This window comes from Thermobia domestica, chromosome 13, assembly GCF_964235325.1.
Source record: "Thermobia domestica chromosome 13, izTheDome1.hap1.1, whole genome shotgun sequence".
Classification (NCBI taxonomy): domain Eukaryota; kingdom Metazoa; phylum Arthropoda; class Insecta; order Zygentoma; family Lepismatidae; genus Thermobia; species Thermobia domestica.
Window position 1 is genome coordinate 208,082,224 of NC_137466.1, and position 113,779 is coordinate 208,196,002.

General features: G+C 36.2%; 2 protein-coding genes across 2 annotated transcripts; one reads left to right on the top strand and one right to left on the bottom strand.

Moving 5' to 3' along the window:
• Positions 1-3,720: 3,720 nt before the first annotated feature.
• LOC145667474 (F-box only protein 39-like) lies at positions 3,721-36,906 on the bottom strand. The gene is made up of 6 exons (XM_081734952.1): positions 36,754-36,906; positions 27,877-28,277; positions 25,221-25,612; positions 9,417-9,566; positions 7,348-7,512; positions 3,721-4,017 (listed from the first exon to the last, which is right to left on the bottom strand). The coding sequence occupies exons 1-6, from the start codon at positions 36,811-36,813 to the stop codon at positions 3,872-3,874; spliced, it is 1,314 nt and encodes a 437-aa protein (XP_081591078.1). The 5' UTR covers positions 36,814-36,906; the 3' UTR covers positions 3,721-3,871.
• Positions 36,907-46,474: 9,568 nt separating this feature from the next.
• Positions 46,475-104,619, top strand: LOC145667956 (sodium channel protein Nach-like). Its single transcript, XM_081735381.1, has 8 exons — positions 46,475-46,611; positions 65,565-65,707; positions 79,381-79,528; positions 84,324-84,600; positions 88,568-88,621; positions 93,571-93,736; positions 97,966-98,072; positions 101,900-104,619. The coding sequence occupies exons 1-8, from the start codon at positions 46,552-46,554 to the stop codon at positions 102,127-102,129; spliced, it is 1,185 nt and encodes a 394-aa protein (XP_081591507.1). The 5' UTR covers positions 46,475-46,551; the 3' UTR covers positions 102,130-104,619.
• The last annotated feature ends 9,160 nt before the right edge of the window (positions 104,620-113,779 follow it).

Consider the following 113,779-nt stretch of genomic DNA (forward strand, 5'->3'; position numbering starts at 1 on the left):
CTTTTGCTTACAATTAGTTTGATTTATGGAGTTTTGGAATGAAATCAAGTTTAATATACAGAAATGCTGAAATGAAACTTAATAAAACCAATATCTCAAAAATCTGTGCGCAAAGAAGGTTTTCCTTCAGACTAGGATAGAAACAGAAATTAGAATTAAAATTCATATTATACTGAGGATTAACTAAATATAATTTGGTCAGTAGATACAAGAAGTCATGATACCTCCAAATTTACAATCCAAATGTTAAAATTTTCTTGTCTCATAATCTCAATCCCTTTCGAGCTCTAGTACCTATTTTTAGGTTCTAAAGTAGCGTCTTCATTATTCGATTAAAAAATAACCAATAAAGCTTTTTACTTTTTTTCAAGTCTAGAGGCACTGTAAAACACGTTACGTATGGTTTCACGCCTTCCTGCGTCGAGACATAGGAGGTGATTACATCATAACTTAAAAAAATATTTTTGTTAGGCCTATTTTCATTATTTTTGGCGGGCTTACTTTGTACAAACATTCAGTCCACCGAGTACTTATTTATTATATTTTTTTCGCATCTCTGTGTTAGCACAAGGTGGATCCAGAAGGGCAAAAAGGTAAATAAAAAGGATTTTGTGTTTTTAAAATCCCTTTTTTTTTCGCGATTTTCCCGCCTGAGATGAATGATGGAGACATGTAAAGGGTCCGTTTGAAAGGCAGTTTTATTCTGAAGATAATAAAGGGCGAACTATGATTCTAGGATATATAGGAATGTCTCAGGAAATGTTCTGCTTGAGATCAAGGTATTTTACAGTAATCTGAAGCATTGTGGGGATGATTGATATTTTTCCCGCCCTGACTGTTCAAGATAAAAGCTTGAAATTTTGTACAGGCATTTAGTACACCCCTTAGTGTTTTCCAGTTGAGTTTTAGGTCTCTGCATTAACACAGTGGGGGTCCAGAGGGGCTCATTTAAAAAAAAAAGAAATATTTTCAAAGAAAAATCCCGATTTCTCTCAAAATTTTCCGCCTCAGAGACATGATAAGGAGATGAGAATGGTACCATTTGAAAGGTTGCTCTATTGTAAAAAGAAAACGAGGTATGAACCATGATCCTATGATAAATAGGGATGATGCTGTAGCCGCTTGACTGAAAGTCTCTAATTTACCTTAAAAAGCCGGAATCTATAAGGGTTAAGCATTTCATACTGCTTCAATATAATGTTATGTTTCTTTAAATCTTCCTTTTTGTGTGTGTATTGGTATATCCTTTCGCAATTGATCTTAATTTCAATTTTGTTTCTGATTGTATATTCAACAAAGAAGAGATCACCTGATAAATATCTGGACCAAGTGAATAGAATTATTAATTGTAATGTTTGTGAAATGTTTGCGCCCTATTTTCGTTCGAGGACCTACTGAGGGTTCTGAAGCCCATATTATAGGTGGGAGCCTAAATAAAACAAAGCAAACATTTATGATGTCATTCTTAATGTTAATGTTAATAATAATAATAATAATAATAATAATAATAATAATAATAATAATAATAATAATAATAATAATAATAATAATAGTAATATAGTATACATACTTCCCACCATTAGCTAAGTTTTATGGAAAAATTGAAAATTGAAAAAGTGAATAATTTTCTCCATTGTCGTAAAGTTTTGCTTTGGTAAATTTATTGAGGTCTGTCGTTAACGTCTGGTCACATAATAGGATACTTGTTACAATAATATGTGCGATACAATAAACTTAAATTACAATATTATTAGTATAATACAACGATGTGAGTAAACTACTTCCTCATACTAATTACACGGCATTCCAATATAATCCTTGCAAAATTACACGATTTACTTATTAATAATATGAAATCTGTCAATATATATCATAAATAACCTTCCTAAATCTGGTTAGAATATATAATTAGAAACAGTATGATGTAGCTACCTGCTAGTTTTATTACATACACCACGACTATGTACAGTAAATGCTATCATTGCTCGTACCTAATGTTACTCGCACAAGTTAGGACGATAATCTTAACTTCTTCATTTATAAATAGTAATTTTTCTCCATCACAACTGAACTCAACTTCTCTTTCAATCACTTACTGAAGCAGCCTCTGTAATATTTCTTGGTCGAACTGGTGTGAGATCTTCTTTTTTTTTTAATGCAGTACATAGCTTCTCTATCCTTGTGTTAATTCCTCTGTATTATCTAAATTAGCTCAGTCCTAGTAATTTTATTCGGCCCTTGGTTCGGGTATTCCGCTGCTCTTTACAGATTTACATAACAGAGGAGAAAATATTTTCCATCTGACAACATTGCTTAATTTTGCTGTGCGCAATTCTGTACATAATGACAGCTTGTCAATGACTTATCAGATAAAACTGATAAAACTGGAAAAGTGTGCGCAATCTCATTGCAGCCAAATTTTATACTTAGTGGCTTGGATTTTAGCGGTCCTTTCAGCACCGAAGCTATACAAGATATGAACCTACAGTTTAAGGTGGAATCTAAACAACCTTTATGCGCTGAAACTTTTCAATGATCTCCCACAGGATTCGAATCCCGAACCCCATTCTCCAAAGGCACGTGCATAGCTAGTAAAGTATAAAGTAGTGTAAATGTTGGAATTTATTGATTGGGGTCTAATATTTGTTTTCGATACAGAGGATATCTTAGAAAAAATGCCTCTTGCTCCGTCTCTTTCGACTATATCAGCGAGGCTACATCAGACGTGAACTACAGCTCAACGTGGGACCCTAACCACATAACCTCCTGCCTGGAATCGAATCCAGGTCTACCACGCCAAAGACACGTACGCTTACCGCTTAGTCACGAAGGAGCTCTATATATTGATGGAAACGAGACCGAGACTAATACGATGTTTTTCGACTCGAGACGAGACCGAGAGTGTATTGAGTTTCATCTCGTCTCTATACCATTTCTAACATACATACACATCCTTTTTATACAGATACACAGATTAATATGGATGTAGGAATAAATTGAAAAAGCAACAATCTAACACCAACTAAATTGTTTTCCATGTTTGATTACGATAAAGTAAGCTGTTTTGGTCGTTTACTTTGTCTGTACTTAGTTTCCTCTGCGTCTTTTTTTCTTTACATAAGAAGAAACTGCAGCTAACACCAATACTTCTTCGATAACATTCATATCTTCTCACAAGAAACCAACTGAAGCAGTTCATTCTCATTCTACACTTCTGGCGCGGGAAATGGAAAGAAAAGACCTGGAAACCCTGACTGGCTCATAGTATGATTTACAACTCTGGTGAAACTAAAATTACCGTGTAGCCACCTCGGCCGCGTTCGCTGTGGGGGGTAACGCTTTCTCGACTAGCCTAGTACTTAAGAAAAACAACAAAACGTATTTGCGTGGCCAAGATACGCAGGTAAATTTATCATTATCAACATAGGATAAACATTGCTTCAATGCGGCTAACTTTCAAGATAAACAGGTGGCCAACTTACAGAGTAATGAGTAATGAATGTCTTATGGAAAAAGGCAGGTTCAAGACGAACCAGGCCAAGATAAGCAGGTGGCCAACTTAGAGAGGTAGCCAAGTTGACATTCATTCTGTATTCTTTTTAGCTCAATATGCGTTACTGGTCAATATACTGCATGTTTCTTCTTTCTAAATTTTTGATAATAACAATAATGCTTTTTCAAGACTTCAGAAAATAAAATAATTGAATACATTACAACATATTTTAATAACATATTGTTCATAACTAAAATTTGGCAATACATTCTTAATTCCTTATGATATTCCTAAAGTATGCATATAAAAGATTATTAAATCTGATTCAAACAAATTTGAAATCAGCGTAAGTTTTCTTCGTAAAAATGTGTTTTAACCTTATTGTGAGGAAGGGTACAGAGCTTGAAGTTTAAAATCAATGTTCTTCTGTTTAAGACCATGTTCGAGACTTGGTTTAAGATTTCGTATCAGCAAGGAATCTGCAACTTTCTTTAGTAGTATGATTAATGTCAAAACACGCAAATCTGGAAAATAAAATTGTATCATGCAATTATAATCAAAACACATCTGATAATTATTACATGAAATTATATTAAAATTAGAGTGTAGTGCAGAAGAAGTACATACATTTTACAAGTACTGTGTGTGTAATTGTTACGTATATCTGCGTCTAAACACGGAGATTAACATCAAAATGCATGAAAAGTATCAAAGTGTGTTTATTTTGTTTCGTTTCTTATTATGGCTTTCGTATTTTAAATCCCCAGTTGTCATCTCGTAGTCAACAAGGCGTATTATAATATATATCTGATGAAGTCTTGTTAAAATGCCGAAACTGTGATACAGTTCAAACTTGGCACTTAAATGACGTCACATCCCTGCTGCTTTCTGCATGGCGCTGACAGGATTGAAAACTTGATATACATGGAACCTACTGACAACACTGATACAATTGTTTATGGATAGCTGGACATTCACTTGTTTTTTGAAAACCTGCCCTTCTTCATCAGAAGAAAAAAATCAAATAATTCAAATTTGTTTTATTATTTGAAATCAAAACAAAATCTTAAATTATTGTCCGAACTCTCTTGACAAATATCACATTTTAGGGGGACATGGCGGCTCCTGGTAGAGAGCAAGGGCGCCGATTTCTCTGTTCATTTGGGGGGGGGGCTCATTCAGATGCAGAAGGTATATATGAAGATTTTAAGACAAATTGCACTGAAATTATGCCAAATATTGTACACTCATAAATACAATAGGAGTGCTGACACGAGCTTTGGGAGGCCGGGCCCCCTTGCCCTCCCCTCAGGAACGGCGCCCTTCGTAGAGAACATTCCTTCTGCGTGGGGTACCTGATTCATCCCCAGCCAAGTAACTTTGTGGTGGATAACATTGTGTTCGTGGGTTTTCTAGGGTTACACCCGGTTCCTCCCTCTTTCTCATTCCACCAATTCTTCCATCACCATTCATTGTCTTCCTTAGGGTAAAGAGCATAAACGTGAGACGTTAAACTGAAAGATTTCATTTCATTTTCAGTACGACAGTTTAAAAAGAAGAGGATAACCAGTATTCTTAATGAAACCGTGCATAAAATGTGGCAAAGAGTTATCATATAAAACAGTAATGCAATTATTTATCAGAAGTAAAAAAAAAAAATGTCAAATGATGCTTTTACTTCGTTGTTTATTTTCTTACTTAGATAATTTAGACCTTTTAATTTCATCTACATAATTATTTTCTTTGCTAATGGATGACACACTTTGGATATTTGGTTGGACTACTTTTCCTGCGGTTTAGCTCTCAGGTGCAGCTCTGGATTTAGTGCATGTCCCAAGCAGGAGAGAAAACCAAGTCAAATTTACGAGAAAGATATAATATACCATGTGATCATAACAATTTCAGTTATATTTCAATCCAACCTTCCCTGCATTAATATAACATTTCCATTTGGATATATTTCAATCCAACCTTCTCTGCATTAACATAACATTTCCAATTAGATGACAATATCATAACTATAGTGTTGTAGAAACATTGATTTGTGAAGCAAAACGTAGTTCACAACGCACATGATTATTATTTGTCACCGCTACAACTGTTGTTGTTAAACTTGTAAATAAGAATTTAAAAATCCAACCAAATGAAAAAGAAGCTGTGGTTGACAGTATAAAGGATCACGCACTGGAAGTTTCAATTTCATCCGGTAGATGTCAGCTGCTGGACGATATCTACTGCCATCTAACGGCGAGATGTTTAACTTGTACTACATTTGTTTCAATAATTGATAATGGGATTGGACAGCTACCATTAAAATCACCGTTACCCGTTAAGATGTTAACGGATCTACTTAATTAATTCGGTTGAGATAGTGTATTTAGCTATTTATTGAAAAAAAAATTAATATTTCGGTTTCATTCAAAATTTATATTATGGACTAACGGATGGACTTAAGTCGCCGTTACTAGCTAAAATGTTAACAGTTTGTCTCCATAACGAGATAATCATTCTAGCTATCTACTGAAGAAAAAAGCTTCAGAAGTTGGCTTTTGTTTAAAAGTTATAGAGCGAACTAACGGATGTAGGCAAGTCGTGGTTACTCGTTGGGATCTCCCGAATTGATTCTATTAACAAACTTCGCCGAAAAATTGTTCCAGCTATATATTGCGAAACAATAATTTTAAACATTCGCTTCCGTTCAAGAATTATCGTGTGGAGTAACGGATGGACGGACGTACTTCCTCTTATAAGTGCTACTTTGTGATGATAATAATAATTACACGATAGGTCCACTGAATAAGAAGAGTGTCTTATCATTGTGAACATTCATTAGTTTGTGGCAATCTTGAAAATGTGAGATTGTGTGATGCATTTTCGTGTGGTATATTTATTCAGTACCTATTATTAACTTAGCTCTCCTTGCTGATCTAGTGAATAACATGCTTGCTTTGCACTATGACAATAATGCTAATCTGAATACCGAACCCGAGAATATCTTATCAATAATATAAAATGCAGAAAATTCACAAACAAATACTGCTAGCCTCAGCACAGTTAGAGAATGAGAGGTAGGAATGACTCCTTTTAAAAGATCACAAAATGAAGATGGTAAGTACATTTATGTTTATCCAAACTAAGATTATGCCCTAAATTATATGTATGAAGGTTAGAGATTAGAAAAAAAACATTTCATATTAAAATGTATTAATATGTAGTTCTAACTCTTGACTTTGCTTACATATTAAAACTCAAATTACTAGATTCATTGTGAATGTCCTAACGCGATTACTGATAAATTTAGATAGAACAATTCTTTTTAAGCAGCATCGTTAGTCTTTCGGCTAGCTACATGATTTAAGAGGCCCCATCACGGCGAATTTAAAATACAGCTAATTTTACAGTAATTATGTCATATCTTCAAATAGATAAAAGATAATAGAAAAGTGGAACAAGAGCTCGCAAGACAATTATATTTTACATGAGATACTGTTATCACGACTCACTTATCTGCTTTTGATATCCAGACATTTAGAAAATAGGCATTTATTTTCGCGTTTATAAATGGCTGCAAACAGAAAGCTACTAGGTGACTTGTGATAACGGTACCTTATACAAAATAATATTGCCTAACGTGCTCTTGTTCCACTTTTCGATTATCTTTTATCTATTTGAAGATATCACATAATTACTGTAAAATTAGCGGTATATTAATTTCAAAGTGATTGGACCTCTTAAAAAGTGACGAAATATGTCTAGAACGTACTACTAACGGCATTCAGAGAGTTAATCTTAAACCATTGTCCATGGAAAAGAATAGTATCATTAACACGTAAACAAATGAATGATTTACTTACTTGTCGGTAGTTGTAACGTATAAAGGCAAATATCTCTCACAAGATGGATTCTTTCTAGATGACCGATATATTCAAATAGACGAAGGTTCAAGCATTTTTGTAGAACTTCCAGTATTGCGTTACCCAAGCTTTCACCACAACACTCAATGCACAACGAGAACTCCACTAAAGAGACAACAATAATAAAATAACCATTTAAACACCTGATATTTTCGTCTATTTGGTAACAAAAATTAAGTTCATCAAGGATCAAAATAGATATTACTTCAGGGTACAAAGTTATGGGAGGACTTAGCTTTCGTTGCCACGAGGTATTATTTTATTCATGGTTAAAAGCAGTTGTTTCGTAGGAGCTTTTGTTATTCAACTTAGACAATAGTGTTAGCCTGCCAGAAATCAACAGCAGAGGAAGATCCAAAGAACTGCTAATGTCATCACGGTTCATGAAATGCTTTATATACAGTTTTCCTTGTAGAAAGCATCATTGTACATAATTTTCTGAATAAACAATGTCGCTAATTGACAGAATTCCTCACTCGTCTGCTTTCCCCTTCTTCTGGTTAGAGCAGCATTATCTTGTCTTTACATAGTATCGGTGTTCCAGTTTTTGTACAAAATGGTCGCTTTACAGTAATTAAGAGAAAAATTTAAATTTTTCGTAAGATTACCGATAACTGGAAGTATCTGTTAAGTGTAAAAATGTACAGGTTGCTACAAAGACTGTGTTTGGACGTGACGGCTAGATACTCTGTTGACTTGAGCACCCACGTAGTCAGCCCCATCCTTTGTTTATTTCCACAGATATCCATTTTAAAGAGAGGCCGGATGGGACCTCAGACCTGCATTGGATCAAGAAAAATTTCTAAGACCTATCGGTGATCGAACCTACCGGCTGACTTCACTACTGCAGCTTCGTATTCTGCGTTTGGTATTCACTTTACGTCCTTACACAGAATCAAGATTACGATTCTCAGAACCTACTTTTTAAGCGGTCTTTTAAGTTTATAGACACTTGATTGAAATGCAGCTGGTAGTATCACAACTTATCAGTCAAGGTGTTCTAGCGAAAAATATTCTATTTTCAAGAACATCATAATATTTCCTCTCCAAGAAATCTGTAATACAGTACCTTTCTATATATATATCACGGGATTTTAGTTCATTACAATTTTGATTGAGATTTAAGATATTTGAATATACAGCTCGTTTAAATAATGTCATATTAGATTTCGACACAATCCTAATTTTTAACGTTGGAGACTTAGGATATACCCTAAATAGGAGATAGTATACAATCTTGTCGGTTAAGTGAATAAATCGTGAATTTAATTCATGGTCCGCTAAACTGAAATTAGATCCATCTTATATGCATAAAAATATATAATAATTCCTGTAGAGATACAAAGAGAACATAGAAATTTTCATGAGCTTTTATGAAATAACGCTGGAAGTTTTATTTTTATAAAATCGCTTAAGGGTTGCCAAACTGACGGTAATAAAATAATCCAATATCAATATACAATCATCTCAAAGTGCCCCTCCTGACTGCATGTCTCGTGGTACAGGTTTTGATATGCGGTAGGAATTCTTAAATAACTTCTCAAAGAGTTATCAGGTATTTCTAACACAATTTTGATGCCCCAGTGAAATAAGATTTACTTCATACTACAAACCCCAAAAGCGATGCTGATGAGTCACAATAGAAACTCCGAAGTTTACCTGTATACATTCGTTTTTGTACGTCTGTAGTATTATTTATTAGAATTCGACGCCACTTTTTATCAGTGATGCTATTTGATACATAGACCTACAGGTTGACAAGGTATTGGAGTGATATGTATATCTGTCTAGGGTCTAACAGAATATATTATAACATTAATCACTTACCAACAAAGATTTTTTCTAATATTATGTATGTAACGTCGACTAAAATGTCATGTGAAACTTAACAACATATACTATATTTTATGTCACTAATTTTGATAGAAACTTATTAATGGATTTGCTTCGATTGTTTCTTCTAATTACTAACAGAAAGATAAATGACATATAACAAAAGACTTACTTACCAAGGGAAATACTGAACCTCTGAATCAACGTGTCCAGGGATCCTCTTATGTCACACAGTACCAATGAGTCATAATTCATAGAAAGTTGGAAGCCATATAAATGAGACCATACATCCATAAACTGTTCAATATCATCATTATGTGCAAGGGCTGAAATCGTAATACACATAAAAGTTATTGTAAAAAATAGAAACCAAAATCGTAAAATAAACGCTCTTAAGGTAATAATCATAAGAATACATCCGAATAACACGCTCGAATGACTGTATTTATGATTTGATCCTATACTGAGAAAGTAATAAACTAATGCAGTAGACCTCACCCAATAATTAATAATACTACTATTGCAGATGGTTTGAGATAGAGAATATAATACGTATAATTAACACAAGTCCCTCTCCTGAACTACACTGTAAGCAGAGACGTCATTTAGGCATGTAGGAATCCCGGTGACTCACAAAGAGTGCTCACCTCCGGTGCATGTGTTCCGGTCCTATCATGTCTAGCTTCAAGCGGAATTTGTGGTGTACAAACACTGTGTGTGAAAGTTTCATCGCAGTTCTCCCGTTTTCATCATTTTATTCCATATCATTGTCACGGTCTACTTATCCTCGGAGTATACGAGTTGAAGGTTAAATTAAAATAAGATTAGCAACAGCCGCCTTAAATCTTTTTATATTATAAAATTGAAAGTGACTATATTTGTGACTCTTAATCTCTTGAACCACCCTACCAATGTCAATAAAATTTTTGACGTAGATGTAGTTCTGACTTGAAAGTGCTTTTAGCTATTCACTTTGACGGTAGAACTTAGCGGAGGGCGAGGAGGGGAATTATAAAACAATAAATAAAACTTAAAAGCTCTTAAACCAAACGAATAATCTCGATCAAATTTTCAACATAGATGACGTTTGTGCCTGTAATCAATTTTACCATTTCACTTTGACGGAACAACGTAGGGAATGGAGAGGAGGGGGAGATTCACAAAAATCAATAAATATAAAAATAAAACTGACTATTTTCCTGAATTAATAACTCTTGAATCACCCGATCGATTTCAATCAAATTTTCAACATAGACTAAGTTCGAACGTAGGAAGTTTGTTTTTATTATTTCATTTTCATGGTAGAACTTAGGGCATGGGGAGGAGAGATATATGAAATTGAATAAAACTTAATAACTTTTGAACCACCAGACCGATCTCAATCAAACTTTCAACATAGATAAGGTTCGGACATGAGATGGTTTCTTCATTTTATTATACTTTGATGGCACAATGTAGGGAAGGGGGAGGGGGAACAAATGTAAAAACAATAAAAAATAATTGTCTTTGTGACTTCATCATGGTTAAACCACCCAACCGATCTTAATCAAATTATCAACATAGATTAGTTTCTGACCTAGGGTGGTATTTGTCATATCTCTTTGACGTTAGAACTTACGGGAGGGGGAGAGAAGGGGAGAGATTTATAAAAATAAATAAAACTTCATAACTCTTGAACCACCCATCCGATCTCGATCAAATTTTCAACATTTATGACATTCGAACCTGGGATAATTTTTATCATTTAACTTTGACTTGCAACATAAGAGAGGGGAGGAGGAGATATACGTAAAAAAATAAAAATGGAAGTGACTGTGTTTGTGAATTCATCAGTCTTCAACCACTCGACCGACCTCGATCAAATTTTCAACATAGATGATGTTCGTGCCTGGGATTTTATTTATATATTCACTTTGAATATAGAACTTAAAGGAGGGGGAGGAGGAGTTAAAAAATAAAACTTAATAACTCTTGAAGCAAACGATTAATCTCGATGAAATTTTTAACATTGATGAGGTTTGGGAATGAGAAGTTTTTTTTGTCATTTCACTTTGACGGTAGAACTTAGGTTCGGGAATGGAAGGGGGAGATATATAAAAATAAATAAAACTTAATAACTCTTAAACCACCGGACCGATCTCGATTAAATTTTCAACTGAGATTAAGTTCTAATCTGAGATGGCTTTGGTCATATCACTTTGACGGTATAACTTAAAGGAGGGGGGGAGACATTTGAAAATGATCGAAAATGACCGATATTAGTGTCGAATCTACAGTTTTTTGAGTTGCTGAGATGAACTTAACCGTTCTGATGCCGTTTAAATACAAATTCAGCACCACAACTTCGGGAGGGTTAGGGGGAGATATATAAAAATTATTGAAATGACCAATATCAGTGTCCAATTCATAGTTTTCGGGGTCGCTGAGATGAACAATGATACTTTCGATGTCGTGCTTCACAACATGGGGAGGGGAGAGGAATATATAAAAATCACCGGAAATGACCAATATCCGAGAGAGCTTTAGTAAGAGTAAAATGTGACTGATTTTGATAAAAAGTATTTTTATTTCTTAATTTAACCCAGCCAAGCAGGTAATTGATGCTATGCTATTATGGTATATATATATATATATATATATATATGAGCGACTCAGGTAAACATATGGTAAGCGCCAATTCCAGTAAAACTGATTTATTAGATTATATGAGTTGTGCTCGAACCACAGAAGAATATGAAGGTGGTTTAAAGTGGATCATTACCTGGAAGTAAGTACATATTTTAGCTCATTGCCTTAACTACTGCACAATGAAACGTTACATATAATAAATATTGTACCATAAGATAAAGTAATGTTTCAGCTACAGCACGAGACACTGATTCATTTGGTTGTGTCTCCTGATATCGAAAAATGTAACAAATAAAAGAAAATATTTTATTCGTTTTACAATGAGCACACAAGATGACACTTGCATTAAGATCTATCAAGAAGTGCTCAGTTTTACGAAATGTTTATTTGTATCTACAGAGTATTTTAAAGTAACGATCTTATTACGAAATAGGTATATTGTTTGACCGTTTTTCGTGTTTTGTTTCATATTTTCTTTAAATATTAATTTACATTTAAGGAAATAGATTTTGAGACGAAACTTTCCAGAACGCGACAATGCGTTGTTGCCAAATTTGTACGTTTACTGTAGTAGTCACAATAAGAAAATTTCTGGATTCTAGCGTTGCAGTTCGAGAAGCGGAATTGCGGTAAGGATCGAAAATTTATTTCTCCAGTAAGTATCCAAACAGAATTCCATGATTACTTCCTTTATTATCTGACATCAGTAAACACTCGACACTATCTGACAACGCCACACTATTTAAGCAGCGTTTAGCATAGCACTGGGAACACCTAGTTTTCCACCTTAATTTCGGAAAAGTACATGCGGATGGCAGGGAAAGGTTGTTAGGTATGTGTCATTGAATTAAATTGCATGGAAATGGTCAACTTATTTTCCAGTTTATTTCCACGCAAAATCTTAAATGATTCTACTGGCTGTATGCTGCAGAAATAGCACACTGTAGTAAAAAGATTCCCATTCCTAGTGATACTAAAATGCCAATAATAACTGGAAAGGGAAAATAGACATACAATAGTAAAAAAATGATAAGAGGCATTTCTAAAATACTATTTGAAAGTACACATGAAGGATAGAGGAACTTTTCTCCCTTTAGAAACAACCATTAAATCAGTTGAGTGGAAAATCATTTTAAAACTCATTTACTTCCTGTAGGCTAGTACTTCCTTTATACTAAAGACTCACCAGCCTTTCAGTATGAGATATTGTGAATAAAGCTCTTCAATTATCATCTTTCAAGCATAATGTTATTATTTTAACATGCCAAATATGTTACGGAATAAAAACGTATTAAGGAATAAATTGGTCAAATGCTATATATGGCGTATTGGACTGTAAGTTCAGAGACTTGGACATTACGGGAATTGTAGAACAAATATTTAGAGAGTTTTGAAATATGATGTTGGAGGAAGATGGAGAAGATAAAGTGGACAGAAAGAGTAACAAACGAAAATGTGTTAAAACGGATAGGAGAGAACAGGACGTTTCTAGCCACCATCCTTCGTAGGAGGGCCAATAGGATTGGACACATCTTGTGAAGAAATTGTCTTCTTCATACCGCCATAGTAGAAAAGATGGAAGGAAAGCTAGGAATAGGAAGAAGAAGAACACAAAAGGTCGATCATTTGAAAAACAGAAGAAAATATTGGGAGTTAAAAGAGAAAGCTGAAAAGCAAGAAACAATTTCAAAAAAAAAAATTAAAAATTGTCCCAGAACCTCCCAAAAGACAGAATACTTAATAATAATAATAATAATAATAATAATAATAATAATAATAATAATAATAATAATAATAATAATAATAATAATAATGGAATAAAATCATATGCCAAAGTCTATACAGTTATAACTTTAAGGAAAATGATCTGCAAAATAGCCATCTTAAAATCAAAGTGAGTATGCACATTATTTAAATAAAAATAAAACCTAAGTTATTTCTTTTGATTATGTACTTTTATATCTTTTCTTTTTCTTGCCAAGAACTGTGTTTTGCCTCAACACGTTTCCATTTCAATAATTTCGAGCAATGAAAAAGCTAAGTACTACATAAAAATTATGATGATTGGATATAAGATCATCCCAATTAAAAAACAACCTTTATAGTTATAAATACTATTGAGGTATCAACTTACCCAGGCCCTCGATATCACAGAGGTAGTAATAAATTAGAATTGTATTAGATAGAAATTAGAGTTATAGCACATTCCTCAATTAAGATACCACAGACATAAGTCTGAATCTCACTATGGAAAAGTACAAGATTAAATTAGAAATAATGTAAGTTAAAGGTTAATAGTCACCGGAAGAAACAAACCTTATCTCTAGGAAGTACTTTCGAAGAACATCGTCTTTATTGTCAGCCTAGGCACACTTCAAAAAGGATTTGAACCATAAAAACAATTTTAAAAATGTACGAAGTAAAAATCTTCTTGTCACTATAATTAGACATATGTTAATTGTTATATAGACTATAATTAGAGATAAGGTTTGTTTCTTGCGGTGATTACACTAGTTAACAAAGGTTTTGTTACATAAAAGGAAATACCTGTTCTTAAAGGAACTTTTTGCACTGAATTCGAATATGCACTCGGTTTTTCTCCATCACGTACGATTTTCCCGTAACAGAGGGATTTTCGGGAAAATTCCTCAAAAATTTCCCTTTTCGTTTATTTTACACCCCAAGATCTTGTCCCCTTCCATATACTAACATAGAAATTATACCTAAGTATACTTTGATTCATATTTAACAAACCCTCCAAGTTTCGTAATAATCGCTTTATTCTTTCTAGAGAAATAAATATGTTTGTATGTATACTGTGTGTACTGTTTATTGCACCTTATAGTAATGCTTTCAGATCTCTTAAGTTGAGGTAAAACATTTTGCTTTATTACCACAAACACATATATAAAATATAATACAATATAATTTACAAGTGTGACAATTTACAATAAACAATAATACAAATGTACCAAAAGGTCATGAAAAGACAATCAAAACTATCACAATATATGAAACTTCCATTGGGTTACAAAAACGTACACTACTTCCTTCTTTTGTAAGAAATGTTGCATTCTCTAACAAGACCCCAACAATAGTCCCCCATCATTGAAGGATCCCATCGTCCCTGGTACCTTTTCTCCATTGCCATTATATCTTGGTGGAATCTTTTCCCCTGTTCGTCGCTGAGAGCACCTAGGTTAGCAGGAAAGAAGCTGAGGTGGGAGTGCAAAAAGTGGATTTTTAAAGACATCCTACAACACAACTCTTTGTATTTCTGTATCATGTCCTGTACGATTTCTGTGTAACTCTCAGCTTTGTTGTTGCCCAGAAAGTTGCGCACAACACACTTAAATGCTGTCCAGGCAGCTAGCTCAGCACTGTTTAACTTGCTGTCAAAGCTATCATCAAGCATTAATTTCCTAATTTGGGGACCAATAAACACTCCCGCTGAAATCTTAGCATCACTCAGGTTAGGGAACTTATCTCGCAAATACTTGAAACCTTCACCAGATGTGTCCATGGCTTTGAAAAAGTTTTTCATAAGTCCTAACTTGATATGAAGTGGCGGTAGTAATATCTTATTAGGATCTACCAAAGGAGCGTATTTGACGTTGCATTCTCCAGGTACGTAATTCACTCTAGGTTTCCATTCCTTCACTTCATAATGTTTGTCATCAGCTCGGCTATCCCATAAACATAAAAAACATTGGTACTTCGTGTAACCGCACTGCAGTCCTAATAAAATACCAACTACCTTGAGATCACAACATATTTGCCAACAATGGTCCTTGTAATTTATAAGATTTAGCAAAGATGACATGGTGTCATAGGATTCCTTAATCTTCACTGAGTGCGCAAGGGGTATAGAAAGTTTTTTATTTCCATTATGTAAAAGGACAGCTTTAAGGCTGACCTTTGACGCGCCGATAAATGCCCTACATTCTTCTGGAACGTAAGGAATTCCTAGCTCCGCCATCAACCCATTTATATCCGTACATACACACACATTATCTTGCATTGAGAAATAGCTTGAAAATTGAACATGCTTTTTCCTGTACACTGATATGTTCGTTTCTGCATCCAATAATTTCCACTGCTGGAGCCTTGATCCCAGAAGTTCCGCCTCTTGTTTTGTCAGGTGCAAATCACGGACTAGGTCATTAAGTTCACATTGCCGGATGAAATGTGGCTCGCGAACACAGTCAGGGATGAACGTTGGATCCTTGGATGTACATGTTGATGTCGATGGTTCATCAAGGTCATGATCATCATCAGAGTCTTTTGGCCATATCTCTTCCCAGTTGGTAGGGGGCTCGGGAAGTGGAAGTTCATCCCCGTGCTGAATAGGTCTAATTGCGGATTTAACGTTGGGATAACTTATTGTGTATTTGCTTTTTTTAGAATGTCCCTTAACTACTGTGAGACAAAAATAACAATCATCCAGATGGTTGGTGGGTTCTCTCCACACCATTGGTACAGCAAATTTCATGAACCTCCGTTTCCCTTTGGCCCATGCAAGTAAAGTGACGTAGCACGACGCACAAATTATGTTGGGTGCCCAAGTGTTGTCCTGATCTCCCACACGACATCCGAAATATATATAATATGCTAGTTTCACCGATGGCGTAATGGATCTACACTGTCCTTTCACTACAAACTGGCCACACACATAACGAAAACTATTTGGTGAGTTAACACACGAACGCCGTCCTCTTGACGCCATTGTACTGATCACAAACTAAACTTGGGTCTTAGTTGGGTATAGTGCCGTTAAGATCAAACATGAAAGCACTCTTAGCTGCAAAGACAACTTTGAAAGTGAAGTAGTGTTAAACCACACGTCAATATAAAAATGTACAAAACTCCCTCACCAGGTGTCAAGAACACAAGAAAGAAAGAAATGCGCGGGGGGAGGGGGGAAACGATACCGGGAGGGGGGAAAGTGTGTTGTTGACTATTGTAAATATTCATTTTTATGTCTGTGTTTGTAGTAATAAAGCAATTCGTTTTTACCCCAACTCAGGAGATCTGAAAGCATTACTATCAGGTGCAATAAACAGTGCACACAGTATACATACAAATATATTTATTTCTCTAGAAAGAACAAAGCGATTTTTACGAAACTTTTAGGGTTTATTAAATATAAATCAAGGTATACTTAGGTATAATTTCTATGTTACTATATGTAAGGGGACAGGAGCTAGGGGAATAAAATATCTGAAAAAGGGAAATTTTTGAGGGAATTTCCCGAAAATCCCTCTGTTACGGGAAAACTGTACGTGATGGAGAGAAACCGAGTGCATATTCGAATTCAGCGCAAAAAGTTCCTTTAAGATCAGGTGATTTTTCTCATGTAACAAACAAAAAGTTTAAATTTGTTAACTAGTGTTATTAGCTTTTTACTTACATTATTTTTAATCATTGTCACCGCTCGCAATATAATGATAACCAGATTAAATTAGCTTAATTATTCATAATAAACAGGGTCGGCCGTAGGCAATTTGCCGCCTCCCTTTCTCCAGAAAGAACAAATCTTAAAAGTCACGATTTTTAATATGTTACCCCAACATTAACAACTAAGGGGTGGGAAAGGGCACCTGTATTTAGAAAGGCCTCAACACTACAAATACAGTCTCGTTGTCTTATGTTCGTGAAACATAACGCAAACACACCTGCAGAGGAAAGATGGTAATCCTTTTCATATAATTCAATATTGAGCTTCAATCTCAATATATCACTTTGCAACTCTAGTGCAACTAGCTCTTTTATCTTTATTTCTTGATTATTTCTTCTACATCTGTCGAAAAAATGTTTCCACCTTCAGTGATAAGGAACTTGTTTGCGACAAAGACAAGACTAGTTTTCATATCAAAACTGTGATAACTAACTAAAGAAATAGGGGTTCGCTACTATTCGAGAATTCAGTGCTTGTATTTGCAAACAATCAAGCAATTTTCATGCTGGGATTTGTTTGACAATTTCCTTTAGCACATCTATGTGACCTTAAACTAATGCGACTTAAACATGATTTATGAATATAGTATTCAAATAGAATGTCAGCTTGGTAAATTTAACTACCATCATTATGAAGTTTGTTTCCAACAAGAAACATTTATTTTAAATAATATAATTATGACCGATTTTGCCACCCCGTGCAAATGCACGTGTTGCACATATGTTAGAACTGGCCCTAATAATAAAATGTGAGCAACGGATATATTCCAGTTGCTCTACATCTCGAATTATAAAGAAAATTACTTAATACAGACATTGTTCAAATTATAAAAAAACAATTTATAAAAAAGTTGAAATAATGCGGAGTTTTTAAAAAAATATCTCGAATCTATTCGGGTGCCATTTTGTTAGAAGCATATAAGTGCCAATTAATAGCCCATTCTACAGAACACAAATGCTATATATTGTATTTAATTGTGGACATTTCTGATCAATAATGTGTGATTAATTGGTATATGTAGTAATGTGTTTCAGTGTTTGGTCCAGAGCTCGTATCCTGTCTTGGATCGGTCCCTCTTATTTGTAGAGACAGAGATGAATGATCATTGGTTGTGTAAATTAGTAATGATTGGAATTGACTGTTGTACGGTAAACAAATATTGAATCCATTGACAAAATTAGTTATGTTTGCTAATGGCGAGATGCAGAAACTGATGCAATGCCACATTAAATGCTTTAGTATTAGGTATATTGATTATATGAGGCGTCTGGTATCAAAGACCGCCAAATCCATTTTTACTGAAATTGAGTTATATATCAGTTGGTATGTGTTTGATCTAAAGGAATTCCATGGAAACAGAATTTTGTTTAAAAGCTTAATATTTCATACTAAAAACTACTTCAAATATGGGACTTTGCACGCGTGTAAACGTGAACTTCACTGCACGTTTTGCGAGATTACTCGATACTAAGCGAAATACAGTAGATGTGGCGGATTTTGATACTAGGTACCTCATATGACACATTTTTCAAAAATGAAACTTCATCAGTATTAAAGTTCTTGTAACTTGCCGCGTTGTAACTTTTATCTATGAATTAATCCTTAACATTCCATTAGTACAATAGGCGAAACTGTAATGTTATATTGATTTAATTTCTCTCAAACTAACTATAGAACTTCAGAAATCAATTGTAGGATGCATTGGATTCACAGCAATTACCTATTACCTCGAACCTCTTTAATAGTTAATTATATAAATATAATTAATCATATATATGCAGGATGTTAATTTATTATGTATACAAAATCCACTGGTGAAATGCACCTAAACAATTTTTAAAAAGCCCAAATATAGGACGAAAACCGCGTTCTTTGAAAGGCGGTTAAAGAAATATCGGACATACTAAAGAATGTTCAGAAAGTATCTACGCAGTTCATAACTTGCCGTATTTTATTTTCCATAAACTACTTTAAACAACTGAAATTAACTCGAAACTAAACTTTAATGTCATGGAAGTTATAAGAGATGCTGGAAGTAATGCCCTTACACTTGAAGACACAGTTGCACACGTTTCTGCATGTTCTTGAAGACGTTGTGCAGAACATCGGGAGTAATGTTCCGAATGTGACGTGTCAGTGCAGCTTGGAGTTCTTGTATGGTGTGCGGATTGCCTTCATAGGCCTTTCCCTTCAACGTACACCATAGAAAGTAATCCGGTGGAGTGAAGTCGGGTGAAAAGAATGGAGTCAATGGAAAATGTATTACTGATTGAAATCATATTAGTCATCACTTAGCACACCACAACATGGCACTGCATAGTGATTTTCAGAACACCCGGTATACACTCTATATCTAAATACAGAATGTAGCCATGTTCCAAATTTAGATCGTACCGGCACAACGACTTTTATAGAGCAAGCTGGGGTATCGGAACCTTGATTTAACTACAGATAAGAGAAAAAAATACGTTTTTATAGAAAAATCTCTAATTATCAGGTTGTTAAGGTGTTATGTCGTGTACATGAGTATTATCATTTGCTAATTGCACATTATCATCAATCTTAATATGGGGGCGCGGTGGCTCAGTGGTAGAGCGTTCATCTCCGGTGCTTGGGGTCCCTGGTTCGATCGCAGTTCGCGCCGTGTGGACTTTTCGTGAACAAACACCGTGCTCGTGGGTTTTCTTGGCGTTCTCCCGTTTCCTCCCACTTTTTTCATACCACGATTTCACTCATCTCTCATCATCACCGTCTCCTTTAGCCTAACCGGCATAACCGTGGGAAGTAAAACTAAAAGATTTCATTTCATTTTCAATTTTAATATCTGCAATTATGGAACCACACACAACACAGTTTCACATCAAAGAAACGTGCTTGATAACATTTGCAAATCAAGTTCTAACTTGAAATGCTATTTGATAACGGTAATTTAAACAAGAAAACTTTTATACAAACAAAAGATGCTAAACAAATGACTGCAGAGATACAGAAATCCGAAATGCTGTTATAACGAACATCAGGGTAAATAATTCGAACGATTACTTACCGAAATGCGGTCGTAGCACGGTACCTTCACTGACATCTCCCTGAGACGAGCAGCATGTCTGGGTAGGATTTTAGAAGTCTTCTTATACGTGATTGTTAATTTAATTAGTATGTGATCACTCTTTGAATTTCGGAGAACTTTAACATTACGACAGTTGTGAGGGGATGCAGAAGTAGTCACAATGTCTGGAATGGTTTGTGGGATAGGTCGTGTGTGCGTCGGGAGTTAATAAATGATCCCAGTCGTGTTTGTTTCAATGAAGTTCATGAACTGTTGTTTTCCTCTTGCGAACCTACTATCTATGTTGATATCTGCCATAATGATATAGTTACGAAAAGTGTTGGATATATATTCGAAGAAAATGAATGGAATATAGTGTCCTGGGCGTATAGAGATGGTTGGAAGAGTAGCATGCAGTAGATAGTAATAGGTCGTAACTATAAGGTATTCTGGAATACGAATTGTGAAGAAATGTTGTCAGATAGCAAGATTAAGAGAATAGTCAGTAGATACGTCACCATTTGCACGTTGTGCTCGAAGAGTGCTGTCATGGCATAGAAGTTGATAATGTGGTATTTTACAGCTATGCTATGCTATGTCAAGAAGAAGATGCTCGAACAGAAGGTTGTGCATCGAATATTAAGAAATATAAGTGAAATTTACATGATCAAGTTATGTTTAGATTGCTGTTTCGAGGGCGTAGCATGGAAAGAGACAGATTGTTCTGAATATGTAGCGTTAAGGTTAATGTGCAAAACATTTCAGGCAGCATATGAGATTCGTTGGAGAACATGTGGTCTATCAAATGGACGTATGTTTTGAAGAACAATGGTTATGAAGGAGAGTAGCTAAACTACAGTTAGAGCTTGTTTATGTAGGAGGTATTTGAGTTTGCTGTATTCCATGAAGTCGAATCGGAACGACAAGATCAAATGATGTGTCTTTTTCAGTTATCTTATACCAAGAGACGAACAAACGTAACAGTGTGATTAAGTTTCTACCACTTTAAGAATTAATTACTGCATTCCTTTCAAAATGAAAGCTCATTAATATTTATGTAACACTATATTTTCAATATTGTAAAATTTCTTGGGTAGAGCAATAAAATGTACTCGGAATTTGGACTTTCCCTTCACCTTTTTATTATAAAAGTCTTCGTATGTACACAAATTATAATAAGTAATTTCTCTAATATTTAGGTAAGATTAAGATAGGAGCCCGGTGACCAAGCGTCGTGGGCTTTGAGGTGAGGTACTCTCTGTGACCGTGCGTCGTTAGAGGGGTGTAGATTAGGTATCTCTCTCTCGATGGCCGTGCGTCGTGAGAAAGAGCAAAGGAACCCGATGACCGAGCGTCGTGGGTATAAGGATGGGTACCTCACGGTGACCGAGCGTCTTGAGAGGGGTTTTTGGTGTTTCGATCAATCCGGGAATATTGATGTTGGTCGAGGCGTGCAGGTCCCTTTTATCCTATATTTTCGGCTTCCTTCATTGATTCTCGTCCTTCCGACTGTTGGCGATGGTGAGCGACTTCTCTTCGTGACCGTCGTCTGCTTGTTTTTATTTACTATTAACACATGTAGTTCACACGTGGTTATTGCATGACGTATAGACATGCAGAACCTTACAATATTAACTTCCCTTTCTCGCTCATTACTCTACTCTTTACAAATACTAAGTTCATCACTGTTAGAAGTATTTGCGTTCCTGCTACTAGTACTGTGTCACTGTTAGATGTAGTGTGTCATCACTAGTAGAAGACAAAGAACAATAGATAAAAACTTCTTTTTAAAAAATACGGCAATTTTTTACAAATAAATAAATAACTCGCTTCCGCTGAATAAAAACCATTATTTATCTATTATTAGCAAAGAGCATGAGAATATATCCTCAGTTATATCATTTTGTTCACCTTGATATTGAATTGATTTCGAGTTTAATGTCCCTTTCAGCAACTAGGCTATATGAGACGGAACCTACTGATTAACGTGGAATCCGAACCACATGAGCTCCCACCGGGGAACGAACCCGTGTCTCCCACGCTAAAGGTGCGTACGCTAACCGCCTATCCACGAAGGAGCTCTCAGTTTGATGTAGTTTCTCGATTAATATATGATGTCTCATTTTTGAACAATATTACATTTTAACAAAATATAGAGTTTTTTTTTTTAAATCAACAACCAACTAGTGCAGTGTCATATTGCTAGAGTCATAATGAGACGCTTAAGAGGCCTCGTCACTGCGAAATTAAAATACCGCTAATTTTACAGTAATTATGTGATATCTTCAAATAGATAAAAGATAATTGAAATGTGGAACAAGAGCATCCTAGACAATATTATTTTGCGTGAGGTACCGTTATCACAAGTCACTTAGTGGCTTTCCGTTTTCAGCTGTTTAGAAACGCGAAAATAAATGCCGACTTTCAAAATGGCTCGAAATCGAAAGCAGATAAGTGAGTTGTGATAACGGTATCTCATGCAAAATGATATTGTCTAGGGCACTCTTGTTCCACATTTCGATTATCTTTTATCTATTTAAAGATATCATATAATTACTGTAAAATTAGCGGTATTTTAATTTTGCCGAGATGAGGCCTCTTAAGAAGAATATACTTCAGCGTGAGCTTCATGTCAATAAGTGACAGAGATATTATGCAGTGTCACTTTTTAGGTTTGTAAAAAAAATCGAAAACCATTCATGACGATTTACACTCTCGCCAATATCATTCAGTTAATCTCAATTAAATCAATCGATTGGCTTAACTCTCTTCCTTAATTACAGTCTTTACTTATCACCAACAACATTGTAGATTACTCTTATTAATTTTGTTTTCATTTATTACTACTCGTATTATATACTCAAGTTTAAGCTTATTAATCCATTCTTCATTTTTGTTATTTCATAAATTACAAACACTTTTTGGCCAGAGTAATACAATTATTTATTAAAAGTAAAATAAAATGTTATTGTTTCAACAACTAACATCGTTTAACTCAGACACTTAATGTCTGAAGAAGACAATCATTAATTTGTTGAAACAATAACTTGTCATTTTAATTTTAACTAGTTTCAATTACTCGCTTTGCTGGGTTAAGATAAGAAAAATTATAAAGGTAACGGAGAAAGTTATTTCGCTTTTGTGTAGGTCAGTGTACAATTGGTCCTCACAACGTGAGTTCAAAGCAAATGGAGATAAGGCGAAAGTCGGTTGTTGGTGGTGGGTATATTCAACATACTACCTGGTTTTGTATGCTGTACGACTTCACTGGGGCCAAAAGCCGCTGCTGTGGGGAGGAAGATGTATGTCAAGCCTTTGGTGAGGGTGTCGTAACTACGCGAACAGTGCAGCGGTGGTTTAATAAGTTTAAGGACGATGACGAAACACTCGAAGAAGCACCATGTGCCAGAAGACCAAAACATGTACAAAATGAAGATCTTCAGGCAGTGAGGACAGTGGCCAGACATGTGAGAAACTGGTACCACAATTCAGTGTGAGTGGAGAAACTATTCGGCAGCACCTAAATCAACTTGGGAAGCACTACAAGTTGGATCGATGGATCCCACATGATTTGACTCCGGTAACGCGAGCGGACACCTGTGTTTCTCTGCTGTATCGTCTGAGGAAGGAGACTTTTCTGTATAGGGTGTTGACATTTGATGAAAAGTGGGTCCTGTAGGAAGTTCTACGTCGCTGTTATCACTGGTTAGCATCCTATAGACCGGTTCTCAAGCAGCCGAAACCAGCACTGCACAAGAAAGTCATCCTGTGTGTTTGGTGGATTGCTGCATCCTGCAAAGGGAACTGCTGCCAGGTGATCAAGCATCAATGCAACTGTGTTCTGCCAGCAGTTGACCCGTGTTAAAGAAAAAACTCCAAACTCTGGAGCCAGCACTTCTGAATCACAAGGAGGTCCTCCTGTTACAGAACAACGCTAAGCATCACTTGGCTAGTGGCCCGGGACACCACTCTACGCATTGGATGGAAACAGTATTGCATCCGCCATACTTCCCGACCATTGCACCGTCCGATTATCACCTGTTCCATTCCTTAGACAATCACCTTTGAGGACGCAAGTTCAAATACCTAGTACAGGTAAAATGCACTTGATACCTTCTTCGCTTCACGCCCAAGCAAGTTCAACCACGATGAAATCCATGGCCTTCCAGAAAGTTAGCAGAAGGTCGTCGATGCTGATGGGGACAATTTTTGATCTTCTAGGTAGTCTTAGGTGACATTCTGATGTTCGAAGATGCTGGGTTAAAAAGCCACAAAACTTTCTTGGTTACTTTTATAGTATTATGTTGCGTCAGTCAATCATTTTTTACTATTAATGAAGCGCTCTCAAATCGATAGAAACAAAGAAAATATAACGAAAAGTCGGAAAATAGTAAATCTATATAAATAAAAATTTAACATTTACTATTGTGGGTTGAATTTGAATTTTAGGGCATCGGAAGTGTCACTATTCATATCAGTGACCCACAAAACTATGGATTCGACACTAATATCTGTCAGTTTTGATCATTTTTATATATCTATCCCCTTACCTCCCTGTAAGTTGCACCGTGAAAGTGAAATAATGAAAACCACCTAAGGCTCGACCCTCATCTATGTTGAAAATTTGATCAAGATCGGTTGGGTGGTCCAACAGTTATTAAGTCACAAACACAGTCACTTGTGTGTATTACCCTGGTCAGGAAGTGTTAGTTATATGTGTATTAGGTTCCAGAGTCTTAATACATAGAGTTTTATTCTTTGTTATTTACTTCAACAAAATAGTTATTAAATTTTTTTTAAATGTGTCAATATGGTCAAACAGCAAAAATCTTTAAAAAAATCACTTACTCAAATCAAGGATAACCTTCAAGTTGGGATACTGGCAGTGAATAGTTCTCCAATAATCAACCTGAATGTCCTGTCGTTGCAGATCTCTTTCGTTACAAACAATGGTTAGAAATTCTAAACCTTTTTCAGCAATAGAGCACAGGTAGGAAATTGTTTCATAATACATGAAATAGTAATTTAATACGAGATGCTTCAAATTGTGGAAGGCGTACAATGGCAACATTTCCAGGTTGCCTTCATTGTCAATTGCAGAATCACACAGGATGTTCTTGAGGTTCAAGTTTTGTAAGGTGTATTCATTCTGCTCACTCAATGACATCAGAAGGAAGAAAGCTTCTTCTTTCGATACGCTTAAGTCTTTTAAGCTTACATTTTCTAAATGATTTTGAGACCTATAAAAATAAATGGGATATTAAAGAAAATGTTTGCGTTTGTTAATATAATATTTGCTAGTAAAAGCTAATATCTTTATTCAACTGGGGATGGACGATTCATCTTGAAACTCAATAGATAAAAATCTACACATTTTACATGAGGCAAACATTGACAGTGCATACTCTGGCATAATTTGTAATACTAACAGGTTAACAACGTTGCCAACCAAACAGAAGCTTCTATTTCTTAATATGCATCACTAGAGGTTATTGCATATTTTAAATTTACACGTTAAACGAGAACTTACCTTACTAGGTTTGTCATTTAGTGTTACGAACTATGAGCACTACAATGTCACAAACATTCTAATTTTAGAGGCCTCTACAACAGTAATAAAGCAAGTGAGATGGACGTGGAAATAAACATTGGAAGTCCTATAGCATCAAATACTATGACCTAATTTCGAATGACTAGAAACAAATTTAGTATTAACAAAGTCTTTCAAAATGTTTTATTTCGAAACAGTGCTTAGTTAAGTATCATATTAAAGCATATAAATGGTTTTCAATATGTGTAAAGACCATAAAATGGTTCACAGCAATTTTTATGTCTCAAACCATTTCAAAGATATGAAAACATGAGTGGAGATTGTTATACTGCTTAACCTTTAAACGCCCAATGACGCAACTACTGTGTCAAGGATTAAAACCTCAATAACTCAGCCTCTAATTAAGTTAGGAACATAATTTTGGCATGATCGTGTTCCTGAAGGATGATATATGAGGGTACCATTGCGGAAGGGGAGGGTAAAGTTCGTGTTTGTTTTTGTATCAGATGTTTTCGGGAGGCATTCTTCCCCTTGGGAGTACACTAATAAAAATTGATATGTGAAGCAATGAAGTAGTCCACTACATGGTAATACCCTGTATATATACTTGTTGCTTATATTGAAGGAGGAAGGGGCAAAGTAGACCATTTTTTTCAGTATGAGTTTTTTGACATAATTACATATACTTTTAGGATGGTTCTATGTAAGAGAATAGGACGAAAATTGCACCAATGTTACCTCCTTAGAATCTGTTCCATAAGCTTGCCAATGATGAATTAATCATGGTTCTGTGATAATTAGGGGGGACACCAGGACCCCCAACGTGAGAGTCTATGATTTCGTTCAAATTCCTGGCAGGGGTAGTAAAGTTAAAATGACAAAGTTGTGGGATTTTATAATTTTTTTAAAAAAGACTTATTTTCCTCTGCTTTTATATCACAGCAATAGACTTTGGTACTTCTAATTTCAACAAGTTGTCATAAGTACATAATTTTAAGTAGTGTCGCAAACTTCACCAATTTTCATCATATCACCGGAATGGTTTGAGACATGAAATTACTATAAACAGCATTATGATATTTTTGCATGTTGAAAATGATCTATATGAATGATTGTGGTACTTATGAAAACAATTTTGTGAAATAAAACCTTTTGAAAAAAGTGAAAAATTTTAATTACTTGTAATTTTTGTTCTTGTTTATTAGAAATACGCTATACCATGATTATTGTATTCGATAGTAGGTACCATGTTTCAATCAAGTAAATTCCTACGTTAAGCGGGTTTCATATCCAGTCTTTTTTACAAATTGTCCTCCAAGAATTTATAGTGGGTACATCAATAAGAAAAGAGCAAGGCAACGAAATAAATGTACGAACTAAAGCCTTTTTCTTTTCAAGTGTGCCCTCGGAAAATATGTGAAACATATTCGGCCTCACCCTCACCGCCCTCTTATGAGCAAACCTTCCCTTTGCTTTAAGGAAAGAAGTGGATGACCTCGACTGTATTGCTAATATGTCATTCAGTGGTTTGATCTTAAAGAGTGAAGATCGTAGGCTACTTAAAATGGCTAACAAGACAGTGCACAGCGGAGTCTGTGAAGTAATTAAATGTGGCAACCCTGTTCACATGCAACCAAGCTACAGGAACTTGTCCCTCCTCTTTCGAGGGACGTCCCGGGAAACACACATCGACAGCAGGGCTAGCAGGGGCACAGTTGAGATAGAAAGGCTCTGGTTGTTAGAAATCATTATTTATACCAGAAAGGCGTTTGAATTTATTAATACTAATGATCTGACAACCTTCCTTGATTCGTTGATTAAAGAATACAGTAATATCGCATTTGTTTCTCTTTGGCCCGCGCACTGTAAAATCAAACGTAGTACTGATAGATATCATGAACGTAAAATAGAAATAAACAAAGTGTAATAGTAAACTAATCATACGTAACTTACTGTAAAAAGTTTCCTATTGTGATAACTGCTTTTCTTTGATTAACACTAGGGGAAATTTCTGAAAGCTTAAGAAATTCAATGTTGAGCTCCTTCAATTGACAGTTCTGACTCATAAGAACCTGAAACAAAAGTTCTATCTTATCCACATCAAACCGCTTCGGTGAATTTTCTTCCAACGTGATCGTCAGTCTTTTTAGCCATTGGCCACATTGTTGCAGAGGAATGACATCGTAACTGTAGTACGTCGTTCGATTCAAGAAAAATACTTGATTTCGCCATAATTCAGGATCCCAAAAGGCGATAGACCAATTCTTGTTGACCATGGACGCTCTGAGACGATCTTCGTTGCTGAGATATTGGAAAATTTTGGCAATCACATGGACGTTTAAGTTAGACCAATCCTAGAATTAAACACTATTTTAACATTTGAATGAGAGCATAAATTAGAAAACACAAATACTATAATTTCGTAATATTTACTGTTTCTTGAGGTAAACAAACCACATATTTTTTATCGAACAAGTATGCGGCATTCACATCACAAATAGAACAAAGTTTCACTTTCAATGAATATGGCTAGATATTCTCTCTTTGATCATATGATTATGATCAAAGTATATACGTTATACATCCTCAAGATATTAACAAGAATACAGAAAGTAGGGTTATCACGTCTTACCCCTAGTAGCAGAAACAATCACAAACCGCTTGCTGTAAGCTTGGACTGCAAGTCGGCCAAGATTGCATCCAGCTTGATTGGAAAATGTACAAGCATACCGCAAGCTGGATTCCAGTAGCGAAGTTATATATGGGAGCAACCTTGCATTCAGTGTTCCATTCAAGCTTGACGCAAGCGTTTTACAAGTCAATTTTCAGTAAACGGCCAGTGATCCTATGACGCTCTGCGAAGGGTCTAAAGCATCGCTTGCAAGTACAACAAAAGGCATATTGTATGAAAGCATGCGTTTTAAGTACTTCCGTAAAACGTAGAAAGCCAAAAGCCAAGCATGCGGCAACTGGTCGAAAGCTTTTCTGCTACTAGCGACATTTTCACACTCACTCAATGTTGTGGAATGACATCGGAGTTACTTCTGGCATCATAATATGTGGAACCATCGCGCATGACTTTCAGTAAAACGCGACCTTGATGGCACAGGGATACGTGGGTGAGATTTTGCAACGGCATGTATTACCTCCTCTGCATGAACACGCTGATATCTTTCAACAAGACAACGATTGACCACACACGGCACGTGTGTCTGTGAAATGTCTATGTCATGTTAAGGTTCTTTCCTTCAAGCAAGATCACTTGATAGCTCCCTAATTCAACATGTTTAGAACTAGCTCGGACGCCAAGTTTAGGCCACTGCCGATTTGCAAGATCTTGAGGCGTTACAGGAGCTATGGACATACTTGATTGAGACTCTGCGACTTACTGCCAAGTCGTTTCAACGCATATATCCGTGCCCGAGTGGGGGCGATAATTTACTGACATCCAACATGCATTACACTCGTATCGCAGGACGGAGTTCGTTATCTGATTAATCTGATACTGTAATCATTGCAATAAAATTATATGACCTTGTATACCGTGAAGGTTCATTCATTCTCTTTATTTTTGTTTATTTATTATTTTTGCCAGCAAGTGTATTGCCACCGTCAAAAACCTTCTATTATTAAGGTAATGGTGTAAACCCACGCCTGATTTGTCTTTAAAGGGTTAATGATCACATGACATAAAAGTAAGGTGATATATTGATAATTCTCCTTTTTAGAAAGTATATCATTAAAATTTTCATATTTTGGTCTTCATACTTATTTATTTTTTTCTTACTTTCTCTCTCTGTTCTTAGATTAGTGTTAGATTAGTAACGGACTAAATATGTTTCCAGTATGATATAAATGGTACAGATCTATTGTACAGATTCACATATTTGTAAAATTTACAAAACAAATTTGTAATCATATTGTTAATAGACCAGTATGTAACATATGATACGTATCTATGTAAAAATATAATAATGAAAGTTTAACAGTTAATCACAGTTCGTACGTAAGGAAGTCAGTAACAGTAGCATACAAAGTGAAGTGAAATATCTGAAGTCAGTGTGCTAACTCATGACACGCAACCATAATAATGTTCAAGAGTTAGAGGATCAACATATTTGTGAAATTTACGTTAATAATGTGTTATGTTATTTTGGAACACAAATATGCAAGAAATGTATACATATTGGGATATTACCTATAACATTCTCAGTAATGTACAAATACATAATTGAACATCTAAAGTAAGTGTAATTTATGCCATACATAGTGTTTTGTACTATTCTCATTTATGAGTATACACACCCTTGGTGACGCGCCTGCTCTCGACGGACGCACGCTGCCCGCCTGCTCGGACTCGGTTACATAGCATTCGTGTTTTTCGTGGACACCTAGTATAAGTTGATTACTGTGTTTTGCACAATAGTTCTTACCATGTACATACACTCCTTCTGAAGTGAATCCACACAGGGAAATGCTAAGTCCACACCGCAAAAATGACTATCAATTTATTCATGAAGTATATATGTAATGAATAGTCATGGTTTTTTGGTGAGACGCGAAACAAAATTTTCAGTTTTGTATGAAAATTTTGTGTAGCTGAAGATATTTTTTCACTATTTGTTACGCCATATAACGCTCGCGGTTAAACACGAAATTCTGTCAAATTAGTGAAATTTGCAACAAGTCTCGATATTCCACGAAATTTACGCAAAAGTGACAATTTGTCGAAGCTTTTACGATTTATTCCTTACCATTATTTCTCCTTTCTGCATTCTTGACCGTGAGTAAACGCCAGTTCGTCATTATTTCATCTTCCCCGGCTCAAACTGCAAAACCTGATGGTAAGTTTGGTAAAAATGTCGTAAAACAGATCTAATTTGTAATTTCTAAAAGGAATACAAAATAAATCAGAAAAGAGTAAAAAGGAAATAAAGATACGCGATTATTCTAAATTTAATTTTACATTGCATAGAAATGATTTCTTTTCGCGTCTCATGCAATTAGCTTTCAATCGTTCAACATTAGCCGGAAGCAAACATGCAGATAGAGCAGAAAAGAAAAAAAAACACACACACAACGAAACTGCAGACATAGGATGGAAACACACTGAAGAGAACGTTCTCATCACAAGCAATTGATTTGCTGAGATAGGGACGCCAGATCCTTCGAACAACGCCGAGCGAACTTACAAATAGAAGCAAGGACTTGTAACATTAAGCTTTCTACCTCGGTATTTCAAACTCGCAACACCTCTGTGCGCGAGCTACTCCGATTTGTGTTATTTTGTTATCCAAGTATATATGAATCTGAAGAAGAAAATACCTAAAATGAGAAAAGGACTATCATAGACTTTTAGGGTATTTCAGATCCTTAGAAGACACCCTCGTGGTCCGCCCAAACGAGGGAACATCACCGAAAACTTCGCCCATAAAGGAAAGAAGGAAGAGATGATTGCCTAGCTGTCTACGATGCTGGAGTCCAGACTCATAATTGGTCGTCGCCCAGAGCTAATCTCCAATCAATTTAGATGCTTGATGGACTAAAAACCTTCCCACCTCAGTTTTCGGACTAGTGTCACTTAACAACATTCAAGAACTGTGTATTAGTGATGTGCTAGTGTGAGTGTTCATACAGATTACTACGAACTGGAATGGATGGAACCAAAGCCGTAAGTAGTATTCATTTATTGGCAAATCCGAGTCAATTGCAGTTTCTATACATATACTCTCCATTCTGCTCTCGTGTCTGAATGTTTCCTTTTAGGCTGTGTTGTTTCCAATCTAACACCAACCCAAAATTTTGTTGGGAAATTAAATTTCAAATTAGATTCGTTTTAAGAAACAAAGGCACTCGCATTAAAGCCTCACACATTGCCTTTACTGTGAATGAATGTTTCCTTTCTACTCGCACTTTTCCTCCTCGAAAACTGTGTACCTTCATTCACCCCAAAATGCTCTCCCAATAACTTAAAAATGAAGATACGTTCTAGGTTGCAGGTACGGAAACCTCACCTAGACAAGAACGTTCAATGTGCGCTGTGCCCTGAGACCAGGTAAGACTCAGGAGCATATGCACACAACGTGGTGCCGAAACCTGTTTTACCCGTACCGTGGTGCCGAAAACCGTTCGCACCCTTGAGGCCGCTGGCTCACAACGTGGTGCCGAAACCCACTCGTACACTTGTGGCCACGGGCTCACATCGTATTGCCCGAAACCCGGTCTATATCCAACGTGGTGCCTAAACCCGATTTACACGAACCGTGGTGCCGCACCAGTGGTCCTTCCCATGCAACGTGGTGCCGCAACCTGCTCGTACCCTTGAGGCTGCAGGCATACAGCGTGATAATGAATCCCGGTTCTGGAATCGAACTCAGATCTTTATGCGTAGCATTTGTGATGGTATCCTTTCCTGTTTAACTCGTTCTACATGTGTTTTGTAATCACATTGTGATTATTATACGAGAACTTACTGACCTACTCGCCTCATACACTGTAATCGGCTGACTTCCTTCGTTGTTGTTATTAGTAGCACGACTACGAAGATAAGCATTGTATGCCAGTCTCTTGATGGGTCATTGTCCACATGTCGACAGACTCCAAGCAATCCCTCGGTGGTTTACTGGATGATATCCATTTGCTAGCGATAAGAAATCGTAAGCACCTTAAGACAACGCCAAGGAGCTTAGAGAGGCATTTGCTCTTCGTTTGCGCACTAGAACAATTTGTAGGCAGCCTTTTTCTTCCTCATCGTCATCCGACATGGCAGACCAAAATAATGGTGTAAATACTGGAAACGTGTTGAACCAGAATGTGGTTCCCCCAGGTAATCCACAAACCCCACCAAATCCACCTCCACCCCCACCACCACCGGTCGTACATGTTCATAATGCAGCTTTTCGCTATCCGACTTTTGATGCGGATAAGGATGATATTCAGGAATTTTTTAAGGAAATGGACGATGTTATTTTCCTTAATAACATTCCCCGTGACCAGGCAAAACAAGTAGTAGTGTCATGTTTTACAGATAAAGGTAGACGTCAACTTCGTGTTCTCCTTAAGCGCAATAACTTGGACAACGCTACCTATACTGAATTCAAAGATGCTGTCATAGAAGCTTTTAAACGCGCTAGGGACAAACTTTCAATCTTTGAACAACTACATGATAGAGTACAAGGTGAAACAGAATCCGTCCGTAACTATGTCTACGAGAAAATGATTCTTTTGGATAAATGTGATAATTTATCTAATGAAGAACAATGTTCATTTATTAAGAACGGCCTTTTGCCTTACTATTTAGACAGAATTGGTTTTCATGCCTTTGACGACCCGGACGAGCTTTTGGAGGTTCTCACACAAATAGAACTAAACAAAACTCGTCTCGAACGCAGACAGGCCAAAACGTTGGAAGATAAAGTCAAAGCAGCAGTGCGGAAAGAGCTTGCGTCTTTACAAACGACCTCTTTTACGGAGTCTCTTGACACTTTTGTAGACACGAACCCCGCACCCACCAATACGACTAATCCTCAACTCTCCAACAACCATCGTAAAAATAAATGTAAATACAAAGGCAAGCCTAGCCATGTTCTGCCATCTTCGAACGCTTCACAGCACGCACCTCCCTCACCTCAGGGAAATGCGGAGGACCTAACGGCCAAAATTGATAAATTACAGAAAGACTTAGAGGGCTTAACTCTCTCAGTAGCCTCCACCACGGCTTCCAATAAATCTACACCTTCTGTGAAAAATACAGAACAGGCAGGTCAAATTAGAGGTAAACCTAGACAGTTTGGTAAGGGTAGAGGACACAAACAGTATCCTTCTTATCCCGTTACCCCTTTCCCTCCAGGTTATTACCCCTATCCGTACATGCCTTATTTTCCGCAATCTATGGGTATGGGATCATCACCCCATCCTAGGACGATGCAACCCACAACACAACCAAGTGGTAGTGGACAATTGAATCCCGAGGCTCAGGGCTTCTACCCCCACCCACCTTTACCTTACTCGCCGGCTTTAAACTAGCTACGGGTAAGACAGTTGGGGGCAGTCTTACCCCGAGCTCCCCTCGCCCTCCCACCTTCGGACAACGGTCCACGGGTGTACAACGTACGCCACATGTCCCTCACGGAAATCGAACCAATACCACTTGCTCTGAAAGTAAACATCCACGTGGTAGATTAGGACGCAAACCCTTTGCTCAAACCCTTCACGTACCACTTATAGCAAATGAGATTCTTCGTATACCACTACACATTGGTAGAAATGACGTTCATGGTATAATAGATAGCGCGTCATCTATCTCTATTATTGATAGAAGTCTTGTCCCCAAGTCGGCCAAGCGTTATCAAATTCAAACCACTGTAGTAGGTATCTCTCAGGCCCCAGTACAGCTTAATGAAGTTGTTGTTTTACGCCTTAGAATTCATGGTTACACCTTCCACCATCGCTTTCATATCGTCGACCGCTTAAGTGTACGTCTGATCCTTGGTGTGGATTTTTTATGACCACATATGGCACAGGTCAATATGGAATCGAACACCTTGACGCTCAAACGTCATGGCAAACCCCCGCCAGACGCTTTTAACGCGACCCCTCCCATTAGTTTATCTGCATCTGTGTATAACATCCTTTTAAATGCTTCGAAACCATATTTCACCTTAGGTCAACGAACGAGGTTGTTACCCCGTTCTCGTACGGTAGTTCCGCTCCGACTTCACAACGGAGACACGGCCGTTGAACGGAGACATAGGATGGAAACACACTGAAGAGAACGTTCTCATCACAAGCAATTGATTTGCTGAGATAGGGACGCCAGATCCTTCGAACAACGCCGAGCGAACTTACAAATAGAAGCAAGGACTTGTAACATTAAGCTTTCTACCTCGGTATTTCAAACTCGCAACACCTCTGTGAGCGAGCTACTCCGATTTGTGTTATTTTGTTATCCAAGTATATATGAATCTGAAGAAGAAAATACCTAAAATGAGAAAAGGACTATCATAGACTTTTAGGGTATTTCAGATCCTTAGAAGACACCCTCGTGGTCCGCCCAAACGAGGGAACATCACCGAAAACTTCGCCCATAAAGGAAAGAAGGAAGAGATGATTGCCTAGCTGTCTACGATGCTGGAGTCCAGACTCATAATTGGTCGTCGCCCAGAGCTAATCTCCAATCAATTTAGATGCTTGATGGACTAAAAACCTTCCCACCTCAGTTTTCGGACTAGTGTCACTTAACAACATTCAAGAACTGTGTATTAGTGATGTGCTAGTGTGAGTGTTCATACAGATTACTACGAACTGGAATGGATGGAACCAAAGCCGTAAGTAGTATTCATTTATTGGCAAATCCGAGTCAATTGCAGTTTCTATACATATACTCTCCATTCTGCTCTCGTGTCTGAATGTTTCCTTTTAGGCTGTGTTGTTTCCAATCTAACACCAACCCAAAATTTTGTCGGGAAATTAAATTTCAAATTAGATTCGTTTTAAGAAACAAAGGCACTCGCATTAAAGCCTCACACATTGCCTTTACTGTGAATGAATGTTTCCTTTCTACTCGCACTTTTCCTCCTCGAAAACTGTGTACCTTCATTCACCCCAAAATGCTCTCCCAATAACTTAAAAATGAAGATACGTTCTAGGTTGCAGGTACGGAAACCTCACCTAGACAAGAACGTTCAATGTGCGCTGTGCCCTGAGACCAGGTAAGACTCAGGAGCATATGCACACAACGATGTGATGAAAAGTCTCATTTTTAAGAAAATAGACAACCATGAATTTTTGAAATTTTACATGCAGTTACAAATTGTGCTCCAAACGGTATCTACTGATGAAGTGGATAGTGTGGAAGAAGTGTTGCGGGGTATATTAGATGAGCATTCTCAAATAGCTGGAAAGTGTCTACAACTAATGTACATATCAGTTTCGAATGTCGATGTGGATAGGGGGCTCTCTTCTCACAAGGACATACCGACAAAAAAAAAGAAAGAAAAAAAAACAAACATTTAACACCAGGAAACATTGAAACAATGTTTAAGTATTATTTGCATAAGTAAACTGTGAACGCTAAAGTTATTTTTTTCTATTAATATTTTGTGTGTGTGTTTTATTTCTTTAAATAATACATTGGGATAATTTTGGAACTGGGGGGCCAAAGTCAGGTAAAATCACAATGTATACAGAAGAAATGAGTTGATGTTAAGTAAGTGTAAATATTAAATACTAACATAACCTAACCCAAACTAAACTAACCTAATCTAACCTAGCCTGAACCATCAAAAACACACAAGATATAAGAACAAAATACGAATTTTAAGCAAAGAATTCTGGTCTCCCAAATCCAAATATCCTAACCTAACCTAAACTAACCCATCCTACCTAAACCATCAAACACTACAGAAAATATAGCAAGAAAGCACGAAATTTAAGCAAAGAATTCTGGCTCCCCAGTTCCGAAAATATGCCGATTCTTTTATGCAATAAGGATGTTTACTGTTATTTTTTAAAAACTCAAATATTATTTAATATAGTCATGCATGAGCTCATGTCACGATGATTGATGAGTGGAAATTAAGGTGAAATAAATATAACTAATTGTAATTGCCACGGAAAATAGTGTTCTTGCATTGAATTTTTATTCACCGATTTTAACCCAATTTACGCATATTTTTATAACGAAATTACGAATTCTTATTTACCACAAAATCGTGTCTCTAGCAATGAATTTATGTATGGGTCCGTACAATAGACCTAAATGTGCATCAAATAAATTTTAGATAATGAGTACATAAAACCAAGTTGTAAAATTAAATACATTGAACTTACTGGTGGTTCAGAGTTTATCATATTGAAACAAAGGATTGATACCATCTTCCATCCACACATCCATATTATACTAAATCATCTATCTTTTGATTTTTATCTCAATTGAGTTTTATATTTTTAGGTGCAGACCTGAATCTCATTTACCTATATCAATGAATTTTGTAGCAAATAACTGTTTTGCGATAATGTAGTAAAAATTAATGGATGTTCATGAAAGGTAGAGAATGAATCTAATTCCGCATGCTAAATACAGCCTGCACTAGATTTTAACCATACCGCAAACATTGCGCACAGTGTTATAAATTCGATAGAAAATAGTTTCCGGTAAGCCAAGAAGATTGGGATTCTAGTATAAAATTGAATCTTTGAAAAGTAGATAATAACTTTTTTTTTTTTTTTTTGCAAGAGTTATGTAACTAACTTTGAATCTCTCTATTATACATATTTCCTTTCTTCATTGCCCCTGCTTAAAAATGAGGTCATATGGAATAATTCGAGATCTCTAGACCTTAACAATGAAGGGTTATTTGGATGATGGTGCTAGATTCGCCTCCACATTTTGACATACAGCCTCCATATTAATAATGGAGGATCCTTCTGCACAGTTCTTTTCTGACAAATCATTGTTACTCTCTTTGATTTTCTTAGCTCATACGTTTAACTCATTGCATGTTCCGTTAGTTGCACAGATTTTTCGTGCTGTTTCACGAGTTGTGTGTTCGGTTAAAATTCATACAGCAGAAGTTCAGGAATCAGTGTTCTATGGCACTTCATATTTCGGATCAAAAGAACACCTGCCATGGCTAAAGAACAGCCATTAGCGGATAGCGAAAAAATATTCCTCTGTAGATTAGTGTAGTAGTTGCTATCCTCAGTTAACTACTAGTGTTTCCTGAGGTGTTAAAAGTTCAACTCCTGACTTAGAGGAAATTATGAGACACTGACATAACAAGCAGTTGTTCCTGCTATTCATATTGTTGCAAAATAAAAAAAAAAAGAAATTGAGATACGTTGACACAAACCACTACAGAATGAAGTCTCAGGTTATATATTTATGTCATCGTAATGTACTGTATAGAGTTGAACAGAAGACGAGAGTTGAAACTATCTCGTCTGGAACAGATGTAGTGAAAATAAGGTTTCGTTTCGAAAAGTGCATTTACTTTTATTTAGAGAGCTCTGTCTCATCACGCATCTCGTCACGAAAATTATGTTTCAACTACTGGGTAATCATTTTCTTTCGACTCCTAGTATTATATGGTTATACAAAAGTTTTTACTCAACTGAAAATCATTAGCATAACTGCACAAACCGTAGCATTATGGGGTACGATAGGCTAGCCAACTGCCAACGTGGATCCTACGTTATAACTGCAGTTCCCCCGACCATTTGCCAACCAACTGAATTGCCAAAGTAGCCACAATAAAAGAAGATGAATTGTGATTAGGAACGTGAGATCAAAAGTGTCGGATAGCCAACACACACTTTAAATAACATTGGTGTTACGTACTTTTCGACTTTACTTCAGCAGTTACCAACCATGGCGACCATTAGTCAATGTTTCGCCAACGAAGTATATTTTTTGGTGATCGAACTTCTGTTCCAGTTCTCGTGACCCATTCTACTTCGATTTTCTCATTCTGCCCTCTATATTTGCTGATAGAAAACCAAAAAGGCTGGGTAAAATTTCAGTGTAACAATAATTTCAAAAGATTTTGTTAAAAGAGGAAAGTTTGGGTAATTACCCTCTAAAGAGGCTTTGTATCAAACTATTTTTAATACACTGAAGGCCACGCTTTTCTTCTATACACTTTTTCACAACAAAGCACATATCGACAAGTAGTCAGTTGGTTGCTGTTCTAGTTGACAAGAAAAGCTGGTCAAACAAGAGGACGGCATTGCATCTGACAAAAGAAAGATCTTATCTTCACATTAATTGTCTTTTCCAACAGGAAGCTACAAATTTACTCCGATTCGGAGATGTTATCTTACAAGATTGAGCGGAGGCTGGTTTCTATCTGCGTTATAGTCTCTCTTTCTGTTCTTCTTCACCGTCAGCGTCTGTTAGAGAGCAGAGAGGACCACCATGATTGGAATTCATCAGACACGTCGCATTCACCCTGAACCACGACCACCTTGGGCTGCTGGAAACAACAAGCCATACTGGAGGCGCTTCAATTGCAAAAGCAATTTGCACAAAATCATCCGGTTACAATGGCACCATTTTTGTCAAAGTACGCCGTTACATGCTTACAAATATCTTACTCATACTAGCTTGCACGGTATTGAAAGGTAAGCTATGTTGGAGATACCTACTTGTATGATCAGCGTATTATTATTAATATAAATACTGTTATTAATTACAGTAGACTAAGACTTTCTGGCCTAATATGGCGCACAGGCAAGGTGGATAACAAAAAAAGTCGAATAGGCCGGAGTTATAATTAGATCTATTCACTTCTGCTTCACCTATATCTTTTTTGTTTGTTTGTTTGTTTGTTTTTAGTTTGATGTTCCACGATTATGCATGTTAGGCTAAAGAGACGATGATTAAGGCAAGTGAATGATGATGGAAGACTTGATGGAATGAAAATGTGGAAGGAAACGGGAATACCTCTAGAAAACCCATGAGCATGATATTGCCCATCACAAACTCAGTTGGCCGGGGTCGAACCAGGGCCCCACGCATCAGAAATAATCGCTCTACCACTTTCTGTTTTTTTTTGTTTTTTTTTAAGTTCACTGGTTCACTGAACGTGCGTCATTAACTTGCTTAACTACTTATTTCTAGGTATTTCTCTTAATTTTACTTGTTTAACTCGTTTTTGCGGTAACCTAGAACGACAGGGATACGAACACAGAAACATCGAGGACAGTTAAACTTCCAAAGGCTCTCCCACCAGAAATCGAACCCAAGACCCAGTACACCAAAGGCACGTGCTAGCCACTTGACCAGCGGAGAGGCCATTAAGCCGAAGTGCCCCTTCTATCATTAAAGCACACTTTTTAAACTGAAATCTGTTAATATTCACGTTTTCAGACCTCTTAGTAGAGTCTAGTCTATTCAATGTCTATAATGCTTTCTAATGCATATTTTAAAATATTATTACAGAAATAGGGAGACAAAGAATAAAAATATTGTACTTATGTAAAGATTTTTTTATAATGTCTAACTTAATTGGAGGAAACAAAATGATATACACAATACAGTATGATTACATACAATGTTTATAATGAACTAAATATTAACGCAAAATGTAGGTACTAAATTAAATGCTTTAAATTCACTTTGCTGCTTGGTTGATAAAGTAATTACATAAATATGGAAAACCAGATCAAAAATATTTCCGTATCAGAATTAAAAGTTATTGGTTTCTCAAAATAAAAGATCTTGATAGAGCCTAGATGACTGCTTCTTCTTGACAAACGTCGTGTGTTTATAAAGGTTTTAAGAGTCCAGTAAGTTGTTCATAAGATGTATTCCTAATTGGATTAAGATATCAAATATATTTCAACCAAAAATTTTTCTTGTAGGCCTTATATCTGGAGAACTACATACAGTGTAGCCAAACCCAACTATCACTTAACTCCGAATGATGTGCTTATTCCGTAGAAAATACCAATACTCGATTAAGAGGTCTTTCAAAAATTTTGTTGCCCCTGATCCCAAAACTAATTATTCGCAAAGATCGCAATTTTTTGATCATTCCTAAAATTCTTGTTTTATTTATTAAAAATGTTCAGATAGCAATCAAGCCGAATTATGGCGACCGCCGAATAGCCTGGAGTATACTGACATTATTATTATTATTATTATTATTATTATTATTATTATTATTATTATTAATGTTGTAAATGATTCAGAAATACGGCCTAAAGGTATTTTAATTGGTCCGTTCTATGGAAAATTAAAGAAATTAACTGTTACAAATAATATGGAAGAAATGAATGAAAGCATAGAGACTCGTCATGGTGAATGTTGAGTTATTATGATATCAAAATGTAAGTGGATTACGAATTAAAAGTTAACAGTTTTATAGTTCTGTAGCAGACTGCAAATATAAAGTTGTTGCTGTCAGTGAGACTTAGTTAAGTGACACTTTTAATAATGATGATTACTTTTTCCGACACCTACTCCTCCTTTAGATCGGGTAGACTTTATAAACCCCAGTTATGTGGGAGAGGTGGCGGTGTTCTCTGCGCAGTGGAAAAAAAGAAACATTAAAGTAGCGAGGCGAACTGACTTTTTCAGGAAAGTCTTTGTCTAGAAATTCCGAGAAAACTTGGGGAAAAATCTATTATTATTTTTGTGTATATTTTCACCCTAATTTTCACCTTAATGTACTTGGTGATTTTTTGAGTCTTTTTCTAATAGAATAAATATTTCATATTATGACATTCTATTTCATATTATGATTGGTGATTATAATGTACCTAAAGTGGACTGGGCTACGAAACAATTCTTAAGAGGTATTCATTATTATTCTAAATGTAAAACCAACATTTTGTTTTCATTCTTAGATGTAGACTATGATGTATCTGACTTAGACTTAGTAATATCTAGTTTTAAGTTATATGCTTCTAAGAATGTCCAACCGATTGTCGTACCTGATACTTTTCATTACCCTATTGAAATTACATCACAAGGGCGGTTATATCGAGAACTTTTTGAAGCTGATTGGACTAATGTCTTGTTGAATTCAGATCTTAATTCTGCTGTAATTGCTGTAGAAAATTTAATAAAATCCAGTATGGATAAGAACATATCTTTAAATAGACCTAAATATAGAAAATATCCTTCTGATATTTCCGGAATCTGATTTCATTAATCAAAGGTAAAGAAAATGCTCATAAGAGATTTAAGCTTACTGGTTTAAATGAAGATTATAATGTCTTTGCCCGTATACGTAAACAATTTAAAGATAGGCTACGGTTGGACAAGCTTGCTTACATACATAATGTGGAAAATGCTCTAAAACATTCACCCCCCAAATTTTGGAAATTTGTTAACAAAAATAAAGGCCATATGAACCAAGCCTTTGGACTTATGGTTGATGATTCTTATGTACCTGATCCCAAAACTTTGGCTAATTCATGGGCACAATTATTTGAGACTATTTACCTAAAGCATCCTTCGCTTCATAATTTTGACATATTAAGTTTAGCTGATAATAAATCCTTCTATCCTATTACCACAACAGAGCAAGTGATTAAAGTCATAGGCAGTCTCAATGCCAAATTTTCCTGTGGTTTAGATGGTATACCTGCCTTGATACTAAAAAGCATTGTATCCACTATTGCGCCTACTTTAACTTTGTTTACTTCTGTTTATCCTGATCATTGGAAAACGGTTGTTGTTGTTCTTATCCCTAAAACTGATGGGAAAAATTTAGCTGACTACAGACCAATTTCTCTGTTGAGTATTATACCTAAGGTTTTTGATAAATTTATATATAATTATTTGTACAATCATGATTGTTCTAATATTGATCTGTATTAATGTGGCTTTATGAAAAATGGATCAACCCCAACCAACTTGACATGTTTTATGGCTGATGTTCCTCCTACTCTTAAGAGTAATGGGCAGACCTATGTAATTTACTTCGACTTCTCTAAAGCCTTTGATAAGCTAACACATGACATTTTAGTTTATAAATTAAAATCCTATAATCTTTCTACTTTATTTATTGCCTGGTTAGTATCATGCTTGTCTCAAAGAAAATTTGTTGTTAGGCATAAAGGTAGTCTTTCTGATGTATACAACATTTACTCCGGTGTTCCGCAAGGATCAAACCTCAGACCAATTCTATTCCTTATGCTTTTTAATGATATAACTGAAAATTTAGATTATAAATATTTAATGTATGCAGATGACCTTAAAATCTACAAAAAAAAAAAAAAAAAAAAACATTGTTAATTTTTATGATAGTTTGGTGGCCCAAAAACAATGTTATTAAAATACTACATTGGTCTAAAAATAACGTATTATCTTTAAATTGTAATAAAACTTATTCAATGAGTTTTTACGAATAAAACAAATCCAATTTACTTTACTTATAAATGGCACTCGATCTATTAAAGATTTAGGTATTGTTCTTGAGATCAAATTACTGTTCAAACAACATGTTGAGAATATAATTTCTAGAGCGAGAAGGAATCTTGGCATTCTGAAATGAATGTCCAAAGACTTTAACTCTGTCAAAACCTGCCTTAGTCTTTATTATTCCACTGTTCAATTATATTGTATATTGTTCAATTACTTGTAATAGAAGTACATATTACATATCAAATACTTCGGAAATGATTCAAAAATTTTTTCTTCTCCAGCTACGTTGGAAATTTAAGTTTTATAAAGGTATATCGTTGGAGGACGTTAGGTTATCATTGGGCATGTTGAAGTTGTCTGAAAAAAGGATTATTGTGGATCTTAAAATGTTGCATTCAATTCTCCACGATAACTTGAATTTGTTATCAATGATAACCTTGCATGGAACTAGTTATCATATAAGAAATCCTAAAAATGTTTAAACTTATCCACTTCTTCAATAGAACTTTATCAATGCCCAATTGATATTTTTGGAATATAATTTTAACATTATTCAAAGGCAGTTGTGTAATCATTTCATAATCAGCTGAGAGTATTACGTTTTATAAAAGAGTATCTTTGTTTCATGCATGACTTTTGTATATTTTTTTTCCTTTGTGCATGTCACTTGTACTCAATTTTATATTATGTTTATGTTATCATTTGCATGTTTTTATTTCTATTATATGGAAATTCAAAGTGGACAAATTAGTCTGTAATTTACAGTATGCAATAAAATAATAATAATAATAATAATAATAATAATAATAATAATAATTATTATTATTATTATTATTATTATTATTATTATTATTATTATTATTATTATTATTATTATTATTATTATTATTATTATTATTGAAATTATTATAATTATTAACAAAGGGCTGCAGTGGCTCAGTTCTAAGCGCCCATCTCCGATGTATGGGATCTTTAGTTTAATCCAAGTCCTTGCCAAATAAAGTTTCGTGGTGGACAAACAACGTGTACTTGGGTTTTCTCTGGGTTCTGAAGTTTTCTCGCACTTTCTTCCTTTTACCATTGGTATTAAACTCATTATCATCGTATCTCTTAAGTTTATAATCGTAGAACGTTGACCTATATTATTATTATTATTATTATTATTATTATTATTATTATTATTATTATTATTATTATTATTATTATTATTAAACCATACTGATTTTGTGGCACACGTATGGTTTAATATAATAATAATAGTGTTTCGTGGCTTACCTATGTTGAAACAGAAATCTGAAAAGATTTTCATACCTAAAACAAAAAAAAGCAAACAAATCTTTATTTATGTCAAACAAAGAGAAAATCAATGGTAGTTATAAAAAAAAAGTAACATTTCAAATAATAGAACATTCCAAATTTGTTTGAAAAAATGAAAGCATGATCTAACGTTAAAGCATGACCATTCGTGGTGCGTCTTTATTAAAATATTCGTGTACAAATGATACTTTTTTTTTACACTTTTTAGGTTGAAAACTGATTCGACTACTCAATGTTTCGTATCCCCCAAAATTACACATTTAAACCACCTCTAATCTACCGTTTCTCTTACAGATTCTTCTGGATTGTGATTCATTTTTTGGCAATCTCCGGATCTGCTATTATGATTCAAAGAATGTTTATGAGATTCTTTGCTTATCCAACGGTTACAAGTGTTGAGACAAACCATTTTCCTGTCTGGAATGTTCCATTTCCAACGATCACGGTCTGCAACCTTAATATTATTCAGAAATCTAAAGCATGGGAGCTCGCTAATAAGTTGTAAGTATGCACATATTAGTAGGTATAATGAGGAGGTAAATATTGTTTAACGTTCGTACTGGGGCCTAGAGAATAAAGAAAAGGAATAATAAGTAAATAAAAATAAAAATCATGAGAAAGTGTTGATGTAAAAATAGTGGAAAGAAATGAGAGAATTCTAAGAAAAACCATCAACATCATAACGCAAGCTAACAACTTTCTTAGAATGTGAATGAGTTAGGATTCCTTAGCACCAGTACGCAGAGTTCCACAGACCATACACAGGCGAATCCATAATAAATAGGGTTTTATACATTGTCGCAGTAGAGAAACGTGATGTTCGAATGTCGTTAAGAAATCATCGATCAGCGAGCTGATAAACGAGCGGCAAGCGCTTTGTTAGAACACAGTTTCTGAATTACTATCACGTGAGTTCACACTGGGTATAAAATCCGTTGGGCCTAAACCTGCATTACTAATGTATTAAATTTTGGAAAAATCTATAAGCTTTTTTCAAAGCAGATAAATTAGGATATATTACGAAGAGAAAACTCTATTTATTTATTATTGGAGTTTTTAAAAGACAATTTTGAAATGCAACTTTCAGAGAAAACACGAGAGAAGGTAAGATTTAAAGGAAGTCGATACCAGGTTTTATTTCAGCATTCACTTGGTGGGAATGAGAAAAATCTATCAACACTCAGTAGTCAAATGTAGACTGTCGTCTCCAGTTTTGAACCTGGTATCAGACTCGAACTGGCCAGGGCAGGAGGACAGGGATTTCTGTCGGGGCCCTCTCTAACCCTACTGAATAACATGGAAAGTAAGATAAAACATGTGTGCTGTGTTGTGTTATTCGTTGTAGTTTGTTCTGTTCCCAGAGTTCGGTGACCCCCAGCATTAAAGGTAGTCTTGGAGTCCCATTGTTGGAATGAAACTAACTGTATTATGAAGTCCTGCTTAGAGCCTTTTGTTTGTGGCCTACTAAGATTATATTTCATCAATATGAATAATGGAGCCTCAGCATCATATTGTCTAAATGTGTGTCGGTTGCCCGTGAATGTCGAAATGAGATTGACTTTTATAAAGCCCTACTGGAATCCCGTCGTTTGACAAGTTATTGCAACACCATAAAGGAACAGAATCCTGGGGTACTATTACCACACATAAATGAATCTGACAGCTTTATGAAGAAAAGCACCCCACCACCACTAACGCATCAAATGAAAAAGATGAAACTTAGTATACTTAGTATACTTTGTGAGGCTCCTACATGCTACATGGAAAGGAAAAGATGGGGTCCTCCAAGTGAGGCTCCTGCGGGAGCCCTATACTTCTTCATTGCAAATCGATAATACCAAACACTCACTAATATTTGATTATGGAAATAACAACAATTTAACTCTGCGAAGAATTTTGAGAATGTGTTTCCCACTAAAGTTTCTGAATTCAAACTTTGTTTTACTTTGGGAAGCGGAACAAGTAAGGATTCTTTGGGAATAGGAGTTTCTTGTAAGTAGTATTGCAATTGGATTCTCTAATTCAAATGTTCCAAAATTTACTATGTAAAATTTGTTTCCTCTTGCGTTACTCAATAAATTAATTCTTGGACAGATATGGTTTGATTCTCACTTCAAAGTTATATATTCATGATTCATCCTAAGTCCTAGTAAAATGTTTACATAGTATCAATATTAAAACAAAAAATATGAAAAATAAAAATTCTACACTCGAGCAAAACTTTCCGTGAGCATCTTTGTAATCATTTACTGTATCTTTTAAATACAATATATTATTAAATATTTATGAGTTTCTTATACCCATCTTCTTTGATTCTATTTTTTTCTAGTGCTCTAAATTATCCTCTGGAGCGAGAGAAAATATTTGAGTTACTGAAGTACTTAGGGTACTTGGTAGAAGTGGAGGATCAACCCCAACAGCCATATAATTTTTCAATGAATTTAGACGCCATTCTTACAGCGAATAACTACAGCATTGATGACACGATGAAACAAGTAAGTCGAATACTATGAAGGAAACGCATAAATGAATTCCATGCTTGAAAACAATCGTACTTTAATTACTTTACAAATAATAATGTCTTCTGTTAAATGTAGGGTGTGATTGTTTATTCTCAGAATGCTCGCATTACTACCTAGTAGTAGATCTGACATGTGCCACGTACGAGAATTTTCTGTCATACATGAACATCCACGAACATATACGAGCATTCATTGAAGTACAGACCAATTGACTTAATTTTCATGCAGTAGCTGACGAAGTAACACGTCTGTTTATTACGCTGCTGATAACGAATGAGTGACACGAATTTGAAGCTTCCAGCTATTCGGGCTGGTGGTCAAATTGATGCTAGTTGCTTGGACTTTGCGAAAGCATTTGATAAATTACCACATTACTTACTGATAAACAAATTGAAAATATATAACTTACCTAACTGTATTATTGATTGGTTGACTCCATATTTGAATGAAAGGAAATTTGTGGTAAGATGTACAGGGGAACTTTCTGCTATTCATAGTAATACCTCCGGGGATTCAAATCTTAGTTCTTGATTGTTTTTGTTATATATTAATGACATTTGTGTTGATTTAACTTTTAACTTTTCTTGGCAAGGAGATTTGTGTTGCTCAGAAAAATACTGGATGCGACTTCCGTGCCATTATAAAATAATAGATAATTGCACATTTTAGTTACATGTTTTATTTAGACAAGGTTGTGATGTAAAGTATCCCATAGGATACATTGCCAAAATAGGTAGTCAAAGAACGAAAATTGTTCAAAAAATTATGTATCCCAAAGGATACATTGTCAAGAAAAGGGTTAAATATCTTTTATACGCTGGTGATATAAAAATTTCGAACAAATTAAGTCCAAAAAGAATGAAGATACTCTGCATATATATTTTCGAGAAAAGTTAACCATTAAATCATGATATCCAATTTGTAAAGCATATAGAAATTTATGGGTAATATTAGACGAAAAATGGCTTTTTCCAAAAAATCTTCAGGTTGCAATCTCCAAAGCCAGGAAGAATTTAACAATATTGATAATTGTTATATCGAAATTTTACTAATATCAACTCTTGTAAAACTCTCTACATGTGTGATGTCATTTCTCATCTTCAATATTGTACGGTAATTTGGAACAGCGAAGGAGCGATATATTTGAGTTCCTCTATTGAATCAGTTCAAAATTCATTCCTGGCCTCGTTAAAATGGAAATTTAAAGAAATAAGAGGGGTTGAGCTTGTCAGACGTAAAAGCGGATCTTAATCTTACCCTTTTCTTTGACAGGTGTCGGCTCTTCGACTGGAAATTATTCATATAATTCTGCATTGAGATTTTGCTCTGGAGAACTTTTTCTGAACAAGAATTCCTCACAGAAACGCTTGGAATTCTGTTCTGTTTATGAGTAAATATTTAATTAGGTCTTCAATATTTAGAGGTATTGAAACAGATAATGCATTTCATCCTGTTCTTGATGTGTTTCACAAGAGTTTCAAGAAAATGCCTAAATTATTTTTTAATATTTTAAATCATGTATGAAATTTCTCAGTACCTTTATGTTTGTAATTGATTTTCTTTATTTTTTTTATTTTATTAATTTATTATTATTATTATTATTTGTATTTTTAGTAGTGTTTATATGGGTTTAAGGCTCCTGAACGTAACGTAACGGCTGACCTATCTTTCTGCTGTACTGTATATATTTGTTATCTCTCTCTCTAACTAACTAACTCTATGGCCTATGGAACCGGAAGGTTCAGTACCGCGTTCACAAAAGCTCCCCACTGACTTCTATCCTTAGCCAACTGTATCCAGTTTCTACTTTGTATTCCTACACTGAGAAAAAAAAATGTAGGTGGCATACTTAAAAACGTAGGTTACATTCGTAATTCCTGTAGTTTCTGGACTTAACGTACAACCGTATATAACATCCTGCAGCAAACGTATAGCTGAAAAAGTATGTATTATACGTACTGTCTGCACAAGTGCAATGACGTCATTCGTGTGACGTTATCTGCAGTAACAAGTATATACGGAGGTAATATCTAGCTTTGTGACGTCAGGGTCGTATGTAGCATGTGGGTTAATAATGACGACATACACTGACTATCAGGACGGAGCATGATTTCAAGAAGTATGCAATATACGTTCTGTACGTATGTTTCTTGCGTTCAACCCCGAGACAGCATCTATATTGTACTTGTGCCCCATACGTACGACTAGATACAGTATACGTATTGTACGTATGTATTATACAGATTTTCCTTATGTCGCACACAGCTTGTCCAGATACAGCATACAGAATATCCGTATGCACCATACAGAGTGCATATATGTAGCTTACAGACTGTCTGCATGCAGCATATAGATTATACGTATGTCGCGTACAGGTTGGCCATATGTAATGTATAGATTGGATGTATATAGCTAATAGGTTGTCCATATGAAATATACAGATTTTACCTGTATCGAATACGTATTGCCTTCTTGTAATGTATGGATCGGACATATGCAGGATCTAGAGTGTACGTATAGTGCACCATTATTAAAGTGCTGCAACATACTGCAAAGTGCATGATACATTCTTACTGTAATGTTGTCAAATATTGTTTTACTCTGTATGAAAACAAAAATAGCTTAAAATATGGTTGATCTCCTTTGTGCCAATAATAATAAAATTAACAATACTACACTTTTCAAATCTTAGTTTGGAGCAGTGAAACTGTCCAAAGAAATGTATTTACCTGCAGGGTGTCCTATAAGTTTGGGCTTCCTGCTAATTCGTTGGAAAGCTACTGCAAAGTCAAGTGTTGAAAAGTGACACAAGCGTTAATTTTAAAATTATGGGCACAAAGCAGGGGCGGATCCAGGACGGACTTCTGGGGGGGGCGGTCGGCGGTAATACTGCTACTTTTAAGAGCTCCAAACTTGTTATGGATGGGTTTATTTATATATAAAATAAGAAAGTTTCCTCTTGTGGGGGGGGGGGCGATCGCCCCGATCGCCCCCCTCTGGATCCGCCCCTGGCACAAAGGAGGTTAACCATATATTAAACTATTTTCGTTTCCATACAGAGTAAATCAATATGTGATATATTACTGTAAGAATTTATCATATGGTTTGCAGTTAGTTAGTTGCAGCACCTCAATAATAATGCAAAATGCACAGCCTTATACAATCCTATATTCAAACTCAAACAAGATTTACGTACAATCATTTATTAAGCTGTTATCATCCATTGCTTGTACGATATAAAGATTATTTTACCTCATTCTTTTCCTTAATAGTATCTTCTACTAAAGTGCAGTTGTTACCACAAGAGGCCTGAATAGAATTTTCCAGAAATAACTTCTCTGTACATTTTAATTAACAGGTTTTTTTTTTTTTTTTTTAAATGTCGCAATAATTAAAAGTGTGGTGTCAGCCGGAAACGCATTCGCTTACAATATTATTCCTACTCAGTACTCGCCATTAAAAATGAAGCACCAAGAAGGAGACTGGGTAGATGCGCCAAAGTTCCCAGGCCGATACCTAATAGTAAGTGCAGAATACTCTTAAACGTTCGCTGTATTCGCTGTGTGACAACGTGGTGACAGCGGAGGCGTTGTGCAGCCATCGACTAAACATATTTATTCTTCCCTGCTATAGACATTCTGCAAATTTGGACTTTCCTGGATGCATCCTTCTTAGTGCAACATTTTAAGGAAAGAGCAATTTAACAGTCTCATACATTGCTTAAAGAAAGAGCAATGATTCTCAGAATTACTCGGAAGATATATATACACAATAATTTAAAACGGTTATTTCAAACTTTGCAATTCAAAGCACGAAAAGAACTATAGATAAAGGAACACTGATTTTAGCCAAATAGTAATTAGTAAACTCAATCACACTCAGTACCATTAGTTGCTTGGTGTTATCCGTAAGTCAGAGATCACGGTATCTCATTTCGTATAGATTTTTGCATTTGTTTAACGCTAAAAATGTATTTTATCGCTAATTGAACCCAGTACCATATATATACCGACAGGACGTACCTTAGTCACAAGGTGACATGAGTGAAACACTAAACTATTCGATTGACACCTGCGGCCTTGTCAACACTAGAGAAAGTTACAAAGTGATTAAGTAAATACGGAACATAGTTCATACAAAGTATAGCGATGTATGAAGTCTCCGTTTCATACGACTTGGATAAAGGATACATCTGAAATAGCAACAAAGAAATATATAATGATTTCTCTGGATAATTTGGATTAGTCCAGAATTCGAACACACACACGCTGGTAAGTCCAACATTTTTTTTTTTTTTTTTTTTTAACTTCTTTCTTCGGATTCCCAATAAAGTTGACTACTGAAAAGCTGAGTTATAGATTCTGTATTAAAACAACACCTTCGCTAGACATGTTCAGTATACACATTGTCTTACATACAGAACAATACATTAGTTATTAATGCATGTCTGAAATAATAGTGCTTCGTATAGAATTTTACTTCATCCAATCGCAATAGCACAAAGATAAAAAATATTGCTAGGGATAATGTTCTTATTACAGAGAAAAAGAATTAAAATGACTTAACATTAACAATCATTTTCTTTAAACAGAGATAATATTTTATTATAATTTATGGAAGAAAGAAATAATTTGTAGTACAGTATCTTTATTAGGGTTATATATTCGTACAAAATAATGTAAGTACAACTGAGTCTGTCTTCAGAAAGGGCGTACTTTTAGCCACAACCTACACTGCTTCTTTTGACTGTCTTTCAAGCAGAATCCTGGTTTGATGCACGAAACACCTGCAACAAAAATCAGAAAATATTTAAAATGTTATATTCAGTGTGCTTAATTTGGTTATACTTAACAATACAAAGTATCTTAACATTTTTGAGATTAAATGGACAAAATCTGTTAGGTCAGGTATGGACTTTTGGGTTGCACGTAGAAAAACTATGAAGTGTTTATTGATGCTGAACAACAACTCAAAATGTATTACCATTCAAAAGTAAGTGGGTACCTCAATGGTGTTCGGGCTACCATGGGGTACCTAATGTCTGTATTTTTTAGATATATGAAAATATATGTCTCTAAAATGTAAGGAACTGACATCTGTTTACCGAAAACCTCAACTCGGTAAGCCTTATGGATATCGAGATATGGGAAAATAAAGAGCGACACTACAGAACTGTGGAGTTTGCGTACTAGATGGTGCAGTTTCGGAAACGTAATTACGAGGGCTTACAACAACCTCAAAAGTAGTTTCAATTAAATACACTACACACACGCCCTGATGGGGGTTTTCGGGTACCATGATATTCCCAGAACTCTCATTTCTAAATATTCTAAAATATGTCTTAATAACGTTTTAAAGAACGTTAGAGGTGTGTGTTTACCGAAACCGCAAGTCGGTACGCCTAACAGTTACCGAAATATGGTGAAATAAAAAGCGACACCATAGGTACGTGGAGCTTGCATATTAGACAGTACAATTTAGAAAATTAATTAAAATATGACTATCAAGATATTGTCAAATAAAGGGAGGATCCATATAGTTATGGGGTTTTCGTGTTAGGTGGTAAAATTTCCGAAACCGGTCATGTAAAGTTAATAAGCATCAGTAGCAATTTCATCTTAAAATAATTAGGTATTTCCATGGAGTTTAAGAACATCATGGGGTCTACCAAGATTAAATTTTAAAAGTTTTGTAAAATATATTTTGACATTTGTAAAGAGTATTAGAAATATGTATTTACCTAAAAGTTCCAGCTAGTACATCTAGCAGCTAGAGAGACACCATACAATAAAAGCGTATTAGATCTTGAAATTTCAGAAAACAATTATTGATCCTAACAAAAGTTAAATAAGATGGTACTTATATGGGTTAAGTGAGAACCTCAGACTCGTCAGTACAATTTCGATCGAAAGATTAATTCAGCTCTAAATTTTCTTTGGACAATTCCAAGCGTTCATCGGGCTCTGAAATAAAGTGAACATTTTTTGTCAATATCTAATATAGCAAGCGAGATATAAGGAATTATGTATTTTATGACGTCGTAAAAATAGAGACCCACATGGATTTGTACTTTTGAGTATTTGCTGTAAGAAGAAGAAATTTCAGAAAACAACCGTATATACCTTAATAGACAATTAAATGGGCGGGGGCACAGTGGCTTAGTGGTAGAGTGCTTACCTCTGGTGTATTGGGTTCTTGGTTCGATCTACGGCCAAGTCAGTTTGTAGTGGACATCGTATTCGTGGGTTTTCTCGGGGTACTCTCCTCCCACCTTTGCATTCCATCAATTCTGTCAACAACATTCACTTGCTTTAATCATAATCTCCCTGAGACTAAAATGCATAATCGTGGGTCGCTACACTGAAATATTTCCTTTTATTTAATTTTAAAATTAAATAGGGAGTTAAGTATGATCGTATTTCTATGGGTTAAGTGAATACTCCAATAGTTTCTGCAAAAAAAAAAAAAAAAAAAAAAGATTAGTTAAATACCCTACCACTAAGCTACTGTGTCCCCGCCCACTGAATTGTCTATTAAGGTATATACAGTAGTTTTCTGAATTTTTTTCTTTTAGGAAAGACCCAAAAGTACAAATCCATAAAGATCTCTATTTTCACGTCATAAAATATATAATTCCTTATATCTTATTTACTATCTTAGATATTGACAGCGAATTTTCATTCTTTTGCACAGCTCGATGAACCCTTGGAATTGCCTGAAGAAAACCTAGGACTGAACTAATCTTTCGATCGAAATTGTACTGAGGTACTGATTTAACCCATAGAAGTACCATCTTATTTAATTTTGTTGCGACCAATAATTGTTTCCGAAATTTCAAGCTTTTATTTCACAGTGTTTCTCCAGATGTTAGATGTACTAGCTGGAAGTTTTGGGTAAATACATATTTCAAATACTGTTTACAAATGTCAGATTATATTTTCAAAAGCTTTTAAAATTTAATTTTGGTAGACTCCATGATGTTCTAACACCCCATGAAGATATCTAATTACTTTAAGATGAAATTGCTACTGGTGTTTATTAACTTTCCATGACCGATTTCGGAAATTTTAGCATCTAACACGAAAACCCCTTAACTGTGTTGGTCCTCCCTTTATTTGACAACATCTTGATAGCCGTTAGTCATATTTTAATTCAATTTCCGAATTGTAGCGTCAAGTATGCAAGCCCCACATACCTATAGTTTATTTTCCCATACCTCGGTATCCATAAGGCTTACCGAGTTGCAGTTTTCAGTAAAAAAAAAAAAAAAAAAAAAATCAGTTCTTTACATTTTAGAGACATGTATTTCCATATATCTAAAACGCAGAAATTAAGTACCGCATTGGAACTCCATTGGAGTACTCACTTACTTTTGCATAGCAGGGTAAAAACGCCAGTGGTTCTCACTTTAAGGTTGAAAACATACTATTTTGTCTCTTCTCTGAGCATCGTGAATCTGTCGGAGCTGTACCATAGTTGGAAAGACTCACTGATCCTTCCTATAATGACCATGTAGTTAGAATTAAAAAAGGAGTAGCCGTTGGAGGAAAAACAATATTTTAAAATCCTTGCACCAGTAGTCGTCACCTTAAAATCAAAATGTTCCAGTAGTAGTCAGGATTTTCTACCAGTGTTCGTCACTCAAATAACTTGACATAATTTATTCAAAAACGCACTGTGTATCAGTTTAGGGTTAAGAATACAATATAAAGTAGTAAGCTTAATAACTTTGCATCACTTTTAGCACTCAAGAAATAAAATAAAAACGTTTTTACATACTTTTTAAAGCAATTTCAGAGAGAAAAATGTCAACTGAATTCAAAAGTTAACTGTATATCACTTCCACGTTAAGAGTACAATATTAAATACTATGTTTAATAACTATACGTCACTTTAAACTCTCAAGAATGAAAATAAACGTTTGTACATACATTTTAAAAACAATCTGAGAAACAAAATAAGTTAACTGAATTCAAAATTTAATTATACATCACCTTAAGCTTGAGAATACACTATAAAATACAGAGATTAATAAAAAATGAAATCTTTAAGTTTAACGTCCCACGATTATGCCGGTTAGGCTACAGGAGACGGAGATAATGAGAAATGAGTGAAATGGTGGAATGAAGAAAGTGGGAGGAAACGGGAGAACCCCGAGAAAACCCACGAGCACGGTGTTTGTCCACTACAAAGTCCACACGGCGCGAGTTGGGATCGAACCAGGGACCCCAAACACCGGAGGTTAACACTCTACCACTGAGCCACCGCGCCCCCCTGAGATTAATAATAATGCATTACTGAAGAATGAAAACAAAAATGTTTTAGCTACCTATATTGTATTTACATGTTACCGGTATTTCTCATTAACTTTTTTTTTTTTTTTTTTGATACCTCATGATCAAGTGTAGGGATGCGCAAGAGAAAAGATTTGAGATTGTCTCCTCTCGAAAAGGTGCCGCGAAAGTTATGTCTCGTCTCGAAAACTGGATCCGTTTCTATTGGAAGAGCTCTATCTCGTCTCGAATTTCGTAACAAAAATTCTGTCTCGTCTTGTCTCGTGCGCATCCCTAATCAGGTCCATAGCCAAAAACTTCATTTCGGAGGGGGTTCGATAGGGCTTTGGGATATCCGAATTTAGATATAGATAATCGATATTGACAAACTATCGAAACTTGTTCGAAATATCGAAAAATACAGCAATATCGAAATATAAACAATATCAAAAATCGAAAATATAGAAATATGAAAGAGATCAAAAATATGGATATATCGATCAAAAATGGATATATGATCTTGGAATACGATTTGGTGGAATAATGAGGGAGAAAAATAATCATTGATTAAATATTAAATTGAAAAGAAATAAGAGCCTGACGCTCAAATACTTATCTATCCGGCACCCATCTTGATCCCCATAAAATATCATGAAGTGCTTGATTGATTCTAAACCCAATAATAGTAATAGTAATTTAACAACAAACACAGAATATATAATTTACGCACCTTGAAATGTAGAAATTAATGATTGTAATCCCCAGCTTTCCAATAGACGTTTGATTTCTCCAAATGAAGATTCGGATATCTTGTTTCTTCTCAAGCAATAATGGGTTACAATAATCAGTTGCAGTCCAAAGCCAAGTCACTAAGTTAAGCATGAAAATAAAGAATTCATTAGTTAGATGCATACAAAATCCTACGCATATAAATCCGAATCTACTTGTATTAAATTGTAAATTTAAACAAACTAAATTATACTACTTTGGAAAGCGTCTCCAAATATAATGTTTTCATTCTAAAGTGAAGGAATTTTTAAAATCGGATGACCCGTTTGCGCTGTACACTCGCTATGCGTCCAATGTGAAATGAAAATGCAACATTGCCATTTACCTGGACCCACAACGTAAGTGAGTGAAGTTACTGTCTTTTACGCTAACATGTCGATGGCCAGCCCCCGTTTCAAACAGTAACTTCATTCACTTATGTTGTGGGTCCAGGTAAATGACAACGTTGCATTTTCATTTAAAATTGGGTGCATAAAGAGTATACAGCACAAACATCTCGTCCGATTTTTTTTAAAAAGTGTTCACTTTAGATTGAAAACGTCATATTTCGAGATGTTTTTCCTCTTACATTTTGTTGTAACTCTGATAATAACAGAGTTATCCTATGTCAGGGAACGTTTGAGACATCCTGTATACATCATAAGAAGTTCCTTTCTAAATTCTACACGGATGTGGTTTCATTGAATGTGAGGTGGGTGATACACATTAGGCCTTTTGGGAGTACGTCACACGGACGACCGTAATTTTGTGTTCAAAATTTTTATGAATTGATGGGATATGTGATACATATGGCCACGGACTAGAATTTTCTCAGTATGTCAAATATGCAATCAGATTTCATGCAGCTTAATTTGGTGAAAAGCTATTGCCAATTGAACGTTACATTTACCTCTTTCTTGCAGATGTTGAACCATGCCGTTAGCACGTGAGGAATGGATCGAAATAATCAAACTGTGGGGCGGGAGGAGTATATGTGCAATGGTTGCCGATTGCAGTCATCCACAATGTGACTCTGTGTCACATGTTTCAGTGTCACAGTAATTAACTAAATTTGAGAAGACGGGGACATTCGTGAACATACATCGTAGCGGTTCAAACTCGCGGAACCTTTTTCCTTCCCCATTTTGAACCGGTACATGAAAATGCCATTTTCTCCATGTTTGCCTGCGCCGATTTTGAAAATTCCTTCACTAATCGATTTCTCTCGTCGAGTACTACAAGAAACAGTTAAAATCTCGCGGGCCCTTTTTTCTTCTCCATTTTGAACTGATACATGAAAATGCCATTTTCTTCATGCTTGCCTGCGCCGATTTTGACAATTCCTTCACTAGTCGATTTCTCTCGTCGAGTATTACAAGAATCAGTTAAAATCTTGCGGCCCTTTTTTCTTCCCCACTTTGAACCGGAAAATGAAAATGAGATTTTCTCTATGTTTGCCTGCGCCGATTTTGAAAATTCCTTCACTAATCGATTTCTCTCGACGAGTACTACAAGAATCAGTTAAAATCTCGCGGAACCTTTTTCCTTCCCCATTTTGAACGGGTACATGAAAATGCCATTTTCTCCATGTTTGCCTGCGCCGATTTTGAAAATTCCTTCACTAATCGATTTCTCTCGTCGAGTATTACAAGAATCAGTTAAAATCTTGCGGCCCTTTTTTCTTCCCCACTTTGAACCGGAAAATGAAAATGAGATTTTCTCTATGTTTGCCTGCGCCGATTTTGAAAATTCCTTCACTAATCGATTTCTCTCGACGAGTACTACAAGAATCAATTAAAATCTCGCGGTCGTCTTTTCTTCCCCATTTTGAACCGGTACATGAAAATGCGATTTTCTGCATGTTTACCTGCGCCGATTTTGAAAATTCTTTCAGTAATTTATTTCTGTTGTCGAGTACTATAAGAATCAGTTAAAATCTCGCGGGCCCTTTTTTCTTCCCCAAGCCAATATTTTTGTATATTTTGAATGTATTCAAGTATGGAACAAAAGTATTATATAATTCCCTTAGTAGGTTTCTCAACTTCATATTTTTCAACTTAAATTTTATTTATTTTAATTATTTATTTTCTTGTGACTCAATATTTAATTGCAATCGTTCATTGGGGAGAAGGGTGGCCATTCTCAAATATATAAATATAGTATTCTTAAAATTTATGTGTTCTCGTACTATTAGTTTCTTCCACTAGACCTGGAAATTGAAAAATTAATACCTGGAAAACCTGGAAAATTCAGGGAAATTGAGTTCCATATTTATATATGAACACTGCTATTTACAATTTTTTTTTTCGAATAGGGAGAACTGTACAAAAGGGTGTTTTGGGAATGGTATAACAATAGGTTTCTGGGAGTGTTGTTCGAAATGAAATCTTTAAGTTTTACGTCCCACTATTATGCTGGCTAGGCTAAAGATAACGGGGTGTTGTTCGCAGTGTTGAATTCAGACATTTACACCCGGGGGGGAATGTCAACTGCTCGGGGGAGGGTTATTTTTCTGTATTTTTTTCAAGAAAGCAGCATATTTAACAATTCCATTCACATACACATCTTACCTAATATTGAGACTAATTGCTGATAAATATTCAATGAGATTATAATTTTAAGAAAACAATCGTTTGATTTCATCTAAAACATTAAATAAAGACTGGCAAAAATAGTTTAGACTAAACTTTAACTGCTATTTACAGTAACTATTTTTATTATTTCCTATATTCAGTAATTACTGTTTGTTACTAATGTAAAAATTTTTAAAAAGATTTAAATTAACTGAAATATTTTTTCTCCTAAAACAAACATACTTAGGAATATCTTAATAAAAAGTTATCATTCTTTCTCACACTTCTGATTCTAAATCAAACATATTAGCCTTGGTTTCTTCACTGCATATACATCAATAGTTTAGTTGACGAAATCTTCAGTAGGATTAGTGCCGTGTCGTGGAAAATCAGCGCTTGGCGCGAGAGTATACGACGGCATCCCCGTATATATGAGTGAGGTCGACAGACCAGCCGCCAAAGGTGGGAAAATTTTAAAAAGTAAACCCTGCTTTTCCTTGATTTTGAGCACTTTTCATTACTTTTTTCCTTTCATTTTATATATGTCCACATGTATTTCATTCCTCTGTTTTTCTTTCCTTCTTTTTTCTTTTTCCCTCCCGAATTTTTCACCCCTTACTTCGGCGCCCGGGGCCGTCGCCCCGCTTGCCCCTCCCCCATGGAACGGCACTGAGCAGGATCTTGGCCACCTTCAATAGCAATCTTTCACTTATATACTATTATCATATTGATAAATTCTATATAAGTCTCTAATCAAGGAGGGATAACTGTTCCTCCCTGATCCCTCTAAATGACGCCCACTGAATCTCACCCTTTAACTGAATTATTTTTAATTAAAGAAAGATGTGTTTACTTTAACAATCGTAAAACACATTTACGTCTGTTACTTCCGATGCGAGAAATGGGATTTAGGCGCCCTATTTCAAATAATGTAGGAACTGTATATTTTCAAGAACTGAAGTCTGCTGACATGAGAGATTATATGGAATGATCGAAAGATCTTCCCTATCTTTCCTTTCGTATCTCAACCTGTGCTAGTGCTACCTACTAATATATAATATAGGGCGAGAGTATAGTACCTACTAAAATACAAACCTTTCTTCAACAGTTAACAATTTCATGTTCTGCCAAACTCAGTCATAGCGTTAAGAAATACAAGTTTTATTCACTATTTGGTATTCTATCTTAGATGTTACATGTTAACATTTATATAGAATGGGTCTGCGTCATTTATATGTATATTGAGAGATCGGATTTCGTCTGCATGTACACGGACAGAAAAGCAAATAATTGGGTGAAGTAATTTCTACATTTTGTGACTGAAATTTTGGGAGTTTCTCCGGGGGGGGGGATGAATTTTCTTCGGGGGGGAGATTCCCCCCGGGCTACCCCCTGAATTCAACCCTGGTTGTTCGGTGGGGGTCAATGTTGCCAATTTTGGGTAAAGTCGCTAAATAAGGGGAATTCGACCTCAACGATAGCGTAGGTTGACCATAAAATTTTCAGTTAAAAACGGGACAGGTTCTTGCAACCCTAGACTTTTAGATCTACCTTTGTTCTTATCAGTGCCTTGATATCAGATTTCCTCCTCTCTCTCTTTGTTACAGAACGGGTACTTATGAAAAAGGAAAGACACGTTGAAATTTGTTCAACACACAACCAACTGCTAAAACCTCTGCTGCCTTTCGAGCAGTACTGCGAACTATAGAGTATGTTTAATATAGGGAATTTCAGTTCAATTTTTGCCTCTTTGTTATTATTAATTATTAATACTTTTAAAAGGAGTAAAGATACTGGGTTTGTTATTTACTTCTTTCATTTACATAGAACGGGACGAATACTACTTTTTCCATCTACTGACGGGACGGCCGGGACACGCCACTAAAACGGGACTGTCCCGGTCAAAACGGGACGTATGGTCGCCCTACGATAGCGACAAAAAATTTTTTTTTCCGATTGGAGACTTTTTTGGGTGATTTTTAAATGACGATTTACCTACTTACACATTTAGCGACTTTCTGCTCCAAACAAAATGTTCATCTGTAGAGAAGCATTATTAGTTCAAAACAGTTTTTACGTTCTTTTTTTCTGTTTGTTTGTTTTAATCAGCGCAACTGATGAAGAGTTTGGAAATACAGCATACTCACTGCCCCACAATCCTGCATTGTTATGTTACCCTTGCCCTCTAACGAAGAACAACTACAAACTTGATGTCCTTTAGTTCGCAGTTTCCGTTGAGAAACACACGTAATACATCATTACCGATAGCAACAAGATTAGCTATAGATTGCGTGAATAAAGGCGAAGAAGATGTTTGTTATATTTGTCCTTTGGGGTCTTTTAATTATTCTGCACTTTTTCTTTTACAAAAAAATGATCCCTGAATTAAAGGATTGGTTGCGCCCTATTTACAAAGATGTGAGTAGAACCAGCGGCGCAAATCTGTCTTCAACATTGGGAGGGGGGGGGGGGTAAGACCGTTACCATACTTTTTTTTGACGATGTCCAAAATACTTATGAAGTTGAAAAACAATGTTGTGGAGGATCAGAGTTGTTTTCAGCGTTGGGAGGCTGCAGATTTGAGGCTTATTCTGGGGGACATCTATTTTATCTCACGTTCCTTTGTAGCAATCGGACAAAAATAATCAAATTTCTCCCAAAAAACACATTTCAAATCGGATTATTGGGGAGAAGTCCCCCTCAGTTCCAAGATTGGAGGGGACATGTATCCGTCATCCCCCCCCCCACGGATTTGCGCCAGTGAGTAGAACATATTGTTTAGTTTACATCTACAACTTTAAAACAATGCTTATAGACAATGAATTTCTCTATTATTTTTTATAGCGACTTTTCACCCAAAATTGGAGTCGTCATATCCCGTTTCGCAAACTTATTGCCAACATTTTGGAAACTGGTTGCGAAGAGAGCTACAATGGATGAGTCGAGTTATTTCGTCGCTTCCGCTGTGAACCTAAGTACAAGATTCCAAAGAGATTAAGAAAAAATGAAATGAAACCTTTGAGTTTTACGTCCCACAGTTATGCCGGTTAGGCTAAAGGAGACGCTGATGATAAGCAATGAATGAAAGGTGGAATGAAGAAAGTGGAAGGAAACGGGAGAACCCCGAGGAAACCCACGCACAAGGTGTTTGTCCATCACAAAGTTCATTTGACGGGGGCTGGGATCGAACCCGGGACCCCAAGTACCGGAGGTGAACGCTCTACCACTGAGCCACCGCAGCTCTTAAGAGATTAAGAGTCACAAACATAGTCACTTTCAATTTTGTAATATATATAGGTCTATATATTGCATCACTGACTAATAACTAAAATCCTTGGATTGTATATATAAAAGTCGCCCCCTGCCCGTAAAAAGCTTCATTCGAACTCGGAATCGAACAATTGCATCTGTAAAACAGTGCTGATTTGATTTTAACGTTCCTTTCAGCAGCAAGGCTGTATGAGACGTGGACCTACAGATTAACGTGGAATCCGAACCACATAAGCTCCGGCCGGGAATCGAAAAAATGAAATGAAATCTTTGAGTTTTATGTCCTACGGTTATGATGGTTAGGCTAATGGAGACGGTGATGAGTAATGAATTAAATAGTGGAATGAAGAAAGTGGGAGGAAACGGGAGAACCCCGAGAAAACCCACGCACACGGTGTTTGTCCACCACAAGGTTCACTTGGCGGGGCTGGGATCGAACCCGGGACCCCAAGCACCAGAGGTGAACCTTCTACCACTGAGCCACCGCGGCCCCCGGCCGGGAATCGAACCCGGGTGTCCCACGCCAAAGGCGTGTTCACTAACCACTTAGCCACGAGGGAGCTCATCTATAAGGCAGTGTAAGCAAACAAAAAAACGCACACTGGATGTTTGCGCAACTGAGGATCAAAACATTCTCAATGGAGTATGAGAAATAGTTAACGCCAATCAAAGTGTGCTTTTGCTTATTTATTACTTCGTTAATACTTAATTCCTTCTAGAAATAGTGAAACTATACTATGAAGAAACACTAATAAATTAATAACAATTACGTTGTATTTCTTACCACACCACGACCATTTTTACCACCCATAGAATTTGAACCTAGTACTATACTGCATTAGTCACGCCGTAACGAAAGATGAACATCTGGCACTCGTAGCTGTTGAAGCTACCTGTATATCACGCGGCCTGCGTTGGTACTCCTCAACATAAATACCTCACAGCCCAAAGCCAGGAAACATCACAGACAGAAGACAGGGGCACAAGCAGTGCCTGACACTTCACGAACTCTAAACCCGCCAAGACTCAACTCAACATGACCTTCAATTACGTTCTAGAAACCAAACCAATGCTAAGGCACAAACTTACCAACTTCCTATATGAAAACACAAGAAAAAAAAATCTAACTTTATTGGTTCCAAAGTGATGACATAACAATAATACTAAAAAGGTTTTAATTTTCAGTAACCCAAACATTAATTAACTAGGGAACATAACAAAGCAAAAATAAATAAAAATAAAAATAAATTAAATTAAAAAATAAAAATCTGACAAGTAAACTCTCCCTGACTACTTTTTTTTTTTTTTAATTTCAGTGAGGCTGTAAAATATGTTAGTATCTTCGTAAAATATATATATTTCAATGTAAACAAATTCTTTAAACAAAAGAAAGCTTTGTAGTAGAGCGCTTACCTCTGACGCGTTAGGTCCCTGGTTCGATTCCTGCTCCCGACAAATAGCCTTTTGGTGAACACTGTAGGTGTGGTTATTCTTAAGACTTTCCAGTTTCCTTACATTTTCTTGATTCCACCATTATCATGTATCTCATTGTCACCTTCTCTCTTACATTGATGTACAATCATGGGGCGTTAAACTAAAAGCAAAAAAAAAAAAAAAAAAAAAAAATTTGCAAATATCCTAGTAAAAATGAGTTTTCTAGACTACACAAGTGGCCCCGCGTAGGGTAGTCGCTAGCGCTCTCGCCTTCGGTGCGAACGGTTCCGGGTTCGATCCCGGGGGAGAACTCGGTCGAAAAAGTATCAAAAGATTTTAAGTCCAGCCATCCTGAATGAGGTTTCCTTGGGTTTTCCTCATTCACAGCAGGCAAATGCCGGAGTGGTACCTAACATATAGGTCCCAGGCCGTTTTCTTCCTTCCCCAATCCTTTCTTCCCTTCCTTTCCCCGGATAGTGTACTCGCCGAGGAAAGTCATCCCTCATATGGGGTAACAAGGCCATTGATGCCGAAAGCCCAGAAATCTAAATCCTAAATCTTCACTACACAAGGAAATTTCCGCGCTGAAAACGGTTTATTAGCAATTATGTTAAGCAGTCCTGTAGTAAATCTGCACCAAGTAATAAATCGTCACATATAAAATGGAATGAATAAACACATAACATTCATTTTGCTACCTTGAAACATAATATGTTTCAAAACATTAATATTCAAAGTTTTTTCAAAATTCAGATTCACCCATTCCATTCTCCTCAATCATTTACGAGTTACAATAGTAAGAATTGTAGTCATAAACTACATTACTTACTTAGTACTATATTAAAGCAAGTTACACTAAAAGAATATATAATTAATGGGAATATTTAACTAAAGTAATAGTTAACTATTGTACTTACCCAGGCTTCCCAGGTTTCCTTCCTCTCTTCTGTTCCGTTTGTAAACAACCTCGTTTCGCAAGCAAAAGACGGTAGTTCAATGACGTCAGCCATGGCGAAAGAAAGAGTGTCTATAGGCGGTCTGGATCTTACACACAGATGGACGTATATAACGTATAGCTGAAGTATTTAACATACGTATACGTATGTAAAATACAGAAGATTGTTAGATATCAGACATCCTGCAGAGACATGATGTAATATCTAAGCGGGTAAAAGGCAGTACCTATGTAGTATATGGATAAAGTACGCTCCGTACAGATTTCCTTAGTAAACATAACGAATCCTTGTATTTGTACAATATACCGCTGTCCGGATAATGGATTTTTCTCAGTGTATCTCTGCGAGATCAATCTTAATATTGTCCTTCCATTTGCGCCTAAGTCTTTCTAATGGTCGTTTTCCGATGGGTCTTCCAGTCAAGACTTTGAAAGCGTTTCTACTTTCTTCCACCCTACCTACATGACCTGCCCACCTAAGCCTCCTAGACTTGACGACCCTAACAATGTATGGGAAACCGTACAAATTATGTAGTTCCTCGTTATGAAGTTTCCGCCATTCCCCATTCCCGTTCCTCTTGGGTCCGAATATTTGTCTCAGGATCTTGTTCTCAAATACTTTCAGTCTATGTTCTTCCCTCAAAGTAAGCGACCATGTTTCGTAACCATACAGAACAACAGGCATGATTATCGTTTTATATATTTTAAGCTTCTAATTTCTCGACAGAATTCGCGACGACAAGAGATTTTGAACCGAATAGTAACACGAATTCCCTGCTTTTAGACTACATTTAATTTCTTCGTGAGTATGATTTTCGTCTGTTAATACTGATCCTAGATATTTGAAAGTATCCACTTTATCAAAAGTATTATTTAATATTTTAACGTATCCATAATTTGCTGTATTACGGTCCCGACGCACTTCCATGTATTTAGTTATATATCTCTCTCTCTCTCTCTCTCTCTCTCTCTCTCTCTCTATATATATATATATATATATATATATATATATATATATATATATATATATATATTATGAACAGATACATAAGTTTTTTTCTTAAATTTTGGAATTCCTAAGGGTCATCTCCTCTAAAGTTTATGACTGTTATGGAATTAACAAAAGAAAAGAACAATTATTTTTGTCTTTTTTCATATTTGCTTATCTATTTTCTCATTTTTTTATATTGTTATCTTTTTATTGTCTTTCTAATGCTTCATTTGCTTCTTTATTTTACAAAGTATTATCTAATGTATAGTACTATGATATAATCAGTATTGCATGCGTGTTTTTTCTCTTTTAGCGCACTAGTTTCTGTATGTTTTTATGTCAATAAATAAATAAATAAATAAATAAATAAATAAATAATAATAATAATAATAATAATAATAATAATAATAATAATAATAGTAATAGTAATAATAATAATAATTATTATTATTATTATTAGTAGTAGTAGTAGTAGTAGTAGTAGTAGTAGTAGTAGTATTGATAATTTGCAATGGGAATATTGAAAACAAGTTTATTTATTTCTCACCTGGATTTGATTTAACCAAGCAAAATATTTCTTCAATCTACCGTCAGGTGGTAGCACCAATCAGTTCGTGTGTAAGCATATAGCGACATCTTGTGATACCGTTTCAAAATTTCAGCTTGCACCATCTTGCGGAGAAATGCTGGAACTATGCAAATGGAAAGGAAAACCAAGAAATTGTACGGATATTTTTGAAACCGTGAAAACAAGAGAAGGATTCTGCTGCTCTTTTAATTATTTTGGATTAGATGTTATTCAGAGGTAAGTATGTCACATATTAGCCAACAAGGAATTATTAATAAATTAGAGACTTCTTGGTAACGTTTGTCACAATGGCTGGTCAAGAATAAATTTATAATTTACAGGAAGGAATCGAAAATCAAAACAAAAAATCGTGGAACAAAACCAGGACTTAAATTCCTTTTCTATACCGTTTTATTATTATTATTATTATTTAGTTAGGGAGATGGCATCAATAGAACAAAGCGAAATTTTCGGTTGGTATTTGAAGCCATCTCTTCTCCTTTGAACCCTTAATTCTCACTAGTGGGTATTGTATATACCTTAGTACTAAAGAGTTCACTTAGGGTGCAGGTGGCCTCTAGTTCGATTCCAAGCATGCTAGCTTGTATGGAACATCATTGTATCCTTATATCTTCTTAGGATTTTTCCGTTTTCATTCATATTTTAATTCAACCACTTCACAAACCCACCTCCTTTAATCTAAAAAGCAAAAGCATCATTCATCATCACAGCTATTGTACAATAACTGGCAGGTCACGTGTCTTAAACAAAGATACTTCCATGTGCAAATAGTAGGTAAACCACCTCCTTACAAAGCCAGATTTATTTTCTTTTTGCTTCGTTACCGTATTATGTACATAATTAGATTTATAGGTACCAAAATCACCCATTCTACCATAAAACCAAAAATAAATAAATAAATAAATAAATAATAGATCTAACAACAATAATTTTTGAAATTAAATGAAATCTGTAAGTGTTACGTCCCACGGTTATGTCGGTTAGGCTAAAAGAGACGGTGATGGTGAGAGACGATTGAAATAGTGGAATGAAGAAAGTGGGAGGAAACGGGAGAACCCCTAGAAAACCCACGAGCCGCAAAGTCCACACAGCGCGAGCTGGGATCTAACCAGGGACCGCAATCACCGGAGGTGAACGCTCCACCACTAAGCCACCGCACCCCCAATAATTTTTTTAAAGCATTCTGTTCTTTGCTCGTTGCTGGACATGTTCTATTTTCTGCAACATTCATTTTCCGCCTACCAGAGGCGTACGCAGGAATGATTCCTGGGTGTTCTGGCCCCCCTCCCGGAAATCTTGACTTTTCTGGAAATTTAGTCTAATTTTAGGGGTAATTCTACAATTTTTAATATAATTAATTGTCGTATTGAATTTGGACCACCCAGAAAAGCTATGGACCCCTCAAAATAAATTCCTGCGTACGTCCCTGCTACCTATAACAAACTCTAATGCCATGTACGGTTTTCAAATAATCTCTTCGTCCGGATCCTTGTCCATGAACTAGAACCTTTGTTAATAACTCCTTCTTTTTCCTTACACCGTACATCCTAGCATGTCCTTCTTGGACAAAGTACAGTCAGCGACAAAAGCGTTTCCCATTATATGAAATTGGTTTCGTAACTAACTTCAAAATGGAAGGACAATTTTAGTACAATTTTCATTGCATTAAAAACAATGATAACATTCCTTTACGTTCCAGCCATACCACCGTCATTCCCTAAATAAATTTTACCAAACGGAAAAAAAACTTTTGTCGTTGACTGTACAAGCAGTTCATCTTAATATTTTGAATTACAAATAAAATTATTTTCTTCCTTACTATTTTTAACACTTCTTCACACCCACATTCGCCATCAGGAAGTTGCGGTCGGAAAGAGGGATTGCCGCCGTCAACGGTGGCGGACCGTCGGAGGCAGAGGGCACCCGTCCGCGGCGGCACGACGATCTACTTGTTCAAAGTTGCCGACCTTTTGCCGAGGCGGCAAGCGGTCGAAAATCGTAAAATAAAATGCCCATTGCCAACCGTTGCAGACCATCAGAGTCGGAAAGGCCTCTTTCCGACCCTCTGCCGACTCCTCCTGCCGGCCTCTTTTCGACGTCGGCGCCAGCGCATTTAGTGCTCATTTCCGGCTGTTTGCCGACTGCTCGGCAAAGCAACTATTCGTCGCGGACGAAAATCGCGCGGAAAGACGCCGGAGTCCGGCGCCGGCAACAATCCGACCGCGGCATCTGGTCGACATGGACAAATTGTCCGAGTGTAGGTGGCAGGATCCTCGTAGGGTTATGTGTCCTGCTTTCTTAATTTCTAATTTAATGACTCAAAACAATAACTTTTCTTTTTCGTATGTGCTTGTTTTGCCGCTGTTATCCGTAGAGCATCACTTGAGCCTTAAAATTAAATGTTTAATTTCATTTCAATAAGCTATCTCCTGTTCATTAGAAATGAAATTAAAGTTCAATTAATGAGATATAACCCAAAAACTAAGGTCCAATTGTTGAAACATTATTTTTTATTCCTAACTATGATATTCGAAGATAACACATATCAAGTGATAGATCCAGGGGCGAACCCAAATTTTTTTCGTGGGAGATGTCCAAGTTTTGAGGGCGAGGGTCCAATACTACCAGCCACTACATCTATGTAGTATTGATTATTATTCTGCACCTGAAAATACGAGAAGTAATTGTAAATTACTTCCACCTATAGTTTCAGAAAGAAATTATAGAACTACATTGTTTTTATAAGAAGAAAGTACAGCTGTAGTGTAAGATCAAATTTTCATGCTATAACAATCATTTCCCTGTTAAAAAGAAAAAGGTGTAGTTTTATTGAGAAAATGTAGAATAGTAAATTGAGTAGTTTTTTTGGGGGGGCGGACCCTGTGGATCACAACGCACGTTCACCCTTGGATGGATCGCATCAGACCCGTATCCATGCGGGGATAGGGGGCCGGGCTCCCCTAAATTTTCATTGTCCCCACTAACATTTTCACGGTAGGCTTGTAAATGAAGTATAATGTGGTGATGGACTATAATATAGTTGGCTCGAGCCCCCCATTACTTCTACCGCCCCCCCCTACATTGTTGGGCTGGCTACGGGCCTGGATCACATCAAGATGACCAAAGTGGTGAATTCTTGAAAATGAAATGAAATGAAATCCTTAAGTTTTACGTCTTTACGGTTTTATGGCGGTTAGGCTAAAGGAGACAGTGATGATGGAATAATGAATGAAATGGTGGAATGAAGGAAGTGGGAGGAAACGGAAGAACGCCAAGAAAACCTACGCACACGGTGTTTGTCCACCATAAAGTTCACTTAGCGCGAGCTGGGATCGAACCAGAGACCCCAAGCATCAAAGGTGAACGCTCTATCACTGAGCCACCGCTGCCCCTTACGGTAATATTTTTATGGGTAATTTCGAAAAAATCGGAAGAGAGATTGAGTTGAGTTCATTTTGAGTTTAACATCTCTTTTAGCAGCAAGACTATATGAGACGGAACCTACTGATTAACGTGAAAACTGAACAATATGAGCTCCTGCCAGGGAGCGAACCCGTGTATCCCACGCCAAAGGCGCGTACGCTAACGGCTTAGCCACGAAGGAGCTCTCGGAAGTGAGAAAGAGAGATAAATATTCGTTCCCAATCTGGTGTAGTTGATCCTTTCTATTGCAATGGAATAGATTTTATTATTAATATATGTTCTGTATAAGATAATTATGAACCGTTAAGTAATAGATTTCGCGTATTTCTTCTAACAGTGAAGCACATCCTTTTTGTGATGGTGTTCGTGTGTCAATAACAAAGGTATCTCGATCGAGTTACTTTGTATCTCTAAAGAATTAGTTCTTCATACAGGGTCGGTGGTTCGTTGCGCTCTCTCTATAGTGACCGTGACTACTTGTAAAGCCTGGAGTCTACACGAATGATAAGACTGCTTTCCGTCACGTGTGATGCATCGGAAGAATTCGGTACGATTCGTGAATCTGCCTTCCGAACGCATACTTGAGAAAAAGGAAACAGCAGAAGTACATGTTCCCAAATTTTAAAGATCGAGCAAAAGTGCGACACAAAAAGCAGTTAAAGAACTTAGCACGAACACTGACAATTATTCAAATTAAACCATTACAATAATAAAAGCAAAAATATAAAAGTACGACTACAACAATATAGTCAGCCGGCCACTTTATCGGTACTTGTCAACCGATGGCATTTGCGTGTTAGCAACAGGCATCCACCGTAGAGTCATAGTGCATAGGCCCCTGTAACACGCCTTGCCGGATGCCAGGCTGAATTTTGGGGGGAAAGTACCCAAAATGGCGGAAACAAAATGGCGGACTCCAAATTCTTATCCTACACAAGAACTTCCTTATTTTGCGGTGGATCTTCAATATTTTGGCACCAAACCTAGGGTTTTCGGGGGCGAGCTATTCGCTCATACCACTGGTTCCTCTTTGTAGGTTTTCAAAATGGCGGAAAACAAGATGGTGGACGCGATACATGTAAAAAAATCATTTCTCTTTAATGTATTTTTAATATTGTCATGTGAAATATCACATTTTATACGCAGGAAGCTTGTTTCTACAAACTATTTAATTCTGAATATCTTTAAAATGGCGGAAAACAAGATGGTTGAATCGTAATGTGTATGCATAAAGAGCCGTCTTAAGTTTTATAGTCTGACATGTTTTCAAAACTTCCGATTTTCTAGATTGTACATTTCTCTTCATTTTTATTTTATCGGAAGATTCCAAAGAATCGAATTAGACAGAGGTATCCACCGTAGAGCCATGATACTTAGGTCCCTGTAACATACCTTGCCGGATGCCAGGCTGAATTTTGACGAGAACACAAATCAAAACGGCTGACAAGACATTCGTAATCTGCAGGGAAATGCCCTATTTACCAGTGTATTTTTCAATATTTTGTATTGGAGTCAATTCTTAAGTTTAACTAATTTGTTACACTCTAAGAGTTTTCAAAAATGTCGAGGAACAGAATGGCGGGCATAAAATTCTACGGTTCGTTTTCCGATCGACTTTCTATAGTATTAAACGAGGTTTCGCGGTGATTCAAGAATCGAATTTAATTCCAAGTGTTTCAAAGTGGGGTGAGATATCTTCCATCCTTAAATACTTTCTCTCTCTCTTTCACGCAAACACACTCATTATATTAAACCTTATATATATATATATATATATATATATATATATATATATATATATATATATATATATATATATATATTGAAAACTTAAACCTTCGTCATCGATGACCATTTTCGGATGAACACTTCAAACATCTCGCTTCTTCAATGAAAGAAAAAAACGTAAAATTATGGATTAAGAGGATACACAGCGTTTTTACACACAAGGTCTTAAATGAAATTATGCACTTTTGTTTGAATTTGTCATAGCAGTAACATTCTCGGATGACTCTTATACAGTTTGGTAATTTCAGAACAATATTGACTAAAGTATAGAAACAAGAACAATTTTTGTAGAAATTATATGTCCACTTACCACTTCATGTTATCGCAACAGACAAGTGTCTTAGATGCAATACAATGTGAAACAAATTTCCTTGTTCCTATTAATCCTTGCCCGTTGGATTAAGGCAACCAATACCATTGCACCCGCATGTAGGCAAGCATAGTTGTGGTGGAGTCGAACGCCTGCATTTGCAAGACGGCAGATGACACTTTTTCTTACATTCGCACGAAATCAGAACTACGCATACCTGTGGGACTGGTGATTTAGTTGTCTAGACAACCTTGAGATTAGAATCGTCCTTTCTCCATCCTCCAGTTTCCTCGGAATTCTCAATATCCATGATGGCAGTTGCAACCAAATTTTAGCAGGATAGTTTGACCGAATGAAATGAAGTTTAAGAGCATGTTTTGTAGGTGGAAGATGTTCCAACTGTTTCTTGCCTTCTAGAAACTGTTCGTATTGAACACGGTCGATACCTCCAAATGGATAGGATGCAGAGTAAAGCTCCACGCCCTCCATTGATCAATCACGTCCGGCACCTTCTAGGAGATGTGGGTACTGAATGAATATTTTCCAGGAGCTCTTTTTTCCATGGCCGGTAAAGGATGACGTCGTATCGCAGCCCGTTAATGAATGAAAACCCACCAGATTTTTCCTCACAGTCTTGTTCAGATTCGCAGAAATAGCATTGATATTGGATGTTCCTCCCGCCATCCAAACCTTCTTGGAGCATTCACCGAAGAAATGAATTAACATAACTAATACATCAGTGTCCCTGCTCATCACTATCACCTGTTCAATTTCACTATCTCGAATAGCTTCTTGTGCATGCAGTGTCTGCTTCCTCGTGATTAGACACCAGATGCCTTAGTTCCCCTTTCAAATTTGAGATAACTTTATCAGGAGAAGCACAAGTTATCAATTCGCAGCTTTCTGGCAAGTGTTGACATGCTAGTTGAAGTAATTGGCTTGCAATAAAGGATGCAAGGTCAACCTTGTTGCTGTTGAGACCAACATACTGATCCCATGAAACTGGAAGTGGAGTGTTCCCAACGCCAATGATTTTTCTTATAGGTCTTTTTCTTTTATCATCTCTTTTCCTTCTAGTCTGATTCTTAACTGTCAAACGTTATTGCAATTCTTTTAACCTCTGGAGATACGTACGAGAAAATTATAGCTGAAATTTTTTATCCATAATCGTTGAATGTCTTGCAGTCTGAAGGTTTGCCAACACAATGCATCAAAGGTCGGTAACTGTCAAACGTTATTGCAATTCTTTTAACCTCTGGAGATACGTACGAGAAAATTATAGCTGAAATTTTTTCTCCATAATCGTTGAATGTCTTGCAGTCTGAAGGTTTGCCAACACAATGCATCAAAGCATGACCATCTATGATTAAACAAGTAGAAATATCAGAAACTGGTGTTGTGGCTGAAATGTTTATTGTTAGTATGTCTATCCAGGGCCGCCCACAGGGGGGATGTATGGCGCAAGCTCCGCCATTGAGAAAAATGTTGGGGGGGATTTTAGGCTAGTTTTAGACGGAAGCATTTATCATAGCATTTCTCGTAGCAGATGTGCTGCCAAAAATTTCATATAATATTCTATGGTATCAAAAGTATATGGTGCTTTTAAATGGTAGCATTTTGATAAGCATCTGTCGTGACTTAGCAAACAAATCACTGGAGAAGAGCGCAATTATGGCTCCGGAATTAAGCGTAAGGTAGCTAAAGCTATAATAATTGTAACAACAATACTCATATTAAAAAAACCGGTCATATTAAAAAACGAAAGTCACAAAGAAGTATGTGGACAAAGAGCATCCCTACTCCAACTCATTTTTCTTTACTTCAATTCAATTTCCCACACAAAACAAAGAGCATGGATATTTGGCACAAAATCTTTCGCTTCCTTTTACCACACCACGGCGCTGCAATCGGAGCAGAAATGTTGGGGAAAAAGCTACGAAATAGAGCAGGTTCTATCGACAAGAAATGCTTAGAATATGCCATGGCATGGGAAATGCTATAGTATTTGCTACTTTACACGGTAGGATATCGATGATACGATTTTTGCTACGAGAAATGCTACGATAAATGCTTCCGTCTGAAACTAGCCTTACTCTACTTTCGAACTAGCAATTTTACTGCCGGAATAGCATTAAAACACGATTTTGAGAAGCTAATTTTCAAAAATTTTCCGGGGTGAACCCCCGTACCCCCTGCTTCAATACTCGATGAATGAAGTACCGCGCAAGTAGCCGTATGAAAGGAAAAGTTGGTTCGTTTTAAGAGAGAAGGGCCGCCCACAGGGGGGATGAATGGCGCAAGTTGTGCCATCGAGAAAAAAATTGGGGGGAATAAAAAAATTGGGGAAGAATTTTACTCTAATGTCGAATAAGTAATTTTGCTGTCGTCAGAATAACAATGGAACACGATGCGATTTTTTTTAATCTCGAGAATGAATCCCCCTACCACCTGCTTAGAAACTCTATGAATGAAGTTGCTATGTGAAAGGATGGCGCCAAGTTCTGGTGAACAACAGTTACAAATACTCAAGGAATCACTTTCAAATTTAGATTTGAAACTTGCCTATGTTGTCTGTTGAAAATTATAAAGTAGTTTGACATGATTGTGAGCTAGTGGTAACCATACAGACAACAGCCACGTTTCGAATCTAAATTTGAAGTGAGCCAGTGAGTGTTTGTAACTGTTGTCCACCAGAACTTGGCGCCTATTTTTGTGATTTCAATTCTTTTTAAGGCCACTCGTACTTGGCTCTTTTACAGGAATGTTTTTTGTTGGATATGACTTCTTTTTGTAGGCTAATTTCGAGGATAACATTTTCTTTTGGTATCAAACTCAATAACTTGTAATTTGCGTCTTACTTTTCATGTACAAGGGAATTATATCAATATTTTGTATAGAAAAAAAATACTACTAATTGTAAAAAAAAGAAAACCTGTGCCATACACAGTGTGTAGAAGTTTTTATACCCTTCAATATCCTTATCCAATATCCCACTACCAAGACTACTAATAAAAGTAATGCCATTTTTATAATTACTACTGCCCCTACTACTACTACAAGCATTCTATAATACTACTACAGGAAATAAAAACAACAACAAAAATAACAATCACTAGTACTATAAAAATTACTGCTACACTAGGCAATTGTTTTTAGAGGACTTGAGTTTTGAGGAGGGAAGAGATTATTAGTTTTTGGGGGGAGTGCGCCATCAGCTTTGGGGGGTGGGCACGCCTGTGTCTATCAAATTCGACTTGGTGGTGAAGTTCATCGATCCATCGTTCTTTGCCAAGGAAAGTGGAACGGGTGATAGTTCATGTGAAAGGATATCCTCCAGTTGCACTTCCCGTCCTGCTTGTTGTGCACAGAATAAACGTTGTATCAGCTGTCTGTCAAACTTTATTGATTTCATTTTGTGGAGTGGTAACAACTACTTTGTACAGTGATGCAAATTCTGTCTCTTTATAAACGAAAAGAATGACACTGTTTTATTAACCTCTCTGTCAAGAATGTTTTCACTAGATTTTCCCCTCGCTGTTTTGCAGACAGGAGATGTTTCTGAACTTCAGGTGATGCTATGTCATTTGTCGATAAACTAACCAGCATTTGTGGGTCAATAACATTTTCTTCATCTGCACGCTCCAGAGGATGCGGAACATTCTTACACACGGAGAACATGTTAAATATCTTAAACTGTTCAACTAGACTTTGAACATATTCCTCATCGCGGTGTAATCTTGAGACTTGAGAGTCTTTGCGGGTTGTGATAGAATCATCAACTTCCATACCAAACATTTCCCTTGTTTCGTCCGAAATGCGAGATCTTTCAGTCCAGGTTATGCAAAACCTATCTCTTGCCGTGTCAGTTCGTGTGATACCAATTATACCGTTTGCTAATTTACATAATTTGTTAATCCACTCGGTAGCTTGGTCAAACGGTACTTGATTGAAAGCATTTTTTGTCCGTTTGGCGACAAAATTGCCTTTGATGAATTCATGGTATACTTCCGGAAATGTTTGATCTAGTGTTTTCAACTGAGCCAAGTAAATTGGAGCCCATCTGGCATAATGAGTATGGTCATATACACTTAGACATGGCACAATTTCTTCTAGTGCCTCAACTTGTAATTAATTATATTAATTAATATATTTAATAATTACATAGGTACTATTAATTATATAGGACAAAAACTACAACTATGTTCAGGGTCGGATTAACGCCAGAGAACTTATAGAGTCCGTCTTCTTCTAGTATAGGAGTCCCATACGAGCTACGGGTATTACTTTATTATTATTATTATTATTATTATTATTATTATTATTATTATTATTAATAATAATAATAATAATAATAATAATAATAATATTCAACCATCTTGTTTTCCGCCATTTTGAAAACCTACAAAGAGGAACCAGTGGTATGAGCGAATAGCTCGCCCCCGAAAACCCTAGGTTTGGTGCCAAAATATTGAAGATCCACCGCAAAATAAGGAAGTTCTTGTGTAGGATAAGAATTTGGAGTCCGCCATTTTGTTTCCGCCATTTTGGGTACTTTCAACCCAAAATTCAGCCTGGCATCCGGCAAGGCGTGTTACAGGGGCCTATGTACTATGACTCTACGGTGGATGCCTGTTGCTAACACGCAAATGCCATCGGTTCATTTTCTATTGACATTTCCGGTGTTTGGCCGGCTGACTAATAACAACAAAACGAATCCAACAACACTGCACTTCAGAAGATGTTCTCCGTATAGCAGGAGAGTCGACACTGGCAAAACTTCATGGATGGGGGTTGACGACCGGGAAACACCCTAACGTTCTATTGGGTGGTGGCATTGATAAAGCTAGATGAAGCTTCACGACTCCTCGCGATCACTAATAGTACCTCATCAAGAAGAAATCTTAAGACACTCATCGGTTAAGATTGAATATAGTTTTGTTGCTAAACGACAAATCACGACTAATATACAGAGTGATACTTTTAAAACTCAAGGATTTCATTTGGGTCTAGAATTTCTAACAGAAGTCAGATTTTCATGCGATTTGTGGCAAATGATCAAGGAAGGATGGGAAATTTATCTTATCATGTTTACTGGTTTAAATTTATCCGAGGTAATATTGACCACCCCTCAAGAAGAACCACAAATATTCGCCGATGTACTTTAGAATTCGAATCAAATGCTGTGCGGTGTGAAGATTTGAGTTTTCTTCGTACATGGAAACCTCGCCAAGTCAATAAGAAAAAGAAATAGGAAACTGGGCCTTTGTATTGGGAATTGCGCTGTACAATTCTGTGCTACTGTATAATCAGCACACAGTGAGAATAATGTACTCTTTGGAGCAATGTGAGTTTATCGTTAAAAGTTTTTGGTAAACGGAATCTGTTATTGCTTCTCGAAGGTCATTTAGAAATAAATTTGCCTCACGTTCTGCCAGAGATAGTAACATAATATACCTTTGTGCCGGTGCTGTGTCATCAGTTGTAGCTCAGAATCCTTATTAAATGAATGCAACCAAATGGGGATGAAACTGATACACAACACGGTACTTAACTGTAAAATTGTGGTTGAATTTAAATAAAATTCAAATGTTTCTAATTTGAAAAATGACTAGTTGTGGGAAAGACTTGCGAGAGAGAAAGGATGTAATTAAGAAATAGAAATGAGCACTAGCCTGATAATTCCAACGAGGCTGGCGTCATCCTGGTCATCTGTAACGATGAAGGGTTTGCCCTGGAGGAACCTGGATGTTCTGGTAACAGCCAACAACTGGAACTCAATCCTGCTGAACTGCTAGAGGCGTCGAACTCTCTCACCCAAGAAATCTCTCCGTTGTTTGTCGCAAGAAATCGGCTGTAGCTATTCAACATGGGACTTTTGGGTGTTACCGCTAACATTTAATTTGTATTCTCACAAACACTTAATTTGTATTCTGCAATTTCGCTTCAGAAATCCAAAATCTCATTCCAATTGCAAGGTACACTGGCATATATTTGCTGTTTTTCTTGAGGCGTGGCCGATATTACCCCGGATGAATTTGAACCAGTTAACATAGTCCCATAAATCTTCCATCCTTACTTGATCATTTACCACAAACCGCATGAAAATTGGACCTCAGATAGAAATTCTAGACCCAAATGAAATCCGTGAGTTTTAAAAGAACCACTCTGTACTATGTATAAGTAAACAACTAGCTGTGTCCCGTGTACAACACATAAAGGAGTTTGGTTTATAGGACGTGATAATTTATCAGTTAGTATTCAAACCTGAAGTGGTAGTGCATATTCATCACGTCTGGGTTTTTCCTGTTTTTGTAAAGAGATTACAGTAAAGACGGAATATATTCTTGCAACGTTTAATTAAGCCGTCAATGTGAACCAAAATTGAAACCGGAAGTTGTTCTGGATTTCTATTTCTTCCGGTTTTAATAGAATGTTATGTGTCGAGATCAAGTATATTCTTGGGATGCTTAATCGGTTGTAGGAAACTATTTCCCGCTATCTATTACCGTTTTCGCTTTACATTGATTAACGATAAAGCCGGAAATGGTTCATTTGTATCACTTCCTGTGAATGGATCACCTTCATCAATGACTTTGATTCTTAACACTTGACCCTTTACATTTCGGCCACAACTGATGGTGATACCTTACATTAAGTACGGTAGTTCTTGAGGTTTTTGGTCACCGGACAGACGGACATTTTTGTCTCCCGGACGGACAGACAAGGTAAATAAAGGAGTGTTGTTTGGTAAACCTAAGCCTTAATGAATGCACATTTTATGCGTAAGATTGGTAATACCATAAAATTAAAATTACCTCTCATGCTGTGATACATTTGCTATTTATAATAATTAAGTGAAAATAATCCCAATATATGGAAATAATTGAAAATAATAATTGGAAATAAAAATACTAATAAAATACTAAAAATAAGGATGAGTAAAAATATAGGGCAGTTGCCTCCTGCCACGTACAATATAAGTGTTATTTTTAGTATACATATTCTCCGAAAAAGGATGGTGAGATTTAGAGAAGATAAGTGCATACTATGACATGTGTTTGTTTGTTTGTTTCGTTTCTCCCGACACCATTTCTGTTACTTCACCGTAAAAACCACAAGGCCGTTATTTTTACAACCACCGTTAAGTCACCACAGAACCATGTGAAAAACTGAAACGCAGATATTGCAAATCTCTTCATAGGAGGTCACACATCTTCCATATCAAAAGATAGGCTCTACCGTTCAACCATTCTGGAGTGGCGAGCATGAAAACTTACCGAGTGCAATCGAAGCGCCCGACAAGTGTCAACTATGTGATTCGCATATTTCCTAGACGAAAAGACAGGCTTTGTCGTTCAATCATTTTGGAATAGCGAGCGTGAAAACATACCGAGTGCAATCGAAGTGTCCGCCAAGTTTGAACTACGAGATTCGCACATCTCCCCATCTCCCATACAAAAAGCAACGAGTCTGCTGTTCAATCATTATAGAGTAGCGAGCGTGAAAACATATTGAACGCAATTGAAGTGTCCGCCAAGTTTGAATTATGTGATTCGCACATCTCCCATAAAAAAAAGCTGCAATCCAATCATTGTGGAGTCTCGAGTTTGAAAATGTATCGAGTGCAATCGAAGTGCCCGCCAAGTGTGAACTAGGTGATATAACTTGATTTATTGACACGTCTGCTCAGTAGTGTCCGGACCCCCCCCCCCCCGAAATCACGACTTTTTTGTAAATGTAGTCTACTTTTAGGGGCAATTTTAGAAATTTTCATATAATTTGGCCTCAAATTGTATTTGGATCCCCCCCGAAACGCTTTAGACCCCTCCCGAAATAAATTCCTGCGTACGTCCGTGCCTAAATCAGACAGTTGCGAAATCATATTCTACCCTTTTCATGACTTATATGATTCATGTCTTCATTAAGGTTGTTTTCGGACACAAATTTCCGCACTTTTCTACCCTCGTTGTGTACGTCAAAAAAAAAATCTCATTTGAACTTTTTGTAGCATTTGTGCGCACTACAATCACTTAAAGTTCCCGCTTCACCATTTCACGTGTTTTTCCCTGGTGGTTCAACAGACCTTGAAAAAATACTGCCATCATATTTGAGCAGTTAAACGCAATAAAATAACCCACAATTTATATCATGTAACATATAATTCAATACTTACCTAGCCAAACTACAGTTCTTTTTCGGGAATCTGTATTTTGATTAATATATCAATTACGTGTGAGAGTCGAAAATACTTATTACATGCCTTAACTTTCTATAGATTAGCCAAAATTTAATTATTAGTCACAATGAAATTTCCGAAGACAAAAGAACTGAAATGCAAATCATTAACTTATATTTGCTTTAATTTCAGAATTGAGAAAACAAGAAAGGAGAAGTTTGAGATGGAGGATTTGCCCAGAAGAATAAGCTCTCGTGGCTACAGAACAGGACTGTCGGTGGTAGTCAATCACCAATCAAAGGAAAGATATTTTCCAGTTTCATCAAGCAATGCAGTCGAGGTATTTGGTTCGTTATGTATATATAGTGCGGAGCGAAAGCTAAAGAAAGTATTTTACCAAGCACTTTGGTCCTTTATAAAAATAGAAGAATATTAAGGAAATTTGGGTAGTAGATGAATAACTGCTGTTTCTTTCTAACACCGGTCATCTTTCTTCCCCAACCAGCATTCGATGTCTGGAGATATGCAGGTTGAACTAGGACCAAAGGTCTCACTGATGTCTGTCAATATGTACGTCAGTGGGGACTTGATCCTTTTCAAAGGCAAGAAAAGGTGTTCACACTGATACGTACTATCGAACATGGAAATCACGTACTATGCATATTCGCAGAGTTTCTAAGAACCGCGCAGACAAATATCTGATTTGCAAAATTTAGGGTCACCCACTCCACTGAAATTTTGACTTGAAGCTAAATCATACTGAGCTTCAGTTAATTCTATCTTCAAATGGGCTGGCACTTTTTCAGCGTCGCGTCAGGAGACCTTATTTTTCGATAGACGTGACATCGTGGAACTTTTCTTCGAATTCAGTCTTCAAGCACTAAAATTATTCGGTACTATGTTTTGTACCAGACTCTCTAGAACTTCTTTCGTATTTACCACAAGGTGAGAAGTATGTCAATCCTTCGCTTTTTAGTTTGTTCCGAGAGCAGCAACTCACGTTCAAATGATTTTAGCTGATCATTCAAGTTATGTAATAACTATATTAATTTTGTACATTTAAAGGTATATATGTAATATGTATTTTATTCCTTTTGTACTTTTTAAAATGTTTCCTCGAGAGTGCCCAGAAATCGAATGACTATCGTACAATGTGAATGGAAAGAGAAACAAGAAAGTAAAACAAGTTTTTGCAGGTCCCAAGATGAGAAAATAGGGATTGAGTGTCGCAATAGTGATTCGTGTGTTAATCTCTACTAATAAAACTTACAAGGAGAAAGCAAACTTTGGTAAATGAACTTCGGGACCATCTTTTGCGAGGCAGTAGTGCACATTTAAAGTGTTAATATTACAAACTGGGAAAGTACAATAGCCAGAAATAGCGAAGAAAAAGCGTCATAAAGTTTTCGACTTGCCCTACGTATGATACGATGCGTAAAGTTCCCAACTTCCGCCGTGGCAGAGTGAGGAGGATCTACGGCTCACGTGCAAAGGGTCCCGGGTTCGGTTCCCGCTCGAGTCAATTTTTTCTGTTGTTTTAATCATTAAAGTAACCATTTGTAATTACAAGTAAAATATTAATTCACTATATGTCTATAATGGATAAAACAATAGAAATGTTCAAATCACTTGTAAAATCTTTCAATATTCCAAGTTAATTAGAAACAGAATGTAAGCTACTTCGTAAATATATTGATATCACGAGTTGTATTATTGTTACCACAGTCGTTGTGTAACAAATGTTCTTGATGCTTCGTGCCTACATATGATGACAGTGTGCGAATTACAAGGGAGATGAGGGGGAAATCCCCTTTGGTTATAGCATACATCCAGAATTACGAAAGGGGGTTTCTTCTCATCCTCCCCGTAATTCGCACACTGTCCATAGATATAGAAACGAAGCGTCAAGAACATTTTATACATGACAGTAGTAACCATAATATAACTCGTGATATCAATGTTTTTTTCTGAAAATCTTACATTTTGTTGCCAGTTAACATTGAACATTGAAAGGTTTTACAACTGATTTGAACATTTCTATTCTTTTGTGCATTATAAACATATGGTGAATTAATTTTTTACTCGTAGTTACAAATGGCTACTTTATTGATTAAAGGAAAAACGGAAAATTTGACCAGAGCGGGAATCGAATCCGGGCCTCTCTGCACGTGAGCCGTAGATGCTCCTCATTCTGCCACGCTGTGACTTTGTAAATGTACGCGTTGTATCATATGTCCTGCGAGTAGAAAACTTTAAGACGTTTAAGATGGTCCTCGCGAAAGTTGGTGTCGAAGTTAATTTGCCAAAGTCTGCTTTCTCCTTGTTAGTACGTAACATAAAAGAGAGTCGGTCAATAAATAAATACATTACTACCAACAGCATGAATCTTCATAAGACAAACGGTTATAAGGATTATGGTATAAGATTCAACGCTTCAGCCCGTTAGACAGTGCGGGTTATGCTCATAGCTCATTAAGCTACAAAATGGTATTTATGATTGCTCACAAGACGAGATGGAACAAAAATTAATAGTAAGATACAGATCGAGACAGAGCTCTTGCAGTAGAAATAAATACACTTCCCGAGACGGAACACAACTTTCACGTTACTTTTTCGAGACTAGACAGCTTCAGCTCTTGTCCTGGCACGCACTCAGAAATTTTTGTTGGGACGTGTTCAAGCTTTTAGAGAATTGAGGGACCAATTCTACAAACCACTACGTTCATGTAGTATTGAATGGGTATTATTCTGCACTCGAAAACACTAAGTAATTGTAAAGTATTCCCACCTATATTTTCAGGAAAAAATGGTAACTATTTTGCTTTTATAAAAGAAAGAGTACAGATGAAGTGTAAGAGTACAGGAAGAAGTCTTCATGTTACATCAATTATTTCCCTGTTAAACAAGTATAAAGAAAAAGTGTACAAATATATGTTCATTTAGGAAGTTTTGGGGGGACTAGACCTGTGGACCCCTCGTTGTTGCGCTTCTCGGTAACACTAATGGTATTTACAACTGCAAGTTGTTGTCACCTATCTTAATTTAATCGTATTCTTTTGCTAAGTGCGTGGTCCATTTCTGACCCGCTGGCTATGCATTAAACACCTCTTGGCTTACAGTATAACATAAGAACTACTTGATAACTTCAATAATCATCATGGCCGCCACCTAATTTTCCTGCAGTTAATTTCTGTGTATATATACATTTATGATACAGTATTTCCGTTGGTACTCTAATATCATAATTAATGTTATGTTTGGTTATCTTCTTTAAATTATTGCATTTTCTTTCTTTGAAGCCATTTTGTCCGTTTTTAATATTGTGTTCCGATACAGCTTAAATGTTGGGATTGTAATGAGAGGCACCCAAGTGGTGCGGGATAACAATATCAAATTTGTTTGAAATAAAGCACATGTATAATGGGGGTGACTCCACCACTGGTCTTGGGCGACCAGAACCATAAGCAGTTAGACAGGGTAACGAGTATGAATTTAGTGTTAAAATAATTTGAAAATAGCCAGTGCATTTTCATTGAGAATTGGTAGGAATAAGGGCGTTAAAGGATTAGATGATAGAGCAAAGGAATAGCAACTAATTTAGAACAGTCATCCCCAAGGGCGCCAGGTGGCCCGGGGCCCCCTAAGCTCATGTAGGCCCCCTCATTGTATTTGTGAATTTACAATATTTTGCATAGTTTGAATGCAATTTGTCTTAAACTCCTCAAATATATGCCGTCTGCATCTGAATGCCCCCCCCAATTTACAGAGAAATCAGCGCCCTTCGCCCTCCTCTAATTCGAAGTATTTCCAATCTCCTCCCTCTTACTCATAGGTGATGTTTAAGCGCTGTCCTCGAAGTTCCAGTGACTTGCAGGTCGGGACGTCTTAATGATATCCGTGATGAAGACTTGTCCGACAACCAACCATCGAATGCCGGACCAAAGGCACGGAGACTCCGGTGTTTCCCGTTTCGTGGTTGAGATCCAAAGACCAAGCTCACGCTCTCTCAATTGCTTTTTACCCGATTGTCCCTCTGTCATCAGCATGAGAAGGTGGTGACATCACATGATTTTCTGAGCGTGGTCGATTATTAAAAGTGACATTGATCAAGTCCGTGTTTTCACATTTCATCGACTCAACAGAAAAGTTCCAAAACTTCCTCCTGTGCTTGCTAATGTTGACAGGTAAACGTACCAAATGAAGGCTCATTTGCGTCAAAGTACTTTCTTCTATATTCATTACTTTCTTGTCGTAACATCGTGTCGTGGGTAAACGAACGGAACGGGCAATGTCTTGTACAATGTACAAATGTAGTAGCCTGACTATGAGGGGCCAATAAGGTCGAACCAATTGAGAGAAGCAATTGATCTAACAAAGCAAACTAAAAGCGTCGCGTGTGAGATTGTTAAAGGTGAAGGTTCTTAAAGGTCGCTACCACTTTTTATTACAAATTATTAACAAGTACAAAGACTTCCTCAATAACAGCAAAGCAATAATAGTTAATTTACCTTTCGATGTTAAGTCAGCTAGGAACGCACAATAGAATATGACTGTTAATAATACCAGGCAGTGAAGTCTGAAGGCTACTTGGCTTCCATCGAGGACTCATTAAATTTCTACATGAAATAAATACGTCAAAGCTGGTCCTTACTTCATATGCCGTAACAATTGTGAATTGAGTTATAAAAATTGGAATGTTTTAAATTAAAAAAAAAAAAAAAACTCTCAAATAAGTATCCGTCTCCCGAAAGATTACAAATAGGCAAGACAGGTATTTTCTTTTCGCCTACATTTAAGACAATATAGAGACAGTGATATACGTTGCCATCATGGTTATAGGTGAAACAAAAGTGAACCAAGCGGTGTACTTGATCTAGGTGATTAGAAGGTTCGTTAGTACGGGAGACCAGGGTTCGATTCCCGGTGGGATCTCATGTGGTTTTAATTCCACGTTAAGCTGTATGTCCATGTCTCATAGAGCCTCATAAATGACTCTATGCTTTGACCTACATCACCGAGTTCAGCAGGCGTCATCCACCATAAGTCTTTGTTTTACTTGTTTACTTTCTCTCTTGATTACTGTCATCACAAATTTTTAAACGTGTCCTAATTCTTTTTTATGTATCTTTTAAAAGGTTGCAGTTGACAAGCCCTTTGATTATATGGATGACTCGTCACCTCATGTGTTTGTGGAGCCTCAAACGGAAGCCTTTCTAAGTCTCAAAGTCCAGACCACGTACAGCGAAGAAGACATTCGACCAGTGAACTCTGACCAAAGAATTTGCCTGTTCAAAGACGAAGTGCGTCTCATATACACGCCTCGTTACAGTTTCGACAATTGCTTCGTGGACTGTAAGGCTAATCACACCATCAAATTCTGTGGATGTAAACCATTCTTTTATCCTGATGCAGGTAAGCGAGTAACTAACTTGTTTATGAGTTTCAATATTTAAAATTTACGAATAGTTAGGCGTGTGCTTTACTTACAAATTAGAACCTAGATTGTTCATAATTAGTAGCGAAAGTACTGAAAAACACGATTTCCTACAGTTAATTATTTGATAAGGATAATGTGTTATTCAAAGTTCAAGATTGTAAGAGTGAAATACTTTCAACACTTTTAATATTGTTAATACCTAGTTAGTATTTAAATTATTGTTTAAAATGTGAATTAATCTTGCAGAATCTTGTAACGACCTTTAAACTATAAAATGAGTAAACAATGAACTAATTAATGCCTAACAGATATATAATATACAATACAATCTTGCATGTTCGGTTATCTACCCACTAGGATAAAATTCTATTTTTACTGCTGATTTAAGTGAAGCACAATACATAAACTAAGTGCGCATCACATCATTCATACGCATACGTTTTATCTTAAAGAAAGTAATATATAATTGTACGTATATTCAAAACCTCATCGTAATTATAAGCTGTTTTAATATTTGCTTTCCTTGTTAATGCAATTAGGACGATGACATTTTCAAAGAAAAGATAAACTCAAGAAATGAATCCAGTTTGTACAACTGAGATCTTTAGTTCTTTGTTCTCTAAGAGTTTTCTGAGAGACACAGTTCTAGAGTGTACGAGATATCAGCATATATATCTGGCAATTGATCCAAGATCATTAGAAAATATTTGCGATTATGAATTCGTTGCTCGGTAGAGGCACATGATTTTCGGTGTTGAGTTACGAACAAAAAAATAAAGTGAAATATTTCGGATTAACGTCCAACGATTATGCCCTTTAGGCTAAGAAAGACAATGATTAAAACAAGTGAATGATGATGGAAGAATTGGTGGAATGGGAAAGTGGGAGGAAATACGAGTACTCCTGGAAAATCCATGAACACCTTGTTGTCCAGCATAAACTTACTAAGCCGGGGATCGAACCAGGGACCCCACGCACTAGAGGTAAACGTTTTACTACTGAACCACCTTCCACCTGCATAAGACTTAACACTAGGAGACCTTAGGAAGTACTATCTGGTGGGTTGAGTAATTGCAAGTTTTAAAAAGACAAATAACAACCTGACGGAATGAAGAGACATGTATAATTTTGTTGAACTCTTGAATACTGGATAAACATGGATGTAGATAAGTACTTAAAACGATTGTAGCATTACTGCTTGGCAAATGACGTCAAACGCAAAAATTTCAATATTTTGATATCGGCGATGGATAGTTCAGCATGACCTACCAAATTAAAACTACTAGTTGCTTGTATGCAAATTATCGACTTTATTATTTTTGTGTAACTAGTTCAGAACTGTTATAGATTTTACAGTGGAACAATATAAGTTTTACAATATGAAGCAACAAATAGAACACCTCATCAAGAACACATCTTTGAATCAAAGGGACAATCAAACAAATGTAAATTCGTGGAATTCTGGCATGATGCATCCAAGGGCGCCGATTCTTGGGAGGCCGAACCCCTGAAAACTCATGTGGACCCCCCTTATTGTATTTAAGAATATACAATATTTGGCATAATTTGATGCAATTTGTCTTAAAATCCTCATATATGCCTTCTGCATCTGAATGCCCCCCCCCCAATTTTCAGAGAAACCGGCGCCCTTGGATGCGTCTCGTGATCAAATTATGTACAGTATAAGAAATAAGATGAAACGTAAAAAAAAAAAATTGCTTGCAATATCTGAGTTAGCGACTAGTGAAGCAACAGATATCATTAGCTAAGTTGTACTCCTAGACCTAGAAGTGGCAAATCTTCTATAAACAAGAGACGTGTATTGGCCAATTATCATATCAAGCAAACAGAAAAAGACCAACTACAAGAAATTTTCCATACAAATCGGTAAATTGTTCAGCGTGTGGATGATCTCATTTCAAGCATCAGTGTCCAGTACAGCTCACAGATGACGAGAAGAACCCTAGCAGAAGTAGTGTGACGTAGGTATGGGCTCGCCCACTTTTCGCACGGGGGTTTCAAATGACAACACGGAATAGCACACAGATAACTACCCGGAGTAGCAGACGACATCTAAGTATAGACCACACCTCAAAAACCGAAAATGAACTTGACCCTGTCGTTGACTTTTCCCCGCTTGTCCCTGTTTTAGGGTTCTTCTCGTCATCTGTGAGCTGTAAAGGAAGCCCTATGCAGAAAAAGCATATAAACTTCGATCTCAAGTCTCGTTCAAAAGGATTAAAATGCTTACCACTTAGGCACGAAGAGACTCACGGAAGAAGTACGTGTGTTAACAACTACATATCAAAAAAACTTGAAATAGGGGTGTCTCCCCTTTGAAGTCGATCCCTTTAACTAGCGATATTTGACTCACTAGACCAACTAATAAGCTGGAAAATATTAAACTATCATTATAACAAAAAAATCTTTGAGTTTTACGTCCCACGATTATGCTGGCTAGGCTAAAACAAACAGTGATGAGAAATGGATGGAATGAATGAAGTGGGAGGAAACGGGAGAACCTCGAGAAAACCCATGCATCTGCTGTTTGTTCACCACAAAGTTTACTTAGCGCTAGCTGGGATCGAACTAGAGACCCTAAGCCCCAGAGGTGAACGCTCTACCACTGAGCCACCGCGGCTCATCATTATAACAAATATGACCAAAGAGGAAAACCAATTGATGTATGCAACGAAATGTTTACTGTCGTGAGGACTATTGGGGAGCAGTGAAAGAAAAATAAAGGAACCTATTCGTGAAGACCAGCATTATTGGCGATGAAACAAACATTATCCTTGCCATATAGCATAGATTAAAGGATGAGTAACGACGTATGAACAGGCCACAAAGTCTGGATCTTGTTTCTAAGACACGTTCTGATCGGGAAAGACCCGGTAAAATAGTCATGCTCAGTATCTCGTAAGTAATACATATGATATCAACTTTAAAGCATTAGTGAAGAATTTTATAATGTGTTAATCATGTCCACTATTCCAGGTAGAATATTCATGTGTCCAGTACCCGAAGTGCTATTTCTTGACCAAAGTAACATGTTTTCAAACTTTGAAGTATAATTTCATGTTTATTTATCTTTTCATACTGAAAACTAGGACAGTCTTTTCTTCTTCTTCTTCTTCTTCTTCTTCTTCTTCTTATTATTATTATTATTATTATTATTATTATTATTATTATTATTATTATTATTATTATTATTATTATTATAGACTTTATAAAAAGATTTTACAAAACACGTATTACACTCAGTGGCATCTTTCATATTCTATAAGTTTTGCACATAAGCTTGCTCAATTCAACTTTGACACACCAAAGAAGAAAACCCACTTCTTTCTTTCAGAAATTTTTTTTTCTGTGATTCTTTCCGTTTGCACTTTGATATACTTTGTAGTTATCTTTCAGTAGTGTGTTTGGGTACACACGAACACACAAACACACACAAAAGAGGAGAGAAAGAAAGTGATAGATTTAATGAGAAAAGAAAATGGGAGGAGACAATGATGCATGGTCAATTACATTGGCAAACTCAGACATATTCTTCATATACATGGCGTTTCGTTATCTCCGGATCACACCAGCTCTGTCCGGATTAGACTTAGCCACGAGTCTGTCCGGGTCGAAAGGTCATTAATCATGCAATTCAATACTTTGCTGGATCATGGATCATAAACTTAGTGATCCGTTCCATCACTGGAAGGTGTCCTTAATTTGAAATCACTGTTTTTTTTTACCTTGAGTCTAGTTGGGCTTCGTATATACCAGGAATTTATTATTATTATTATTATTATTATTATTATTATTATTATTATTATTATTATTATTATTATTATTATTATTATTATTATTATTATTATTATTAATAATAATAATAATAATAATAATAATATAAAGATTACAATATCTTCTCATATGTCGTTTTTTTTACAGGTAACGCTCGGACGTGCACCATGGCTGACTTACCTTGCTTATACAAGTATAAAGGTATGTACCGATATTATAGACAACCACACGAATACAAATTATGCTAAAACTTACAAGGACAACAGCTTTCTTTCTTCCATTAAGAAACGGGAAAAATAATAAAGAATATCATCTCTTTATATTTTGAAACTGAGTTATATGTATATAAATAATATAAGTATGTGTGAGTCCGTATAAGAAACAGTTATCACCTAACAAATGAGAAAATTGAGACCAAAAGTAAGAAGCAACTTAACATATTAATATAGAAATTTGTTTTTAGGATTTATCTATCTATCTATCTATATCTATATCTATCTATCTATCTATCTATCTATCTATATATATATATATATATATATATATATATATATATATATATATATATATATATATATATATATATATGGTGTTAATAAACTATACCAACAAACTGTAATAGATTATGTAATTTGTCATGGTATATTTTTTTCACGTACAAACGTGAAACAAGACATCGCAGCATGCGTTATTTCGAAATAGAGACCGTGGTGTGTCTACCCCTAACACTCAGATTTCCTGCCTAAAAATTTATTCTCCATTAATGTCAAGGCTTACTTTTTGCATACTTTGGACTTAGCCTGAAGGCAGTACACATCTCAGAATTCTGTTAGGAGCCTGGCTGGGAATTAGGCCTTCTAGAGAATCCCTTGCGCACCCATTGCACAGTGATGAAATATGCATTTTTGTATTGCATGTGTATAACTTCTTTTACTTTGAAGTGGACCGAAACTCCACGGTTTGTCGAATTGGAAATAGCACGTCTTAAAAATTAAGCTTTCCCACAATTTTGGAGAGCCGTAACTGTGAAACAATGCATTGTTCTATTTAGATCCATGCGAACTTTTTCTCTTATTTTGATGTGAAGAATCACTTGTTACAGTTTGTACTACAAAGCAAACACAGACAATTGAATAATGGTCTTAAATAAAATTTTCACAGACTCTCAGACATTTATTTATTTATCAACAAAACAGGCAGATGCCCAATTAGCGTGTTGAAATATTACAATATATTTTTACAACATTTTTAGTACCTTACAGGACATTGTGCATCTATCACTTTTACCATGTTTTTCACAAAATTTGTTATAGAAAGAACATGTTTTCGAGATTGATGACTTCAGTATTATGTTGGTCTTAACCCCTTTTGCAATTAAAAAGACCTCTATTATTCGTTCTAGTTCTAACTGATGAACATGGAAGTATAATTAAGATATAAAGTTTGAACAATCGAATTCATTTTGAACTATTATTTTGGAGGAATACCAGATCGGCAATATTACATCCAGCAACGCAACTAGGCTAGTTGTCACCCTAGGCAAGAACTAGCCTTAGCGCCCCCCCCCTGACCAACCAAACCAAAATGCTCCTCGACTACACCTGATATTGTCATCACGGGAGTAACTGGATTGCGCACACTCTAGATCCCAAATTGCGCACAAATCTCTGCTGCCCTTTTTGAATACAGATGTTTGTCCAACGTTGCCACAATGGTAGCTTTAAAATATGTGCGCAAAATAGGCATTTCCTTCAGACTACAGATGGTGTGGATCAATGAAAACTTGACCCATGACCCACTGGCCCACCCCGACTCGCGAACCACCATGACCCACTCCAATCCACTAAAAACCCATCGTTATCAACTCGTACCCATGATTCACGCCCTCCTCCCCACTGACTAAAGAGCTTACACTTGTAATAAAACAAGGCTGTGAAGTTATCACTAATCGGACTTTGAATTTCTAGGGTTCATCGCTCAAGCATCGTTCTGTTACAATACTGGTGGATCCAATCTTCACGATATAAAATGGTAAAGTGTTTGTCATGGGTCATATTACGATTAATTTCAACTTAATTATCATATATAATTATTTCCTTGTCGAATTACAGATACTTTCCAGTCGAGAATAGGATGAAGTATCAAAGTCTCAAATCAAGGCAAGCACCTTTGGTATAAATAAGGAAATCCTTTGACCATTGCATCCCAGTCAACAAATTAGATTCATCCTATAATTAAGCTAATTATTTTAGGCACCTGAAAAGTTAATTTTCCATTTCATCAATCACAGGAGGCCACTGAGCTACCATTCATAGTCTAATTAATTACAGTAGTCAATTCTCGTAAACATTTGTCGATAATGTAACGCACACATACAAACATAACTGAAGACAATATTTTCCATCTGACAACGTTGCTTAATTTTTTGTGCGCAATCCTGTACATTATGACAATTTGTCAACGGCTTATCAGATAAAACTGATATAACAGGAAAAGTGTGTGCAATTTCATTGCAGCCTGTCATCACACAGTAATTCTCCTATTCCATTTTTTCTTCAAATGGCAAAGCTTGATTTCACAACTGCAGTACGTAATTTAATTTTTAGTACAAGACAAAATACCAAACTAATTAGTATTTGATTGGCAAATAACCTGAAAATAGAATTCGTGACATATTCTTATATTCTTATCATAATAACTACAAATCACAATGTTTTGGAATTATATCTGGATGTGCATATGAGTAGAATGAATCAAGAGTCTGTTGTTTTAGAATAGAATATTTAATTGTGACAAACAGTCAAGCTGTTACGATGATCTTGATGTTACGATATTAAGATATTACGATAAAAGTCAAGCTGTTGTCTCGAATATTATACTCGGACATCTTGCAAGTCTCTTAAATCGATGTAAGTTAAATGAAAACACAAAAAGGTGGAACTAAAATTTAACTTTGCGCGCTCTTGGCTGGAAAGGTTTTCAAAATGTCATCAAAAGATAGTTTTGAACTACATAACTTACGCTCTGTGGATCTGATCTTAAGGTTGGGGAGTCGCTGTTGTTTTAAGTTTCTGAGGTAATTTTTAATGATTTTAGTTTGCTAAAACTCCTTTCCTTGTCTTACAATGAAAATCAATATTTGTCCAGTGTTGCGCCCCCAAACCCGGGGCCCGGGGCACAAGCCTCGCTTAACCCCTCCTTAGTTACGTCACTGATTACATCTTTGTTCTAATGAGCAAATATTAAAATTGTCTACCAGTATACTATGGTTTTCAGGTGACAGATAAATTCCAGTTACTTTGTACAGTCATGAACATTAATAAATGGAGGCTTAAGCCATTATTTCTTATGGCTCCAACCTCCATTTATTAATGTTCATGTTTGTACATCAAATACCTAAGAAAACTTTATTGAGCTTTCTCATGACGATACTTTTGTTGAGAGGAGATCCAAATCAACAACAGCATATTCCAACTTGGAGTGCACATATGAGTAATCCATTTTCAAGAGTGTTTCATTATTACTGAAGTTCTTACCACTTCTAATTATGAATCCTAATAATTTAAAAACATCACAAGTTACATTTTGCTTCCCGTCTTCCCACAATATTTCTTTTTATCATAACATTTTACGTAATATATTACATAACTTATTTATTGTTTGGAAACACTTGCTTCTACCAAAATTACAGAAGTCACAGAGTAAAAATACTTTAGGTCTAAAAGTTAGGCCCTTAAAAATAATGAATTCGTTGAGATTAGGTACAATTTGATTAAATGGGACAGTCAACTAGTAGATATTAAACATTTTTAAAGGGGTGTTCTCTAGAGTACCACCTCCCCCTTTTAGCGAATGTAGACACACGACATACATGATAGGACAAGCAGTTTAAGAAATAGAGAGGCATTAACGGCTTAATAGTTAAACGTTCGTATGCTGTACCAAGTTCGATTTTAATGAAGGCGCTAAATTCAGCTAAAACAAATCAAACTAGTGGTTCAGAGTCCATGTTTTTTCTTTGCCCCACCTCGTTACTTTAACTCATAATTAATTAAGAAAGCCAGGTAATATAAAGCAAAAGCTTTTAAACTTTATTTTCTCTGGTGCTTTGCGCTTGTAATAAGGCAAGGTAGAAGGTATAGCAATTTACACAGAGGGATCGGTTTTCTCCCATAACCAGTTTTATTATAAAACTTTCTGTTATAAAAGAATATAATATAGCTTCGCTTAGATGAATAAATAATAAGATCCACTAAATAGTTAGGGTAAATAACTGTGGCAAGGCACAGGCAGCCAAGCGAAGGTGAGCTAAGAATATCAGTCAAAGCGAGGTTAGAGTCCCGCAAAGCTCCCGGAAAGCTAAGTGGGAAGGAAAACCACGAAACTCCACACAAGCAGAGTGGTTGCAGTTACGAATATCTCAGAGCTCCAGGCAAGCTAAAAGACAGGAGTTGACCAGCATAGATTAAGGTCAGTTGTGGCAATGTTTGAAATGTTATACCTTTTTCTGAGCAGCGGCGGCGCTGCTGTTCATGTTCTGTCACATGGCCAAGTATTGATGATAATTCCTGTCGACTGCTTCATGTGGTATCTTGTAGTGGAAGAGCATTTGGCCTTCTTTTCAAATAAAAGCACATGTTGATGTTCATAAATATTATCGTGTGCAGGATATTACATTATTGATTGACTCAAATCCCGATATTACATTATTGATTGACACAAATTAATAGTTAACTGAAAAGTAAACTTCATAAATTATATGTATATTTTCTTTTTAATAGTTATTTTACAAACTCTTCAACCGCCGAAGGGAACTCCAGGGTTGCAGAGTTCGCTCAAGAGATCAATTAAGTGCAACTGTATGTCACGGTGTAACGACAAGAGCTACAACGTACGCGTAACCACTACAACTATTACTAACACTAAAGAAACATTCGACAGATTTTTGTAAGTAATCATTTCATTTGGTTTCTGTAATACATCACACCAACAGTGCATTTCCTATTTAGCTTTAGTTACGAAAAGTCCCTTACATTCACTGGTTGAGAACGATACCATAGGGAATACAACCCCTTCCAAAAAAACACTATAATGTATCTACTGGCCGCCCACTTGCTTTGGTAAACCTATACCACTTGCTTTGTTTTCAGTTGTTTCAGAAGCCATCCGACCTCCAAACGGAATTCCAAGATTAGAAGAAGAAGTGAAGAGATCGATCAAATGTACCTGTCTATCTCGATGCAACGATAAAAATTATGATATTGAGATGAGTACCACAACCATTGTTGACAACAGAGAAACATCCAACAGATTCTTGTAAGTAAGATTCATTCAACTTTGCGTTTTGTAAAACTAAAAAGATACGAATGTATTTCCAAATGTTTCTCAAATATGTACGAGGGGCATCCAATAAGTTATCTACCTAGACAGGAAAGGAGAAGCGGAGCATAATAACGCCTGATACACACACTAAGACCACTGCTGGGAACCCGGCTGCGCAATTTGAGGTCAGTCGAAGTAACGCTGTATAATGTTTGTGTGACGCTGCGAACAATGGATTTGCAGAAGTTGGAGCACCACTCGGTCGTCAAGTTTCTCACAAAAGAAGGGAAGAGACCAAAGTAAGTCCAAGAGCGACAGGTGAAAGTGTACCGGGTTGCAGCACCGTCAACGTTTCTTTCGTTGGACAACAAGGTCCAACTGACTGTTTCTCAGTGGTTTGCAGGTCATGACAAAGACTGTTTTTTCTCTAGGATTTCTTCGATGCCCACAAAATGTCGACGGTGCATAGACCTCCATGGTGACAAAGAACTTTTCTATAGTGTGGCACGACCAGCCGTTGATATGCATATTTATTGCATACGGACTACAACGAAAAACAGTGATGACCAGATGAGCCTATTTGCATTCCTTCCTGCCTAGGTGGATAATTTATTTGATGTCCCTCGCAATAAGCCGTTCACACCACATAGTGCAATCTATGAAAGAAATAATGTCAGTTTCAACCGTCTAGCTGCGGCAGTTCATTGGAGGCAGTTATTTGAAGTAATCATTGTGCATTGAGGTTGAATATTGCATGATGATGGTCCTGTCAGCATGGTTGTCGTTGTCAATGCTGCAGTGAAAGGTTATGGCTTCGAGTTAATTCAGCACTCCAATCCAGATTTAAGACTGAAGCCTTGGCATGGCAACATAGCCGTGGTCTACGCCATTGTCATGCAGTATGCAAACTAAACTGAACGTACAGCGATCACTACATGAAATGAACGGTCATTTCCAGTGTCAGGAAATAGATTTTTGAAATATCTTCATAGCTTTTCTTCTAAATCAACGTTAATAAGTCATACTTACTATGCATTTGTAATATTGCTATAAGTATTTAAAGAAGATGGTGAGCTACTGAAATATATTTATACAATATAAAATTTACAAAAATATGTACAGCTTATGGTAGCAGAGGAGTTATTTCCAACGTGTTGTTGTATGACAGATCAGTGAGAGGGAAGCCCAAGGAAAAGAGGGTGCTTTGCAAGAGGAAGGTAAAAAGAAATATTAGGCAGTATACAATTGGTCAGGACTACGAATGGTGGCAATTGCAAAACTATACACTATTTCATCGATAAAATTGTTTGCCTGCCAACAATGCTCCTACAACTTCAAGTGACTGTTGTCTGCTCCTTACGTCCGTTCTTCAGGTTTACTGATATTGGAAAGAACAAACAATAAGGTCAGAGATAATCAAGATCGGAATAGATATAATGTGGTATAGAGATCTAAAGATAATGACAACTAATTTTGCGTAATATCAAGAAGTAAAACAGGCGGCCAGTAAATACTACAGAATGTTTGAAACAGGACCACTCGTAGGGCACCCACGATCAATTGAGCGCATCCCAACCAAGTAATCTAAAAATTAGAACTCCAAGCAAGTAAAAAAAATCGAAAATTTTTAGAAAAGGATGGCATAGATATCTTGGTTCTAATTTAGCATTTATTTTCACCATCAATACTGTTATAAAGCGTGAGACTGCAGTTGAGTGTGCGATTCGAGCTTGCGAGCTTTCATAAGAAATCGTACCTAGCCCTTCGCGATGTTAATCCGATTACCTCGATGGAGCTTATAGGTGGATGTAGTACCCACTCTCATCAGTGAATGTAAGGGCTTTAGATGCTGCCAAATACTAGTAGTTGCGGAGATGTAAAGGAAAAATTGTCCCCTGAATACCACTTTCCTTTTTATGAGGTATCTAACCAAGTCAGAAGAGAGCGAAGCTGTTGGGATCGCGCTGTACTGCGAGCTGCGTCCGAAGAGGCAGGCGCGTCAGCGATGGTAGATAGGAGCGTATGCAAGGGTTTTTATAATAATGAGTTCCTATAGCGTGTAATAATTTCATACTAGTAAAACTACACTTGTGGACATAAAATAAGGTTCTGTATAACGTTTAGAAATACTCCGCCTGCAGAAAATAGTATCTAATACAGTCACCTTTCATATGCACTCATGTATTTTAATCGTTGTAATCACCTATAATGATTTTACACTAGTAATCGTACAATTTTTAACGTGAAATACAGATGTATTACATACTATTTTATTATTCGGCTTGCAGAAATTATTTTATTCTGCTTTATAAACATGTCTTTCTATGCACATTATTAAATTTTATCTGTAAATTTTGCAAAATACATAAGTGTGTCTAAATTTGACCAGCACCGGTTGGTCAACATAGCCCTATGCTATAATCTACATTAGGCCAACGTTGTATTTTCAACTTCATTTTGCCAATTTTTAACCACTGAATTCAAGGTCATTACTGATACAGGCCTTTTTAATGCACTAGCAAAATCTTTCACGTTAACCTTTGTGCCCTGTAGGCTAAGGGAGATGGTGATGATGAGAAATTAATGAAATGGTGGAATGAATAAAATAAAATGAAACCTTTCAGTTTAACTTTCCACGATTATGCCCTTTATGCTAAGGGAGACGATAATTAAAGTAAGTGAATAATAATGGAAGAATTGGTGGAATAAAGCTAGTGCAAGAACCCCAGGAAAACCCACGCACAAAGTGTTTGTATACTATAAAGCCCACTTGACTGGGTTCGAACTAGGATTCCACACAACAGAGGGAACGCTCTACGACTGATCCACTGCGGCCTTCTAGTGCTCTAACAATTATTAGCGTTGAAAGGTTTTATTCTCATGAAAAAACATGTACACTCATATCCAAAATGATTGTCGCATATCTATAACTGTCATTTTGTAAAAATATAATTTGATAATGATTTTGCAGGGTACATTTAATACTGACACTATGTGTATAATCCGGAAATGTATATTTGTGGTAAATTTCATAGGAAAATAATTATAAATACGAAAATTAGAATGAGTAAAAAAATGTTACTAAATGGACAAGAAAGTTTTATTTTCGTTTTATTGTTTTTATTTACTGCTCTTTTAACATGAAATTTGCCACATACATGTCTTTGCCGATTATACATATACTAACATTATAAGAAATACCGGGCGAATTCGTTATCAAATTATACTCCTACAGCAACATATTTATAGACATGCGACAATAATTTTGGACATGAGTGTACATGTAAGATGTAAAAGAAACTTCAAAAGATATGCATTTGGTAACTTTGAACCATCACTTTCCGTGAAATTATAATTGCTACTGTTAGCAGTAAATATTTACCAAAAATCGCCATAGTCGTGATCATTATCTTGGTGCTTGCATCGGAGATGATTGGAAAGTAAGTCGTAAGAACTATTTAGTATATTTTATATTTACCTCCCATTTGAAGAAACTAAATTAAACGAGAGAAATGTTAAATATATTCAAACCTCAGTTAAATCTACACCAAATATTGATTGCCGGGCAAAAAATGAGGGTGAAAGCATTAATTGATAACTGATCTGTAGTCTATCGTATTAGTCATTGGCTGCGGAATGGATGAACGGAATTCCATTTCCAAAGAAATATTATAAAGTCATTCCATAAGGTCCTACCAGTTGTCAAAAGCGTTCAAGTAGCTACATCCTTTGCTAAAATTAGGTTATGTTCTCATCTGGATTGAAAAAGTTGCTTTATCATGCTCTGTATTGTTGTATGTTAAAGGAACTGTGTCAAAAACTGTTTTCGCATAATTTTGTTTAGCATTTAACCACTCGAGCCAGTTCAACGTAATCGTGTACGGACTCTCATAGTGCTTCTGGAGGTGGTTCGACGTACACGTGTACGTTCCACGTAGTAGTGACGAAATGATGCAGATTATGCCATTTGTTGCTTTCCCACGTGAATGAAAACGCATGTCACTCAAGAACAGACTGCAATGTGTTGCCAACTGTTGGTTTTAGTTATTACATGAAATTATGTTCAATTTTGTAACATTAGGCGAAAATTGCTGCTTTGATTATTTAAAATTACCACCTCTCGCAGCACCTGAAGTGTATTTAACTCCCGGCTCGAGGGATTAATAATGTTTTAATAATACTAATGCTATATCAACACTATTAAGAATACTTTTTTTTAATAGTGCGGGGTTGAACATGACAGATCGCAGTGTTATCCATGTATTCTTTGGTAATTACGGATGTACCAGGTACCGAAAGGATATAACCTACAATTGGGATAATTTACTCAGTAAGTAGAACAGAAGCTAACACTTACGCTTATTTTGCACTTTTAATTTTATGACCTCATCAGGAGTACTTGCATCACGTAATTAAAGAGCTAGGTGCAAAAATAGCATAAGACGTTCAATGCTGTAATTTATTAAAAACATAATCAGAAATTTTAAAATAGTTTTTAATGTTTTTTTTCTGCACCGAGGCTGTACAAGAAAGAACTTATTGTTTAAATTGGCGCATCCATATCAGCGTTCTGCCACGAAACACAAGGTCAATAAAACAAATAAATAAAAAATAAAATAAAAAACAATTATTAGGACTTAGCTGTAAAAGGTTACAGGTTTTTATTTTATTGTATTACGAAGAAAATAACTGTAGTCAGTGGCGTATTTACGACTTTGTTTCGGGAGGCTTCGCTAACTTTAGTCCTGGAAATGTGAAAATTGTTAAATGTGATATTTAATTTACTTTAATATAGCAAATAAAATTTCGGGGGAGCTTAAGCCTAAAGTCCCCCCCCCTTAAATACGTCACTGACTATAGTTACTTATTCTATAATTTGTATTCGTAGGTTTCGCTAACCACTAGAAATACTACAGTTATTATTATTATTTCAATGGTCTGCGTTCACCTGCTAGCTGGCTATCACTAAGAACACATAGATATTATTTGTATAGAAAGATCATTGCGACACTGTTTCTATTCCTACTTTTATTCGTTTATTTCTCTAATCCGTTACACTGCCGCGGTGTTATTTTGCACATCGCTCAACACCATTTTGAGTCAAATCACCTAAGCCTGTGTTAACCATAACACTAGATTCTTGGTGTTGAATTAACAAGCTAAAATGGTAGTCATACTCGAACCACTGGTCTATGTTAAATTAAGTTGTATTAACATAAGCATTTTTACTGTGTTCATCTAAAATAATTCGTTTCTTCCCAGTTACTTTGAACACTTCATTCGGTTTCCATTTGATCCATCTAACTTTTCCATTATTCTTCACATCTGCATTTCAAAATCCTCTATTTGTTTTTACTGCTTTTGCAGTGTGTAGTGTCTCTGTTCTTGCTCCATAGCTCCATAATACTTCGAAACAGTTTATGGAGCACCCCTTAACTCCTTGATTATTGAGATAATCATAGACTTAATATGAGATAAATAATAAAAATGAGTGAAAATACTGTTCTCACAAAACAAATTACTTTCGTTTCACATTGTGAAACAGTGGTAGACTTCCAAACTATGCGAAATCAATACATAAACTGCCCGAACTAGAAAAAAACTACTCGCTGAGCAAAATACGTTTACTGTAAACATCATTAACGTGTAACAGTTTCACCAACTCTCCACTTGGCTTCATCAGACACTAAATATACAAGTATTGACTGATAAGATATATATATATAAGAGACACTGAATTCTGATTGGCCACCATTGACTACTACAGCTAATCCCGTCCAATCACACAACCAGAATATAAAACCGAAACAAAAATTGTTAATTCTCTTCCCCACCCTGTCAATACAATATACATAAATTTCTAAGTTACAAAATAACCTTTACAAATAACCAGGGTCGTGCCGTGGTGGGGAGCGAGCGGGGCAACGGCCCCGGGCGCCGAAGTAAGGGTGCGAAGAAATCGGGAGAAAAAAGGGAAAAATATAGGAAAAATTGCTTATTGAAATAACTCTTAAATATGAGTACTAAATAAATAGTAAAGAATAAATAAATAATATAGAATGAATAAATAATACTAAATTTACAAAAATACTTGTACGATTAACATATTCAATCTTTAAGGCTCCTTAACAATTTATGTTACTGTTCATCAATTTTCGGTCCTGAATTCAGTTCATGATCCTATCACCTTCTAATTCAATGACTCTTACTCCTTTCCATTTTCTCACTAACCTTCTCTCTTTTTCGCCCAACATTTTCACTTCACACCAATTAATTGAATGTCTCTTATGTGCTTATAGGTTTCATTTCAATCTCTCTCCAACCTAAAGTCATCCTTTGTTGTTTTATTCGCCCTTTTAACCGCTTTCCCCAATATAGCACATATCACACTTACTGCACTGGATCTTGTATATTACTTCTTCTTTCTCCATCATTCTTTCCTCCTCTTCTTCTCCCCTCTTTTTCCGCTTTTCCCTTATTACTTCTAGTAATAACATCTTCCTTTTCTCTACGTGGAAATACCTCCAATCTTATTCAGCATTCTTTTGATGACCTCTTTCTTTTCCCCATACTCTCTATCCCCTCACCACATTTTTCTTTCCTCTTTTCTCCTTCCAGTCTTTCTATTCTTTTTCTTTCTTCTCTTTTTCTTTTTCTTTTGTACCTTAATTTTCTTCTATCATATCCATTTTTCTCTAACTGCTTGTGAAAGGCCCCTATCATCTTCCTGCTTTCTTTCTCTCAAGGTTCGCCTGCCTAATTCTTTTTTCCATGTTCCTAATTAAGTTTATGTTCGTCCAATAATCCACTTCACTCCTCGCATGACAGCAGTTTCCCGACGCACAAATTTTCTGGTACTATTCCGTGTATATCGTTCCTTCCTTCTTCCCTATCTTCATATCTAAGGACACCAATGTATCTTCATTTTCCACTTCCAATTCCAGTTCTATGCCTTTTTGTTTATCTTCAATGTCTCACAATTTCTAAAATTGTCTTCGTGTCCCCTTTAATATTCCTACGAAATCATCAACACGTCTACTAAAAATTAATAATTTGTCACATTATTGTGTCTTTACTTTCTTCTCCCTATCATTCATGATAATCTCTGCCAATCCCGGTCTCAACCTTGACCCAATGCTTAGCTCCTCCTTAATTTTAACCAACCTATCACCTATTATGCAGATATTACTTCTCCACATGAGGCTTAGAGCCTCTTTCAGACCCTCCGTACTCCAGCAATTAATCCTACTATTTTTCATCTGTTCTGTAATCCCCCTCATTATGTTCTTTCTTCTTAAACTTGGAAACATGACTTTTACATCAACACAAAACTTGATGCCTTTTAATATAATTTTACCTATTTCTTTCAACCTTCTCTTCAGTTGCACCGAGTTCTTCCCACTACGGCTTTCTTGTTTCCCCCTTATTATCTCTACCACTTTCTTGATCTCTTCCTCCAGTGGTTTAAGCATTTTGCATCTGCAATCCAACACTGGTCTTAGTTTAATACTTTCTTTATGAATTTTCGGAAAACTCTTCATAACTGGTATCCTACCTTCTTCATTTAGACCTTTCTTATACCTATCTTTTGTGAACTCACTGCCACTTTTTTCATTAATATCTTCACACATAGTCTTGTTATCATAGCAGACAACGATGGTCCAATTATCGTTAGGAAGAAACAATGGTATCAGGATATATTGAGTGATCTATGTAATGAATCTTATGAGGTAATAGGTATTAGTCAATAAGTATTACCCAACCAATCAAAGTATTAGAAAATGGTAGTACTGTAATAATATTTTAACTCCATAAAGTTCTTTAATTAATCAGTCCTAATTCTTCAATATTACATATTGCCGTTTTTCCAAGGAGATTGCACCCATTCTTTTAGGTCATCGTTGATTGCCAAGGAGGAAATACTGCCGTAAGATGAGGTTGAAATAGGATCTAGGTTTCTAACATTTTATTTTGCTCTAATATGCGAACGACTCCATAGTCATCCTATAAGATTTCTGACACTTACACATAGCATAGTATTTAAGTTTTCTCAGAAAATTTATCATTTGTATCTCGATGTTCCAAATATTCTATTTGTACAGTTAGGTTTTAATATGACATCTAATCTGAAACTTTTGTTAATCCTTCTTATTGCAGGTAGTTGTGGAGGCATCTGCAGCCTTTTCACTGGAATTAGTCTGGTGGCAATCGTGGATTTTGTTTACCAATTTACAATGAGGATGTATTTCACTGGTGAGGATTACAATAGCAGAGAGAAGAAGAAAAATAAACAAGTGCCTGTGATGAATGGTGACAAAATGCCCAAATCAATGTATACCAACACAAGCGTCACTCATCTCGGAGATAATTTTCCCTGGATGCCATAATTGTGGTATCTTTAAAACTATACAATAATCTGTGGATGTTATAGAAAACACACGGAGGAAGAAGGGACAATTCGATGGAAATATTGCTTTATTTTTAGTCAAAGAAGAAAAGTAAACAATTTTATTAATAGTTTTATTAAACTGGAAAGTCTGGCTGCTACTCATTATACTTTTTCAAAAACTGTTTTGTTAGTTGTTTGTCTGGGATTAGTCTCTATCGTGAAGGGGAAAATTAGTCTTGTCGCCAATGTCCTATGAAACTACCAGTAAATCAATCACCTATATCTTCTGTTGTGTTGGAGACAGGTATCTTCGATGCTGATATTTTTACTAAACTACGCAAAAGTTAAGCCCATGCTCTTTGTTGTAAAGTTGACAAATCGCTTCAATACTGGTATTCGCATTAAACCATTTATCAGTAAGTCCCTTGATATCTATATTAACATGAACAATGTCTCTATGCGAATGTTCTAATTAAACTATTAGTCAATAAGGCCATTGGCATTTATATTGGCGTGAACATAGCCTCGATATTGATGTCCTCGTTAAACCATCAGTCAATAAGGCTCTTAGCATCTATCATGGCGGGAATATTGCTCATATTTCCATTAAATCATTTATCAATAAGGCCCTTGGCATCTATATTGACGGAAACATTGCCTCGATGCTTATATTTCCATTAAACCATCTATCAATAAGGTCCTTAGCATCAATGCTTATATTTCCATTAAACCATCTATCAATAAGGCCCTTAGCATCTATCTTGACGGGAACATTGCATCAATGCTTATATTTCCATTAAGCCATCTATCGATAAGGTCCTTAGCATCAATGCTTATATTTCCATTAAACCATCTATCAATAAGGCCCTTAGCATCTATCTTGACGGGAACATTGCCTCGATGCTTATGCCGATGTTCTCATTAAACCATCAGTCAATAATATGGACGACCAGCCCTTAGGGTTTTATTTTACTAAGAATCCAGTTTTTAACTCAATGTATTTAAGGTTGAGAAAAGAATAAGAGAATAATATCGGTCATACGTGTAATTGCATGTCTCAGAATTTGATAGAATGTAAGAAATGATTATACAACTTTGTGAATTTACCCTATGTGTTTGTGATGCCGTTCCTTACATAATTAATATTTTCATTATAGATAGCTGCGCAGACAGATTTATCTTTATTGAGAAAGTTCCCGTTTCATTCTAGAGCCCAGACCTGAGGGGAAAGCGTTCGACTTAGGGTAACACTTACGGTAACAACTTAAGCAAACAGCCCAGTATAAAACATTAAGAAATTTCAAAAATAGTGGACAGAAGTTGTGAATCTTAAGTGTGTATTACTTCATGATCTATATTAAGTCAAGCATGAAATTATTCTTGTAAGTTCATCGCCGCTGAAACGATTTAGTGAATAGTTAGTCGTTCATCTGTTTTCCTAGACTTAGGCAGAACCAGATCAATCATCAATCAAAGCCCATCTCTTTAGTTGAACTTTGAACAAGCTGACCGTATACAGGAATTACCAGGATTGGAATTCAAATTGTGTGTCTAAATGACTAGTTTCGGACTCTACATTCTCCAGCTGACATTAGGTATGTATGAATGAGAAACCTGTCTTCTAACATGTTTCATTCAGAGCATAGAAAAATTATACATTCACACAGGCCAAAAATTCCATTAAAGTCTTTAAACATTCAACTGAATTGAAGCTTGTTCCTTTTTATTTTTCCTTTCTGTGTTTACTAGAATGAGTTTACTATCTGGAGTATAGTAAACTTATGGTCATATTACAGTAAAAAGTCAATGTACCATGTTTGTTATCAACCATTCTTCAAAGCTCCTGCTTTACGTTGTCCGGAGGCCTTCTCTTTCGCCCAGCTAATAGTATCTTTCTCCTAGGATTTTTGGATAGGACTTGGTGACTTAGTGCGTATTTCTCATACAAGCAACGTGTCATGTTTATCTTATACGTACTAACTTTGTTATTTCTATAACACTCGGTGACCTGTAGTTGTTATGAAATAAAAGCTTGTACAGCATTTTACTTCACCTGAATGTTTGCCTCTTTCGCTTCAAGGATCAGCTTCTACATTCATACAAAATTGGGCAGCTCGAGCTCTTATTGATTTTGATGTTTTCGATATTTGTTAAGACAATAAAATGTTTTACAGTAGGGTAAACTTTAGTACATAAATGATATACAATACTTTTCTACAAGACAAAAATTAAAAACAGTAAATGTTGGTTACTCGGGGTTGATAGCCAAAAGGAACAGCAGTGCTTTCTGAACATCAGATGTGAGCGAATTGACGTACGAACTTAAAGAGTTTGCCGATTCTGTTCTCCCTGTAAAGATCAACAACTTGCTTTTTCTCTTCTGCAGTAATAAAAGGAGATTCCTATGAGGTAGCCTGAAACAGACTTTAGTATAAATACATTAACATTTTATTGACTGAAAAGAAATTGATCTAGTTTTCTATTTTTTCCTCCATAACTAGGCTAAACTCTACTAATTATGTTTCGACAACTGGAATTGTATCAATATGTAGACTCTATGTAGTAATTTAAGCTAAATATAAAAATAAAATTATATCATAAATAAATTAAGTTTGTTTCTGTTAATGCAATTACTGTATGCCTACTTATGAATATTATTGGTAAACTTACCATTTTTATGCCTTATTCTTTAATCATAGGCATTATCATAACTATTCTACTCGTACCACCATTGGCAGTTCATTTGACGTAATATAAAAGCATCCATGCTATACTATCGCCCACTAATTAGGTCTTCTTTGTAAATGTCTTTATTTTTTACATGTGTAATTTCATACCAAAACAAACCAGTTGAGAATGATCCAAGATCATTGCCAAAACGAACTTCACAAGAATAGAGACACGGAGCGGGAAGAATAATTGTGATTGTTCCTACATGTAAAAGTAAATCTTTTTATCCACACCTTCTTCTCTTTATCGGACAAGTTCGCAAAATATCATCTCTCTATGATTTACGGTTTCCGAGATATGGTTCCTTAAATCTCCAGAAATTCGAAATTTTTGGCCAATATCTGAGGAATGGTGGTCAGTTAGCCAGTGGCCACATGTTACTATTTGGTACCAAAATGTTCACCATTAACGTAGGTATTCACCAACACCAATATGATCTCTCCATGACTTCTGGTTCCTGAGAAATGGCTTCTTAAATTTCTCGAAATCGGAACTATTGTTTGACCAATATCTCAGCAACGGTAAGTCATAAAGAAATTATATTGGCGTTAATCAATACATAAGAGGATGCTACACATTTTGGTACCGATATTAACTGGTGGCCAGTTCGACAGTGGCCACTGGTTACTATTTGGTGCCAAAATATTTACCATCCTCTTAGGTATTCATCAACATCAATAGCATCTCTCTATATCTTACGATTCCCGAGATATGGCTCCTTAAATCTCCGGAAATCGGCCATTTCTTTGTCCAATATGTGGGGAACGGTAAAAGTGACTCGAAAAATTCCATCACTTTCTCAGATAGTTTTTGATGGTGTTACAACGATATTGTATATCTATGCCATAGATTGCTTCCATTTTCGTATCTTGATTTTGGGCAACGGTGCGTAAAAGTACACAATCTGTTGAGTAGAAGAAAAAGAAGAAAAGAGATAATATGTTGTTGATTCTAAATATAAAAGAAATAAGATTTAATCGTAGTAGCTGAAAATCTAGTTTGGTTTTAAATGTATAAACTGTACTCTTAGTTATTGTAATAGCAAATAGTTGTTTCAAGGTTGCTATGACGACCGAAAAAGATTATTATTAATGAAGTTATGAAAGAATAATAAAAGGTAATAGAGATATAAGTGACGTGTCTGATTTAAAGTAATTTGATCGTGTTGACTAATTATACGAACTGTGGGCTAAATATAACGTGGAAAAAATAATATGTTAACAATCGTACATTTTAAATGGTGGTTCCTATATACGTTACAGTGTATCGAATGGAGAGTTCAAAATTAAGAAAAACGCAAACACACACACACACACACACACACATATATATATATATATATATATATATATATATATATATATATATATATATATATATATACAGGAATTACCAGGATTTGAATTGAAATTTTGTGTCTAAATGACCAGTTTCGGAGTCTATATTCTCCAGCTGACATTAGGTATGTAGCCATTTCTTTGTACCTGACATATATATTAACACATATAGAGAAATCAGTAACAAACTTTTTAGGCAGTAAACTTTGTAAACAGTAGCAAACTTTGAATTTAGGCAATCCAAAACACATACATGACAAGATGTATAGTTCTATAACCTGGATAACACCCATAACAGATTGGGTTGCATAATTTATCGTTTGAAGGCGAACAATGTAATGCCAGCTCTGGTTTAAATATAGGGGTCACAAATATTCAGTGTGGCACTTTTGAATGGTAAGATCCACTACAGGTAAGTAAACATAGCAGTTGAATAAGTAAACTATAACAAGCTTATCCATAAAGAAAAATAAGGCTTTTCGTTATATTCCTCCAAAATGTGTGTGTTTTTTTTAATGAAAAAATAACTCCATTTGAAGGAAGGCAATTTTTTTTACATCTCGCCTCTAAATAGTTATTATCTACGTAATATTGGTGAAAGACAAAATCTACGTGGAACTCCTCCTTTAAATTACAGTGGTTTCGTCATTCTTCTACTCTCATTGCTTCGTACAGCTCACAGATGACGAGAAGAATCCTAAAACAGGGGAAGTGGGAAAGGTTAACGACACGGTCAAGTCCATTTTCGCTTTTTTAGGTGTGGTCTATACTTAGATGTCGTCTGCTACTCCGGGTAAAGTTATATGTGTGCAATTCCGTGGTGTCATTTGAAACCCCCGTGCGAAAAGTGGGCGAGACCATACCTACGTCACACTACTTCTGCTAGGATTCTTCTCGTCATCTGTGAGCTGTACATGTTCTCACGAATCTTTGGTCCCTCCTCTTCGACCCAAATTCCTTTTTAGTACTTACATCAAGATATCCACATTTTTCTTGGTCAAAAGTTTTTTTTTTTTTTTTTTTTTTTTTAAACAAATCGATAAACATCACATATACTTCCTTTCGGTTTTCTTCTAACTCTCACAGAAAATACTTTAAATGAACCTATGATGTCTCTCGTGGACTCTCGCCTTCTAAACTCAAAGAGTTGAAAATGCAATGCTAAAAAGAAGAATTATAAAAGAATGTTAGAATGAATAGAAAATGTGAGAAAATGAAAGAAACGCAGAAGGGAAACACCAACATATATTATGTCGTTTCTTTTTTCCTGTTTGTGTACGCTCAAGGCTTGAAAGAACATTTGAGAAAGAAGAAACAGAAACTCCTGTTACTTGTGGAGCTCTCAAAAAAATAAAAAATAAAAAAAAATAGATCATTCCAAGCATACTTCGCCAGTCGACACAATTTTGAAGGCTCTCTGACAAATTGGTATTTCGTAATTTGTTATATGGTAATTTATTCTTTTGCTTATCGTGTCTGAAAGTAGGATAGTAGTATATATTTATTACGTTTCGTATCGAAACATTTTGTATCGATTCAACTGATCATGGTTAAGTGCCTTTTCTTACGTGCTACTAGCTTATAGACAATATCTAAAAGATTTATTTAAAATTTGTCTTTCCTTCCTTAGGAGACTCATATTTATGACGAAATAAAATGATAAGAAAAATCAGTCCGATCTAAATGCTATGTCCAAAAAATAATTTTTTAACGGTGCAGGCTTTCTTGTGAAAAATTCATTCATTCTTTGTGAAAAATGTATATATATATATATATATATATATATATATATATATATATATATATATACATTCAATCAAAGTGTAAGGGTACGGTGGTTTAGTGGTAGTGTGCTTACTTGTGGTCTTGGAGTTCCTGGTTCCATCCCCGGCCAAGTAAGTTTGTGGTGGACACCATCGTGTCCGTGGCTTTTCTCGGAGTAGTCTCGTTTCCTCCCACATTCCCATTCCACAAATTCTCCATCATTGATTTGCCTAAGTCATCCTTTTCCCTTAGCTTAATAGGCATAATCATGGAATGTTAAACTGAATCATTTCATTTCATTTTTAACCGGACATGTCCTTTTTTTTTTTTTTTTTGAATTCCAAAAGTAGTATGGGACCTAGCCCGTAGCCAGATCGAAAATGTAGGGGGGCCCGGTGAAAGTTAGGGGGGCCCGATCCCTAAATATTATAATTCATCCCATATTATAGTTCATTTGCAAGCCTATTATGGACATTTTAGAGGGGGCAGTAAAAATTTAGGGGAAGCCCGGCCCCCCTAGACCACCCCTGGATATGGGCCTGTATGGGACGTTTAGTAAATTGGTTAAATGTCGTATTGCGGCAGTTGGGGGAGAGAATACTGATTTGAAGATTTATAAAATATATAGTTGTAACTAATTTACTGTTAATAGTGTTGAAGTTTAACAGCCAAAACAACAGAACAAAATCCAGCTGTAAGCGCGAAAGAAAGGTACTCAATATTTCCTTAATCGGGAGAGTAAAGAAAATATGCAATATTTTCTTGTTATCCTATTACGAGATTTGTAAAGTGATTTAGATACTTTGTGAAATCTAAAAATGTTCTCTTTTTAAAAACCTGTCATATGGTAACCCCAGTTTCTGTAAATGTGTCTGTCAGGAAATTTACTCCAGGGCAGCAACAGAGTCAAATCGAAAAGTTCTTTATAGAAAAAATGAAATGAAATTTTTAATTTTTCCCACTGTTGTGCCGGTTAGGCTAAAGGAGACGGTGAATAATGAATGAAATGGTGGAATGAAGAAAGTCGGAGGAAACGGGAGAACCCCGAGAAAACCCACGTACACGGTGTTTGTCCACCACAAAGTTCTCTTGGCGGGTGCTGGGATTGAACCCGGACCCCAAGCACCAGAGGTGAACGCTCTACCATTGAGCCACCGCGGCTTCTTAGTCTTTTATAGAGTAACAGATAAAATACTGTATATCGAACTGAGAGAAAAACGGAAATATCTGGACACTGCCCACCATCCATTGTTTAAATGAACACGCTTCCGGTCAATTGATTCTTCTATCTTGTAGATTCAAGGTCACATGGTATGGCAACAAATGACGCACGTGTAGCGACCAATATGAAATTAATAATATGTTGTAATTAATGAAGGCCAATACATGTGCAAACTTTCTTTTCTCTCTTTATTAAAAGCTCCCGAGACATTGATAAGCTCTCAAACCTTTTATGAAGAACTCCCAGAACAAACTGAATGAACACATATATTTCATTCATGCCTGTTATATAAAGATTTCCGTCAGTGTTGCCAAATTTATTTATTTTTTAATTTTTCACACATCTAAACATATATTTAATGATTTCCCAGGATACCGCATCTCATTGGCATTCTTGGGAAAAAGTTTGCTTTGAACACAGGTTATGTTGATTTTAAACAAGAACTCAGCCCACAATTTGCTTTGATTTTATCTCCCTATCAGCAGCGAGGTTATATGACATGTGAAGCTACAGCTTAACGTGGGGTCCAAACCACATGAGCTCCAGCAAGAAATCAGGACCCGGGTCTCCAACGCCAAAGGCGCGTACGCTAACCGCTTAGCAACGACGAATCTCCTGAGCACACAAGTCAAGTAACTATAGATATAGCACATGGAGTTGACACCTAGTCTTCCGTTCTGAGCGCTGCTGTCGACTGAAGGAATTCCACTCCCTTTCGCTAATTCTCTCCCGCTTAGCAACAGCTGAACCCTTATTGGCTCAACGCGTGGGTGTGTCGAGGGTGAGCTTTAGTTCGCATTTTTTGCCACGGCTCAAGACATTTTGGCAGCACTATAGTAACCTATTGGGTTGTTATATATGATATTCTATTATTTAGTGGGGGATAGTAGCTCAGTGTTGGAGCACTTATATGCATGTCAGTGGGTTTTCTTGGTATTCTCGTTTCCTTCCACATTCTCATCCCACTAACTCTTCCATCATTATTCATTTGCCTTAATTGTCCGTCTGTTTTAGCCTAAAGAGCATAATGTGGCAAGAATTTTACATACGCTACATGAATGTCATCAAGCTAAATAATCTTCTATCAAAACTTAAGGATCCTTATTGCAACTTTGAATTTTGCACTCACCAATAAGAAAACAAAAAATTAAAGTCTTTCAATCTAGAGACCCACGATTATGCCCTTAAGGCTAAATGAGACGGATAATTAACCCTTTGGAGATCCTATGGTGCAATTTTGTACCATACGCGTTTTTCGTGGTACATTGCGTTATTTCTCTCCTATTTGAGCTTTTTCGTCCGGTTTTTTTTTCCAAGTCCAGAGGCCTTGTAGAAGACATTACGTATGGTTTCAGACCGTCCTGCGTCCAGACATAGGAGGTGATGACGTCATAAGTCTAAAATTTCTTTGCTCATTTTCTAAGCCTATGTTCAATATTTTTTGGCGGGCTTATTTTTCTACGTAGAAGATTGAAATTTTGCACAAACATTCAGTCCACCGAGTAGTATTTACCAGATTTCTTTTCCGATGTCAGTGCTAAAACAGGGGGGAACCAGAGGGGCAAAGGGGTAAGAAAGGGGATTTTTTACCCCCAAAATCCCGTTTTTCGTCATTTTCCCGCCTTACATACATGATAGGACCACGTGAGTCATACCGTCTGAAAGGCAGTTCCATTCTGAAGAGAACGACGGTCCAATTATTATCCTAGAGTAATTAGGGATGTCTCAGGGAATTTTTAAAAAATATACTTCTATATAGGGAAAAATGGGGCATTGTCGGTATATATATTTTTCGGCGGGCTTATTTTTGAACGTAGAAGATTGAAATTTTGCACAAACATTCAGTCCACCGAGTAGTATTTACCAGATTTTTTGTTCCGATGTCAGTGTTAAAACAGGGGGGGGGGAACCAGAGGGGCAAAGGGTTAAAAAAGGGATATTTTTACCCCAAAAATCCCGTTTTTCGTCATTTTCCCACCTCAAATACATGATAGGACAACGTGAGTCATACCGTCTGAAAGGCAGTTCCATTCTGAAGAGAATGATGGGCGAAACATGACCCTAGGGTAATTAGGGATGTCTCAGGAAATTTTTTCCCTGAGATCATGGTGTTTTGCGGTCGTTTTGGGCATGGTGGGAATTCCTGATAAAATTTCTCCCGCCCTTACTATTCAAGATAGAAACTTGAAATTTGGTACACACATTTAGTTTACCAAGTACTATTCATCAGAGTTTTTGGAGGTCTCTACGTTCACACAGGGGGGGGGGGGGCAGGGGGCCCAAAGTTGGACAAAAAAATTTTCCCATCAAAATTTTCACTTTGACATCAATTTTCCCTCTCCTGGTATATGGTATTGGCATTAAAGTGATACCATTTGAAAGCCTGCTCTATTCTGAAGAGAATGAGGTATGAACCATGATCCTAGGATAAATAGTGACGATGCAGTAGCTGCTTGACTGAAAGTCTAAAAAATAGCCCAAAATGCCAGGATCCGGAAAGGGTTAAGGTAAGTTAACGATTATCGAAGAGTTGATAGAATGAAAATGTTGAAGGAATCGAGAGTACCCGAGAAAACCACGGACACAATGTTTTTAACCACAAACTTACTTAGTCAAGGATCGAACCACGGCCTCCACGTACAAGAGGTAAGCTTTCTGCAACTCAGCTACCGTTCTTTCGTCAAACTCCCTTCAAGTGTTGCCTGGTCTCAGGGATCCACAAGCATCAATATTTTTTTGTATTAGATCTTGAGATCAGATTGATTTTTTGTAGACTATTAGATGTTCAAGATCCAATCTTGAAATGAAATTTCTGAGTTTTACGTCCCACGGTTATGCCGGCTAGGCTAAAGGAGACGGTGATGATTAGAAATGGTGGAATGAAGAAAGTGAGAGGAAACGGGAGTACCCCGAGGAACCCCACTCACACGGTGTTTGTCCACCACAAAGTTCACTTGGCAGGAGCAGAGTTTGAACCCGAGACCCCATGCACCAGAGGTGAACGCTCTACACTGAGCCACCGTGGCCCCCATATCCAATCTTGAACTTACGTGTGGTATACAGAAAGTACAGGGGATCAAGTCGGAAGGTATCTTGGGCCACTGAATGGGAACTTCCCTTCCAACCCGATGGTTCTGGGAATTGATATCCAGAAATTCTCTCAAGGAACGGGTATGATAAGGAGGGGCACTATCTTTTTGAAACATGTATGTAAGTCACAGCATAATTTTCCAACATTGCCAAGTACCAACAGGTTCTTGTAAGTGTATCCTCCTCACAGAAGAATGAGACTATGACAGAATTTTCAGTCAACGCACACCAAACGTTTAATTTTGGGCTGTTGCTTTCCTTTATCACAAACTGATGTGAATTTTTCTCACCCCAAATCTTACAGTTATGTCTACGCACCTCTACCTAGCGTATGGAAGGTGGCTTCGTCAGAAAAATGCTACCCTTTTAAGGAAACCATTGCCCTTATGAATGTGCGATAGCATTTTAACAGCGAATACATATCTGCAAAGCTTCTTAAACTGAAGTTTTGAATAATCTGTAGCTTGTAAGTTCTTAGACGTAACATTTTATGCACAATATCATGCACAGTCGAACGAAGGGTTCTCAGTTCTGTCTCACATGCCTTATAGATTTCCATGGACTTCTCCGAAAGATTTCCCGAATCGTCTCGACTTCTTCATTCATTTTTTTTTCTGTCTTTCCTCCTCAACAGAAAGCCAATTTTCAACCATTGTAAGTGTCATCTAATATTGCAGTGGTTCCTCTCCGTTATGGTATCTAAAGCTTATCTGCGTGGTTACAAGGGACTTGAATTCTGCGAACCAACAAGTACGTTCCAGTTTCTGACAAACAGTTTCTGGCATGGATTTTTCCTCACGAGTAATATGCATGTGTGAAGTCCTGTCTCGTTCAGTTGTCTGTTGGACATAAAAGTCTATTCTTATCTCTTTCCGAAAACCAAAACCGGACGATTCTATCACTACTGATTCACGAGTTATTCAAACATTTTCATCCGGACACACTGTATAAATATATATGTATAATAGAAATCTCCATTCTTCGCACAAGAACAATAAATTTTAATTAATGCAGTTACATCCTCATTGTGTTGCTGTTTGCGACACACTTTAAGAATTATCGGTAAACGTCTGCCACCTATATTCTTTAATTCTACATAAATTATGAAGAAACAATGATAAACATACAGTACCGTGCAGTGGGGAGGGCGAGCGGGGCGACGGTCCCGGGCGTCGAAGTAAATTCAGGAGGATAAAAGAAAATATATATAAAATGAAAGGAGAAAGTAATAAAAAGTGCTCAAAATCAAAGAAAAGCAGGGGTTATTTGTGAAAATCTTCTTATGCTTCTCACCAACCATAGTGGTGCTTTGCGGCTGGTCTGTCGATCTCACTCATATGTAAGGGGTCGCCGTCGTATATTCTCGCCACGGGCGCTGATTTTCCACAGCACGGCACTGTAAATATGTTTAATTATTACATGGAAATCTCAATGCCGAATATCCAATTTTGTTTGCTGGGCGTGTACAGAATTTGTAACATCAGACGCACGACCTTACCTGTGTT

Coding starts and splice junctions, on each gene's coding strand:
- LOC145667474 (XM_081734952.1), bottom strand. CDS start 36,813: ATGTGTGGATGGAAGATGGTATCAATCCTTTGTTTCAATATGATAAAC. Junction 7,513..9,416: donor GAGGTTCAGTATTTCCCTTG/GTAAGTAAGTCT, acceptor TTGTCTCTTTAG/TGGAGTTCTCGTTGTGCATT. Junction 4,018..7,347: donor TACGTTACAACTACCGACAA/GTAAGTAAATCA, acceptor TTTATTTTCCAG/ATTTGCGTGTTTTGACATTA.
- LOC145667956 (XM_081735381.1), top strand. CDS start 46,552: ATGAATTTAGACGCCATTCTTACAGCGAATAACTACAGCATTGATGAC. Junction 65,708..79,380: donor GGATTAGATGTTATTCAGAG/GTAAGTATGTCA, acceptor CTTTAATTTCAG/AATTGAGAAAACAAGAAAGG. Junction 79,529..84,323: donor CATCAAGCAATGCAGTCGAG/GTATTTGGTTCG, acceptor ATCTTTTAAAAG/GTTGCAGTTGACAAGCCCTT.